Source organism: Seriola aureovittata, chromosome 13 (assembly GCF_021018895.1).
Source record: "Seriola aureovittata isolate HTS-2021-v1 ecotype China chromosome 13, ASM2101889v1, whole genome shotgun sequence".
NCBI classification, from domain to species: Eukaryota; Metazoa; Chordata; class Actinopteri; order Carangiformes; family Carangidae; genus Seriola; species Seriola aureovittata.
In genome coordinates this window covers 8764251-8868724 of record NC_079376.1, presented here as the reverse complement: position 1 = coordinate 8868724, position 104474 = coordinate 8764251, and the positions used below count along the sequence as shown (strand labels likewise).

The 104474-nt window shown below is 36.8% G+C and overlaps 8 protein-coding genes across 13 annotated transcripts; 3 read left to right on the top strand and 5 right to left on the bottom strand.

The window, feature by feature from the left end:
* Positions 1 to 952: 952 nt before the first annotated feature.
* On the top strand, positions 953 to 40956 carry LOC130180689 (TLE family member 5-like). 3 transcript variants are annotated; one of them, XR_008829432.1, is made up of 9 exons: positions 953 to 1376; positions 4390 to 4487; positions 4875 to 4938; positions 5209 to 5253; positions 5361 to 5423; positions 5550 to 5624; positions 5889 to 6146; positions 37911 to 38015; positions 40808 to 40956. XR_008829432.1 is itself a non-coding variant. In XM_056394365.1 (7 exons), the coding sequence occupies exons 1-7, from the start codon at positions 1350 to 1352 to the stop codon at positions 6126 to 6128; spliced, it is 612 nt and encodes a 203-aa protein (XP_056250340.1). In that variant the 5' UTR covers positions 954 to 1349; the 3' UTR covers positions 6129 to 9752. The 3 variants fall into 3 exon arrangements, 1 of the variants encoding a protein (XP_056250340.1); XR_008829433.1 differs by having other exon boundaries at positions 37911 to 38029; XM_056394365.1 differs by lacking the exons at positions 37911 to 38015; positions 40808 to 40956 and having other exon boundaries at positions 954 to 1376; positions 5889 to 9752.
* Positions 32029 to 49857, bottom strand: plpp2a (phospholipid phosphatase 2a). Its single transcript, XM_056394364.1, has 6 exons — positions 49539 to 49857; positions 35934 to 36085; positions 35574 to 35836; positions 34459 to 34516; positions 33382 to 33558; positions 32029 to 32924 (listed from the first exon to the last, which is right to left on the bottom strand). The coding sequence occupies exons 1-6, from the start codon at positions 49597 to 49599 to the stop codon at positions 32775 to 32777; spliced, it is 861 nt and encodes a 286-aa protein (XP_056250339.1). The 5' UTR covers positions 49600 to 49857; the 3' UTR covers positions 32029 to 32774.
* Positions 49858 to 51236: 1379 nt separating this feature from the next.
* On the bottom strand, positions 51237 to 67462 carry LOC130180272 (interleukin-6 receptor subunit beta). Its single transcript, XM_056393722.1, has 15 exons — positions 67246 to 67462; positions 64958 to 65113; positions 62819 to 62978; positions 60956 to 61137; positions 60714 to 60877; positions 60207 to 60372; positions 59419 to 59501; positions 58827 to 59058; positions 57251 to 57439; positions 57041 to 57145; positions 54981 to 55127; positions 54534 to 54665; positions 54268 to 54364; positions 53701 to 53782; positions 51237 to 53269 (listed from the first exon to the last, which is right to left on the bottom strand). The coding sequence occupies exons 2-15, from the start codon at positions 65013 to 65015 to the stop codon at positions 52529 to 52531; spliced, it is 2538 nt and encodes an 845-aa protein (XP_056249697.1). The 5' UTR covers positions 65016 to 65113; positions 67246 to 67462; the 3' UTR covers positions 51237 to 52528.
* Positions 67463 to 67645: 183 nt separating this feature from the next.
* On the bottom strand, positions 67646 to 72299 carry spmap2 (sperm microtubule associated protein 2). 2 transcript variants are annotated; one of them, XM_056393726.1, is made up of 7 exons: positions 72283 to 72299; positions 71348 to 71423; positions 71194 to 71255; positions 71047 to 71104; positions 69995 to 70121; positions 69016 to 69175; positions 67646 to 68531 (listed from the first exon to the last, which is right to left on the bottom strand). In XM_056393726.1, the coding sequence occupies exons 2-7, from the start codon at positions 71407 to 71409 to the stop codon at positions 68290 to 68292; spliced, it is 711 nt and encodes a 236-aa protein (XP_056249701.1). In that variant the 5' UTR covers positions 71410 to 71423; positions 72283 to 72299; the 3' UTR covers positions 67646 to 68289. The 2 variants fall into 2 exon arrangements, with proteins under 2 accessions (XP_056249701.1, XP_056249700.1); XM_056393725.1 differs by lacking the exon at positions 72283 to 72299 and adding an exon at positions 71520 to 71580.
* A 1264-nt stretch (positions 72300 to 73563) lies between these two features.
* On the bottom strand, positions 73564 to 81019 carry shda (Src homology 2 domain containing transforming protein D, a). 2 transcript variants are annotated; one of them, XM_056393724.1, is made up of 8 exons: positions 80770 to 81019; positions 79638 to 79887; positions 79346 to 79447; positions 78991 to 79153; positions 78207 to 78464; positions 77936 to 78110; positions 76769 to 76888; positions 73564 to 74808 (listed from the first exon to the last, which is right to left on the bottom strand). In XM_056393724.1, exons 2-8 carry the CDS (start codon positions 79881 to 79883, stop codon positions 74622 to 74624), a joined length of 1251 nt encoding a protein of 416 aa, XP_056249699.1. In that variant the 5' UTR covers positions 79884 to 79887; positions 80770 to 81019; the 3' UTR covers positions 73564 to 74621. The 2 variants fall into 2 exon arrangements, with proteins under 2 accessions (XP_056249699.1, XP_056249698.1); XM_056393723.1 differs by having other exon boundaries at positions 80797 to 81017.
* Positions 81020 to 81709: 690 nt separating this feature from the next.
* Positions 81710 to 85532, bottom strand: yju2 (YJU2 splicing factor homolog). The gene is made up of 8 exons (XM_056393499.1): positions 85397 to 85532; positions 84991 to 85091; positions 83950 to 84094; positions 83655 to 83789; positions 83381 to 83562; positions 83026 to 83176; positions 82556 to 82727; positions 81710 to 82288 (listed from the first exon to the last, which is right to left on the bottom strand). Exons 1-8 carry the CDS (start codon positions 85493 to 85495, stop codon positions 82173 to 82175), a joined length of 1101 nt encoding a protein of 366 aa, XP_056249474.1. The 5' UTR covers positions 85496 to 85532; the 3' UTR covers positions 81710 to 82172.
* Positions 85533 to 87548: 2016 nt separating this feature from the next.
* On the top strand, positions 87549 to 88779 carry LOC130180396 (cocaine- and amphetamine-regulated transcript protein-like). Its single transcript, XM_056393900.1, has 3 exons — positions 87549 to 87757; positions 87977 to 88057; positions 88269 to 88779. The coding sequence occupies exons 1-3, from the start codon at positions 87623 to 87625 to the stop codon at positions 88374 to 88376; spliced, it is 324 nt and encodes a 107-aa protein (XP_056249875.1). The 5' UTR covers positions 87549 to 87622; the 3' UTR covers positions 88377 to 88779.
* Positions 88780 to 89083: 304 nt separating this feature from the next.
* LOC130179900 (microtubule-associated protein 1S-like) lies at positions 89084 to 103379 on the top strand. 2 transcript variants are annotated; one of them, XM_056393036.1, is made up of 10 exons: positions 89084 to 89273; positions 90598 to 90687; positions 92160 to 92242; positions 92941 to 93078; positions 93727 to 94228; positions 94382 to 94468; positions 95683 to 98207; positions 98987 to 99128; positions 99222 to 99439; positions 100681 to 103379. In XM_056393036.1, the coding sequence occupies exons 1-10, from the start codon at positions 89111 to 89113 to the stop codon at positions 100834 to 100836; spliced, it is 4104 nt and encodes a 1367-aa protein (XP_056249011.1). In that variant the 5' UTR covers positions 89084 to 89110; the 3' UTR covers positions 100837 to 103379. The 2 variants fall into 2 exon arrangements, with proteins under 2 accessions (XP_056249011.1, XP_056249009.1); XM_056393034.1 differs by having other exon boundaries at positions 90598 to 90693.
* Positions 103380 to 104474: the final 1095 nt, after the last annotated feature.

Below are 104474 nucleotides of genomic sequence, written 5' to 3'. Positions count from 1 at the left end.
ATTATATCAACTCTCTACCGATGATGCCCCTACTGTGGCCTTTGGTTCGTTATTATCCTGTTTTTTCTTTTAATATATATGTATTTTTAAAAAAATATATTTTTAGTTTAATATTTAGTTATAATACCCAACAACAACCCACAGTTAGAACATTTGGGGCTACTGTACACTGTAAACCCTAATGCATCTGTGAAAAAATTTTATTATAAAGTCCACACCAATGTTATGGAAAAACATCATACGAACACTCATACCTTGTGAGCTTGACATAATTGTTTTATGTTAAGTCAACAGTCCTTTGATTTTTGAGTTAATTTTACTTTTATAAATTTCAATATAGTATATAATAATATTCTAATTAGTTCAAGGCCAATTAACACATACATTACGCACTTAGCTATATATTTATTATATTTTTGATAATTGAATGTACGAAAAAGTGTTTGTAAAAAATATGTACTAAGTGATTTTATGTTCATTTCACAAGTATTCACACACAACTACAAAGAGGCACAAATTGACTACAAAGAGATGCTAAAAGACAACACAGAGGTGCAGAATGACTGATTAGGCACAAAATGACCACTAAAAGACACAAAGCAACTACAAGGTAACACAAAATGACCACAAATACCAAATGACATCACTAACTTGTTTTTGTGTCTGGATGTCTTTCTCATATGTAGGATGGGTGGGGGGTCCTTTGTCTCATAATCCGCTGACTTTGCAGATACTATACTTTAGTGGTGCAAATTGTTCATTGCACATTGCAATTTTAATGAAAAAACAATTGAAGTGTGGTAAAGTTGGGAGTTTTTCCAGAGCCTTGGGTCCTGGGTCAGTTGCCCACTTTGCCCAGTTGATAATACGGCCCTGGGCCCCACACGTCCTCTCTCCGGCCCTGGTTGCAGTGATGAGCGGGTCAGTTCAGCTCTGTGTCACACGGGGCGCCCGCTCCTCCGCTGCTCGGTTTGTTTTCCGGGTGATGCTGCTCTTCTCTTCAAAGCAGAGGAAAGTCGGGGGCTCATGTGTCAACATCCAGGGTTTCCCCGGGGAGGCGTAACGTTAACGTTATTCCAAAAAAAAACCTGACGTTCCTTTGAGGACCCTTTTTATTTCTTCTAGCCTGTTCATCCTAGGAGGCCGCGGTGTTTCTGACCTGAAAGACCAGAAGACGATCTTCGGCTCCTGCTGCTTTGACGTTAGCTAACGTTATTGTAAACGATGACAGAGTACAAAGTGCGAATAGCGTCTCCAATCATTTAATAATATCTGGGGACCTGTTAGCTTAGCCAGCTAGCCTGGTAATTCGATTAGAGCAAGGAAACAGACTGAAACACACTGCTGACATGATGTTTCCTCAATCAAGGCACTCGGTAAGTTGACTAGTTGAACTTGTCCCAGTTGGAAACTAAGCAACGAAGCAAGCTGAGCTAATGCTAGCTAGCAACCGACAGCTGATACTAGCACTGCTGGCTGCAGGTAGCTGTCAGGTTGTCTCACAAAGCCAGACCTCTCTTCATCTACTCACGACGTTTGTACCGTTATAATGTAAGCGAGGCGTAATCTTAAAATATTAAAATAAATTTAGTTCGTTGGTTTGTCGCTAACTTGCCTGTATCTGCCCTCAAATACAGTCTGTCGTTAGCTAGCGTTGCTCAAAACAGCTAACTGAAGTTGATGGTTGAAGCTGGGAGAGCAAGTTAGTGTATTATTCTGTTCTGATCAGCCTATTTGTTTCCACAGTCAACAAACCAAATTAAATGTGAGGATACAGAGCACACGAATGAACAACAGCCAACTTTGGCAGTTTGGAAACCAAGCGGAAAAAGACTTAATCTTTGAAATTATTTAATCAAAACTACAAATCCTGCTGCAAATAGGGTAGTATTTCAATTGGCGTTCGTTACCTTTTAATGAGCAATGTAATGGGTTCATTTAAAACGAAATGAGACAAGTTAATGCTCGTCAAGACCAAATCAAATTATTCAATGTTTATTTTAACAGCCTATGAAGTCATGGGCAATTAATACCAAATTAACTGTCAATAGTCACTGTCTACAATCAGCCAGTGAAGAAAAACAACAACTTAGCCAACAACTAAGCCAAAGAAGAGATGCAAAAAAGGCCTTAACTAAAGCACAAACTATTCCTGATCATGTTACCGCAGTTTGCACATTAATCAGCATTAAAACTTGGTTAAAACAAGGAAAAATGAAGCTGAAATGAGTAGGGCTGCAACCCACAATTAATTTGAATTTCAGTTAATATGGTGATTATTTTCTAGAGTTATGGATCAGTCGTTTTTGCTGTAAAATTTCCCAAAATAGCACAAAAAACATTTAAAAACAACAGCTTTCCTAAGTCCAAGGAGTTGTCTTCAGATGTCTTGTTTGGTTTGATCTGCAGACTCAACAGATGATAAAGTGAATAAGCGGCAGATTTTTCAATAAAGAAAATAATCGTAGGTTGCAGCTTCACTCCTATTCTGTAATAACTTTATGAGCAACTAATGCCAGGCAAACTGCATATAGCACCACCCAGAGCAGAAAACCACTGATGAGGGAAATGCTGCACAAGCAGCATATACAAAATAACACAGACCATTAACCGAAGCACCAGGACAAACACTTGTCTCATGGTCATACAAGGTTATATGTGAAGTGTTGGTAAATATTCGTGTTGGTTAGTTTCAACATGTGACTGCTGTTCCTCTTTCTGAAGCCAGGTTGTACCAAAGATCTTCCTAGAAATTTGGTGACAAGCAAGACGAGTTCAGTCTCAAACCGCTGGTGTCAATAATAAGAATTCTTTATTGCCTTGTGAACAGGACTCAGGTTGAACAGTTTATTGCTATATTACAATTTTTCAGTTATAAACTATTTGAGAAGAATCATTAACCCTCACATACTTCATTACTGAGAGAACCTTCAGATATGCTTTGTCAGCTGCAACTCAGTTATTCTTACTAGAGCTGCAATGATTGATTGTTAAGTGAGCTGTAGAAAAATAATCTGCAGCTATTTCGATGATTGATTATTCATTTCATTTATTCAAGCAAAAATGTCCAAAAAAATCTAATTTTGTATCACAGTAAACTGAATATCTCTCGGTTTTTGACTGTTGGTCAGACAAAACAAGACACATGAAATCATCACATTGGACTCGGAGACACTGGGGTGGATATTTTTTCATTACGTTTCACAGGCTAAACGATGAATCAATTGAGAAAAATAATCAGCAGATTAATTAATAATGAAAAAATTGTTAGTTGCTGCCCTAATTTTTACAGTCAATTGTTAAGTCTAAAAATACTTTAGAAAGTAGTGAAATCCCCCTGAACCCTGAGTGAATTAATTGTATAGTGTCTAAGATTTTAGAAAACAGTGAAATTTGCCTGTCACACTTTTCCTTAGTCCAAAATCACAGCAGTTGCTTAGAACTTTTGTCTGACTTCAACAACTCATAGACGCCCATAATTTATCCTCATTCAAATCATTGAATCGACAAGTTTCAGAAATTCTTTTGTACCGCGAAATCATGGCAAGTAAATAAAGTTTGCATTTTGGATGCAGAGTTTTGACTTCTGTGTACCCAAGCAATTCCCTCCTCTCTGTTCAGTCCCATAATCCCACTGGAAACCTATTGGCCTTGTGCCACTTATTTAGAGAGTAATGAGGTTTAGGGCACAGGATAAACCCTGGATTACGGCTTTGGACTGATGGTCTAAGCATAGTCTATACATAACCAGACTTCTAATGCAGCCTCTAAATACCTCTTACATATGTGCAGCATGGGCACACTTTAATCTTGCCTTCTGTAAACACATTTCCTCAATCAACACACTCTGTGTTCTCTAAAAAAGCTGGGACAGTGATTTTGTTTTTCTTTTAAAAGAGGACTGTTGCATATCAGTTTGTCAAAGACAGCTGTTAGAGACATAATTGAGTGCCTTGTGATCTCCCTTTCCGGGTTGTAGCATACAAGTCAAACATACTGTCTCCGTCTTTATCTCATTTCAACCTCTCGCACTCAGACGTGTGGCTCAGTTGAAGCTGACCTTCATTTTAACTATCCTCTCAAAGGGTTAATCTCAGAGGTCAAACTGCTGTTTCTAAACAAACCCAAACACACTTAAATTAAAACACACTTATCATCAGGTTTCTCAGCAGCAGGACAAAGACATATACACCACTGGCCCATTTTCTAATCCCTTTCTTGCTGGGCAGTTTATGATTTAGCAAAGAACTAAGTGATAAATTAACCTGGAGCAGCCAATAGGGAGAGAGTACATTTCTTATTTGGACGCAAGGATCTTTGGGCGTGTACTTCAGGCCTCTGTGTGAGTTTATGAAAACTGCTCATGTTGTTGTGGTGTTGTTTTCCCAGGCATCCTCTCAGTCCAGTCAACCTCTCAAGTTCACCACTTCTGACTCCTGTGACCGCATCAAGGATGAGTTCCAGTTCCTCCAAGCACAATACCACAGGTACGTACACAGTAACACACACACTTAAAATGAGGAACACCTCAATATATCACAGCTCATCATTATAGGAAGTTACAAAGTAGTGCTGTGTCTGTCCAACATGCTCTGAGCTCCCCATGTACTGATGTTAGTTTATATTTGACACTTTGACAATACAATTAAAAGAAATGTAAAACTACCATGGTCTTAATTACCTCAGCAAAGCTATGAAAATTGTTTTCATAAACATGTTTAACATCTGAAATTTGTACTGAGCCTCTTGTGTGTCTGTCTTAGCAAAAGTGGGTTGTAATAATAATGAAAATAATAAAATTCAATTGAATATTTTCATTTGGATATTTGCACTCAAGCTGTCCTCTAACGCTTCTGTCTATTCTCTCTCAACAGTTTGAAGTTGGAGTGTGATAAACTGGCCTCTGAAAAGTCAGAGATGCAACGTCACTATATCATGGTAAGTCTGCTGTCTTTTTTTTTTTTAGTTGAATCCAATCTCCTGGAATATACCAAGGTACTCAGTGATGTCTTTTACCAATGCTGTTTTTAGTTTCCTATTTTCTACCACTTCTTTTCCTGCTTCCGCTGTGTTCGGGTTGGGACTGGATTGGGCAGGAATTGTTAATGCATACAGAACAGCAGTTTGTGTGTGCGTTTATAAGACGTTACAGAAGGTATGACTCGGTGTATTCTAACTTTTATATCTTTCTCCCTCTGTTTATTGTAGTACTATGAAATGTCCTATGGGCTGAACATTGAAATGCACAAACAGGTAATAACCCTCCCCTAGAATACATTTTCTTTTATGAGCCAAGTTTTTGTGGATATCTGGTGTAACCTTTTTTCTTTTTCTTTTTTTCTATTCATTTTTCTTTGCAGGCTGAAATAGTGAAGAGACTGAATGGGATTTGTGCTCAGGTGCTGCCTTACCTGTCACAGGAGGTAATGACACTGACATCTTCACAAATGTGTCCAACTGAGAGTCTCTGCCCCAACGATCATTTTACCAGCTATTCCTTCTTTCAGTCAACATCTAACTAGTATGACCATGTTGCGTCTTTATTCCAGCATCAGCAGCAAGTGATGGGCGCCATTGAGAGAGCCAAGCAGGTCACACCGCCTGAGATGAACTCCATCATACGGGTGAGCTTTATTTTACTTTCTACTGACTTTGTTTTTATGTGCATAAAGCTAAACGTTGTTGTTATGTCGAGTATGTACTCGGGGGTTGTGCGTATTGCCCTCCGTTCACAACCACACATCACAATCTATAGTCTATGCATCCTCAACATCATGTGACATTTGTTTACGTGCATATATGTGTACACATGTATAAAACTCTTATCGTCTCTTATAAGTCTTATAACCTGTGAACTGATTGTGTCTTGACCATCTGTGCGATTTCAGCAACAGCTCCAGGTGCAACACCTGTCCCAGCTCCAGGGCCTGGCCTTGCCTGTGACCCCGCTTCCCCTGGGCCTGACCCCTCCCACACTGCCCGCCGTCTCCTCCAGCTCCGGCCTGCTCTCCCTCTCCTCCATCCTGGCCAACTACTCCCACGGCCAGGCCCAGGTGGTGAAGGAGGACAAAGCCCGGGAAGCCGCAGAGAGGGCACCCAGAGGAGAGGACGGGGACAAGTCAGACTAGTGCCGACACAGTGTGGAGGTTTGTGGAGGGGGATTGTTATGGGGTGAAGTGTCGAGAAGAAAAAAAAAAAAAAAAAGAAAGGTGAAACTGTAACTGTAAATGGAGATTGATGTAAGTCTGGCTGCCTGTCTGCTGAGTGTTGATGTAGAAGAGTAACTGCAGGGATGATGACAAGCAGAGAGGACGGAGTTGAAGCTTTTGGATGTGTAGAGAATGAAACTGCTGAATGGCTGAGATTGAGAGTTCTTATTATTTAGTGGTAATAGACTCAGTTCAGGCTTCTAGACTTTAAATATATGCTTTTTTTTTTTTTTAGTGTAAGCCACTGTTGTTAGGCTTAACCAAGATAAATGTTTTCCCATTTGGAGAGAGAGCTGAGGATGAAAGCTAACAGCAGTCTCCCTTACATGGATCTGCCTCTCACAGGTTTATCTTTCCTACTTCTTGTTGTTATCAGATCTGTATTCTGTTTTTTTTTTTTTTTTTTTTTTTTTTTTTTTTTTTTTTTTTTAGTCCCTCTGATTGTTGAACTGGCCCCTGTCTGCCAGTCACAGTAAGCAGTTTTAACAACATCTCAGTTCCCTGTAACTCAAATCACCTTTTTCCAAAATGTTGACTGGAGCTGTTTGGACAGTGATATTGTGCATTTATGTACTTGGAGCCAAATTAAATCTTACCAAGATGTTAAATGGGATGTTTTAAAGGGACATTTCACTTGTCAGGTGCATTCAAACCCTTCAAAACCTAAACCACCCGTTTTCATATGACCAACCACTGGATGCATTACCTTAGCTGTGTACCTCAGTCCCAAATAAATGGGATTTTATTCCATGAAAAACCCTATAGTTTGTACAAATGGTAGTATACCCAGCTTTGGGGTTAATTTGTGTTTCATAGGCCTAGCTACTGCTGCTGCTACACGCGCTACATGGCATGGACCATGACTCGTCTTTAAAGGACAAGAATTTACGCTCTGAAAAAAATTGACTTTATTTTGACATGTTGTTTTCGTGAAGTAAAAGACAGGCTATAATTAGTCTATAATTGTCTGTGTGTGCTCGAGTGAATGTGATTGGATAGAAGAAAACACTTGCTTAATTTAATTTTTTTTTTTTTGAAGCACCTTTTGTATTTTCGTCACCTCCCTGCATCAGCCCTGTCCCCTTATTGGTCCACTCTTAAAACAAACTTGAACAGGATCTACAATTCAGAACCAGATGGTCGTAACCAACAGATGAGTACTGTATTTCTGTAAGTTAGCAGCACTTCAGTTTGTACTGAGACTGTCTCAAGCACTTGTCTTTTCCTATCTTGTGTGTGACTGTAAGGGGATGGGGTCTTCCCTTTTTTTCGTTTTCCCATTGTTTTGATGAAGAATGTGTCCTGGGTGAGTTGCTAAAGCTCTGTAAGCAACAGCAAACATGTGTTCCTTGCCTCAGAAAAAAACTGATTTTATTACAAACAGAATTTGTGCTGACAACCAAATTCTTGTACCCTTTTGCATTAAAAAAAAACAAAAAAAAAACAGGCTGGTGTTTATATTCAGAACATTTTCAAACAAAAGCTGGGTCCCAACTCCATACTGAATATTACTTCTATAAAGTATATACTAACTACTTATCTGGATTGTATACTTATCTTGTAGTTCACGTACAAGACATGAAATGCAGTTCTGTATTAACAGGAAATAATATGAGATGTGTGCTAACAGATGTCAGTTATCAACTCTGGATAGCCACTGCCAGTTAAACTTAACATAGAAAGAGCAACATTTTCTTTCCAGATATTGCTTACTTTTTTGTTTTCTGATATGTTATCTAATTACCACTGTACACAATTTGTTTCCATGTTTCAATTATACATGAAAAAAAATTAAGTTTTTGTATGCATAACAGCTGAACAGAGGTCATTGCTTTGAACATTGTGATTTTCCATGATGTGCATTTGCCATGTCAAGATGTATATTAACCATATTGCCCATCTATAGCCTTATAATCAGACCGAATTGCCATTGCAAAAATCAGACATTCACTCCGTTATGTCCATTTTTTACATAATTATCACCTCTTTCTATTTTTTGTCAGGGTCAGACAACATGTCGTACATACTAGTTATTTCAACATACCCAACCCTTATTCTAAGCAAGTTTTAAGTATGTAGTGTGTTCATACTGGAAATGAAACAAAATAAATTTTACACAAAATAGCCGGTGTGCACACAAAAAAAACTGAGTTGTGAGTGTACTGCTGATGGACACTTGTCCCATTTTGCAGTGCACCAATTAAAAAGAAGCTGGTCATAGTCGTAAAAATAAATGAATAAATAAATAAAACTAGTTGTTGATGGTGGTGAAATAGCTCAAGGAACACTTCAGAAAACGTATCTATGGGAAGACATTTTTGCAGTCTTAAAGTTATATTTGCCTGGGTTTTCTAAAGTCAGTTAAAGTGACATCTGACAAAGCGAGTGGTGTATCTCTTCTTGTTAGTATAAAACTGCAATATACAAACTGCAGTTGTTAGTATAAAAGTATACTGATTTCTTGTATAAAAACGGTATAATCTAAAAGTTAGTATAAAGTACATATTGTATGCAGTTAGCATGTTGTATGGAATTGGGACACAGTCTGAGAAATGGGAATGTTCATGTTTTAGGCAGCAGAGGGCAGCAGTGCTCTCTCACTGGTCATTGGTATAAAGGCACTCGCAAGCCTGACATCCACTAAACATCTAAAGAGGTCCAGGTCAGTTTGTTGTGTTCACATAATTGTCACTCCTGTTCTCTTTATGTCTTCATTTTCTGTGGGCCGAGTTGATACACTGCAGGTGTTAGCTGTTACTCCCCTGTAATGTGAGCGCTTTCCAGAGCTTTGACAACCCACCTTTAAATGTCTGAGCACGTCCGAGATTGGCGCTTAAACCTTTTCTCTCTGTATTTTAATTTGAAAAGCACTTAAGTTGTGGCTCAGTGCTCTTTTGTTTTTTTTTTTCTTCTTCTTCCTGTCTGTGCTAGTGTTGGGGAGCTGTACGGTTTCCCTCCCAGGAGATTTGACTTTAATATATTGAGTGTGAGAACAGATCAGTTAGTCATTTGCACTCTTTATGCTGACGTCGGTCTCTGTAGAAAACCTCCTTTGGCAAAACTCAGACATATGAATGGTATGTGTGTTTGTTTTTGCTGTGAAGGGCCAATTTGTATACATATGAATATATCAATATACATATTTTTTAAAGCATTTTTGTATGTTTCAAAGCTGCTTTTTAATGTGTGTGTATCATGGAAGACTTAAGTGTTGTATGTGTGCATTATAAGCCTACAGTAAGAGAGGCACAATGTTGTATACCATGTCGTTTTTTCCTGTTTTTTCTCTCCCATTCTCTCAGTAGGCAGTAACACTTAACATTGTTTTCTAGGTTTGTAAATGTTTTATCCTTTTTTTTGTGCAAACAAAAAACAGTTTAATGTGTTGATGAACACAGTTTCATTTTAAAAATACCTGGGGCAAAAAAAAAAAAAAAAAAAATGTAAACAAGCAACTGTGTACTCCTAATGAGAATGAATCAACCTTTTAGCAGTAAGGAAGCTTCTCTGGTGCCTTACAAATAAAAGACGTGATTGAGAGTGGTCATTTGTCTGTGTATGTGAAAAAACAATCTGAAGGACAAAAAGGCAACATTAAACAACATCAAAATCACTTCAGCTCTGGCTTACTGAAGTCATGAAACGTAGCATTTGGGAGCCAGATTAAAATGTTAAGTCTGATGGTAGACTCCTCTGCAGCTTCATGAAATCATTTGTGGTATGAGGTTTGGTACTCCTTGCTGACTCAGATACAAGTTCACATTTTGAGGAATGAATTTGATCACAGCAGTCACAGTGTAATTAAAAAAACCCACACAAATTCGCCTGAGAACAGCTCGCACTATGAGTCACCACATAACCATGACCTTGTGAGTCTTAAAGGGTGTCATTCACCTCTTTGTTTTAGTTTACGACCCTCAACTTTTGTTTTGGTTCATTCTCATCACTCCCATCACTTTCATCATTTCCAGCAAAAAAACCCAAAAGAAAAACGACTGCCTGCTGCTTGTTGCTGGGCAGGTAGTGAACAGACACTACAACTAGTTGGTGGACAAAGTAGAGAATTTTGCGCTTAAAGAGCCACATATTTCCCTTATGAGTTGAAAAAAAGGAGTTAAGGTGAATCTGAATGTTGTGTTTACAGCTTGTTGCAAAAAAATAAAAACAAAACACAATTAAATCAGGTTTAAATAACTAAAAATGACAGTATTTTCTCCATTTCTGAGATTTCTGCTGCCACCCCAGAACTTGGTAAATGAAATGTTGTTTGTGGTGTTAAACATTACAAAACCTAATCAGCTCTCTTTTCAGTGTCCTTGTTATTTCAAAACATTGTGAACAGTTTTCGTAGAGAGTATTTCTTTGGTAGGAAGAAGTGAAAGTAGTTTCAGTGAAAATTGCCCACAGAACCAGACCAAAACTAGATATTTGAGACCGATACCAACATTGTTATTTGACATTTACAAAAGTCTGAATTTTTTTTTTTTTTAATTTTTGATAAGAATCTTTAAAACTGTGACCAAGCAGGGAATACTACAGTTGATAAATAAACCTGTCAGTTCTCTCTGGTGGACAAACTCTATTCTATTATATTGGCTGACATATATGCTGACACAATGAAGATTATCTAGAATAACCAGAAGCTTTCTCTTGAAGAAGATGTCAATTTCTTAATTGAGGTGAGTAATTTAATTCACCTCCATTGTATTGGGGTGGAGGCTGAAATCTAAGAGGTGGATATTGCAAAACTGGGCCAAATAAAACCAAAACTATTTGCATGAGTACATACAAGAGTCAAGTGACAACACATTTGTCATTTTGATAAACTGACTCTTTGAAAGCAGGTCTTGGTGTGGTTCTGTATTAAAAAAAAAAAAAAAAAATCACCCTACAGCAAGGATCATACCTATGCCAGGCGAAGATAAAATATTCACAGCATTCTGATCAACCTCGTGTGTCACTGATGTGGCTCAACAGCTCCAATCCTCTGGCACTGAGGAATCCCACAACTATTAAGTACAGGTTCAGACATGAACCAACATGTCAGCTTGTTGTGCAAAGTTTTCAATAACATAGCTAGAGAAGGGCTGAAAACAAAAAAACAAAAACGTAGGTCAAACATTATAAAGAGGGGAGGAAGAGGTCCATGAAGGTTCAAGAGAACTGAAAAAATGACATTTGGCCATTTGTCCATGACCGTCTATGGAGGTAGATTTGTTTCAATAATGTGTGTGTGAACAGATCCACAATCTGTACGTAAATGTGTAATCTGTTAATATAATACCTTGCACAAATACAAAAATTTTTGCAAATTCACAAAAATATCTCGCAAATATAAAACAGATTGATTGAAAGTCATAAAAAAAAAACAGCATAGTATAGTAAGGCATAAAATGTCATAAAAAAGTCATAGTATAGTACGGCATTAAAAATCATAGTTTAGCAAGGCATGAAAAGTCATAAAAACAACATAGTATAGTATGGCATTAAAAGTCATAAAAATGTCATAGTATAGTAAGGCATAAAAAAATCATAGTTTAGCAAGGAATAAAAACGACAGTTGAGTAAGGCATAAAAGTCGTAAAAACGTCATAGTATAGTAAGGTATAAAAAGTCACAATATAGCAAGGCATTAAAAGTCAAAAAAACGTCATAGTAAAGTAAGGCATTAAAAGTCATAATTTAGCAAGGCTTAAAAAGTCATAAAAATGTCATAGTATAATAAGGCATGAAAATGACATAGTAAAGTAAGGCGTAAAAAGTAAGAAAAAAAGTCAAAATATAGTATGGTATAAAAAGTCATAAAAATGTCATAGTTTAGTATGGCATTAAAAGTCACAATATAGCAAGGCATAAAAAGTAATAAAAAAAGTCATAGTATAGTAAGGCATAAAAAGTAGAAAAAAATTCATAGTACAGTAAGGCATAAAAAGTAAAAAAAAAAGTCATAGTATAGTAAGGCATGAAAAGTAAAAAAAAAAAAAGTCATAGTATAGTATGGCATAAAAAGTAAAAAAAATAAGTCATAGTATAGTAAGGCATTAAATGTGGAAAAAAAAAGTCATAGTATAGTAAGGCATAAAATGTGAAATAAAGTCAAAGTATAGTAAGGCATAAAAAGTCAGAAAAAAAGTCATAGTATAGTAAGGCATAAAAAGTAAAAAAAAAGTCATAATATAGTAAGGCGTAAAAAGTAAAAAAAAAGGCGTAGTATAGTAAGGCATAAAAAGAAAAAAAAAGTCATAGTATAGTAAGGCATAAAAAGTCAAAAAAAAAGTCATAGTATAGTAAAGCATAAAAAGTCCGAAAAAAAGTCATAGTATAGTAAGGTATAAAAAGTCAAAAAAGAGTCATAGTGTAGTAAGGCATAAAAAGTCAAAATAAAAAAAGTCATATTATAGTAAGGCATAAAAAGTCAAAATAAAAAAGTCATAGTACAGTGAGGCATAAAAAGTAAAAAAAAATTCATGGTACAGTAAGGCATAAAAAGTAAAAAAAAAAAGTCATAGTATAGTATGGCATAAAAAGTAAAAAAAAAGTCATAGTATAGTAAGGAATAAAAAGTCCGAAAAAAAGTCATAGTATAGTATGGCATAAAAAGTAAAAAAAAAAAAGTCATAGTAAAGTAAGGCATAAAAAGTAAAAAAAAGTCATAGTATAGTAAGGCATAAAATTTGAAAAAAGTCATAGTATAGTAAGGCAAGAAAAGTAAAAAAAAAAAAGTCATAGTATAGTATGGCATAAAAAGTAAAAAAAAAAAAAGTCATAGTAAAGTAAGGCATAAAAAGTAAAAAAAAGTCATAGTATAGTAAGGCATAAAATTTGAAAAAAGTCATAGTATAGTAAGGCATAAAAAGTAAAAAAAAAAGTAATAGTATAGTAAGGCATAAAAAGTCTGAAAAAAAGTCATATTATAGTAAGGCATAAAAAGTCAAAATAAAAAAGTCATAGTACAGTAAGGCATAAAAAGTAAAAAAAATTCATGGTACAGTAAGGCATAAAAAGTAAAAAAAAAAAAGTCATAGTATAGTAAGGCATAAAAAGTAAAAAAAAAAGTCATAGTATAGTAAGGAATAAAAAGTCCGAAAAAAAGTCATAGTATAGTATGGCATAAAAAGTAAAAAAAAAAAAAGTCATAGTAAACTAAGGTATAAAAAGTAAAAAAAAGTCATAGTATAGTAAGGCATAAAATTTGAAAAAAGTCATAGTATAGTAAGGCAAAAAAAGTAAAAAAAAAAAAAGTCATAGTATAGTAAGGCATAAAAAGTAAAAAAAAAAGTCATAGTAGAGTAAGGCATAAAAAGTCTGAAAAAAAGTCATAGTATAGTAAGGCATAAAAAGTAAAAAAAAAGTCACAGTATAGTAAGGCATAAAAAGTCAGAAAAAAAATCATAGTATAGTATGGCATAAAAAGTAAAAAAAAAAGGTCATAGTATAGTAAGGCATAAAAAGTCATAGTATAGTAAGGCATAAAAAGTCCGAAAAAAAGTCATAGTATAGTATGGCATAAAAAGTAAAAAAAAAAAAGTCATAGTAAAGTAAGGCATAAAAAGTAAAAAAAAAGTCATAGTATAGTAAGGCATAAAATTTGAAAAAAGTCATAGTATAGCAAGGCAAGAAAAGTAAAAAAGAAAAAGTCATAGTATAGTAAGGCATAAAAAGTACAAAAAAAAGTAATAGTATAGTAAGGCATAAAAAGTCTGAAAAAAAGTCATAGTATAGTAAGGCAAAAAAAGTAAAAAAAAAAAAGTCATAGTATAGTAAGGCATAAAAAGTAAAAAAAAAAGTAATAGTATAGTAAGGCATAAAAAGTCTGAAAAAAAGTCATAGTATAGTAAGGCATAAAAAGTAGAAAAAAATTCATAGTACAGTAAGGCATAAAAAGTAAAAAAAAAAGTAATAGTATAGTAAGGCATAAAAAGTCTGAAAAAAAGTCATAGTATAGTAAGGCATTAAAAGTAAAAAAAAAGTCATAGTATAGTAAGGCATAAAAAGTCAGAAAAAAAATCATAGTATAGTATGGCATAAAAAGTAAAAAAAAAAGGTCATAGTATAGTAAGGCATAAAAAGTCATAGTATAGTAAGGCATAAAAAGTCCGAAAAAAATTCATAGTATAGTATGACATAAAAAGTAAAAAATAAGTCATAGTACAGTAAGGCATAAAAAGTAAAAAAAAAAGTCATAGTATAGTAAGGCATAAAAAGTCAGAAAAAAATCATAGTATAGTATGGCATAAAAAGTAAAAAAAAAAAAGTCATAGTAAAGTAAGGCATAAAAAGTAAAAAGTCATAGTATAGTAAGGCATAAAATTTGAAAAAAGTCATAGTATAGTAAGGCAAAAAAAAAAAAAAAAAATCATAGTATAGTAAGGCATAAAAAGTAAAAAAAAAGTCATAGTACAGTAAGGCATAAAAAGTAAAAAAAAAAGTCATAGTATAGTAAGGCATAAAAAGTCAGAAAAAAAATCATAGTATAGTATGGCATAAAAAGTAAAAAAAAAGTCATAGTATAGTAAGGCATAAAATTTGAAAAAAGTCATAGTATAGTAAGGCAAAAAAGTAAAAAAAAAAAAGTCATAGTATAGTAAGACATAACAGGTACAAAAAACAGTAATAGTATAGTAAGGCATAAAAAGTCCGAAAAAAAGCCATAGTATAGCAAGGCATAAAAGGTAAAAAAAAAAAAAAAGTCATAGTAAAGTAAGGCATAAAAAGTAAAAAAAAAGTCATAGTATAACAAGGCATTAAATTTGAAAAAAGTCATTGTATAGTAAGGCAAAAAAAGTAAAAAAAAAAAAAGTCATAGTATAGTAAGGCATAAAAAGTACAAAAAAATGTAATAGTATAGTAAGGCATAAAAAGTCCGAAAAAAAATCATAGTATAGTATGGCATAAAAAGTCAGAAAAAAAATCATAGTATAGTATGGCATAAAAAGTAAAAAAAAAAGGTCATAGTATAGTAAGGCATAAAAAGTCATAGTATAGTAAGGCATAAAAAGTAAAAAAAAAAGTCATAGTACAGTAAGGCATAAAAAGTAAAAAAAAAGTCATAGTATAGTATGGCATAAAAAGTAAAAAAAAAAAAAGTCATAGTATAGTAAGGCATAAAATTTGAAAAAGGTCATAGTATAGTAAGGCATAAAAAGTCTTTAAAAAAGTCATAGTATGGTAAGGCATAAAAAGTAAAAAAAAAGGATAGTATAGTAAGGCATAAAAAGTAAAAAATAAGTCATAGTACAGTAAGGCATAAATAGTAAAAAAAAAGTCATAGTATAGTAAGGCATAAAAAGTCAGAAAAAAAATAGTATAGTAAGGCATAAAAAGTACAAAAAAAAGTCATAGTATAGTGTGGCATAAAAAGTAAAAAATAAGTCATAGTACATTAAGGCATAAAAAGTAAAAAAAAAGTCATAGTATAGTAAGGCATAAAAAGTCAGAAAAAAAATCATTGTATAGTATGGCATAAAAAGTAAAAAAAAAAGGTCATACTATAGTAAGGCATAAAAAGTAAAAAAAAAAGTCATAGTATAGTAAGGCATAAAAAGTCATAGTATAGTAAGGCATAAAAAGTCCGAAAAAAAGTCATAGTATAGTATGGCATAAAAAGTAAAAATAAAAAAGTCATAGTAAAGTAAGGCATAAAAATTAAAAAAAAGTCATAGTATAGTAAGGAGTAAAATTAAAAAAAGTCATAGTATAGTAAGGCAAAAAAAGTAAAAAAAAAAAAGTCATAGTATAGTAAGGCATAAAAAGTCCGAAAAAAAAGTCATAGTATAGCAAGGCATAAAAAGTACAAAAAAAATTAATAGTATAGTAAGGCATAAAAATACCGAAAAAAAGTCATAGTATAGTAAGGCATAAAAAGTAAAAAAAAAGGTCATACTATAGTAAGGCATAAAAAGTCATAGTATAGTAAGGCATAAAAAGTCCGGAAAAAAGTCATATTATAGTAATGCATGAAAAGTAAAAAATAAGTCATAGTACAGTAAGGCATAAAAAGTAAAAAAATAAATTATAAATTAGTAAGGCATAAAAAGTCAGAAAAAAAATCATAGTATAGTATGGCATAAAAAGTAAAAAAAAAAGGTCATAGTATAGTAAGGCATAAAAAGTCATAGTTTAGTAAGACATAAAAAGTCAGAAAAAAAATCATAGTATAGTATGGCATAAAAAGTAAAAAAAAAGGTCATAGTATAGTAAGGCATAAAAAGTCCGAAAAAAAGTCATAGTATAGTATGGCATAAAAAGTCTGAAAAAAAGTCATAGTATAGTAAGGCATAAAAAGTCAATATAAAAAATCATAGTATAGTAAGGCATAAAAAGTCAATATAAAAAAGTCATAGTATAGTAAGGCATAAAAAGTAAAAAATAAGTCATAGTACAGTAAGGCATAAAAAGTCATAGTATAGTAAGGCATAAAAAGTCTGAAAAAAAGTCATAGTATAGTAAGGCATAAAAAGTAAAAAAAAAAGTCATAGTATAGTAAGGCATAAAAAGTCCGAAAAAAAGTCATAGTATATTAAGGCATAAAAAGTCAGAAAAAGAGTCATAGTGTAGTAAGGCATAAAAAGTCAAAATAAAAAAGTCATATTATAGTAAGGCATAAAAAGTCAAAATAAAAAAGTCATAGTACAGTAAGGCATAAAAAGTCCGAAAAAAAGTCATACTATAGTAAGGCATAAAAAGTCATAAAAAGAGTCATAGTATAGTAAGGCATAAAAAGTCTGAAAAAAAGTCATAGTATAGTATGGCATAAAAAGTAAAAAATAAGTCATAGTACAGTAAGGCATAAAAAGTTAAAAAAAAGGTCATAGTATAGTAAGGCATAAAAAGTCATAGTTTAGTAAGGCATAAAAAGTCCGAAAAAAAGTCATTGTATAGTAAGGGATAAAAAGTCAGAAAAAAAATCATAGTATAGTATGGCATAAAAAGTAAAAAAAAAGGTCATAGTATAGTAAGGCATAAAAAGTCATAGTATAGTAAGCCATAAAAAGTCCGAAAAAAAGTCATAGTATAGTATGGCATAAAAAATAAAAATAAAAAAGTCATAGTAAAGTAAGGCATAAAAAGTAAAAAAAAAAGTCATAGTATAGTAAGGAATAAAATTTGAAAAAAGTCATAGTATAGTAAGGTAAAAAAGTGAAAAAAAAAAGGCATAGTATAGTAAGGCATAAAAAGTCCGAAAAAAAGTCATAGTATAGTAAGGCATAAAAAGTCTGAAAAAAAGTCATAGTATAGTAAGGCATAAAAAGTCAATATAAAAAAGTCATAGTATAGTAAGGCATAAAAAGTAAAAAATAAGTCATAGTACAGTAAGGCATAAAAAGTCATAGTATAGTAAGGCATAAAAAGTCTGAAAAAAAGTCATAAAAAAGTCATAGTATAGTATGGCATAAAAAGTAAAAAAAAAAGTCATAGTATAGTAAGGCATAAAAAGTCCGAAAAAAAGTCATAGTATATTAAGGCATAAAAAGTCAGAAAAAGAGTCATAGTGTAGTAAGGCATAAAAAGTCAAAATAAAAAAGTCATATTATAGTAAGGCATAAAAAGTCAAAATAAAAAAGTCATAGTACAGTAAGGCATAAAAAGTCCGAAAAAAAGTCATACTATAGTAAGGCATAAAAAGTCATAAAAAGAGTCATAGTATAGTAAGGCATAAAAAGTCTGAAAAAAAGTCATAGTATAGTATGGCATAAAAAGTAAAAAATAAGTCATAGTACAGTAAGGCATAAAAAGTTAAAAAAAAGGTCATAGTTTAGTAAGGCATAAAAAGTCATAGTATAGTAAGGCATAAAAAGTCTGAAAAAAAGTCATAGTATAGTAAGGCAAAAAAAGTAAAGAAAAAAGGTCATAGTATAGTAAGGCATAAAAAGTCATAAAAAGAGTCATAGTATAGTAAGGCATAAAAAGTCCGAAAAAAAGTCATAGTATAGTAAGGCATAAAAAGTCATAAAAAGAGTCATAGTATAGTAAGGCATAAAAAGTCCGAAAAAAAGTCATAGTATAGTATGGCATAAAAAGTAAAAAATAAGTCATAGTACAGTAAGGCATAAAAAGCAAAAAAAAGTCATAGTATAGTAAGGCATAAAAAGTAAAAAAAAAAGTCATAGTAAAGTAAGGCATAAAAAGTAAAAAAAAAGTCATAGTATAATAAGGCATAAAATTTGAAAAAAGTCATTGTATAGTAAGGCAAAAAAAGTAAAAAAAAAAAAAAGTCATAGTAAGGCATAAAAAGTACAAAAAAAAGTAATAGTATAGTAAGGCATAAAAAGTAAAAAAAAAGTAATAGTATAGTAAGGCATAAAAAGTCTTTAAAAAAGTCATAGTATAGTAAGGCATAAAAAGTCTTTAAAAAAGTCATAGTATAGTAAGGCATAAAAAGTAAAAAAAAAGGATAGTATAGTAAGGCATAAATAGTAAAAAAAAAGTCATAGTATAGTAAGGCATAAAAAGTCAGAAAAAAAATCATAGTATAGTATGGCATATAAAGTTAAAAAAAAAGTCATAGTATAGTAAGGCATAAAAAGTCATAGTATAGTAAGGCATAAAAAGTAAAAAAAAAGTCATAGTATAGTAAGGCATAAAAGTTGAAAAAAGTCATAGTATAGTAAGGCAAAAAAAGTAAAGAAAAAAAGTCATAGTATAGTAAGGCATAAAAAGTACAAAAAAAAGTCATAAAAAAGTCATAGTATAGTACGGCATAAAAAGTAAAAAATAAGTCATAGTACATTAAGGCATAAAAAGTAAAAAAAAAGTCATAGTATATATAGTAAGGCATAAAAAGTAAAAAAAAAAGGTCATAGTATAGTAAGGCATAAAAAGTAAAAAAAAAGTCATAGTATATATAGTAAGGCATAAAAAGTAAAAAAAAAAGGTCATAGTATAGTAAGGCATAAAAAGTCATAGTATAGTAAGGCATAAAAAGTCCGAAAAAAAGTCATTGTATAGTAAGGCATAAAAAGTCAGAAAAAAAATCATAGTATAGTATGGCATAAAAAGTAAAAAAAAAAGGTCATAGTATAGTAAGGCATAAAAAGTCATAGTATAGTAAGTCATAGAAAGTCCGAAAAAAAGTCATAGTATAGTATGGCATAAAAAATAAAAATAAAAAAGTCATAGTAAAGTAAGGCATAAAAAGTAAAAAAAAAGTCATAGTATAGTAAGGCAAAAAAAGTAAAAAAAAAAAGTCATAGTAAAGTAAGGCATAAAAAGTAAAAAAAAAGTCATAGTATAGTAAGGCATAAAAAGTCCGAAAAAAAGTCATACTATAGTAAGGCATAAAAAGTCATAAAAAGAGTCATAGTATAGTGAGGCATAAAAAGTCCGAAAAAAAGTCATAGTATAGTATGGCATAAAAAGTAAAAAATAAGTCATAGTACAGTAAGGCATAAAAAGTAAAAAAAAAGGTCATAGTATAGTAAGGCATAAAAAGTCATAGTATAGTAAGGCATAAAAAGTAAAAAAAAAAGTCATAGTAAAGTAAGGCATAAAAGGAAAAAAAAAGTCATAGTATAATAAGGCATAAAATTTGAAAAAAGTCATTGTATAGTAAGGCATAAAAAGTCAGAAAAAAAAAGTCATAGTATAGTAAGGCATAAAAAGTACAAAAAAAAGTAATAGTATAGTAAGGCATAAAAGGTCATAGTATAGTAAGGCATAAAAAGTCCGAAAAAAAGTCATATTATAGTAATGCATGAAAAGTAAAAAATAAGTCATAGTACAGTAAGGCATAAAAAGTAAAAAAATAAATTATAGTATAGTAAGGCATAAAAAGTAAAAAAAAAAAGGTCATAGTATAGTAAGGCATAAAAAGTCATAGTATACTAAGGCATAAAAAGTCCGAAAAAAAGTCATTGTGTAGTAAGGCATAAAAAGTCAGAAAAAAAATCATAGTATAGTATGGCATAAAAAGTAAAAAAAAAAGGTCATAGTATAGTAAGGCATAAAAAGTCCGAAAAAAAGTCATAGTATAGTATGGCATAAAAAGTTAAAAAAAAAGGTCATAGTATAGTAAGGCACAAATAGTCCGAAAAAAAAGTCATAGTATAGTATGGCATAAAAAGTAAAAATAAAAAAGTCATAGTAAAGTAAGGCATAAAAAGTAAAAAAAAAAGTCATAGTATATTAAGGAATAAAATTTGAAAAAAGTCATAGTATAGTAAGGCAAAAAAAGTACAAAAAAAAAGTCATAGTATAGTAAGGCATAAAAAGTCTGAAAAAAAGTCATAGTATAGTAAGGCATAAAAAGTCTGAAAAAAAGTCATAGTATAGTAAGGCATAAAAAGTACAAAAAAAATTAATAGTATAGTAAGGCATAAAAAGTCCGAAAAAAAGTCATAGGATAGTAAGGCATAAAAAGTAAAAAAAAAAAGGTCATAGTATAGTAAGGCATAAAAAGTCATAGTATAGTAAGGCATAAAAAGTCCGAAAAAAAGTCATAGTACAGTAAGGCATAAAAAGTAAAAAAATAAATTATAGTATAGTAAGGCATAAAAAGTCAGAAAAAAATCATAGTATAGTATGGCATAAAAATTAAAAAAAAAAGGTCATAGTATAGTAAGGCATAAAAAGTCATAGTATAGTAAGGCATAAAAAGTCCGAAAAAAAGTCATAGTATAGTATGGCATAAAAAGTAAAAAATAAGTCATATTACAGTAAGGCATAAAAAGTAAAAAAAAAGTCATAGTATAGTAAGGCATAAAAAGTCAGAAAAAAATCATAGTATAGTATGGCATAAAAAGTAAAAAAAAAAAAGTCATAGTAAAGATAAGGCATAAAAAGTAAAAAAAAAGTCATAGTATAGTAAGGCATAAAATTTGAAAAAAGTCATAGTATAGTAAGGCAAAAAAAGTAAAAACAAAAGTCATAGTATAGTAAGGCATAAAAAGTAAAAAAAAAGTCATAGTATAGTAAGGCATAAAATTTGAAAAAAGTCATAGTATAGTAAGGCAAAAAAAGTAAAAACAAAAGTCATAGTATAGTAAGGCATAAAAAGTAAAAAATAAGTCATAGTACAGTAAGGCATGAAAAGTAAAAAAAAAGTCATAGTATAATAAGGCATAAAATTTGAAAAAAGTCATAGTAATTTAAGGCAAAAAAAGTAAAAACAAAAGTCATAGTATAGTAAGGCATAAAAGGTAAAAAATAAGTCATAGTATAGTAAGGCATAAAAAGTCAGAAAAAAAAACATAGTATAGTATGGCATAAAAAGTAAAAAAAAAAGGTCATAGTATAGTAAGGCATAAAAAGTCATAGTATAGTAAGGCATAAAAAGTCTGAAAAAAAAGTCATAGTAAAGTAAGGCATAAAAAGTAAAAAAAAAAAGGTCATAGTATAGTAAGGCATAAAAAGTCTGAAAAAAAAGTCATAGTAAAGTAAGGCATAAAAAGTAAAAAAAAAAAGGTCATAGTATAGTAAGGCATAAAAAGTCCGAAAAAAAGTCATAGTACAGTAAGGCATAAAAAGTCTGAAAAAAAAGTCATAGTAAAGTAAGGCATAAAAAGTAAAAAAAAAAAGGTCATATTATAGTAATGCATAAAAAGTAAAAAATAAGTCATAGTACAGTAAGGCATAAAAAGTAAAAAAATAAATTATAGTATAGTAAGGCATAAAAAGTAAAAAAAAAAGGTCATAGTATAGTAAGGCATAAAAAGTCATAGTATACTAAGGCATAAAAAGTCCGAAAAAAAGTCATTGTGTAGTAAGGCATAAAAAGTCAGAAAAAAAATCATAGTATAGTATGGCATAAAAAGTAAAAAAAAAAAGGTCATAGTATAGTAAGGCATAAAAAGTCCGAAAAAAAGTCATAGTATAGTAAGGCATAAAAAGTTAAAAAAAAAGGTCATAGTATAGTAAGGCATAAATAGTCCGAAAAAAAAGTCATAGTATAGTATGGCATAAAAAGTAAAAATAAAAAAGTCATAGTAAAGTAAGGCATAAAAAGTAAAAAAAAAAGTCATAGTATATTAAGGAATAAAATTTGAAAAAAGTCATAGTATAGTAAGGCAAAAAAAGTAAAAAAAAAAAGTCATAGTATAGCAAGGCATAAAAAGTCCGAAAAAAAGTCATAGTATAGTAAGGCATAAAAAGTCTGAAAAAAAGGTCATAGTATAGTAAGGCATAAAAAGTCATAGTATAGTAAGGCATAAAAAGTCCGAAAAAAAGTCATAGTATATTAAGGCATAAAAAGTCAGAAAAAGAGTCATAGTGTAGTAAGGCATAAAAAGTCAAAATAAAAAAGTCATATTATAGTAAGGCATAAAAAGTCAAAATAAAAAAGTCATAGTACAGTAAGGCATAAAAAGTCCGAAAAAAAGTCATACTATAGTAAGGCATAAAAAGTCATAAAAAGAGTCATAGTATAGTGAGGCATAAAAAGTCCGAAAAAAAGTCATAGTATAGTATGGCATAAAAAGTAAAAAATAAGTCATAGTACAGTAAGGCATAAAAAGTAAAAAAAAAGGTCATAGTATAGTAAGGCATAAAAAGTCATAGTATAGTAAGGCATAAAAAGTAAAAAAAAAAGTCATAGTAAAGTAAGGCATAAAAGGAAAAAAAAGTCATAGTATAATAAGGCATAAAATTTGAAAAAGGTCATTGTATAGTAAGGCAAAAAAAGTAAAAAAAAAAAAGTCATAGTATAGTAAGGCATAAAAAGTACAAAAAAAAGTAATAGTATAGTAAGGCATAAAAAGTCATAGTATAGTAAGGCATAAAAAGTCCGAAAAAAAGTCATATTATAGTAATGCATGAAAAGTAAAAAATAAGTCATAGTACAGTAAGGCATAAAAAGTAAAAAAATAAATTATAGTATAGTAAGGCATAAAAAGTAAAAAAAAAAGGTCATAGTATAGTAAGGCATAAAAAGTCATAGTATACTAAGGCATAAAAAGTCCGAAAAAAAGTCATTGTGTAGTAAGGCATAAAAAGTCAGAAAAAAAATCACAGTATAGTATGGCATAAAAAGTAAAAAAAAAAGGTCATAGTATAGTAAGGCATAAAAAGTCCGAAAAAAAGTCATAGTATAGTATGGCATAAAAAGTTAAAAAAAAAGGTCATAGTATAGTAAGGCACAAATAGTCCGAAAAAAAAGTCATAGTATAGTATGGCATAAAAAGTAAAAATAAAAAAGTCATAGTAAAGTAAGGCATAAAAAGTAAAAAAAAAAGTCATAGTATATTAAGGAATAAAATTTGAAAAAAGTCATAGTATAGTAAGGCAAAAAAAGTAAAAAAAAAAAAGTCATAGTATAGCAAGGCATAAAAAGTCTGAAAAAAAGTCATAGTATAGTAAGGCATAAAAAGTCTGAAAAAAAGTCATAGTATAGTAAGGCATAAAAAGTACAAAAAAAATTAATAGTATAGTAAGGCATAAAAAGTCCGAAAAAAAGTCATAGGATAGTAAGGCATAAAAAGTAAAAAAAAAAAGGTCATAGTATAGTAAGGCATAAAAAGTCATAGTATAGTAAGGCATAAAAAGTCCGAAAAAAAGTCATAGTACAGTAAGGCATAAAAAGTAAAAAAATAAATTATAGTATAGTAAGGCATAAAAAGTCAGAAAAAAATCATAGTATAGTATGGCATAAAAATTTTAAAAAAAAGGTCATAGTATAGTAAGGCATAAAAAGTCATAGTATAGTAAGGCATAAAAAGTCCGAAAAAAAGTCATAGTATAGTATGGCATAAAAAGTAAAAAATAAGTCATATTACAGTAAGGCATAAAAAGTAAAAAAAAAGTCATAGTATAGTAAGGCATAAAAAGTCCGAAAAAAATCATAGTATAGTATGGCATAAAAAGTCAAAAAAAAAAAGTCATAGTAAAGATAAGGCATAAAAAGTAAAAAAAAAGTCATAGTATAGTAAGGCATAAAATTTGAAAAAAGTCATAGTATAGTAAGGCAAAAAAAGTAAAAAAAAAAAAGTCATAGTATAGTAAGGCATAAAAAGTAAAAAAAAAGTCATAGTATAGTAAGGCATAAAATTTGAAAAAAGTCATAGTATAGTAAGGCAAAAAAAGTAAAAACAAAAGTCATAGTATAGTAAGGCATAAAAAGTAAAAAATAATTCATAGTACAGTAAGGCATGAAAAGTAAAAAAAAAGTCATAGTATAATAAGGCATAAAATTTGAAAAAAGTCATAGTATAGTAAGGCAAAAAAAGTAAAAACAAAAGTGATAGTATAGTAAGGCATAAAAGGTAAAAAATAAGTCATAGTATAGTAAGGCATAAAAAGTCAGAAAAAAAAACATAGTATAGTATGGCATAAAAAGTAAAAAAAAAAGGTCATAGTATAGTAAGGCATAAAAAGTCATAGTATAGTAAGGCATAAAAAGTAAAAAAAAAGTCTTAGTACAGTAAGGCATAAAAAGTAAAAAAAAGTCATAGTATAGTAAGGCATAAAAAGTAAAAAAAAAGTCATAGTATAGTAAGGCATAAAAAGTAAAAAAAAGTAATAGTATAGAAAGGCATAAAAAGTCTTTAAAAAAGTCATAGTATAGTAAGGCATAAAAAGTAAAAAAAAAGGATAGTATAGTAAGGCATAAAAAGTAAAAAATAAGTCATAGTACAGTAAGGCATAAATAGTAAAAAAAAAGTCATAGTATAGTAAGGCATAAAAAGTAAAAACAAAAGTCATAGTATAGTATGGCATAAAAAGTAAAAAAAAAAAAGTCATAGTATAGTAAGGCATAAAATTTGAAAAAGGTCATAGTATAGTAAGGCATAAATAGTAAAAAAAAAAGTCATAGTATAGTAAGGCATAAAAAGTAAGAAAAAAGTCATAGTATAGTAAGGCATAAAAAGTAAAAAAAAGTAATAGTATAGTAAGGCATAAAAAGTCTTTAAAAAAGTCATAGTATAGTAAGGCATAAAAAGTAAAAAAAAAGGATAGTATAGTAAGGCATAAAAAGTAAAAAATAAGTCATAGTACAGTAAGGCATAAATAGTAAAAAAAAAGTCATAGTATAGTAAGGCATAAAAAGTCAGAAAAAAAATCATAGTATAGTATGGCATAAAAAGTAAAAAAAAAGTCATAGTATAGTAAGGCATAAAAAGTCATAGTATAGTAAGGCATAAAAAGTAAAAAAAAAGTCATAGTATAGTAAGGCATAAAAGTTGAAAAAAGTCATAGTATAGTAAGGCAAAAAAAGTAAAGAAAAAAAGTCATAGTATAGTAAGGCATAAAAAGTACAAAAAAAAGTCATATTATAGTATGGCATAAAAAGTTAAAAAAAAAGTTATAGTATAGTAAGGCATAAAAAGTCCGAAAAAAAGTCATTGTATAGTAAGGCATAAAAAGTCAGAAAAAAAATCATAGTATAGTATGGCATAAAAAGTAAAAAAAAAAGGTCATAGTATAGTAAGGCATAAAAAGTCATAGTATAGTAAGGCATAAAAAGTCCGAAAAAAAGTCATTGTATAGTAAGGCATAAAAAGTCAGAAAAAAAATCATAGTATAGTATGGCATAAAAAGTAAAAAAAAAAGGTCATAGTATAGTAAGGCATAAAAAGTCATAGTATAGTAAGGCATAAAAAGTCAATATAAAAAAGTCATAGTATAGTAAGGCATAAAAAGTAAAAAATAAGTCATAGTACAGTAAGGCATAAAAAGTCATAGTATAGTAAGGCATAAAAAGTCCGAAAAAAAGTCATAGTATAGTATGGCATAAAAAGTAAAAAAAAAAGTCTTAGTATAGTATGGCATAAAAAGTAAAAAAAAAAAGGTCATACTATAGTAAGGCATAAAAAGTAAAAAAAAAAGTCATATTATAGTAAGGCATAAAATGTGAAAAAAAGTCATAGTATAGTAAGGCATAAAAAGTACAAAAAAAATTAATAGTATAGTAAGGCATAAAAAGTAAAAAAAAAAGGTCATAGTATAGTAAGGCATAAAAAGTCATAGTATAGTAAGGCATAAAAAGTCTGAAAAAAAGTCATATTATAGTAATGCATAAAAAGTAAAAAATAAGTCATAGTATACTAAGGCATAAAAAGTCCGAAAAAAAGTCATTGTGTATTAAGGAATAAAATTTGAAAAAAGTCATAGTATAGTAAGGCAAAAAAAGTCTGAAAAAAAGTCATAGTATAGTAAGGCATAAAAAGTACAAAATAAATTAATAGAATAGTAAGGCATAAAAAGTCCGAAAAAAAGTCATAGTATAGTAAGGCATAAAAAGTCATTAAAAAGACATAGTATAGTAAGGCATAAAAAGTCATTAAAAAGTCATAGTATAGTATGACATTAAAAGTCATAGTATAGTAAAGCATAAAAAGCCATTAAAAAAACGACATAGTATAGTAAGGCATAAAAAGTCATTAAAACAACATAGTATAATTAGGCATAAAAATTATTTAAAAAATCATAGTATATGGTAAGGCATGAAAACGACATAGTATAATAAGGCTTAAAAAGTCATAAAAATGTCATAGTATAGTATGGCATTAAAAGTCACAATATAGCAAGGCATAAAAAGTCATAAAAACGTCATAGTATAGTAAGGCATAAAAATTCATAAAAACATCATAGTATAGTCAGGCATAAAAAGTCATAGTGTAGTAAGGCATAAATATTCATTATTAAAACGACATAGTATAGTAATGCATAAAAAGTCATAAAAACTACATAGTATAGTAAGGCTTAAAAAACCATAAAAACGTCATAATATAATAAGGCGTGAAAACGACATAGTATAACAAGGCTTAAAAAGTTATAAAAATGTCAAAGTATAGTATGGTATAAAAAGTCATAAAAACATCATAGTATAGTAAGGCATGAAAACAAAATAGTATATTAAGGCATAAAAAGTCATAAAAATGACATAGTATAGTATGGCTTAAAAAGACATAAAAAATGTCATAGTACAGTATGGCATTAAAAGTCACAATGTAGCAAGGCTTAAAAAGTCATAAAAACGTCATAATATAATAAGGCGTGAAAACGACATAGTATAACAAGGCTTAAAAAGTTATAAAAATGTCAAAGTATAGTATGGTATAAAAAGTCATAAAAACATCATAGTATAGTAAGGCATGAAAACAAAATAGTATATTAAGGCATAAAAAGTCATAAAAATGACATAGTATAGTATGGCTTAAAAAGACATAAAAAATGTCATAGTACAGTATGGCATTAAAAGTCACAATGTAGCAAGGCTTAAAAAGTCATAAAAACGTCATAGTATAGTAAGGCATAAAAAGTCATAAAAACGTCATAGTATAGTCAGGCATAAAAAGTTATAAAAACGTGATAGTATAGTAAAGCATAAAAAGTCCTAGTATAGTAAGGCATAAATATTCATTATTAAAACGACGTAGTATAGTAATGCATAAAAAGTCATAAAAACGCTTAAAAAGCCATAAAAAGTCATAAAAACGCTTAAAAAGCCATAAAAACGTCATAGTATAGTAAGGTTTAAAAAGTCATAAAAACGTCACAGTATAGTTAAGCATAAAAAACGTCAAAGTATAGTATGGTATAAAAACTTCATAAAAACGTCATAGTATAGTAAGGCATAATAACTCATAAATACGACATAGTATAGTAAGGCTTAAAAAGTCATAAAAATGTCATAGTTTAGTAAGGCATAAAAAGTCACAATGTAGCAAGGCATAAAAAGTCATAAAAATGTCATAGTGTGATAAGGCATGAAAACAACATAGTATAACAAGGCTTAAAAAGTCATAAAAATGTCATAGTATAGTAAGTCATAAAAAGTCATAAAAACGTCATAGTATAATAAGGCATGAAAACGACATAGTATAGTATGGCAATAAAAGTCACAATATAGAAAGGCATAAAAAGTCATTAAAAAAAGTCATTGTATAGTGAGGCTTAAAAGATCATAAAAACGTCATTCTATAACAAGGCATGAAAAGTCATAGTATAGTAAGGCTTAAAAACGTCATAAAAACGTCATAGTATAGTATGGCACAAAAAGTCATAAAAAGGTCATAGTATAGTAAGGCATTAAAAATCATAAAAACGTCATGCTATAATAAGGCATGAAAACGAAATAGTATAGTAAGGCTTAAAAAGTCATAAAAAATGTCAAAGTATAGTATGGTATAAAAAGTCATAAAAACGTCATAGTATAGTAAGGTTTAAAAAGTCATCAAGAAAACGACATAGTATAGTAAGGCATAAAAAGTCATAAAAATGTCATCGTATAGTATGTCATTAAAAGTCACAATATAGCAAGTCATAAAAAGTCATAAAAACGTCATAGTATAATAAGGCAAGAAAACGAAATAGTATATTATGGTATAAAAAGTCATAAAAAAACGGCATAGTATAGTAAGGCATAAAAAGTCATGAAAAAGACATAGTATAGTAAGGCATAAAAAGTCATAAAACCTTATAGTATAGTACGGCATTAAAAGTCATAAAAACGACATAGTATAGTATGGCATTAAAAGTCATAAAAATGTCATAGTATAGTAAGGCATAAAAAGTCATAGTTTAGCAAGGTATAAAAAGTCATAAAAACAACAGTTTAGTGAGGCATAAAAGTCATAAAAACGTCATAGTATAGTAAGGCATAAAAATTCACAATATAGCATGGCATGAAAAGTAATAAAAACAACATAGTATAGTAAGGCTTAAAAAGTCATAAAAACCTTATAGTATAGTAAGGCATTAAAAGTCAAAAAAACGTCATAGTAAAGTAAGGCATTAAAAGTCATAGTTTAGCAAGGCTTAAAAAGTCATAAAAAATGTCATAGTATAGTAAGGCATAAAAAGTCATAAAAACATCATAGTATAATAAGGCATGAACACGACATAGTATAACAAGGCTTAAAAAGTCATAAAAATGTCAAAGTATAGTATGGTATAAAAAGTCATAAAAACATCATAGTATAATAAGGCATTAAAAGTCATAAAAACGTCATGGTATAATAAGGCATGAAAATGACATAGTATAACAAGGCTTAAAAAGTCATAAAAATGTCAGTATAGTAAGGCATATAAAGTCATAAAAACGACATAGTATAGTAAGGCATGAAAACGAAATAGTATAGTAAGGCATAAAAAGTCATAAAAAACGTCAAAGTATAGTATGGTATAAAAAGTCATAAAAACGTCATAGTATAGTAAGGTTTAAAAAGTCATAAAAACGTCATAGTATGGTAAGGCATAAAAAGTCATAAAATGACATAGTATAGCAAGGCATAAAAACTCATAAATACGACATAGTATAGTAAGGCTTAAAAAGTCATAAAAATGTCAGTATAGTAAGGCATAAAAAGTCATAAAAACATCATAGTATAGTAAGGCTTAAAAAGTCATAGTTTATCAAGGACTAAAACGTCATGAAAACGAAATAATAGGGCGAGGCTTAAAAAGTCATAAAAATGACATAATATAGTAAGGCTTAAAAACTCATAAAAACGTCATAGTATAATAAGGCATGAAAACGAAATAGTATAGTAAGGCTTAAAAAGTCAGAAAAAATGTAAAAGTATAGTATGGCATAAAAAGTCATAAAAAAGTCATAGTATAGTATGGCATTAAAAGTCATAAAAACCTCATAGTATAATAAGGCATCAAAACAACATAGTATAGTAAAGCTTAAAAAGACAGAAAAACGACATAGTATCATCGTAAGGCTTAAAAATTCTTAAAAACAGTTATAGTATAGTAAGGCATTAAAAGTCATACTTTAGCAAAGAATAAAAATGACATGGCATCAGAAGTCACAATATAGCAAGGCATAAAAAGTCATAAAAACGCTATAGTATAGTAAAACATAAAAAGTCATAAAAACGTCATAGTATAGTATGGTATTAAAAGTCACAATACAGCAAGGAATAAAAACCAAAAAGACGTCATAGTATAGCATGGCATAAAAAGTAATAAAAACGTCATAGTATAGTAAGGCATAAAAATTCACAATATAGCAAGGAATAAAAAGCCATAAAAACGTCATAGTACAGTAAGGCTTAAAAAGTCATAAAAGCGTCACAGTATACTTAGGCATAAAAACGTGATAGTATAGTAAGTTATTAAAAGTCATAAAAACGTCATAGTATAGTAAGGTTTAAAAAGTCATAAAAACGTCAGAGTATAGTTAGGCATAAAAACGTCATAAAAATGTCATAGTATGATATGGCATTAAATTCACAATATAGCAAGGCATAAAAAGTCATAAAAACGGTATAGTAAGGCATAAAAAGTGATAAAAACGTCATAGTATAGTATGGTATAAAAAGTAACAATATAGCAAGGAATAAAAAGCCATAAAAACGTGGTAGTATAGTAAGGCTTAAAAAGTCATAAAAACGTCATAGTATAGTTAGGCATAAAAATGTCATCGTATAGTAAGGCATTAAAAGTCATAAAAACGTCATAGTATAGTAAGGCTTAAAAAGTCATAAAAATGTCATAGTATGGTAAGGCATGAAAAGTCATAAAAACGTCATAGTATAATAAGGCATAAAAACTTCATAGTATAGTGAGGCATAAAAAGTCATGAAAACATCAAAGTATATTAAGGTATATAAATGACAAAGTATATAAAGGCATAAAAAGTCAAAAATAGTCACTTCATGGAAAGGCATAAAAAGGTTTGAAAATGTTGTAATATAAAAAGTCTTTAAAAGGTCATAGTATAGTATGCATAAAAAGTCACTGCCAATTAATGCAATGTACGTTTGGATTGTGGGAGGAAGCTGGATTACCCGGAAAAAACCCATGCAGGCACAGGGAGAACATGCAAAGTGTATACAGAGGGTCCCCAGGCCTCGAGTTCGAACTCACAACCCTTACACTCTGGGACCACAGTTCTAACCACTATTCACCATGGCACCTCATAAAAAACAATATAGTATAGTAAGGCATTAAAAAAGTCATAGAATAGTAAGGAAAAAACCTACCATCCATATGCGTTCATATAAACTGCTGTCATATACGCGTTTTTGGTCAGCTGTGGCCACATCAGCAATTGTTACCATGTTTCAAAGTCGTGGTTTGCTCTCGCACGTTTATGTGTTTTTTTTTCTTGACTATTGTTTTCATTTCACATTTCATTATATATAGGCTTATTCCGAGAGAGAGAGCTAAAGAGAGAGAGACAGAGGGAGATCGCTGTCGCAGTTTTACACACTAGGTTTAGCCAGTGTATGTGCAAGAAATTGGAAAGAAAAAAACTGAATATAAAATGTTCATAAGCTTTGGCCCTTTCTCAGGACTTGGGGGAGGTGGGTTAGTGATGAGAATTGGCGTGAGGAGGAGAGCTCATTGTCAGCTGGCGGATCAGTCGGCATGTCCACTCCAGGTAGGATGCGGGATACCTGCAGATTGCAGATGTAGCCACTTCAAAAACTTTATTTTGTGAATACAAACAAGATCTTGATTTTGTAAATAGTAGGCCTGTGGGCTAATAGTTTGTGTTCAGACTGGCGGAAAGTTTGTTTCAAAACTTGGCGTCTGTAAAATTGAAATCCACAAGCTTACAATTGAGATCAAAAAATGCTTTTTTGCTTAACAAAAATGATTCACAAATGTCTGTTTGAAAGTTTTAAATGTTAGGAAGATAGTCACAAATGCTTTTCATTTATTTGTAAATTAATTGAATGTATTCAAATATAATTTTTTTTTTTGTGTATTTCCAAATCTGTTCGTATATTTGCAAGATATTCTTGTGAATTTGCAAATTTATTGTTTGTATTTGAGGAAGGTTTTTATTGTTACAGATTACACATTTACGCATGGATTCTCGATTTGTTCGAACAAATAATATTGAACAAATCTATCTCCATAACCATCCTTTTAAAATCTTTTTAAATCAAATTTATCTAAAAAAAAAGTCATGAAGTAGTGGTAATACATTCTTAAAAGTTACACAATTTATTAGATAAGAGTAGTTATAAACAAAATAAAAAGGTTAGGACTATACATGGTGTCTTTAAATGGCAGTTAAAGCAGCCCATCATTACACATGCATATCTTCTAACAACAGTAATATATAGATAAAAGTGTGCAGGACAGGATATAATCGAGCTCCAGTGTAGGTAAAATAACAACAGCCTTATCTGATTGTAACAAAGTAGAAAACATTCAGCCTCCCAGGTTCTGTCACTTCATGAAGGACAGAAAATTCTTACGTTGGCATTTTAGAAATTTTTACAGATATCTCTGCAGTCTTTGCTCACTTTTCAGTCAAACTCACAGCATAAATTCTCCTGCGCAAATCTGAAATATTCTTCTCCTAAACTCGGCACAGAAAAAAAAAATCATAAAAATATATGCATATAATCATTGCACACGAACAGACCAACATGCTTCACATGTACACAAAACCACACCACAAATCAATTGTGATTGAAACACACACACCCAAAATGAAAGACATACAGACGATGGAGCCTCTCTTGAGTTTTTCCAGCTGAAAAATTGTTGGGGAGTCCCAGAGTGAAGCAAGTCTAGTCTGAATTACCAGCTAGTGGTTACTGTAATGAGTCTTTGTTTTTTTTTTTCTTTGCAAGTCACATGTCCTTTGGTAACAGTGCTGCTGTTATATTGTGAAGGCCCAGGTTAGTAAGAGAAGCTGTGGCGAGTTCAGTCATGTGCTCATACAGGTCCAGAATAGTTGTAGTGGTTTCCATGCTGCGAGTCGGGAGGCTGTGGGCTTGGTTTACGTTCAAGGTGTTCAATCTCTGCTGTGTCTGGTCGTGTGCAGGGTGGGGGGCGCTGCTTAAAGAAGTCTGACACATACCGAACCTGTAAGAAGAGAGATGAGGGCATTTAAATTAAAAACAATACACGTGAAGTACTGGTAGGTCCTGTGTCACGGAAAGACATAGTATTTTCCCAATGGGTATTTACCACTTTATCAGCAGGAAGTTGCCCCAAACAGCTGACAAACAGGAAAATTTTGGACTGAACAAGACAAAAATCACCAAAATGCATGACAAGTTTTGATCTTAGTGAGGTTGGATTGTTTCATTTGGGAAGAAGGAGCAGGCTCAACCAGGCCTTCAGGTTCTGAAGTTGAACACAAGTAATCAAACTAAAAACAAATGGCTTCATTCACATTCTAAAAGTTTTGAGATTAAGGATTTTAAATTGAGTTTTCTCACCTTATGGCACCATAATCCTATCCTAGCTTTAAAACAATCTGAATATTTACATTGTCTATTTTTGTACAAATGACAAAGAAGCACAGTGTAAAACTCACAGTGAGCACAGCGATGAGAGCTCCCTGCAGAAGCCCCACCAGGACGTCGCTCCAGTGATGTTTGTAGTCAGAAACACGTGTGTATCCCACATACAGCGCAAACGCCACCAGGAAGAACTGGATGGTCGGTCGTACCAGTCGCGTCCACTTCCCCTGCATCCTGGCCTGGACGTAGAGCTGAACACACACACACAAACACACACACACAACATTTTAAAATCGACTAGTAACTAAATCTAAACCTGTGGATTTGTAACTTGCTAGTACATACAGTATATGGATAAGTCATTTGTCTGGAGAGATTTTTTCATTGGAAATCATATTTATTGTACAAAAAGAAATATCAGTTTAAGTATGTACAAAAAACTATGAAACCAACAAGGTTTGTTTTTTTATTTACATGTATGCAACTGAAGTGAAAGCTTGATCCTAAGATTAGTTAAAAAGTAATTTACTCATTAATGAAAAAAAAAAACTTCTAACTGAAAAGTATTAAAGCCACATGAAAAAAATTATGAAATTAGATCTATCGGATTTTAACAACATAATTCTTGACATTCATTTTTTCATTTTTCTTTTGATTTTTTCTGGACAAATTTTAACAAATGAATCTTTAAATTCTGTCCTTGGATTAATCCTAAAATTCCCCTCAATTTAATAAAACATATGTATTACAATTATTTAAACAAATATCTGCAAGCATTGTATTCTTATCACCATAACTTTTTGTTAGCATTGATGAGAAAAATGTGTGCTTTTAATTTGCTGTTATTATTCAGTCTTGTTTTAATACATTATATTTTACTAATTCCTGAAGGAGTTAATATAATAGATGCTTTAGCAGTTTGAGCAGACTTTCAGTATTTCACTCCTTAACTCTCCAACAGGGATTAAACCGCTGAGTCCCTCATCTTCCGTCCATTGTACAGTGTGTAGTATTACAACAATGATGTTTTCACTCTTGACCCGTGTGTCCATGACGACCACCTCCTCCTGTTTTGAGTCACTTGTGGGTGTTTTTGGTAAACAAACATTTCACAGCCACAGAAAGCCTCATGTGATGACAAACACACTCACCGACAGAAAGAGCATGCAGTACATCCCAAAGGACGAGTGGCCGGAGTAGAATGATAACCTGAGGAGCAAAAACGGCAAAAGGAAACGATTAATGTTCAAAAGTCACAAATCTTTTCAGTGATTTTCAAATAATATGATGAAGTGTATTATTGTCGAGCTGCAATTTGATGCATGTAATACTTTTTAACTGAATTGCACACTGATGATGGAACCAATACACCAATTCCTAATTGATTCCAACAGGACATTTTGATGTAATTGAATTTATGGATTAACTGAAGCTTTAAGTTTATTATAGTCCTGGGTTCTAGTAGGATTTAGTATGAAATGCTCCAAACTGGGCCACACGATCAAAACTTGAAAATGTACAGTTAGTCAGTTGCTTGATCCTAAATGTGAAGATTTGCTTGTTTTCTACATTACATCACAGTAAACTGAATGTTTTTGTGAATCAATTGTTGGTCAGACTAAGTAAGCAATTTTAAAACATCACTTTGGGTAACTTATGATACATAAAATAAAACAATCATTTCCTGATGTCACGTTTATACTGGTTGACATTCACTGTTGATTGTATTTAAGCAATCAGTCAAATAAGTTCAGAAAATTGATCTGGGAAACAAACACATTTCCTGATGCTATTGACTCTCATATTACAATTTTGATTTTATCAGCTTGAAAAGTTAAAAAATTTTTTTTTTTTTAATCAAACAAATATGCAGGATATTTGCTGGTTACAGCTTCAAATGTGAAGTTTCTATCTTTTAATAATTGTAAATTAAATATCTTCTATCTGTTTTAGACTGATGGTCAACAGCACTTGCGAAGTGCCAACTTAGGCTCTGTGAACTGACAAAAGTACATTTTTTAAAGATTTTATCAACTTTATATGATTAAATGATTATGTAAATTTTCTTAATGTTAGACATTTTTTAAACCCTTCAAATAAATAGAATTTCTCAGGTCAAAAGTACCTAATCTGATTTTAAATGGTTAAATGGTCAAAGATTAAACCAGTTCACAGCAACTTTAATCCCAAAGACCTGAAGTCACTTTGTCAAACTTCAGTACATGATAAAAGACAGTGAGGGAGGTGTGGTGGCGGTGTAGCCCACCTGGATTCGGTCACATTGCGAGGGTTGCCGGTACAGTTGATATGCAGCACATATCCGTTACAGGTGACTGGGGCACACACTGATAAGAAGTTTGGACGGGGACGACCAATGGTGAACTTTGCAAGATCTGTCAGTGATTGGCTGGCAGCTCCTCCAAACAGGAAGGTGCCCACCACCTTGTAGAGAGCAGACAGGTACTGGTTGAACTGGGAGTTGGAGTGGAGACGTTTGGTGTGCACCAGATAGGCCTCTCCTGTGGTGATCTGTGGAGGAAGAGGTATAAGGATGGGTGTTCAGTTGATGTGGAAAAAAAAAAAAGATTGCCCACATTGTTTGGAGCTCATGATCTTGGGGACTTACAATGACTATGGAGCAGGTGATGGTGACTGCAGCCATGGCCCCATGGGAGATGGTGTCTCTCCTGTATGGATGGCTGATGCTCTTGTCATCACAGTAGATTGCTCTCTGGTAAGGGCTGAAGCTGAGCGTCAGGATGGCCGAGGGCAGAGCCGCTGGGGAAAGACGACATGACAGTTTGACCTCTCCTCATTACGAGCGCACTCACACACACACACACACACACACACACACACACAAAATCACTGCACTGCTAAAGAAACCATGAAAACAAAATCATACAATGACCGAGTAAACCATGCTGATGGACATGTGAAAAAAACTAGAACTAGAACTCCATTAAAGCTGCAAAGACACATTTGTTATTTAAATAATAGAAAATATTTTGAATTTCTTTAATCAATACCAGGCTATAGACATAGCTACAGATTACTGTATTATATTATTGTATGTTTCAGATTACTTTTTTCCTTGTTCAAGTACTGTCGATGCAACTTTTCATGAAAAAATAAGTGTCAACAATGCCCTGTTGCTTTAAAAGGAAAACCTCATTTCAATCCGTTTTTGAGACATCCTTCTAACCAACATACAAAAACCAAGCAAATGAGACTAAAAACATTACCATCTGGGTGAAGGTGATGAAAACTTATAAAAACAACAAACAAACAAACAGTTTTTAGTTTTGTGTCCTTCACTGAAACCACAAATGTGAGCAAAAAAATATGCCCAACAACAGGTCATTGGTTCCCAGTCTAAAGCTGCACTGATACACTTTTATTTATTTATTTATTTTTTTTACATGAATCGATCATCTATCATCCATCTATCTGTGCAATGTTAAAGGTGTCACTCTCTGTGAAACCACAAACTCTTCAGTCTCCCTACACATCTATTCTAGCATCTTTCAGCTCATTGTTTTGGTTCCAGGCCTGCAGCTTTCATCACCATCCTCTCCAGCTGCAGCAAACAGCTGGTTTTATAAGTGAAAATGCTTCATTTGGTGACGTCTTCAGGACATTGTGTTTACAGCTTGTTATGCTGTCCCCAAGTGGCCCAAAAAGAAAGCAAAGCGTCACTTAAAGCATGTTTAAAGTGGAGGAAAAGCTAACTGCTGTCAAAGACGTAAATACAGGCATTGCATCAGTTATATTGTAGTTTTTGGGAACCACACTGTATTGTTAAGAGCTGGAGGTCCATCCTGAGAGCAGCTAAGACCCCTCAGCTCTGCATTGACAAGTCAAACATGAACCACAACACAATGAGGTGCAGCTCAGGAAACAGCTAAGAACACAGTGATGGACTAATCTTTTGGCTTTGGGCAGAAGCCTCGACTCTGCCAAGTAAATTAATTTGTCATCGGCAGAGCTTAGTGGCAACAGCTTCACCTCTGCACGTCGCGGTTAACTCTCTGCGGAAGAACCGCCTGTCACTATGGAAACACGCGGGACAGGACAACCGTGACCTTTGACCTTGGGTCACCGTTTAAACAGTGAAGGGCCTGGGAGCTGAGGAGTGAACCAGGACACACACTCATATACTGCAGGTATAAAGTGTGCACATATATACAAACTGCAGACAGATAAAACGTGGTCAACGAGCTACAGAGGTTTTTAAAAAAATGCATATATTTGTAGGTCTGTAATGAGGAATGGTTTCTGTCTGTGTGCTTTTTGTGGAAGACAGACAGCAAACATTGGGTTTAACGATTTCTCTTAGTGCAAACAAAAGAGTTAAGATTGGCACAGCAGCAGCAGAGGCACATAAAGCTGTCTCTTAAATCTGTGCAGCACAATAGTCTAATCTCCAAGAATGATGTCAGGACCTTTTCTGCACCACAACATTTAAATAGTTTTCCTGTTTTCCAGAACTCTGTGCTGAACTGCTGAAGCTAATAAGAGTAAGGGGATGGATGATGTTTGTTTTTGTAAGCGGGAGCTGTGTATTTACTGGATCTCTCTCTCTCTCTCCTTCTACTAAAAGATTGCTTCCTTCCTCCAAAGTGTGCGACCATCGCTGTGACTGGCGCCACTAAATGAAACCGCACGAGGACACGCAAATACAGAAAGGAAAACATGTCCCAGACAGGTAATTTTGCGAAGGTAATTCTGGCGTGATGTCATGTGTAGATATGAGGAAGAGTGTGAATTAAGTCTGAGGTCATACACACTGTTGCACTCTGCCAGGTGGGAACGTTTATACCCAGTGTTTCCTCTTCTCCACTTCCTGCTACGTATAAGAATATAAAATACACTAAGCATGTCCTTCAGGAATGAAGTTGGTTGGGTGAATGTGGGCTGTATCTAAGCAGGAAGTTTAAAAATGAAAATGTGAAAGGATAAGAAGTGGGTAGGTGAATACATTCATAAAAAAAGTTTCACATTAAGTTGCACTGAAAAAAGTTTCCAAACTGAATGACAGTGTCACATATATTTCTATACAGTATACAATATATTCTTAGTGTATAGAGTATCAAAGAAAGCCATGGTAAATAAACCGTTAGCGTTCTAGACGTCTTGTACAACTCAGCCCGATGCATTTGACAACTTTGGAAACAGATTTTTCAAATAAAGCTCTGTGGGTGTAAAAAATGCTTGTTAATACAATATGATATTTAATGGTGTGCTGTGGGTTCAGGAGGGTATAAAAAAAGGTGGCGGATGATGATATTGTAAGACAACATGGAGTTAGTCCGTCTTGCAAATACTGACCTACCCACAGTCTGTGGCTTCCAGTGTCAGAGAACAGAGTTTAAAGCTTCGCTGCTTGTCTATAAATCTCTTAATGTATTAGGACCAAATAAAACCTCTGACTGTGTTTTACTATATGGACCCTGTTGGCATCTCAGGCTGCTGTTTGTAAGCTAAACACGGAGAAGCAGCATTTAGTTACTATCCACCACAGAGCATTTTAATGTTTTAGCTTTTTAGCCCCAGATATATACATTCATGTTGTTATTTTAAGGAAACTTTACTCAAACAGGAGTAAATGGTGAATTTGTGTCGTAGGGGATTAAATAACAGGAGGACTGTGTATATGGGATAAACTCGAAACCAACCAGTGCCCATGTTCATGGTGATGAAGCGACATGTCACATAGTCCATTGCTGTGACTCAGTAATGGGTTTTTAATAGTTTAACAATGGAGCCCAATGGCCCAGAGGAACAAGCTATATCGAGAATCGTCAATCCTTGTTAGTCATGTGAATTCATTGTTGGTGTTGGTCATTTTGTGAGATTCGTTGACAATGACAAAAATATAGAATATCACTACACTTATCCTTAAACAAGTTTAAGAGCTGCAGAGCTTCAGAAACAAGGAGCGAAGATCAAACACAACGCAAAAGCAAAAATATAATAAAAATCCTATTTCGACCCATCTAACCCTGAGGCTTGGTTAAAGGGCAGAACCCTCCACACTATATGGCTCCTGAGATGGATACACAATATTCAACAGCTATAGGTTGAAAAACATCCTTAATCTAGCCCACTACTTCATTCATAATAGAAAGACCAGCACATAACGGCATGAATGAGGCAGCGTGGTGGCCCAAAGCAGAAAGTCTATGTTCACCTTGTTTAACCTATCAGTCTTAGGAACATGTACAGTATTTCCTGGTGTGTATATGTACAATAAAAGCAACAGTCTCACAATCTACTGCATTTAATTCAAAAACCTTGCAGTAGATACTGCAGGGGTTGTTTTTTCAGGTCATGTTTAGTGGCTTTGTTGCTCTGGATTGCATTAATGAAACTGTTATTGTGTACACGCATTTCTATTTGCTTGTATGTGTTTCTATTAACTGTCTCTCTAAGCAGCTATCAGTCTGCCCTGCCCATAGTTTATGTTATTATAAAATAATAATAATGATACCGCCCAAGGAAGATTTAATGCCAGTTGTGATTTGTGACCATCTCTGAAGAAGTGCCGCTAATGATCTTTGATGACAAGCAGTTTCCTCATTAAAGACAATTTATTTTCATTAAAGGAGCGCCCCTTCCCACTTTGCTCCTCACATCTCAGAGTTCATTATTCCAGGAGGTCAAGCGTGCTCTCAGCTCCTCTTTGAAGTGACGCCCAACCATTGTTTACTCTGCAGGGTGCAAAGACAACATTTAGATAAGAGGCTGCATGTTTGACAAGTCTCTGGTGGCTACACACTGCCAGGGTGGAGATGTGAGTGGACAGAGTTGGGCAATGGCCTTTCAAAACCACACACACACACACACACACACACACACACACACACACACACACACACACACACACACACACACACACACACACACACACACACACACACACACACACACACACACACACACACACACACACACACACACAGCTAAGCTTATTTAACAACAGACTCTGTGAGGAAGTCGATCCCCCCTTCGTATCAAACATGCTCCAACAGCCTCTGGGAGCTGAGCCCACAGAGAGTTCCTATTATCTGAGCAGGACTGGCTGTTTTTATCTGCTCTATTATTCCAGAAGGCCTGGTATGTTTTTATAGGCCTGTCATGGTGGGGCAGCCTCCCCTATCCCAGGCTGGGTCAAGCTGAGGGGAGACGGGTTCATTCCCCAAATTCTTTTGTGTTTTTATACACTGTTTTTCCAGAATTCCCCTTCTTCTTTGTCTAATTTTGAGTTTAATTTGATGTAATGTATATTACTACTTTTAAAAATGTACTAATTTAATGTATTATTTGAATGTTTGGTTAAACCACTTTAAAAATCAAAAGAAAAATGACAAAAGTACAAAAGAGGTCTCCATAGATATTGTCTGAGATGCAGTAGTGGGAAATAACTGAGTAAACTTACTCAGTTACTGTGCTTAAGGGAGCAGTTCAACCTTTTTAAAAATGTTTCCTCTCTGACAGACGAGAAGATCGAGATGCCACTCTTCCTGGTGACGTGTGAATGGTGTGCTAGGTTTCGAGGAGGTCATGTGGCTCAGGTCCTCTCTGTTGGCGGCACCTGGAAGTTGCTCAGTGTCGTTATGTTCTTTATTAAAGTTTACAGTCTATAATGTTGTCCTCCTTATTCTCCATAATTGTGGCTCTATTCTGTACACATGACATCTATTGCCTGTGTAGAGATCCTTCCTCTGTTGCTCATCCTGAACTCCATTTTCTCCTGTTGAAAAGTTTTTTCTTGTTTCTCGATTCAAGAGTCTAAGGACAGAGGGTGTCGTAAAGCTGATATTTAGCCACTTGAGGCAAATTTGTGATTATTGATGTTGGACCAAAGAGTGTCTAAAAGAGTCTAAAGAGTGTCTGTTTGCAGTTCATCAAAGAAGGTACTACCTTGGAAGTAAACACTGTTAATGACCATGATAGAGGAGTATAATTCAGCATTTAGTGATGGTTGTCTTACTGCAGAGCTGGACACATTAACCTTTAACAATGGATTTCATCTGAGACTTCCATGTTTGCTTGCTTCTCCAGGGACTTCTGTACATTTTAGCACAGATATATCTGAGCTTTCAGAAAAATGTGAGCTTTTATGAACTTTTAAAAACAGACTTTTTTTCAGCTTAGTAGTATTTTTCCTTTATTTCTTCCTCAGTAACTTCTTCCCTCCTTTCCTTCCTTCCTTCCATCGCATCTCTCCTAAAAATCTTTCCTTTCCCTCTTTAACCTATCTGATAATTCCCAAAACGGAGTTGTTGTTTTTTTTTTGTTTTTTTTTAACCACAGAGCAAAACTAAACTACCATTAATACTCTAATACTTGTTGTGCTACTACCCACATTGATTGGGGGACATTTGCTTGTAATGGGGTATTTTCATTATGAGGCATTGTTGCTTTTACTGCTCTGACAAATACCAGCTCAGTGAACTTTTACAGCTGCAGACAATGAAGAGACTGGTTCCAATCTCTCTTTCTAAAAGACACACACACACACACAACACACACACACACACACACACACACACACACACACACACACACACACACACACACACACACACACACACACACACACACACACACACACACACACACTTTCTGCTAAGATTTTTTGACTTCAGTCCGCAGGAGAGATAAAAAAAAAGAAAGAAGGGAAAGTATTGTGTTACGCTTTCACAATCTTCTTTGGAAGCAGCGCACCCCCGATTCCTCTTTGAGAAAATAAACACAATGGAATCTGGGATCAGACACAAGTACAACTTCCCCTTGACCTCTGACCCATCGGGAAGTGGGAAGTGTTCCTGTTATTCAGTTCTTAAGATGAGTGGCCAAGGTTCACTGTGACCCATCTTTAGAGCTGAATAATTGAGACATATACTGGAAATAAAACAGAGACAGAAATGGGTAACAGTGTTGTATATGAACATTTGTCTGAGATCTGCATGTCAAATCTCAAACAGGTGATGGTGAGATTAGTGGGTCTGCCGGGCAACCTCACAGTTAGTTAGCGAACGAGGATTCGCTACTGGTGTACCACATCACAGCGAGGTGCTCAGAAAGCCAATATTTATCTTAAAGATCCTTCTTTTTGTATTTTGACAACTGTTTTAGTCCTCGCCAAACCATGCTGTGTTTGTTCTGTACTGCTTTCCAAAAATAAAAAATAAAAAGAATTATTGAAGGTTTTTTTTTTCTTTTTTTCCCCCTACAACAGCCATCATTGTTCATCAGTGAGGGGGTTAATCTATTAATTCCCAGCAAACGCAGAGAAAGAGCATCACTTCCTGTGAGGCTGGGGATTTTTCCTGGGAAAGTCCTACACGACACTGGGTGATAAAAAGCTTTTTCTTGGTATATCCGCTGATTTGGAGTTACAAAACTTTTTTCGGATGAAAAGGTTGAGTGTCACGACATTAAACAATAATACCACTAGCTCTGGAATGCATTGTTTGGTTTTTGGGCCTGCAAAAGAGATTACTTTGATTAGTTTATCTACTACTTGGTAAATTGGTACTGAACTAAGTACTGTACTTAAAACAGTGACGAGTGGTTAAAAAAAGATGAAAGAAAGACTCTGATCCTGAAAATCATTAGACTTGGTTTGGACTTCCTCCAGAAAAGCAATAAAAAAGGAGTTTTTCTGAAATCCATGTGTTTGTCCTTCTGAGGCGAGCGTACAAAATGCACAACTGTCACACCAGACTACGATTCGCATCCACAGTCCCGTCTGTGAAACACTGTGGTTACGTTTTGGGAAAGATTGTGGTTTTAATTAAACATAAATGAACATTGTGTCTGAACTCACTGAACATTTGCTGTATTTTTAAGGTTTGCTGTCGCTGCATAGCTAACATTAGCATTAAAAACTGTTTACTTTCCAGTCTAGAAGAAACGATGGGAGTTAAGCATGAAAAAATCCTTTACTTGCCAAGAGCTGTCTCGAGCGATATTAACTCTTGTTTGTGTTTCCATTTATTATCAATCTACTGAAGGAGAACCAGTTAGCTCCAACCCAATCGGCCCATCTCATCTCTTTCTGTCACCGACTCACTGTAGTGTCTGCGATGTGTGCCTAGACACAACTACAAAAAAAAGTTTAATAATGCTCTAGTCACTGCAAGTGGATATTGTACTGCAAGATATTTTGGTGGAAAAAACAAATCCGTTGTCTGCAAACATTTATTAATACGTATCGTTATCAACTTAGTTGAAACTTGCCAAATACATGAACTAGCGACAGTAGCTGAACTATTTTTGAGTAAACTTTAAAGTGCAGAATTACATTCATCACATTTCTTTTTGAATAGTATAACCTGTGGAACAACTTGAATTTAGCACTGCCTACAGCAGTTATGTATGTACTATAAACTACTCAGATACTCTTGCCCCCAAGTCTCATTCCTCTGTTTTCTTAACTCCACCCATGCACCGTGATTATGAATAAGAGGAGAAAAACAAAATTCAGCACCTTGATTATTTTTCAATGTGCATTTGATGCAGGTTATACCTCTATTAATATTTTCTGTTATTGAATTAAATTTAAAGGATTGTGAGGCCTGAAGAGATCTCTCTAAACACTTTCTAGTTTGTCTTACATCCACGCCATCAGTAATTAAATGTTCTGACGCAATCGATCCTGAATGGCTTTGAAGCTCATTTGTGTAAAGTAAGATTGAAAAGCTGATGTTGACCTGGCACAGAAAACAGAAATAATTCTTCCTTCAACAATAAACCACAACAGCACTGAAAGGACCTTCTGAAACCACCGGGGACCCAATTTTAACCGTGCACACACACACACACACACACACACACACACACACACACACACACACACACTTTGACACAGGAATGTCAGGGAGCACAAGTCAACACTGTCAACTTGAATTTGACACATATTTGGCAGAAGCAGATACTGTGTGTGCATGTGTGTGCATGTGTGTCAATAAAACTGTTAAAAAGGAGCATCTCAAACATGTCGGCTAAGAGCTAAAATGCACAGCTGTCGTCAGTCATGCACTGTGCTGCCTCTCAACCATTACTTTTCTGTAACCCTTCAGTTAGATCACAAGCTTGTAATGACTTGTAAGAGTGGAGCTGTATTAATACACCTACACAAGCAAGGTGCAGTTTCACTTCCTCACTGCTGATTCTTACCTCAACAACAAACTAACTTTGTGTCACTGACCTGTTCCATGTTACTCTACACATGTAGAACTGAAACGACTGGTAAATTAATCCAGTAGTCTGACAGAAAATTAAATCAGTAACTACTTAGACATTTGAGTAATGGTTTGAGTACTTTTTATGCAAAAATCCCCTGGTTCCAGTTTGTCATATGTAAATACTTGCTGTTTGTTTTTTGTTTTTTTTAATCTTCTGTGATAATGAATTCGATATATTGGGATTTAGGTCTTGTGTCATCTTGGACTCTGGGAAACTGAGATGGGCCTTTTGCTATTTGCTGACAATCTATTGACCAAACAATCAATCATTTAAATAAAACAACTATCTGTATATTAACTGATGCAATCCTTATACTGTTATCATCTATATTTTAGAACACATGCAACATTACTTACGAATTAAAAAACACTTTTTTTACATTAACAGCCACTTTCTCACTGTCTTACCCAACTTTGTCCAACACCAACATCCTATTTTAGCCAGAGAAGTGTCAAATTAAACAAGCAAGTTGCTTTCAAAATGCTTAATGTTAGTGTCAACATATTAAGTACTTTTAAAATCCAGAAAATTAAACAGTTAAAAAAAAAAAAAAAAAATCTAGAATAAAGTTTTAATGCTTAAAAAGGCCCAAAGCTCAAACTGATATGTGAATTTTCAGAATGACACTTTTAAGTTTTAGGGGTCGCTGACCTGACACCAATGTAAGGTTAATTAAATGTATTGTGGATGCATTGTATGGCCCTTTTTTGTCCTGTACTGTAAATTAAAAACTGCAACTGTAAATCTAATTAGTTTGAACCTGCTACTTCATGTGAGAAGTATTGGTTTCATTATCAAATGTTCTTTTGGATCAGATAAAAGTATCTGAACATAACCAAGTAGGAGTTGCCAGCGTGATAAAAGTGAACAGTAATAGTGAAACTATGGACCCAGTGACCTCTGTGTGGTTGAAAAGTGCAGCAACAGCTGGGCTTGGTCTTATAGAAAGGCAGCCAGTCCAGCTCTTCAGTGTCTTCGCTCTCAGTGTACAAACACTATTAATGAGAAAATCAAAACACTGTCAAAGCTGAAAGAAGTGAGTTCAGACAGTTGTATCAGATGGATTTGCTCCTAAACAACTGTAAACAGAAGGTTTTTTCTAAACAGAATACTTACTGACACTAATAATAATAGTCTGACATTTTGCAAAATACACTTATTCACTTCCTTGCCAATGCATGTTCTCCTGTCTGTAAGCGAAACATGACCACAGAGCCTAACGAGGAACTATTTTATATTTAAGATTGGCAAAAGGAGGGAAACAGCTATAGCCTGGCTCTACCCAAAGGTAGAAAAATCTCAGCACCTCCAAAGCTAATTAATTAACACCTTATAGCTCTTTTGATTAATCTAGACCAAAATTAAAGCGTAGACGCAACACGTAGTTTTTCCAGGGGCTCTTGTGCCAGACTATTTCTTGCCAGATTAGCCGTATCCAGTCTTCATGCTAGCTAATTGGCTGGCAACTCTGGCTACAACCAAGAAATAGTCCAGCTCATAACCCCATGAAAAATCACTTATTTTTTACACTTACAACAAATTGTTAAATATAAAATATAACATGTTGATTATTGACCTTTAGAGACTGTAGCTTCATGTTTAGCGCACACAGAGAGAGAGAGAGAGAGAGAGAGAGAGAGAGAGAGAGAGAGAGAGAGAGAGAGAGAGAGGCACTAATCTTTTCATCTAACTCTCCACATGAAAACGAATAGGCGCACAGCATTTCCCAAAAATATCCAACTATTATTTTAAAAAAGAAACTAAATTAAATGGAAAGACCAGTGTCACAAAAGGATCTGGTTCTCACTTGTAATATTTTTGCCTTTTGAAAGAGTCCAGACACACTGCATGTAAAAATAAATAAATAAATGAATAAATAAAAGTGGGGAAAAAAGTGAAACAAAGCAAAACATGAACAGAGCAGCCTGTTCTCATAAAAGTTCATTTTTACAATGTTGTTAATTTTACTGTGATGTAAAATGTAGCTGTAGCCTGAATTTCATGACTGATATTGTAACAACAGATGTTCTCCTGCTGTGGTATCTGTGAGTGTCAAAGGGAGATATGGTGTGCATTAGTGTTTGTGTGTGTGTGTGTGTGTGTGTGTGTGTGTGTGTGTGTGTGTGTGTGTCTGTGTCTGTGTGCACTTGGAAGTTGTGTTGTATCTACTGTTGTGCAGTGGTAAAAAATGGCAGGATGGAGGTTTGACTGCAGAGGGGAAGAGGAGAATTAAAACACTGAACAGATTCAGAGATCAGTTACAATCTGAACATTCAGCACATTCCTACCATATCTCACACACACACACACACACACACACACACACACACACACACACAATGAGGGGCACCAAACCTAATGATAGTTTAGTTTAGTTTACACAGATCAACAGGAGATTTACTGCTCTTCGAGTCCAAAAAGCAACGAGATGCATTTGAAAATGTTTTACAGTGATACAAGTGATAGAATTTTCTGAGTTTATTTGTGGAGCTGAAACAATAAATGGTTAACCAATCGATTAGTTTACAGATATTTTGATAATTGATTAACTGTTTAAATAAATTTTAACCAAATATTAGATGGTAAACTGAATATCTTTGGGTTTAAGGAAAGTTGATTGGACCATCAAGCAATTTGATATGTGAAAAATTACAATTTACTAGAGCTCATCAAATGTCTTGTTTGGTCTGTCAGACAAGGAAAACCAGCAATTTCTAACATTTGAGAAGCTGAAACCATCAAGCATCTGACATTTTTGGTTTAAATTTACATTGGAGATTTAGTTTGATCATCACATTTAAATTACAGCTTCTCTTTAAAGTGTTTCCTTATGCACAGAGCTCATATTGTTTTAAAATATATTTGAGTCTGACACACTGATCTTTATCTGGGTATTTTATTTATAAACCAAAATGTATAGATAACTAATGCCATTGTCTCCTGACAGACAGTAGATATCAACATGGGTGGCATGAGTACAACTCTTAGAAAAATGTTTTCACTTTTTAAAAAAAAAAAAAAAAGGGTGCATCACTGACACATCACACTTTGAAACGATAAACTTCAAGCTTAGTCAGCCAAAGACTTTGTAAGCTGAGAAATATGTAGATGACTATTCATTAATCATCACTTGAATATGATGCCACAGTACGCTTTGATGTTGAACAAGCTCTCGATTTTGAGAGAGTTCCGAGAAGGACTCTTATCTCTGGACGTCATTAACTTTCTTATGAAATATCTTGACTCATTTTTTATGCTAAATGAGTCAAACAACATGTTATAAATCCTTATCGTTCCTCATCTGACAAGTATTGGCTTGTGGCCTTTATCAGGGTTTGTGGCCTAAGCCAAAACGTGTCGCTTTAACATTAAAGTTTTCTGTATACTGCAGATGTTGCTTTTTAACCTCTTCAGATTTTTAATCAAGATATTCTTTCATTTCCAACCCTTTTTTTTCCCCCTACAATAATGGACATGCAGGGCGTTGATGGTGGACTCCTCATCAGGTGTACACGCACACATGAACATACATCATGCAGAGGGAGCTGAACAGAAGAACGGTCATTATCATTCCTCCCTGTCACTCACCATATCGGTCCACAACTGGACACACACACGGACACACACACACACATACACACACACACACACACACACACACACACACACACACACACACACACACACACGGACACACACACACTGTAACCTTCAATGTTTTTTATGGCCTTCACAGACATTCCACTGCAGGCAAGTTTTAGCTATGAACCCATATTTCACTCCTAAAAACATCTACAGAAAATAAGCCAAAAAAAGGGAAATCAACTTTGCTGTCAACCTCCTGTTTTCCATCATCTCAACGACAACCTCTGTCAACTCCACGGTGCCAAAAAATGTGAACAGACGTGACACAAAAAGCCGGAAGATGTCAGTTCTGTTAATGGCTTTGTGTCGTCCTTAGAGAGCAGAGCAGGTCGCAACAAGTCGTTTTGTTCCCTGCACTGTACTCGCACATATAACACCAGAGAGCCCACCCTCAACACACACACACACACACACACACACACACACACACACACACACACACAGACGCACACAAACCTGGTCTACAATTTCCAAAACAGGATTTTTACTGTCACAGCAAGAGAGATTCATTGTCCATGATCTTTTGCTCTTCCTCCTCACCCTAAGTTTAAAGAATAAAGGGGCCACGAGGGGGAGGAGGAAATATGTACAAAAAAAAAACAAACTTGAATGCATTCACAGAGACTGGAATCTATCCACCGGAGAAATGAAGAGACAGGTAGAGATGCAGACACACAACCAAACTGCACTTTGTGGTTTCTTACACTCAACTAACTGAACCAATAAGCAGTCAAAACACTATGAAATCAAACTGCGAGTGTATCATGGCCTCAGCAAATCAACACATAGGAAAGCCTGATAATGAGGTAAGATACTATGTGCTGTGTCTTAACCAGAATGATCTCAGAGGAGAAATCTCTTTACGGACAGTCAGATATCAGCAAGTGTTCTTACTCAATATTGGGAAGGACTCCTTTTGGCCTGTTTGAACAAGATAGGAACTAATGAATAGGAAAGTTTAGTTGTAGACTACTGCTGTGCTGAATATACAATCACTGCTAATTAATGTGTCTACTGAGTATCGTGCAAGTTGCATTTTTTGAATGTAGGTCATGAATTTTTTTAACAGGAGTTAGTCCCTTGCTCTGCTCTTGCAGGAAGATCCATGAAGCAACATGTGTATTACCGGTGACAGATCTATCAATCAGTGTGTGTCACTGTTGGCCAATCCCGTGCGTCACCCTGCAAACTTCCCAATACAAGCATTTTCATGTAGGTTTGGAATTTAATTTATAATTCAGTCGCACAAAAATCACAGGACGAGCCTGTAGAGTCTGAAACTAATCACGTTTTCAGCCATGTCGACAGGAGGAGGGTGGTTACTCACCAAAAAACACACAAAGAATATCCACCACGACCAGGATCAGCTTCTTCCCTTGCTCGGTCATGTTTCCTCCGGTGCCCGCTTCACTTTCATAAATGAATCGTGTTTACAAAAAAAAAAAAGAGGCAGTGGGGAGAGTTGTAATGTAAGAAACACCTGGACTAGCTTTGGACAAAACACTATCGGGACAAGTCGGACCTGCTCGTTCTTCCGGCTCTTCTGTATACCTGTCCGCTTGCCTGCCTGCCTGCCTGCCTGCCTGTCTGTCTGTCTGTCTGTCTGCCTGCCTGCCTGCCTGTCTGTCTGTCAGTACTGCGCTGTTCCAGGTGAGCTGCAGACAAGAGGACGCGGAGCTGCGTCCTGTAGGCCTGCCTTTTTTACGCACGGAGGGGAGGGGAGGGGAGGGCTGTCGTGGGAGAAGGGCTCAACGCTGACAGTGGATGGCTTCCTGAGATTCTTGCTCCAAACTGGATGCTCCCACCACCCACGCTTTACACCCTTTCTTTCCACTTTCTCTTTCTCTGCTCTGGGTTTGGTTAGTCATTTACAAGTAGCGCAGTGCATGCAATTGATAAACATGAACAATTCCCGGCTCTACCACGTGGTGATTGCTCTCTTGGTAAAGGCATGGCACACCCCATCTCACTTCAAATATAACTTATTGTGCGGGGTGACTTTTAACAGTAGAGATCTCAGAATAGTGTGGGAAATTGCCAGATTAAAGACTTTGACATTATGGAAGCCCATTTGTACCAAGAAAAAAAAACAGATAGGTATGATAAAAGTGCAAATATTCACTGTAAGTCAAAATGATAAGATATAAAGTCAGACATGTGACTCCCACACTCATAAATTTGATCTAAAATGTAAAAGAAAAATGGATATAATCTCATGATTCTGATTTAACATCTCACTTAAAAAGTCATAAAAAGTCATAAGTCACTTGATATGTCATAACGTTGACTTTATCATTCTTAACTTTATCTGTGTTTTATGTCTTCTTGGCGGACAGTAGCTTCCATAATATGAACAGAAATACTATAAGTGATGGCTATCTGTCTATGAAAGGCATAATCCACACTGTGATCCTTTTTCAGTGGGAATTAAACTCTTAATTTTAATTCTAATGTTAATTTTCTGCACCACAGTGTGAGACTTCTAATATTAAAAGTCAGTACATACTGTATATTTATTATAGAGATGGGTTGTGCCAAAAGAGCCTTCACCAAAACAGTTTTGACTCAATATCCAACAATTTTGACTTAACATGAGTATATAACGTTTTATAGTTTCTAACATTGTATCACTTTTTATTTTTATGGCATAAATAAGCTTTCATAGATCTTTTACACACATTTCAGCATGTCACAGTGGGAAAAACACTGGTGTAAATAATAAAATGAACAATGGCTGAATTCCATGCAGCTGCCTCATTTTCAGGCATCTGCTGTTGTACATGCAAACTGTCATCATGCATGGCTCAGAGAGACACTTGAATAGAACTGAGACTTTGTTATGTAATTAATAATGCCTGTGCTTTTTCTGTTATGACAAGTCAAAATGTCTTTTGTGAAAAACCTTTACAAAAACACAGAGTACGCTGCTCAGTACAGAAGATATCAAAGTAACCTGCTTGGCTGAAAACATAACTTCAAACACACAAGTTATATAAGTGAAATGAGTCCAGACATGAAATCATCACCCAGCATATGTACTTTTAATGTTAAAATGGTTTCTTGTGCATTCAAGTGCATATATTAATGCTCAGACAAATAAAGTGACAACTGATTAGCGCTTCAGCTTTGATGTGATCATAGTTAAAAAGAACTGCTACAAAGGTTTGTAAGACTGAATTCCAGTTAGCAGCATTTTAGCTATAAGAGAAGTCTGAATCTGAGGTATGTGAGTTTTCAAAAGGTACATGAGCCAACTGACAGAACTCTAAAGAGGCCAGAAAGTCCCTGTCCAAACTGCAAATACATAATGGAAAAATGATGTAACGTGTCAAGGGCAAGATTCATAATAAACTGCATCAGTGAGGAGAAGCAGCTGCCACTGACCAAAAAGTAAATAATGGATATTAAGTATAAACAAGGACAAGAAATGCTGTTAACTGCCATGCAATCTAATTTAAACTGGTAAAAATTCACACACACACACACACACACACAACAATCCCAGACATCTCAAATCTAAAGCTTTCATGTACGTCTTAGATTGCTTTTAACTGTACAATAGCACATTCAAAAATAAAGTTGCCCTGAAAGAAAAAAATAAAACAGGCATCTCAAACATCTGTGTATACAGTGTGTGCAAAAGAAAATGTTGCAGCCTGTGTTCCGTGGTATTTACATTCCTTGGATTCCAAGTTAGGGCTCAGACATACAGTATATGAAGTGCAATGTCAAAAACACACAATGAAACTTTCATAATCAATCAAAGACATATAAAAATATAATGACTGTAATTGACTTTCTTGCTGAGAATCAGACGGTTAATACCACCCTCATGTGGCTACAACCAGCTGCTCATTAGCTTAGCATAACAACTCGCCTGGGTTTGTCCGAAGATAAGATAATGTGTCATTTTTACATTTGTTTTGTTTTTAATGTTTTTTTTTGTTTGTTTGTTTGAACCAATTAAACAAACAACATCTAAAATATGAATTATTAATTCAAAGTTTCTGCTAAATTACATGGATTTCAGCGACGTTAACTTTTTCTGTTTATGCAGACCATCAAAAAAAAAAAAAAAAAAAAAAAAAAAATCTATAAATTAGATTCATCTAAAATAATTTAAAAATAAAATACAAAAGCTGTTTCTGATAAACAATCCACTGTGATTCAAAATTGTCCAAAAAAATTATGGAATTTTCCATGAGTCAAAGGAGGTGAGTATATTTATTGAAAGTTGAAACTAAACTAACTAAGTAATTAACTAACTAACTAACTAACTAACTAACTAACTAACTAACTAACTAACTAACTAACTAACTAACTGTGAGGGTCACACCCCACAGGACAGTAGGAGAAATCCACGAAAATATGAGGATTAAAAGACGTAAAATCGTCAGATGGAGCATTGGGGTGAGTGACGGTGTCGGGCTGGAGCAGCGAGTTTAAGTTGCTTTGAAGAAAAAGGTGTTTGGGTGAAGGGGGCTCAGCAGTGCGAGAAAGTAAGACAGAGGATGGAGAGATGCTGCTGAAGTCATGGAGGGAAATGAGGCTTTGATGCTTTTTCAGACAAAGAGGAAAGGTTTTCAGTTCATCTGCTGGAGAAAGAGGTGAATCCAGTTTTGTGGTGCTCCTGCCCTCTTGTGGTGCTCCTGCCCTCCTGCCTTCAAACGCCTCAGCGTCTCCACCTAGCTGCAGCTCGACGTCACTGATGCCGACAATGCGGTGCTGCCGGTCGTTGAACTGTTGACAAGTAGGTAACAGGACCGGTGATGGAGGATTTTTGTGAGTCTGTGAGAAGACGATGCTGGAGTATGGGCAGGAGGAGAGGTCGGTTCCGGAGGTTGTCTTGGATCTGATTGGGTTCCTGTTCTCTGATATTCTGCTACTCTGAGGCGTCTGAGGCTCTGAAAGTGGGAGTGGAGAGTACTCATGACAGGAATATGTTTGGAGGTCAAAGGCCTGATCCAGGTCAGAGATCTGCAGCTCACTTTCACCAAGCAAAATAACTTCAGGGTATTTAATGTCAGGCTTCTCTAGTACTGGATGCTGCTCCATGCTCTGAGGAAGCAAAAACAAAAGTCAAATCATTCAATCTGGTTTGAAGATGTTTTTAAATTGTTAATTTCTTCAGTTTCTTCATAAACAAAACATTATTTCTTGAAATATTGAAAATCACATTTTAGTGCATTTAGTGCATATTTTACTTTGGAGAAGTTTTTGATAAGTTTAGCACAAAGGAGACCTAGGTACAATGCTTACTAGTTGCCCTGTAAAACTTTAGTGCTTTTACATACAAGCCTGAAAACTGGCACACCTGTGGATAAGACATGTGGGAAATGTGAAATGGAAAGTTTATGATTAATATTTTTTAAAGTACTTTTTTAAAAATGTTTTTATTGTGTATGTGTGTAAGACCAGACTCCTTTAAGCTAAAGGCAGATGTAAGGACTCAGGGTACAGATGGGCAGATGGGAAAGGACTCAGGTTACCTCCAAGGCGGTTATTGGGGTCCAGTAGGCCAGACTGCTGTTAGAGGGATCAGGAATGGACTGACACAGCTTCTTTTTCACCCTGCAAAAGTTATTTTTACAGACAAACTTATGGGAGGAGACGCTCAGGCGGCAAAGCTGATAACAGAAGAAGTTGGATGGTCAGTAACAAACGACTGTCTTTTATGTAACCAGCAATATTGGTATGCGTAAATCATAATTGATTGTTATGTGTAAGGAGCCAACAGAATGCCCACACATCTTCTGTAAGCCTGAGATATGATGACCAAACATGGGTGTGAGTTGTTTTCTGGGAATGTGAAGAAACTGAAGAAAGACTAAACACAGGGGACCTCTCAGGTAGAACTGAGGTGGCAACATGCACAGCAACATGCATTGATGATACTTCTGTTCTCCTTGGCCAAGCTTCAATAAACATTAACATTAAACACTTTCTTCATAGATGCCTTAACCGTCTATGATAAGAATCTCCCTATCAAGGACAACAGGTATATGTTTGTGTTGTTTAGTGTGGACGGTGTCTCTGGTGCAGCACAAAGATCTTACATCTCATTCTGTGCCAGGCAGGCTATCAGTACCAGCGCTAATAACGTCAGCATGAGAGGGAGGACGGCATGAATCACTATGGAGATTTCCTCAGAACCTTCACACACACACACACACACACACACACACACACACACACACACACACACACACACACACACACACACACACAAAGTTAAAGATATAAGAATATATAATGGTTTTTTGTTAGGGTATTAAGGTACGGTGCTTCTGTGAGTGTGTGAACGTGTATGTCCCTTCTTCACCTATGTGCACTTTATAGATGGGCCCAGCTGCTCCGGCTCCAGCGTCAGTGTTGGCCTGCATGAAGATGTTGTAGTTACCAGGCGCCAGGTTCCCCAGGGAGTAACGGTGCACATGACCAGGCACAAAATCGCCTGAATAAACAAAAAAAAGGTACATTAGTAGTAGATTGACTAAATGTAATAAAGAAATGGATAAAAAGATAACAACAAACAAAGGAAAAAAACAAAAAACAATCACAATTGTGCAGTGTGCTTACACGTGTACTTGGAATGCAGAATATCTTTAAAGCCGTCTGCAGAAGGACAGGAAGCAGACTGCAGACTTATTCACATAATCAGTGAAATCGAACCCTACACTTATCATACAAGGCATTTCAGGTGGCCTGTTGCAGTACAATGCATCCTTTAAAGCATAATGGCTTGTGTGCGTGTATGCACATCACTCACTCTTGGCTTTTTGGTTTGCGGCGGTGTAGTGGAGTGTGTAGTTGCGGAGGAAGCCATGAAGCTGCTCCACAGGCAAAGGACTCCAGCTGAGCTCCACTCTCCCGCCAGAGATCTCCTGCACCGTCACAGTAGGACCAGCTGAGGGCGCTGCACAGACAGAGAGATAAGAGCAAGAGCGGTGATGATGATGATGATGATGATGATGGTGAGCCATGATAACAAGGCTCGATGTAGATCTATATTTAACACCAACTGATCTGATTAAGTTTGCTTCAACACGCTGAGCAGCTCCTGTCTTGTCTAAATAAATGAAGACAGAGAATTGAATTTCTCTTTTACAGTTAAACATTATTATTATTATTATTATTATTATTATTATTATTGTTTTCTTACAAAACAAGCCATCCTGGGCTCTGTTCAGGCTGACGTGCTGTTACCAGGCTAAAATAATCCTCTGAAGTCTAGTTTGAGGAATGGTTTGTTAATCCTGGATGATGGTATCTGGCGCTCACACTTTAAATAAAGGTGTAAATTAGTAGAGAGTGGAAACCATGATCAGAATCCATATGATTGGATGAGTGCTGATCATGTGATTGCAGCATACACTGGGACAATAGATTCGTGGACACAAGTCTCACTGGATATGTGTCCCTCGTATTGTTAGTTGTTCTACACTTTCCACACTACGACGGATGTTGATGCACCAATGGGGACGTTCTCCCTGATGGACATGTAAGAGGCTTCAAAGTGATGATCATGAGCCTGTGATGAAAATGAAACCAAATCTCTTAAAAGGTTGCTTTAAATGCATAAAAGATTTACAGCACAGCGTATTATGCAAGTAGGTGGGTAATTAAAGTGTCGGTAATTAAATTGTGAGAATTACACCAACTGTTCCTAATGATGTCTCAAAAACCACAACTGCATGCTCTCATCTTTAATCATAATAACATCCACACATTTGTATCAGGAAATTAGTTCACATTTGGGATAACTGTTAATAAACCTGCACTTTTGCAGGTTTGGGCTCAAAGTACGTGTTGCTCTGACAACAGCTCCACATGACATTTTAACCAACTTTGAAGATCCCCAAAAAAAAAAAAAAAAAAAAAAAAAAAAAAAAAAAAAAAAACACACTTCAATCCAGTCTAATCTAATCTAATGGATAACTCTGGATCACTGTCACAACTTTACTGGCACATCAGCACAGAAGTTTGTTTCTGTTTTCTTATTGTTTGTTACAATGAGACAAACAGAAGTTAGTCACAGTTACGTCACTTGGCAGCCCATTATCAGTGCACGACTGACAAACATGCTCTAATTGATTTCTCCATTTAGAAGTGACTTCCATTATCATCTCCTCCAAAAGCTGAGAGAAAGAACGCTCTTTGTTCCCCTCAGTATTCAGTGTCAAACCAACTCTGAAATGTGTTTTGCTGTTGTTTCCATGTCGACCTGCGCGTGGTTCTTGGTTTATTCTGTATCTTCTGCGTGCCATGCACACATCTCTACTGCTGAAACCGATCACTTGCATCTCTACACAAGTGAAGCACAGCTTGATTAAATCGCACCATCACTGACACACAGGTTAAATATAAACCAGTGTGTTACTGATGCTGATGATAAACTTATCTGTGCGCCAGGCTGACCTGTTATTTCAACTTTCTGATATTTGACTAAGTTTAAGTTGAGTTCTTCTTAATAACTTGTTAAGTTCCATCTTGTTAGGTTATACATCTCCTCACAAATATACAGTATATATATATATATATATAAAACAATAGCCTGTATAGCTAAAACTGAGCCATAGACCTCCATTGTTGTTCCTTCATTAACATGGACGTGGGCACTGTAGTTTATTTTCGGCAGGAACAATTTTGGCTCGGGGCTGAGGGCTGTGATCAGGGAAGGCAGAAAGTTTCAAGACTTGATCAGTTTGTTGACAAAATGAAAAATATAGAACAATGCACACGCTTCGCACAAAAACCACACTCCCAGCTGATCTATAACAAGCTTTTGGCTACTTTTGGAGCTTGGCAAGAGACAAACAGATTACGTACCTCCTTGTCGTGTATAAATATGAAGTGTCCCATTCTTCCCTGCCACTCGCTCACCATACAGCGCTCTGACAGAAACAGCATAACGCTCCATCGGCTTTACTCCCTCTAAACAACACAAAGATAAAAAGCACTTATTGGTGCCTATTTTCAGAAGTTAATTAACTGTACTTGATTAATGGCAAAGGGCAACAAAAGTATGTATTGTATTACCTGTGATGACGAGCGTTGTACAGGAGCTATTCAACCTTTCCCAGTGTAGGATGCTGCTGCTTTTCTCTCTGACAGCAAACCACTCCACGACAAAGCCGCTCACAGATCGATCAACTGGAGCCATCCAGCTGACATCTAAGTTGTTGTCATCCAGTGGACTTGCTGTGATTTGGGTCGGGGCAGGCGGTTCTGAACACAAAAACAAGTTAGTGAACAGTAAAAACAAATGGCTGATCTGAGAAGTTTAATATTCTGATCCATGTATTTCTTCAACATAGAGCGAATCATCTGACGCATAGCTTGTATGTTTAGTGGAAATTGCAACCGTTTCTGCTTGTGGGCATTGTTTAGGGGTGGCCGAATAGCAGGTTTATGCACAGCTGCAAATCTCTGGAGGATCCTACACCTTGAGGTTCGCGGGACTCCAGAGGCACCAGCAGCTTCAAATACCTGTTTGCTGCTTTGTAATGGCAGTTTAGCAGCTGTTCTCCTAATCCGATGAATTATTCTGGCAGAAACCTTCCTCATTATGCCTTTATCTGCACAATCCCGTCTGTGCTCTGAATCAGCCACAAAACCTCTTTACAGTACGATGATCACGCTTAAGTTTTCACAATATATCTAATGTTTTCATACCTTGTCCAAGGTATTGCACTATTTGACGTTTTTCGGCAGCAGAGATCCTTTTTCTTTCCCATATTGCTTGAAACCTGTGGCCTGCTTAATAATGTGGAACGTCCTTCTTAAGTAGTTTTCCTTTGATTGGGCTCACCTGGCAAACTAATTATCACAGGTGTCTGAGATCGATTTCAATGATCCAAAGAGCCCTGAGACACAATACCATCCACGAGTTTAATTGAAAAACAAAACATTTAATGTTTATGACACTTAAATCGAATTTGCATAATAATTTGGAACGCGGTGTAGTTGTCATTTGTCTGTGCTTGTTTGGCACACCCTCTTTGAAGCTACAACCGGCTCGGCTGTTCAGCTGCATGATGACAGCAGACTGGTAGGACTGGAAGCCGCCTCTGCACACCTGGCCAAAGACTGCATACAGCAGGCTTGATCGCCAGATTGTCAGTTTAGAAAAGTTACAAAAGACATAAAAGGCTCTATTTTAACAGCCCTAAGTGCATTTAGGGGCGTGTCCATATCCACTTTTGCTATTGCTGACAGCCGAAAAAACGGTCGCTGCGCCTTGCACATGGTTGAAAATTGCTTTACTTAGTTTCTTAATTACTCATGGGAGCGTGTTGGGCGTAACATGCAATAGACTAAATTACATTTTAAGACCAACACGCCCATGGGTGCTCAGATGGGAGCTCAGATGTATTTGCTATCTAAACAGCGTGGGTACTGGATGGAAAAATGACAACTGTGTTGGTGTGAAACTAGCAAAGGTGAACAACATCTTACTAAGACATTTCACGTTTGCTTTTTCCTCAATTTGTTGCCCATTTGTGGTGAAAACATATTGAGTAACTTCAGAGGTTGGATTTATAAGACTGGACAAGAGTCTCAGGTGACTGCACCTTGATGTCATGGGCCATGAGGAGGATGAGTGAGGCCTTACCTGTCTCAGTCGCTCCAAGGAACCGTATCTGGGCTTCTGGCGAGGTCCCGACAGAGTTGGAGGCCGTCAGAGTGCAGGAGCAGCGCTCAGCAGGGAGGAGCAGGGTACAGGACAAACTTGCCTGGTTCAAATCTCTGCAGCTCCTATGATCGTTCAGAATTTGAGCGCTGTCCGTCTGACAAGTCACATTATAGAAGAGAACTTTGCCATTGGCCAGTGAGTGAGGCAAGGGCTGAATGACGTAATCACAGAACCATGAGAGAAAAGAGAAAACAAAAAGTAGAAGTGAACTTCTGTGAGATGATGGAGGTTTTAATCAGACTATTCTGTTAGATAAACAGATTGTGTCACATTTAGTTCTCTCTTTCTCCAGCTCTCTCAGCTTCACTCTCAACTCCAAACAGACTGTTACGCAATAAATGAGTAATTTCAGGGAGACATAAAAACAAATTAGGGGCCGTTCATAGTAGATCGTGATTAAAAAACAAATCAAATCCCAAAGTTATTAAACTGCAAAACTATGAAATTGATAGACAGAAAATATTATGTTCAAGCTCGTGGCTCAAATTGAAACACAATTCAACACACACACCTTCCAAAGAAGTGAGATGAGCCTCGAGCCATTCTTGCCTGTTTCATTCACTTGCCTCCAGAAAGCTGGCGCTGCAGATGGAGCTGGCAGACAGAAGAGAGAGGACAACAACATCTCAACATGACAGAGCAGAACGTGACGTGGCCTACGCACTTTTTACCACATACTGTATGTCCTCTACAGCAGTGGTACTTACAATTAAACAGCGTCACTAATTGTTGACGAGTGACAAACACAACACAGGAGGCAAACACACCAGAAACACCACGCTGCCATTTTATGACAACTGTCTTCAAAAGAGAGTAACACAGTGGTCTGGGATGGGGCCTGTGAACTCTTAACTATTAACTCTTGCAACGATCCTGGAGTGATGATGGGAGTTCGCCCATATGGTCTACATGTGTGCTAAGGGCTGATAGAAGTCTAATCACTGTGTCCCTCTGGGTTTCTTGCTGGGGACACAAGCTGCTCTCTGTGGACGGGGCTCCAGAATTACAGAGTTGTTTGGTTCTGCTGCATTTCTGCTCTCATTTCTCCTCCAGAGAAAGGTCAACAACAAAGATTCTGTGTCTTGTTCAAAGACACCGCAGCTTGCTTTCTAACTGATGGAATATGCTTCGCCTATCTTTCTTTGAAAAAGCATAATTTTAACCAAGGGGGCTTGAATCCAGGTCATCACTATCATCGCTGCTATGAATCAGCGCTGGTTTCATTATTAATTAGGACTAAAGTGACTGAGATTGAGAACAAACACATTACACGTGTTTGTCAACTGTGTGTCCTCTCACCGTCCTCTGCTGTTCGTCCCTGGAGTGCGTTGCTCCACGGGCTCCAGGGACTCGCTGGGCCTTGGTAGCGGTGACGGAGCCGGACGTTGTATGAAGTGTCGGGTCTGGAGAGACAAACCAGGAAGCTGTAGTCTGTCACATTCACATCGTTCACCTGGACATCGAGCTGCACGGGGCAGAGAAATAGGAAGAAGGAAGGTGAGAATTAACTTGTGAAGGAATGTGGAACATTTTAATATCAAGATATTATTACAGGAAGTCTGGCAGCTTCCTTACATTTGCTGGGAAATGTTTGATCCCTCTAACAATACGTGAAAAGGGCCAATGAGGGAAGAGATGTCGTGGGAACTGAACATGGAAAATTTTATCTTCACTTGGCAAAAAGCACCCCTGCTGTAGGATGCTTTAATATCTTAAAATGCTACGTCTTGCACCTTTCCTTTATGAATGAATGTGTTCCTTCATGCAATTATCTGTAGTTTTTGTGCGTATTTGGGAGCGGCAGACCTGCCCCACTGCTGTGACCTCGATTTGGGAATTCAGTTTTCCGCCTTTTATTTCAAAGTCTGCCACGGGGAAAACAGCCAATGTGCGGCTCCAGGTAACGTTCAGACACTCAGGCTTCCTGTCGACTGGACTCACGCTGTTCAACGTCACTGGAGGCAACATCACTGAGAGAGACAGGGAGAGAGGAGTGAGAAAGAGGTAAGAGACTGAAGAGGAGGGTACGAGAAGTGCACCAACCTCACCTTCAATTCTACCGGGCTGACACCGAGGATCTGACGATACGTTGAGGCTACGACCGTGCGCTGTGACGGTGATGCAATAGATAAACCTCACGGATGATACGCTGATATTGGCTGTGCAGTTGGTGCCAGAGGTGGTGCATTTGTACGTCCTCAGAGAGCTGTTTGTCGTGAAGGGCTCAGGTCTACACATTCCCACATACATGTACACAGAGAAAGACACACCCATAAATACACACAAGCACACCAATATGAAAACAATATCTGTCTGAGTCCTACTCCTTCTCTTACCTCTGGGCATGACAGGCAACAAGCACACAAACAGATACAAAACCACAAACCCAAATAGATGCATGCTTTGTTATGCAAATGGTTATTCCTGTGTATGTTTCAGATGTTCCCGTGGACATTTGCATGTGCTGTCACTAACAAAACCTTGCCCATAAACACGCATATCACGCATGTCACCAACAAACAGATCATGAGGTGGCAACTGTATAACTATTATTTCTGAGTATCACACTCGCCATCAAAGCCTCACACGCACACGGGGAGATTCGAAAGCGATTACAAATGATTAGAATTTGCATTTGGCAAAAGAAGAATCATTGTCAAACATTAACGCTGGGACGAACATGCTTGCAAGGCATGATTACATGGAAAAATACAACAGTTTGCTATTGCTGAACTGGGACTTGGATCCATTTGACTGGTCATTTTGAATCTATCATTAACCCTGATAAATACACTGCAGAGTGCAAAATGGATGCAGCGTGTTGTAATGAAAGGTGGTTAAACCAGCTGCATTTTCTCAGGTCAGTCTTGACATTTTATCAGGCAAGACTTTGAAGGGAACCATCCAAGGAGCGAGGTAGTTTGGTTTTTAGGGTACAGTACATCCATGTCTAACTCAGAGTAAATGTGTGAAGAGGCTCTGCTTTACAAGTGTAAAACAAACCGAACAAACCGTAACAAATATCAAAAGTACATCTAAGACAACATCAGTGTGTTTCCTGTTTACTAACCACACAGTGGAAAATGCTTATTTCAGCTCTATAGACCGTCTTAAGTATGCACAATAACTAGATTAGATTTTTCAGACAGGCTGCAGACAAGTGAAATAGAAGTTGGTTTTTTTTTTGCCATAAAAAGACAAAATTAAAACAATTTGTCATCCTCTCTCTGGTAACTATATCTCACTACTGATAATAAAAGATTTGGCACCTTTCACACTAACTCTTCCAAAATGCTTGGTAGCTTGAATTTCAAACAAATTAGATCTGCAATAACTGATTTTTGGCCACTTGGAGCAGTGGAAACAAGTTGAGAATGCAACACTGACATATCATCAACCTTTTAAGTTGATATGGCAAACTTTCTTCTTTCTTCAAACTGTTGCTTATTTACACATCCAGCAATTATGGAGCTACGCTATCCTTCTTTTGGAGTTGTGTTTGTGTTTCCCTCTGCCTCCCTTCTAGCTCTTGAAGTAAATATATGGCTCTTTTACTGCTAAATGCAAGTTCCTTTATACTGAAAAAATATCAGCACTGAGCTTAATTTTCTGTCAGTCATACTCTGTCCTGCTTCTGTAAATACTCACTAGCAGCCCAAATTAATCCGTGGTGGAAAATAGCCCCCAACAAATGTACGTTTTACTCTTCTTTAAGGAAGATTTGATAAAACATCTGTGTCCAGCTGTTTTGTCCAGCTCTAGACTCTTAGTCCCATATTATGAAAGAACCCATCCGAATCACTCCAAAACTACTACAATAAATATACAGTATATTGCAGAGTAATGCAATGTAATATATGAAGTGCTCCACAAAATTTGGATGAACTGAAGCTGAGGCAAATTTGTCTCACCCGGACATCTTCTGAATTTGCAGAGTGTAGTTCGTCGTCGGCATGTCTGCGGCCTCCCAGCGGCAAGTGGCATTGGCTCGATTCTGGAACACACAGCCAATTAGCTGCGGGGGTCGGTGGGAGGCCTTGGAGGTCGTACTGGACGAAGCTGGAGGCAGGACTGAAGATGGAGAGAGGCCGGAGTTAACGGCATGAAGAGGCAGATGCTGCTCAATAAGTCTGGAGTTTTTGGTTAGCTATAGCGATCTCCAGGCTAAAGAAATTTGGCATGGTTTGGAAATACATCATGGATGCAAGATTTGTGTAGAACAGGATTTTATCTGGCAGGAAATGAATTTAATGAAAAAAAGAGAAGCAATTAGTAGGATGAAAATGAGTGAATTTGTTCTACAAGCCAATAGTCAGAAGTAGCACCTTGCTTGCAGCGCTTATTAAAACTTTAGAAGAATTATCTGAAACCAGTTTAACCACACCAGCTGCATGTGATTTATCTTGTTAAATATTCATATTTTTATGGGCTATGGGCTGTAATTGCTACTTGGAGTGAGGTTTAAACAGAAGCTCAGACAAGACTGTACAAGATATTTCCCCTGATCTGGCATCGCTCTGTCGGCTCAACTTCTCCCTGGTTACTCAACATGATCATACTGGGTCTGACATACTGTAGTTTGAATAACTACTTCTTAATTAATATGTTGCCACCTTTTTCAGCTATGCAACGTTGTTCTGTTCCAGGAAAATTTTAAGGCTCTTTGGGAAATATTGTGTGATTTTTGCTGTTAAAGTTTGAGTAATAAAGTGCTAACTACTAACTTACATGAATTTTCCCCAAAGGGATAAGTAAAGTATCTATCTATCTATCTATCTATCTATCTATCTATCTATCTATCTATCTATCTATCTATCTATCTATCTATCTATCTATCTATCTATCTAACTGAGCATCACAAAGTTGAATTGGCTTTATAGATTTTTGGGAACCATGAGGAGAGAACGCCATAATAAGTAGAACATAACACACTCACTTTTGACAAACAATATCTGACCTTTTGATATGTGCTATCAAACAGTTGCCTGTTTGGTCTTCACATTACACATGGAAAAGAATATCTGGCTCTTTATGTGCTAAATGCTCCATATGTTCACTGGCTACTTGTTAACTTTGCCCATCTATAATTTGGTGCTGGACAGCTTTGAGTTGGCTGAAGGATTAGCTGAAGGACACTGAAAGGCTCTGCAGGTCCGAGTTGGATGATATTTGACTGACTTTGTTATTACAACTGACCTCTTGTGTAATTAATCATTGTTTGTATATTTTGTAAGTTTCATCATTTACAGTATCATTATTAAGAGCTTTGACCTGCAATAACTTAGATTTTGGCCAATCAGGAACAGTGAAGTTATAAACACAACATTAACACGGCATCAACTTTTGGGTTGATATATCAAACTAGTTCGCAAATAGTTGCTACATACATTTACACAAGATTTTGGATGTCATGTTTCTGGCTAACTGATTGATGTAAGTGCAATATTGACTCTCATTTTAGCCCTGTTTTGTTGTTGTTTGTTGTCCCCACCAACTCCTGAGGGAATATATCAAGGTCTTTAGCTGCCAAATGCTATGCTATATTTATGTATTGGTGCTGAACAGCAATGTACTGTGTATTTTTAGAGCTTTATTACTGAAAATAACTAGTCTACAGGGTGGTAATAACAGTAAATGAAAACAGTAAAGTTGTGAGCTTGAAAACCAAAAACAGTCTGCTGAAAGTGGTTAAAAGGCCCCATAATGCTAAACTGCAGGTACTGTCTGTGTATCCCAAAACCTAATTTAGATTATTTGTCAGTGCCACAGAGCTCCACTGTTATACAAAAACTATTAAAACACATTAATGTTACAGTGGCTGACATGATTCTTCATTACAAAAATATGGACATGCTAGTTTACTTGCAAACAGTTGCACAGACTGATAATGGCGATGGTTGGTGACATTATGTAATTTCAGTATTTAATCATGTTCCTCTTCCAGTGATTTATATCAACCAACCACAGCTATCACACAAATTTTAGCACTTCTCCAGACTGGGTCTGACTCTGGCCGGATTAAGAGCGAGAGGACTCTGAAAATGACTCACCCAGGGTGAGTCCAGCCCCCAGCATGCAGGTCCACACAACAGACCGGCCCCGCTCCATGAACACCAAACTGGTCTCTCCTGGCACTGCAGTGTTTCTCACTTACTTAATTTCCTCCCATCACACTACCAGCAGCTCCACAACGAGGACTCTGCACACTGAAAAACAGGAGACCATTCATCCTTTCAAACGTTAAACAGATTTAAAGAGCATGAGCTGAGGGTGCTCAAGAATGACTCAGTTGAGTGGTTAGATTTCATCACAATAGGTTCCAGGCTCGTGAAACCAGTTTCAATACAACATTTTCATCGCTTTGAGCCCCATGGGTGTGTGCTCACAGCTTTTCCGCTTGCAACACAGCAAACACTCAACCAATATGAAATGTAGCAGTTTGTCCAAACTCAGACACTGTCACTTTCTAAATTGGGTGTTGTGGGTTTGAGTGAGGGAACAGGATGATGGTCACTGGTTCTTTTATCAAAATCAGGCTCAGACCTTGGAACTTCAGCGGTGTGAGGATAAAGCTCACCTACCTGTAAGATCATGTTGGTGCTACTGACATGAAGGAGCAGTGCCAGGTTTTCCATCTATTTAAAGCCAAAATGTGAAATTTGGGGGGCGGATGTCTTATTAGGTGTACCTGCAAAATCTAAAGTGAAAGCTCTGCAATAAATCCTGTCTTTATGAAGATTATAATGTTCAGATTGTGGTAACCCTGAGTGAGAGGTGTTGATTGAACTGCTGTCGGTTTAGTGACAGCTTTATAACACACTATAATGTAGTTGTAGGCAGATGTAAGTGTGTTATTTGTCAGCAACTATAACTTCTCATGTGGGCACCCATGGAGGCAGGTGTATAAACAGATGAATGACAATATAGTAAAACACACTTAATATAAAACATGTCTTCACATGAGATGTCAAAAATATCCTCATATCTGCGCACAAATAACTTACATTATAAACCATTCATTAAATGTTTATATAGTGCTAATGAATGCTAAAGCAGTGCTGCGAATGGAAATATACTGAATGACATTTCTTATATTCTGTCACCCTGTACAACTTTAAATCAAATCACAAAACCACACACACACACATACACACACACACACACACACACACAAAACCACCAGTGAAAATTACTACAAATTTGAATCTTTGAATACCTGTTTTACACAGTGTCAACAAACCTGAACAGTTCAAGCGTCACAAATATGCAATTTCTTGCACTTGAAAGTTGAAACACTTGAAACTCCATAATCAAGAGGGGGATCTGTAAGTAAGTTGTATCATATTCTTGTATTATTACTACTGATGCATCACTTTAATGTGGCAGCTGGTTGGTGTAATATTCATTTCAATGATTGTAATGATCATATGAAGTGTCAATGAAATGGTGATTATCAGAGTAACATCACATGAAACAGAAGTATAAAGTAGCATAAAATGGAAATACACGAGTACCTCAATATCAATAAGTAATAGTACTTCAGCTGATGTACTTGAGTTACTTGCCACCACTGATTTAGTATTCAATTGCATTACACTGTAAAGGTGTACATAATAAGGTGTCATATCCTGTACACTTTTTATTGGTCAGCCCGTTTCCGCAAGGACACAGAGCCGATGGTGAAGTCTTAACATCTTGTTTTCTGTCCAGTAGTTCAAAACACAAAGATATTTACATTGTATAGGCTGGAGCCGATAAACAAGTAAACAAACAAACAAACACCACCACCACCAACAACAACAACAATAATAATAATAATGATAATAATAATCTTTATTGTCCACAAGTTTAGAAATTTGCTTTAAAACATATAGTAGTAATAAAAATGAAACAAACTATTAACTGATGATCAATCGATGTTGCCAATTAATTTTCTGTCAATCAACTAATCGATTAATAGACTAATTGCACCAAAGAAAAAAAAAAGTTTGGGATTAGTTGAGTTGCTGTTAATTCCCCACACAATAAAAAAATAAATCTCTAACAGAACCATCATGTTTAGTGTTTGCGGATGAATGTTTATATTCTTCTTGTCTATAGGAGAAAAGACCATAGATACACATTTTAAGAACACACATCTTTCAAGTAGCTAGGAACTGCCTCAAGTCTATTTCTTTAAATTAATCGTTGCTTTTCACATTAAACTACCGGTGTATTTAACGCTTTATTACCAGTGCAGACAATTGCGCAAGAGTTTCAGCGGATGCAGTTCAAAGATGTGGCTTACTGAAAACACATGGGTGGAAAATGTTTGAGGCAAAATATTTCGTCCACTTACCGGTGCGAGCTTGTAACAACGTGCGTCTCACCGAGTCTTCAGACAGCGAGCACACAAGAGCAGCAAACCTCTCCGCTTTAGTAAACACATCTGTTCCGCCCCCCTGTCTCTCAATGCCCCTGTCCGGTCTCTGTGAGGTTTCCTTACTGGGGTTCGAGGTCCCCTGGAGGGTCAGGGAAAAGATTCCCTCTAGAATCGTTGGAATGAGGATATGATTTCACTTTCATTGACATTTACACAATAAAGACATCTATAAAAAAAAAAGGGCAGAAGGCTTGACTTTCTCCACTTTCAGCACTGCACACAGTTAGAGGGACAAAATGTCAAATGATGGGCCATGGTCTAAGCTGGATTTAAGGACCATATTAAAGAAAAACACACATGGACTCCAGTGTCTTTTCCCCCTTGTTTCATTTAAAAATGATCGTTCATATTTCAACATTTCACTGTGGCGCTGATTCACTTCTGCCTGCCTGATGTTAACAATGACTAAGAAAAACAATTTAAAAAGTGAAGGATGTGGCTACAGGATGTGTGCTGCAGGGTGTCTCAATGCAATTTCATCTGCTATCAAAAATATCTCCCTGGTTGTTTGTTTTATTTCATGATCCAACTGTGACGTTGCTACAATCAGGCAAGTCATCTTGTTCATTATTACTAATGGGGCACATGAGCACAATGGTAGCTATTAAAAATGCATTATACACTTAACACAGGTGTGAGTAATGTGTTCAGGCGGTTTTTGATCGATGTCTCAAAACCACTTCCACTCTAACCAGCTTTATTCTAAACCTTTCCTGACAAGTTGGTGTTTCCAAAGTAAACCAAAGACTTGAAGGGGTTGATCTTCATCATAATTGGGCAGAAGATAAATTGTAGTTGGGTCACAAGTAAATAAGATCATACACAGTATTCACATAACAGCAAATAACAGGCCTTTGTCATTTTGCATGGAAAAAAACTTTATCACAGTTAAACTCTTGGATGAGGAAAAGGAGAACAATCAACACCTCTCTGTGGACCAGACACATGGCGTCATCGTTCCTACTTTGAGCTACACTTGCGAGGCAGAGGCACACAGAGTTGCTGTATCCGAGGCGAGGGACTGGCAGAGCGTGCAGCCCGACTGACGACGTATGGGTTGTATCCTTCGAACAGAGCCTTCCTCTCTTTAGGAGTGGACAGCTCAAGAAGTCTGTGGCTGGCTACATGGCTTCTCGCTGCTCTGGAGACGGGCCAGCACACTGAGCGCTCTCCTTCGAACTTGGGGTGGTCGTGCTTAGGGGCTGAAAGGAAAAAGTAATCAAACTGAGGTCAAACAGCAAAATAAACCCGTGGTGATGCCATAATAAAATAAATATAATTTTTAAAAAATAGACCACATTTTGGGAAGAGGTAGATGAGAAGATCAATGCCATTTTTTGTGTAAAGCCATAGCCAGGAGACTTTTAGCCTAGCTTAGCACAGTGGCTGGAAAGAGAGGGAAACAGCCAGCCCTCAGTTTTTGTGTGGATTAAAAGAAGAAGATATAACGTCCTGATTAGTGAGCTTTAGAGGAACCGGTAGGCAGGTTTTCTTACTTCACAGAGAGCCACACTAGCTGTTTCCAACTGTTTCCAGCCTTAGTGCTAAGCTAAGCTAACCATCCCCTGGTAGTAGCTTCATATTTAACATACAAACATGAGCTGATGATGAAAATAAGTGTTTCCCAAAATGTTAAACATAAAAAAAAAAGGTCAGACACGTTGCACTATTGACAGACTAACTTACTGGAAAGCAGCTCTATGTGTGCTGATGCTTTGCAGGGCAAGTGGGTCATGGATACAGGTTTTGATTTGTGGCCTGAGCCCTCCAGAACCTGCCTTCTCTTTGGCTGGGCGAGCTGGCAAATCCGTGAGGTGGCGACTGCCGTCTGTGTCGCTCTGCTCAACTGCAGTCACATTTTAGGTCAGGGTGAGGATTGTATTAAATACAAAAAAAAGGGCACACTATCAGACATGAGCTCTTAGGAATCAATCAGACAAATGAAATTTTGATTAATTCCACTCGGCCTTCATCCAGCTGCATAGAGCATAACACGCCAAGCACTTCCAATAGCAACTGAACAAGTAAGAGTGAGGATGACATTGAAATATTTTTAGCCACGTCAGCAGGAATAACAATATCTGTCTGATGACCCACCACTTTGGCAGCAGTCTTGCTGAATTGTCAGAAGTGTAAGTATTCAGGGCAGTTTCAAGAAAGTTATACAACTGATAAAACCTTGTTGTCAGCGTTTATCATATTTTAGTAAAGTGAAACTAGGTTGTTACTCATATATTCCATGCGTTATTTCAAAAATAAAAAGATTAAGTTGCCTTAAAGTTAAGGTTTTACATCTTGTTTTCATTCAGACATATCTGAAAGTTGGATCTAAAACTTGTGAGATGTGCTTATTGCTAAAGGGACATGTGCAAAACCAACAATACCTGATACCAAGCTTGAAGATTACAACACAGTTGTTATCACTTGTGCGATCAGTAAAAATAAAAAAACTGAAACCGCAGAGGGCAAAGCGACAAAAAAACAAACAACTATTGCAGCAATAAAAACCAACTAAGACAGGCTCACAGATAATCTTTAAGGACATTAAATTTAGTTTGCATACTTTTTAAATATGTGCCACTGTGGCCTCATGCCAGCTTGTGATCTAACGCATACACAGCTTTTTCTCAGGAAATGTGTGAGTGTGTGTGTGTATGTTACGCACAGGGGCCAACAGTTGGCGGTCCGGCTGCCAGCCAACTGCAGGAACCCGAGGTTGAGCAAGGCTATGCAGCCGCTTGGAAGGAACAGCCCTCAGAGCCCATTCACTCACCTCCCATATGGGAGAAAGTCTGTGGAAGGAGAGAGTAACAGGTAGAGCAGGAGGTAGAGGAGGAGAAAGAAAGGAAGAGGGGTGATGAGAGCATGAACAAAGAGTAAACAGGAGGGAAGGAGGCAGGAAGGCAGATAAGAGCAAAAGACACAAGATGAGGATAAAAAACACAGGAAGAAGGAGATGATTATTTAATAAGATTGTATAGGTACCTTGTGGAGTAAAACTGTTTCAATTTACATGCATTGTTACTCACCAAAACACACTGTGTAAATCTTTGAGGTCAAAAAAACTCGTTGAAATGTATTTCCTTCCTCATAAAACATCTGTGAAGCTGCTTTTTGAGAAATATTTTAAACGCTGCTCCGTTTACATGCATGTTTGCCAGCTTGGGATCCCATTTATAAAGGCTTTACTAGAGGTCAAAAACTCCACAGGGTCCCTTTAATGAGATGACTATTTTATCAAATTCAATACTAAAACTTTGGTTTGGTTTAGTGATTCTGATATATCCATAAAATACAACATATTAGACTGTCTGAGATAGAACCGCAAATGTCTGAAATTCAGCGTCTGACATTAAAAAAATTATTGCATAATTGCATGTAAAAGCTGGTGTTCGGTTTGTGGCTGCCACAAACAAATTAAATGTGAAAATTCTGGAGGAATTGTTCACGGTATCTTAACACTGAGGAAAAAGGCAATGTGGTACACCTGACATGACTCTTCCTGTACTGGTGGAATTAGTGCTGTGGGAATGAATAATATACTGAATTTAGAAACACAGGATGAAGAGTGAATCACATGTATGATCGATCATTTTTTTATAGAAAGAGGACAAGGTAAAAAGTGTAAAAGGTACCCAAAAAAGAAAACACACATGCATTAGTAATTAGCCATCAGCATTATTCGGCAGTAATAATAGTAGAACTTATTATATTTACGTGACTTGAGTGTAGAGCTTTTTAGTTTTACACAGCTCTGACCAGCGAGGGGTTAACTCTGTGAAGAAAAACAAGGATGCAAAGTGTCACAAAAAAGAAAACAGCTCAGGTCAGGTTGTAAGTGAAGGAAAAAAGTGAGAGATGTACCAATTTTAGTGGTGGATCCGGTCTTCTCAGGTGGCAGCTCATCCAGCCAGTAAACAGAGCGACTGGAAAATAGAAGAGACCTAATCAGAGAAAAAGAGGACAATGGAGAGACAGAGATAGAGAGGAGGAGGAGGAGGGGGTCCATCAGGCCTACCGGTCTGGATATCTGAGTCGGTTGGGTTTGGGTTGGGCAAGCTGATGCGTCTGAGTTGCCATGGAAACAGTTGGCACTGTTGGGGAAAACAGAGCACATTGCAGACTGAAGAAAATGTTTTGTTTCACACATCCAGTGAGAAATTAACAAACATGTAAAGCAGCTGGCTTACTTTATATTTGTGGACATTGTGGGTTATAATGTAACTGGAAAGAACATAATGGCTGCCATTCAAGCTAGACAGGAAACAAGTAGTTGATTAATTGATTAATTGAATGACAGAAAATACATTTTGATTATCGATTTAAGTGTCTCTCCATCCAGAAAGCCTTTAACTTGAATCTTCTGGTGTACATACACAGAGAATGGACATCTTGTGTCAACTTACAGTATGTATTTACATAATAACAGATTCTGGATTTTTTTTTAATGAGGGAGAATTAGTAAAAGTAATTTTTTAAATAATCTTGAAATATTTTTTGGTGGAAAATCCACATCAGACATATGGTATAATTTAAAACAGATTATGTTTCTGTGTCTTCAATTGTTTAAGTCATCTATTAGAAATGCACTTTTTCTGAATTATGTCACTGTGAATATGTAAATATGTTTGTGGTTGGGACTGTTGTATATGTTTATTGTGAAAACAATCAGGCTTTATCTACTAAACTGTCTAAAATCTTCCCATGTAGCCTACTACACTCTATTGGTACAGTACAGTGTGATTTTTATCGATCAAAAACTTTGGTTTATTCTAATTCTTTTTTAATGTAGGTCACATCCTCCAGCAACAACAGAAACCAACCACACAACGGATTTAATCTCTAGCTGGTTACATTAATAATCCATAACCCGATCAATACACAAACACCACAGATATTTGCTGGACTTTAACTTATAACGATACTTTTTTCGTTTCATTCTACAATGTTTACCTGTCCTGCACCTGCAGTTGTCGTGGGGACACCTGCCGGTTGCTAGGGTGTCAGGTGACGTATAAGGGGCACAGTATACCAAAGATCGTCTCTACGCAGAGCGAGTCAGGATGGCCAACTCCACCTTCCCGTGTCCTGCAGTAAGGTAGTTCTCAGTCAGTCATTCAACCATAAAAGAAATGAAACCTCTTGGGCAACCGATACCAAACATCCACACTTCCGTCTTCTTTTATGTGTTGGTATTTTTGCTCCAGAAATCATGTGTCAAGAAAAAGTGGCAGAGTGAACTCTCTCCTCTCAGATGGATTCAGATGACAGTGACAATTATCTTGAGATTTTAATTGAGGGATGTTGGTTGAAATGTTCTTTCATTCTTCAACCTTTATTTAACTTATAAAGTTTGGTCCTATGTAATAATAAAAATAATAGCAACATTTAGACAATAAAAAACTTCAGAAATTGCCATCACAACTGCCTTAACCCAAAAAATCTAGTGGACTCAAATATATTTTTTCAATCAGGAAAGAAATTAGGTGATCTATAAATGTGTAATACAATAAAATAAAAACATTTTAAAACCAAGGGGAGTTTTCATCAATCACAAATTACAACAGGAGGAAATGTTAAACAAGAGCACAAATTTAACGGCAGCCATTTAAGAGCACAATATCTTTCTGTGGCTGTGGGGGATTCAGTGTTAAATTTTCAGCTACTATCTTGACTAGTTATTATTTCTTATCTCTTACAAAGGTGGTAAAGTCTGAACTCTTTTACACTAAAGTTGTGTGGTTCCAGTGAAAGGGTTGGAAGATAGGGCATTTGAATGGGATGTGAAAAATCAGGCACGTTAGTGGTGTTGAGATAAATTTAGTGCCGATCCAGTTAATCTGGATCTGACAGATGTGTGGGAGAGGTATGCGCTCTACTGAGTGCCATTCTAGTTACATAACATTTTCATCTGTACTAGAGGGCTGGATGATGCATACATGTTCAAGCTTGCAATCCCTAGTCCCAAATCACAGCAAACATGCAAGATCAGCACCTCTCTCGTTCTTACCTTTACTTACCTCACCTCTAACAGTAAAGAATAAACATGACATAATTTAGATTTCTCTAACAGGCCAGCAGTTTTAAAGAACCTAAACTCATCAATCTTGCACCAGGTTGTAAAGGTGTTGTGTGACATTTATGTTGAAGCCCACTACGTGCAGTGAAAATCAAAACTAATAAATATAAAATTGATAAATCAACATGGAACATAAATCAACAAGGCAAAGACCATTTAAAAACAGGCAACACCTTTATTTTAAACAGATATTTAAAACCTTATAAAACAGCACAGTAAATAACCTACCAAAGCTTCTTTAATAATCATGATCACAAAGCCACAAGCTTTCAATATAATACTGTAGTTATTATTCTCTAAACTAGTATTGCAGGAGCCTGTTATTGTGTGAAGTTAAGAAGTCATGTCTGTCACTTTCTGTTTTTCCACACATTAACATGACGAACTGAGGAGAACACTGCAGGGCTCGCAGTTACAGCATCATATAACATTCACAGGCCTCTGAAGCACACAGTGAAACCCAGAGCCAACAGACAGCCAGGGTTAAATATGTAGTGTTTGGTTGGTATTGTAACTAACATTTAAAGGATAATAACAGTGTTGCTTGTAGTTATAGTACATTTTTACTGCATTTTCTACCATCTATTTCTAGTTTAACTGTCCGGGCACCACGTCTGTTATTTTGTTTGATCTTTGTGTAACTTTAAAACATAAAATTCACATAAAAATAACTGCAGCCTTGACCGAGAAAAATCAACCTGGATTAATGGCACAAGCTTAAGCCAAAAGGAAACACCACTATTATCCTTTAAGTCACCCGGTAGTACAGCCTATCTCTGCACTATTGTAACAGAGACAAATCTCCATGCAATATTCTGTAAATTCTACTGTCTTGAGACACCGCAAGACTATAGTTTTTTTTTTTTTTTTTTTTTCTCTTTTACCTAAAAGTACTCAGCTATTGATCTTAATATCAATGATGGCTGATTTTCAGGAGTCCGTGGTATTAAAATACAGGAATTTCAGTGATCATACCAGTTCACAGGCATAGGTTCATGAGGCACTGAGCTCTGTTGTTAAGCTGCCAGTGTAGTTACTGGGGTTATGATAAAAAGAAAAGGAAAAGATGGCACCAACCAGTCCAATCTCTTGTGAGTAGTGCAGGTAGAATGGCAGTGAAAAGGCATGTAGGGAAAGGGGCCAGAAAGAGGGAAATATTGAGTATATATTGTATTCAGTAGCACCAGGAGGAAGAGTTTGTGGTTTGTCAGTGTCAGAGGGTCTGCACTATGACAGGATACAGCAGGGACATGTGCTCAGCGCCTCTGATTGGCAGCTTGTGTGTAGTGTAGTAGTGGATGACCTCGGGAATGGTGGAGAAGGGGGGGCTGTTCTCCCCGAGCACATAACGCCCGTCTGCAGACTGAGTGAACTTCATGTGCATGAAGCCTTTGCAGCTCCTGAGAAAGAGAAGGACAGGAGAGGTGAGACTTTGGTTCAATCAAAGCTGGAAGCTCAAAGTGCATCTGTGGGGATTGTAAAGCTATGTCAGACTAAGCGTTCACAAAAACACAAAAGATTCTTGGTATCGTGCAGATAAACGTGGCAGTGAGTAACTGATCCCATCTGGAAGAAACATGTTTAACTGTATTTCTGAAACAATTACGGTGCACTATTCGCACGCACAATTCTGGAAGTAGACAAGGAAATAACATAAGTTGGGACATCCGTCTCTCGTTACGATCACAAATTTGTATGCAATCTCTTTCTTACTGTAACAACCACGCTTGGCTCCAAAACCCCAGTCTCCAATCAAATTTCTTATTTGAAAAACTGGGCTACATTAGAGCGTTTCAAATATATAATGAAAAAGAAACAAACACTGAAAAGAACGTGATACATGGGGAGTTGGCATTTAAACAGTAATTAGTATTTGTGCTCATCACTATGATGCAATGAGGGAGTTGCTAGTGTTATCCCATCTCATTATGAGTCTTTGATCACAGCTGGTCTTTTATAGAACTTGGCATGTGTTTCTTAAACTGCTTAATGTTACAAACCATTGTGTAACTGATGTGTTCAAACCTGAAAGGGCAGCATAACAAGACAGCACAACATTTACATCAATCAAGTGCTCCAGCTTTCTCTTCAAGCTGTACTTGTTTGTTTATTTTACACTAACTTTACTAATAGTTCAATTTTGGATGTTAGGTCACTTTTGCTGCTCAGACTTTTTTCAACGTCTTTTTTTTTTTTTTTTTTTAATTTTCTCCTTAATTAAACAGCTGAAAATGAAGATAATTCAGAACAGTTTCATTAGCTTGCAGATGTTGCCTACTTACAAGGTGTTGTGTACACAGGCATGTAAGTGGTGAAAATGCTCTTTTTGCAGTCCTCACGAGTGCAATTTGATTTTGTTTGCACTCTCTTCCCATGCATCTTTTATGTCTGCACTTGTTAATTTTTTGATAAAAACCCTCCTCCAGCAGCAGATTTTAATTCCTGCTCTAGTTTATAATTTTCATTTCAGCCAATTCCATATAATTTCGTCAAACTTTATATGGTTGGTAGCTACTTGCTAAATGCTACAGGAGATATTAAAGATCTGACTAGCTATGTGTTTAACCACATGTATGCTCAGATTGATAAATGTGTCTTATTTTTCACTCCTAGTACAAAAAGGTGTAATTCTCAGAACTCTGATGAATGTGGACCCTGGACTCAAAGTGAATACACTGAGATTTTAGTGAAATCTTCAGTTAGTGATCTACTGTCTTCTTTGTGACATTAACAACCAGCTAAATGCATTGTACTCCTACATTGAATGATTATTTGATTTTGTCTGGCTACACAGCTCCGTTCAGTTCAATCCGATCAAATTACAGTGCTCCCCTGCTCACTGTGTCAAAGGAGTACACATATGTGAGGTCAGGAACTATACCCAGCATGCGGATGATCTCTCTAAAAACAGCTGCTTTCATGCTGATTTGATTCATGCAGGCTAAACACTGTTGCAGAGAGGAAAATGGGGGATGGGGAGGGAAAGAACCCCGCAGATAACATGGGTGGATGGGAAGAGAGAGAATGGGAAGACGGTGAACAATTAAAAGTTGCCTCAAGGCTCAAATCTGAAAATATTCTCTAACCACCCAGAGACTGCAACAATACCCAAAAAGGCAAAAACTGGATCAGATAATTTTGGCAACAGCGCAGTATACTGGGTTAGAATTCCCCTTTAAGAGATTGCAATGATATTTCAAATGAAGACAGTATGAGGAGGATGGTTTTTGATACAGTCTGTTAAAAATAGATTCAAATTCAGCACTGAAATGCTACCAACTGGTACACAGATGAGAAAGTCGAGATAAGCGGCCCAGAATTTGTTCCAAGTGAAACAAGAGTGTGACTGGGAGCGTCTACCTGAGTGAGAGCGAGTAGTCGCAACGGCAGGTCTGGCTGTTCCTCACCAGGTAGGAGCTCTCTTTGCACAGAGTCAGTAGAGTTTCTGCCTCCAAGCGGCTCAGGGCTCCATGGTACCATCTGCAGGTGACCAGAAAGAGACATAGCAGAGGACAGATTTATCACCACGGACTGGCCTTTCTTCTCGTCACACTGTCCTGAACAATAGTTAATGTCATACAGTCCTATTTATAGCATCATGTTGCTTCTTTATTCTGGATGTCTGTGGCTGAAACACACTACAACACCTACCCCATTAAGTTTTCTTGTTAACAGACAAGCATTATGTTTACACCAAGAATTAATCACCAAAACATATTGTGTGAATCTGACAAATATGATAAATATTTTTCTTTTCTTCCTTTCCAAAAATATTTTGAAGTTTACAGTTCTCCACTAATGGCAGAGCCTCACCTTTACATGTTGCCATTTGCAGAGTGAACATGGTAATTAATGTATAAAAGTAGATTTAACACCTTGTGGTTGTATGCCTCTGCCAACCAGTCAACTTGCAGTTTACATCCATGTCTGTCCAGACTCATAATATATGTTGTGAAGTTTGAAGGAACTTAATAAAAGATATTAAATGTATTTTATTTTTGGAGGCATAATGAAATTTTTCCTCTATGATTCATGTGTTTCATCTATGACTGCTGTCATTGCAGAAAGTCAGCTTCCTTTAATGTGAATAATGCATAGTCAGTTTCTATAGTGAAGGAAACGGCTCAATAACCTGTGCTGTATGTAAACAGTAAATGAGGATGATAGGAGCCTAAATGTTAACTGCTTACACTTTGTCTCAGATTTTTAAACAAAACCATGAAGAGACATTGTAATAAAACAGACTGGAGTCAGCAGCCACACAGAGTAAGATGCTACTAGAAGAAATAAAACAAAGTACTCCCAAAAGAAAATAAATCTAATACTTTGCTCTGATCAATAACAGACTTAAGTAATTTCCTCTGTATGCTCAAACATCAACATGCTAACCATTAAAATCCAGTTTGTCCCAATGGGCCTGAAAAAACATCTTTCCACATTTTCGTAATTTGCACACAGTGTAGTAAAAAGAAAAAACCACAGGAAGACAATCAAGACCATACACATAGAACACAGATGTCTACTTACACTTGTCTCTCCAGAGGCAGAGATGGATCCACCCTTTCTCCCAGTAAAGGAGGAGTGTCCCCGACCAAACGGAGAGTCGTTGAGTCTGCTGCGGTAGATGCGCCGCCTGTCTTGGTGAGCCTGGTCTGCTCTGTCTGAGCTCGAGAGCGCTCCCTTTCTGCACCTTCAAACTGAACTATGGCCAGACAACGAGACACAGCAGGTTAGTTTAAAAAAATGAATCTAAGACACATTTTGTGCAAAAATATATTCATAAAAACAGATAATTTACCTGCTAGAGCTTTAGAGATGTTGTCCTTCTTCCACTCCCACGGCTGGTCGTATTCATCAGCGGGCCTCTCATCATCCTGTGGGAGCCTGCTCTCCCTGCTGTCGATCTGGCCAAGTCCGCCCTCAACCTTCTGAGGTTGCTGTTGTGCTGGTGGAGCAGCTCGGTGGTGGAGACGAGTCCTCTCCTCGTACGGGTTATCATATAACTGGCCGGGATCTCCACTTCCAGACCTGTTAGTCATCATGCTGTGCTGCAGTTCTTCAAAGAAAGCAAAAAGAGTAAATGCAAATAAAAGCAATACTGAAACAGTACAATACAAATGAAAATATCCAGAGTTATTTTTTTTAATCCTGTTATCTGATTTATTATATCCAGTGAAATGCCAATGTCATTACATATATTCAGCCAAAATTTTCACTCCCCACCATGAATTCCCATCACTATAAACAGTATTTTGCAGTATACTGCAACCATTTAAGAGAATATATTATACCTTTTTTCCACCTTGATATTCAAAGTTTCTAGAGAAAAGTAAAATTTTCCACTATTCAAGTGTGCAGTCAACACATTTACAGGATTTACACTGGCAGTCAGTCTGTTCCTACTTCACATGATTTCTATGATTTAAAAAAACAATGTTGAAAGGTCACACTTAGAGATCAAGGGTCAGCAAGTGAAGGTAAATGTTCAGGATACATTATGTTACTGTTTAACTGTCTCTATAATACCTTTAAATTTAGAGCTAACTAACTGACTAGTGAGAGATATACATCTTATAATAAACCTGAGATGATCCGCTGGGCCTCGAATGGCTCCATGTAGCTGCAGCAGTCTGTTGGTGCAGGTTTGGGCTCCCAGTTTGGTCTGGCTCTTGGGTCTGGACGGGCATCAAATGGGTCAGAGTAGTCTGTGTCAGTGTCCGATGCTGCTGGGGCAGAGGGAACCACCTTAAGAGGGAGAGAAACAAATGGTATAATAATTCAGTGTGACAACATGTAGGATTTATTTGCGTTGGGGGGAACAGCTAGAAATATAACTGTGTTTAGGTGTATGTGTGAGAAACTGAGATACAGGGCAGAGAATGAAAGGATAACAGGGGAAAAAAACAGTAGAGAAAATGAAACCAAAGCAAAGCTTACTGGTTCTTCTTGAACAGTCACAGGACTCAAGGGGATTTTACAGCGGCCAAACTCCTGAGAATCCACTTTAATTAGTCTGTGTTTGGGAGACACAACTTTCACCTGCAACGTAACATATCGAAACAAAACACTGTCAATAAAAATTCAAATATCACTTCAACACTTCACAGTGCTAGCAGAGGTCAACATGAGCTCAATATTTATAATCCAAAAGTACATTTATCTATTGACACATGGTTCAAGGAACACAACACACTGAAGTCATGCACATGACTGTAAAGGCAGGTCATACCTCCACACCATTGGGCAGCACTGAACCAAATGCAGGGAAAGTGGGAAGGCTCACTGTGGCACTACAGGAGCTGAAACTGCCATTCTGGTGCTCTTTATCTGTGTGTTGGTATGGGTCCTCAAAATCTAGCTCTTTCTGAGCTCTGTAAGCCCTCAAAATCTCACTCTCACTGTAATCTGGCCTGGGGGGCTGTGGAGGGTCACGCCTGCTGCCAAAGTTCAGGTAGTCCTTCAGCCACTTTGCCATGGATCTGGGGGAAGAAATGTTAAAACAGATTGCATTGAATAATTTTGGATAACAGGCTGTGAACACAAAAACAAAAAGTAGCCTTGATTAGGTATTTTATTCAATTATTAATTATCATCATTTCAACCATTTATAACCTCAAATACCAAATATTTGCCTTTTCAGCTTCATAAAAGTAAAAAATGTGTATCAAAAATTATATAGCTGAAGTATAATGGCACTAGGTCAGACTGAGACCGCAATTTTGAGACTGATAGCTTGTGACCATTTCTGATCATTTTTGATATTTTAGACACTACCTAACTTAGATGCCACATGAATCGAGACCCTAAAGAGCTAAGGTCTATTAGGGCAATCGGAAAGCAGTCTGGCTCTGAAGCTAGTCTGGCTGAAGTCCTATGAAAGCTATTTATCTCAGGTAGTTTGCTAGCTAAGTAGCACAAGTATACCCGGGAATTGTGGTCTGATTGAGGTTTTTCTTTGCTGACTAAGTTGTTAAATAATCAACAGGTCCCGTGAATGTACCTTCGTATGCTTAACTCTGATAGGTTTTCCCCTGGGGTAAAGCACCGAGTGGGTTTTTGACAAATGCTAGACGGCTAAGCTAACTAAGTAAGCAAATCACAGACAATCGCTAGTTAGCATTAGGGGTAAATCAGGAGGTTTCAATCAATTACTTATTCACATCAGTGAATTAAGGATAGCATTAAGTTCCAAACTATCCGTACCGATTTTAACAGTTGACTGCAATATGACGTTGTGTCACTTATTTTAAAAAATCCGCTTAATAGTCATACAAGTCCTACAATTGATCATCACCAATCTGTAAATATGCCAAAGCTAAGTTAGCTAAGTCCAGCTAACATCGAAGCGTCTTAACCGTTACCTGCTAACGTTACTTCTTAAAGCTCACCCTCTTTCTTTGCATTGACGGTTCCTGGTTCCAGTTATGTGTGTCTGGTTACCATTCGGCGTTTCGCTTTAGCTCTATTAGGCCTAAAAATAAAACATTGTTATCCCTGAAATCCGTCCTGCTTTCGAGGCAAGCAGGTCAGTCAGCTAACGTTAGCTGGACCAGACCAGAGCAGAGCGTAGGGGCAGACAGTCTCCGACACAACACTGGCTGGCACGGCGGACTGGCTTAAAGGGGAGTGGTGAGATATTTTTGGTGGGTCGACATTAAAGCTTCAGATGTGTGGTAAGCCTTATGAGAGCTGCCAAATACACACATCCAAGCCCTTTGTCTCACACAGTAATGTGTCACACAGTAATGTGAACAATGCCATTATTTGTACACTATCATAATCATACCCAATGCAGAATACTGATTTTTTTCACCAGGTCTGGTCTTACCTTTGAGGGTGTGGCGCCCTCTTGTGGTCAAAGCTGGGAAATACTGTAAATACTGCATTTTGTTTAAGCAGCAACATTTAGGATGTTAATATTGGTGCTTTCACACTCAGTGAGAATTCAGGAAAAAAAACTTGGTGATAGTGATAATGAGTGTTTCCTATGCAAATCTGCAACATAATCAAAAGCTCCCGAAGAAGTAAATAGGTGGACCTGGAGTTGAGATTTTTTCTTTTTAAATCACCTGCTGTTTGTATTAACCAAAGTCCCATATATCTAAAAAAAAACATTTTTTTTTAAATTGGGGAGTCAGTTTCACTGCATAGTGGTTTATGATATACATATTGTAAAGGCCCCTGGGAACATTTGTGATCTGCTATTGGAGTATATTGCCTAAATAAAACTGACTTGACTATTACAAAAATACCCATATTATCATCCAGATCTAAAATGAACAGGAAAATTTCACATGAAAATCACCTTGTCTCCTGCACTCAAAGAACTTTATATTAATATTTCACATTTACATTTAGGAGAGTAAGAATGTTGTGTTGAAAGATACATTTCAAAAATAATGAGTTAAAGTTAAGATTTAAAAAAACACGAAAATAGGGTAAATTTGTCTCACAAAAATTCAAACATTAACATTTTTTCTCAGTTAAACAACAACAGATCCATGAACCAGTAGATCTGCAATATGAGAGTATTTTGGTTTCACTGGATTTGAACAAAAGGACAATACAATTCCTCTGAGCGACTGTCCACCAACACAATGACTTGTTATCAGTTATTCCTATACAGAAAGGTTTTCATAGGGTAGACTCACAAACTACACATGAATTTGATTTCTGTAAAGCATTACAAAAAAGGTCCATATCATTATATTCCTTTCTGCATCATTCATACAATTGTGTGTCAGTCACTCAAGTCATCTTCCTCTCATTCGCTGTCGCTGTCTGAATACGCCCCCAGCAGGCTGAGAGAGTATGACCCATCTTGTGTGGTAGGTGTCTTCGAAGCTTTTGTGGAGTCAGCTGTCCCGGATGCCTTTGAATCTGTAAAAGAAGATGCACAATTACAGTACCTTCCAAATCATACGCAAACCTTTAATTAAAGGATGTGAACAAGCAGCAAAAGATAGCTGTTTGTCCCAAAAGCTAGACATCCTAAACATAAAAAATACAGAGTACAAAAAAATAAATACACTTAAAGAAATCACATACATGTCTGTGCTTTGGACCACCAATAAATCAAACAAATTAACTAATGTCTAAGATTTCAAATTAATCAGTTCATTTATAGTGTCAGATACTGATATTTACCTGTTTGTGAAGTGGGAGCAGCAGTGGCTGCCACTGGACTGGGTTTGTTGACAGCTGCTGTTGGTTTCTTTCGCACTACCAGGGACCCTAGAGCTCCTCTACCACCTAGTGTTCCCACACTCTTCTCCCAGCTCTCCATCTTGGCCTTTTTCACTCCTCCAGCGGAGGCTCCCTGTTAAAAAAAAAAAAAACACAAGACAATCAAGTATTCCCAGCTTACACCATCCTCTTTAAGTTATTCTGATCAATTGTTTATTTTCAATATAAAACTATTGATTAAGTTTATTACAGACTTGTTTGAAATGTCCAGAACAGCTAGTAGTATTCCACATAGGATGCCAACAATAAAATCAAAACACTGGCATTTAAGTCAAGTAAAACAGACCTATACAAATATTGGTAGATTTAAACCAGTATTTGAATCGGTTGCAAATAATTGAATTTAGTTGAATGTGAGTGGTCATATTTACCTGTGTCTCTGTAGGTTTGTCAGTGGTGAGGATGTCTGTTGGTTTGTCTGTGGTGGGCTTGTTAGACTGTGAACTGCAGCTGCTCTCCTCTTTCTCTGAGTCAGAGTCAGAGTCTCTTAGTCTTTTCACGAGGGCACGATCCAACATCTCCCTGTGAAACAATTTCAGAATTCAATTTTAGCTGGGTTGCTCAGAGTCTACACTGATTATATGACAACACTTATTAAGACAGGGAGAGATTAGGCCAAGATGTAGACCTAAGAAGACTGACAAACAAATTATTTTTACTTAATTGTGCGATACAGTTTAACATTTGCTTCACTGCCCTTTGTCTATTTAAACCTTGCTTACTCACTTTGTTTCTCGCTCATCCTCTTCTTTCTCCCGTTCCCTCTCTCTCTTTTCCAGCTCTCTGTACTGGTCGATCATTCCCTCGAAGTCCACCTGCGCCTGCCTCTGGTTCAGCTCCTTCAGCTCCTGGAGGTTCTCCAAAACCTCCATCTCCATCTTAGAATCCTTTGTGCGGTTCTCCAACACCTGGTAGAGGATTGGGAAACCATTTCATACATCACGACCAATGGCTGGACACTGCTCAATAACATAACAGAAGCTGATGTTTACACACTGACCTTCATAGGGTTATTCAGTTCCTCCTCTTCTCTCTCCTGCTGGATTCTTTTCTCTTCCTCCTCAATTAGCTTCTCCGCCTGGAAGTTTCGTGTTGCACCGTGCTCCATTGCGTAGTCTGTGTTCTCCGGGTCAGTCTTTGATCACATCATGAGATATGAAAATGCGAGAAATTAGTTTACACAAAATTCTTAAGATGTCTCTTCCAGAAAATACCACAGACACTGCTCCATATCTTAAGGCCACTTGTTTCATTTCATTTCAGTAAATATATCTGTGATAATCAAATACTCTCACCTTAAAAGTAATCTCAGCAAGACACCGAGTACATTTGATGTAGAAACGGAAGATGGGCAGTCCCATGTACAGCTCATTCTGAACAGTCTCTTTGCGTGCATTGAACTTCTTTCCCTTGTAGATGTACTCGCCACATGTTTTGCACCTGCAAACAACCACAGAGGCAATGCTGAAGACACTACAGTCACAGGACTCATTTACAAAGGCCTGAAAGTAGGGCTGTCCCAAACGATTAATCTAGCGATTATTTTTTTCGATTATTCGACTAGTGTAATGATTATTTTTTTTAATTAACCTAACAGCAATTTTATTGCAATTACTTTCCAGTTAGTCATTTAATATAACAATTTGCCCTGTCCAACACACACACACACACACACACGCACACACGCACACACACGCACACACACGCACACACACACACACACACACACACACACTTTTAACAGACTACCGCACTGTTGGTGTCAAGATTAAAGTATTCCCAAACTTTGGAGGACCAAATTATAATGTTAAATAATAGATAATGTAATATTATAATGTTAAAATAGATTACACAGACGCAAATCATTCACGTATGAATGACTTCAACTACGTCACCGGGTTGTCCCAGCTCTTGCGCTGCGCTTGTATCCGGGTAAACCAAAGACGATGAATATAAACGCGTCGACACTAAAATTCCACGTCGAATAATTTTTATAATCGACAACGTCGATTACGTCGGATAATCGTCCCAGCCCTACCTGAAAGACCTTGTAGCACAGAGGTAACCCTGGTTGGATTGTAACTACAACCAAAATCCAAGAAAGTGTTTTTGCCTTCAAATGAAATAAGCCAAGCAAATCCCTGCTCTTGTTAATAGCCAGCATTATCTTTAATGCCTGTACCTAGGATATCTTGGGAAGCAATATTGAAACTGTACTATTCATTCAACATCCTACTTTAACCCTCGAATTAAACTCAGTTCTCTACCACACCAGCTGTGCCAGTTTTGTGGCTAAATGAAAAACGCACTGTCGCACTTGGATAAGACAGACATACCTCATATTGAAAGGAGCCATCAATCTGACCACATACTGTCGATCTCTGGGGAGTTTGAGCTTTGGGATTTTGGACGGATCGAAATCCGGAGGGTAGTATTTCTGTGGAGGACAAAACACAAACATGAAATACAGAAATGCCCAAACTTGGAATAAAATCAACAATAACCCAAACCGATGGTCAATATAGTTTGATTTGTAAGATTTAAAACAAACACATAATACATAACGTAACAACATAACATAATGTTCTTTAATAATGTACATAATGTACTAAAACTACTGTTAGCTACAGCACACTTAGCATCAAAGCTAACCTTTAGCCTGTTAGGTTTCAGCTCATACGCTACGGCTAACTATTTCAAACTTTGAAAACAGAGGAACATTGTTCGCGATCATGTACTTACGTTTAATACTTTTCTTTCGGACATTGTTACTCTCGATTGAAACCCAACGAATAGAAGAAACGGTCTAGGGGAATTCAGGACAGCACGTGAAGTACACATAAACTTCCGGTTGTTCCTTCTTTAACATCCGGCATTTAAAGTACGCTGTTGCACTCCTGTAGGAGAGGCGGTGACTTACAACACTAACGGAAGAAATATAAATAAAAAAATAATTTTACCCTTTTTAATAACATTTTTCTGAGGAAATAAGTCAAAACTGCATGAGAGATGAGAACAAATGCCCAGTCAGGAAAAAAAAGATTATAAAAACACTATTAAATTAAGGTAAAAGCAAATATTCTATTAAACAGATGCATTATTATCAATACATAGTTTTCTTTGTGCATAGATTTATTGCATTAACATAAAACATAAAATGGGTAATGAAGTAAAACAAAGCGAAGCACACTATTAGCTTATAAGATAATAATCAATAGTGTGTCACTGACAAAAGAATTAAAGTGGCCTACTCCGTGTGGTGAGAATCTAAATGAGGGAGGGAGTGTTAGTAAATGTTACAACAAATATTTCAGGTCAGGACAGGCACTCCCTACCGAAAAACCACAAAGTAAAAATTGAGAAAATGCATTTATATCCTCAACTGCAAGATAGATCCCAGATACCCACTGGGAGGCATCATGGTGATTCTGACAGATAATGCCAATTACTGCTATTTTCTTTTTTAAGTTATTTTTTTTGGGCCTTTATTGATTGTGCAGTGGAGAGAGACGGGAGGTGGGGAGGCAGGGGAATGACATGCAGCAAAGGATGTCGGACTCGAACCGAGGGCCAACTGCAGCGAGGACTGTACCCTCTACGCATGGGCGGATGCTCAACCAACTGAGCTACTCGACGCCCCACTTACTGCTAAACCATTACCACCCAGCACCTCGACTATTATGAAATTTAAAGCTTACCTATCTTCAAAGTTAAGTAACAAATTATCCACGTTCACAACATCACAAGATAATAGAACGTATGTGCTTAAGACTTCACTAAACCCACATCATATCCATATTGATTGAAATATCCAAAATCAGAAGCTTATAATATGCTGCATCTTACAATTAATGTACAGTATGATCATTTTTCAACTAGTGGATTATTTCCAATTTATGCACTCTGTTTGTTGTCTACCTGTTATTGTCACATCTCCATGTCTCTGAAAGAGCAAATGAGTGATATGACCTGCTGTAATGAGGTCCCGATGAGGTCATCTCTTGTGACAATGTGATATAATGTGCTGAGAGTCACACAAACACACATGCATTTCAGAATATTCATGTATCTCAAAGTTTATGAATCTGTTGAAATATGTTTAATGATGATGATGTTCAATGACCATGATCACCATGGCGGAGAAACTGCCTCCCCCAGGGGTAATGTGAATCGTCAGTGACGTGGGGTCTCTGAAATGGTTGGTGTGTAAACATAAGCTTGCCAGCCACACACACATAAACCTTTGGGGATGGTTTAGGTTATTTCAACAAAAGGAAATTGGATCCTCATTGCAGATTGGTGTCAGCGAGGGTTAACCTGAGGCCTGTTTACAGCTTTATTGAACAGAGGTGACATAAGAAGATAGGCAGAATAGATTAGCAGCAAAACATGGGAGGGAAAAAGGTGCGCTCCTCAAGATGTATGTAGATTGTGTTCAGTTTCAGATTCAGTTTTATTGGGTGATTCTTTTTCTGTACTGTTTGTGGTGAGTTCTCAGATGCTTTCTGACACATCAAAATGACTCACCAGTGAGTCAGATATATGTTAAACTGAAAGGCTTATTTTGCACACAATAGACCTCAGAAATTTTTTTTCAAAATAGAGAAATTTTTCAGTTTTCCTCTGTTAAACTTAATGTTTTTTCAAAGAGATCTATGGCACAACTGGAATGGATCACAAGCGTACCCCAGAAGAGGAAGATTACTGTGTCAAATACATTTTATAAAATGCAAATTCACCTTTAACCATCCCTGATGTCATCCGGCCCCTTCCTGTTAAAGATACAAAGGTGCTGAGCGGGGTCAACCATGTCAAAGTTTCTATGAATATTTCAGAGGCTCGCTGATGTCAACAGCAGCTGTACAACAGCTATAAAGAGGGGGTGTTCTCTGTGCAAGAGACCTCCAAACCCCACCTAGACATCCACTCACTGAAGAGAAGGACTCCTCCTGTTTGTGTTTCAGCACCATGGTCAGCGTACGAGCTCTCCTCCTCGCGGCCACCTGCTGCTGCGCCTACCTGTGGCTCGCTGGTGCAGAGGAATCCTCGCTGGAGACGCGCTCGATAGATTTCCCGCTGAAAAGCCAACAGGAGAAAGACCTGGTGAGAGATTGTAGAAGATATATGGGTGTGAAATGTGCCAGGTGGATTAATGAAGCATAGTTTGTGATACTCTAATAAAAATGAATTTATAGCACATACAGTAAAGATTTTAAGGATAATTATTGAGCTTTTAATTCCAAGCATTCTAATGATTTTTCCCTATAATGGACACGTCTGGTCAAGACATTATTTCCATTCAAAAGCATTTTTCCTGTGTAGATTGACGCGTTGCAAGAAGTTCTGGAGAAGCTGAGGAGCAAGGAGATGCCCCTAGAGAAAAAGCTTGGCTGGTTGCCTTCGGTAAGTGAACATAATTATAAATGATAAAGTGTCTTAAAAGCATTTCTCTGATTTAATAATAAGCGAGTGAATTTGGAAATCGATAGACGTTGGACTGAATTATGTACAAATTACTTGGAAACACCATTCTGCTCGTTAGGTCTGATTAAGAAAATAAGTCTACAACTTATAAATGCAATTTCATGAATTTATGTTTTCTTTATCTTTCCAGTGTGACGCAGGGGAGCCGTGTGCCGTGCGTAAAGGCGCGCGTATTGGCACGCTGTGCAGCTGTCCCCGGGGGACTTCCTGTAACTTTTATGTTCTTAAATGTTTGTGAAAGAATAAAAAAGAAAACATAGGTGCAGGAAATGACAGAAGAGAGTTCAGGGGTTTGGAGTGACAAGAATATGTCCCCTCCTTAATGTGAGATATGGCAGGGAGGGCTGCTTTTGTCATTCTGTTTGTGATGAAAAAATAAAAATGCAATCAATGTTATCAATCAAGGACATTTTTCTTTTATAAACTCGGACTGGGATATGTCAAAATATGTTGAATGTATGTATTGTACAGGTTCAGTGGTCAGTGGGCGTCTCTCTTTGTTTTATTAATGATCAGGGGAAGTTATTTATGTGGGGATTTCATATTTTTGTTTGTTGTTTCTGTCTATGAAAGAAGATTGTCATTTGCTTCTGAAAACATTTGTAAGATGATGACGTCAATAAATTAACTTTTAAATTCAAGAGACTGTGTGCGTCTTTGCGCGTGTACGGGAAAGCGAGACCTTGCAAATTTGCAGTATTATGAAAAAATATTTTTTTCATTTCCTCATAACCATCACTTGTTGGTTAATTGTGTTTGATTAAAAAAAAGTAGGCTAATCACTTTAAGGACATCAATAAATAAAATATATCGATTCATTTTTCCATGTGTCATCAATAATTCAGCTGCTTCCTACACATTCACTAATGCACGGCTGCATTCCAGCACATCAGCTGTCGTCTCTCTGTAATAAAAGGCGCTGTCAGGGTTTTTTTTTTTCAATGACATCACATCCAAGCGCAAGTTTCCAACATGGCGTCCAGCCGGGTGCCGGAGAGGGAGGTCCAGGAGGGGCCGATGCGCGCTGCGACCGCAAACCTCGACTTCTGCCCCCACAAGTACTCCCTACTCATCATTATCGGAGGGACTGCTCACCTCAAACAGACGGGACACATCAGCAGGGATATTGAACGAGGTACGTTTATTTCCACCCGCCTCTCACAGCTACTGTATGTCATTTTGCTTTTCTCTATGGGCTATATTCCGATTAAAATTCAGATGCCTGCAAGTTCTCGTTGCATAAATCATCGAGGATGTTCCACTGACCCTATTGCGGTGTTTATGTAATTTTATCCACCCTACTGACCGAAGATGCGTCATCTGGCGATGCTCCACCATCAGCATCACCTCACCCCTCTGGGCACGTTATAATTAAAAGCAGTCTGGAGCTGGTGGTTTTGTCTTTCGCATCAGTTTGTCGTTATGTAAAGAGAAGCTTTAGGGGAAATTATGCAGGGCGGACATTCAGTCAACACATAGCCACTTGTAGACGATGTGCCATTACCCACTGTGTGTTTATGTACAGCAGTCACCGTGGAGAGACAGTGGGTAGTAGAGGCAGTTATAATAACGCATTATACAGTCTGTGTTTTACTGTGTGAGAACAGCCATATAGACGTGTATCAGGAAGGGACATTTGAGTGCATAATGCACTATGTAAAAAAGGCTGTAGATAGCTGGGGTAATAGAAACGGAAACATAAGGGTAGATACTGAGAGACATGGTGATATTTATCATCAGCACTGGCCAACCAATATTTCATCACTGCCCGATGACATCAACTTTTCATGAGCTAAGAAAGACAGCAGTGTTTCCAGCTTTGTCCCAGTGCATTTTTAAGGTAATCCGATAGGCTTTTAAATGCTTTATTTAAACGTGTATTTAATAATGCCTTAAGTCTCATTAGAAAAACACTGAAATCTCCAGTTTATGTTTTTTTCTTTCTTATATATTGTGTCATATGTTGTGATGGCTAATGTAGCCTCCATAAAAAAAAAGAACCCATGGCCTATTTGCACAAAATAAAATATGTTACATTTTTGTCACAATACAATAACCCACTTCAGAAAATGACATTTTAAATCATTACAATGGTTAAACATTGCTAACAGTGTGACGTTTTTAGCAGTAAACCATGTGTATACACTACATGGACAGGCAGCAGTATATTTACAGATGTTTGGGCGGACTAGAAACCAGGATAGGTGTAATACTGTAGGCACAGTCAAAATGCACAGATGTAGTTCTATTGGATCTGAATTTTCATTGTGTCGGAGGCTAAATTTGATATACATTTGGTATTTTAATAAAATGTGCTATTTGCAAAGTGAATAATATCTATAGATGATTAAATGTGCATATTACAACTTTTGTTTTGTGAATATTTGGACAGTTATGTATGTATGACAGAGTAAAACCGAATGTTGCACCATGTGACCAAATGCGTCTTATGTCTCCAGGTGTTCGGTCATGGGACATTGACTTAAAATCCTGTAACCTGAACCTCTACCTGCAAGAATTCCTTTCCCATCACACGGCGTCGTTCAAAGGTGCAGGTGAGAATTTTTGTTGATTTTGATGCCCAAACTCTTTGACCTCACAGAAAGCCACATCTCCATGGTAACCCACCAGCTCAGCGGGTCGGGGGGTCAACGAGGAAGGAAGGAAGGAAAGTGGAGGAGCAGTCGCGTGATTGTTCAGCATGGGTGGGACCTTAGGACAGAAAACAATAGAGAACTGCATCCAGGCTGTGCCACCTCCCTCGCTCTCTGTATGTGTTACAGCCTTTTAGCAGCCTATGCAGAGCCAAGGACAAACAGGGAAAACAGTGAAAAGGCAGACAAACATCAGAGTCAGGCAGTCGTGCAGTAGCTGAGCTGCGGAGTAAGGTGACAAACACAGACGGGAACAGACACATCTCTTTCTAGGGGGGACAAAACGGCAGCCAAGAAGGTTACCTGTACTGTAAGTGGTAAATAGTGAATAAGATGTAGAGCTTACTACATGTTATTTTTGGTGTCCCTCCAAGGTAAAATGGAGGGAGAGAGGAGGAGGTGACTTACGGGAAGAGTTCGACATTTTGAAGAATTCGCTTATTTGCTTTCTTGCTAAGAGTTGGACAAGGAAATCAATATTGTTACAGTAAATATGGTATGATATGTAGCTGGAGCAAGGAGCTTGTTAGCTTAGCTTAGCATAAAGACTGGAAACAGGGAAACAGGTAGCCTGGTTCTGTCCAAAGGTAACAAAAGTTTTTACGGCATAAACAAACAAGATATAAAGTCTTGATTAGCGAGCTTGAGAGATACTTGTAGATTTTGTTAGAGCCAGTCCAGCTGTTTCCAGGCTTTGTGCTTTGCTAAGCTAATTGGCTGCTGGCTATAGCTTAATATTTAGACATGTACAGACATGAGAGTGGTACTGATCTTCTCACTTAAGTCTTAGCAACAAAACAAATAAAAGTATTTCTCAAAATGTCAAGTTATTTATCTAAATTTTGAAGCACAAAGACATTTCACATTTCAGCCTGTGTGAGCTGCAGCTTCCCAAGGCCCAAACTGTAATGCATAAAAATGTGAAATGTGCTATTCAGTGCAATAGTCATTGTTTTTGCTTCTCTTTGTTTCTAACTTGAAATAAAGACAAAGAAACTTTTGTTCATATTTGGGTCATTATTTTCCAGTTGGCTGTGTTCGCCTCTAGTTCCCCTCAGACTGGATATTCACTGCAGACTGAGTAAACTTGGCATCTCATCCTCACAAAGTCCCTCTGACTCAGCGTTTCAACTCTTCTTCCTTCCTCTTTTTTCAGTCAGTGAGTCAATCACCCGCCTGGTTATTCCACTTCACTTTCTCTTTGACTTCTTTGAGGCCCCCCACCCCCTCAATTTGCTCCTGGTCTCTTGCTCACTGCTCGGATCCGTCAGCTTGCTCCCCATAACCCACTCCGCTTGCTTCCCCTCGGTTGTCTGCCAGTCTGTCCTATTTCTTCCTATCTTTTGTTTTTCTCTCTGCCTCCTCAGGGCACAAGTGTCTGCGCCACAGCGCCAGAGTGTTGGACACTCAGGTGCTGGTCAGTCCATCTCAGGAACAGGTTCATTCAGAGGTGAGAGGATAAATCCTGGTTTCATTCTGAGACACATTTTTTAAATTATAAAAACTCTGAGGTCTGAAACAAAGCAGGGAACATTATTCTGTTTGCACATTCACAATGATTGCTCTCTTGTACTTTTATTTTAATGCAGCCTAAACAGGAATGTGACAGTCTATCATGATTTTCATGCGATTGCAGATAGTGTCATACAACTTTACTGACGCACTTTCACATGATTTAATTGATTAGAGACACTACTAATATTTCATTTCCATTATCATCCATTCCTTCAACTTTTTTCTTTAATAATAAAATATCTGTTTTATATAAAAAAAAGTTACAGAGCCGAAGTCGAATGTGGCATCTTAATATTTGTTCAACCAAAGGCCCCAAACCTGAAAAAATATTCAAATTAAAGTGGTGTATAACAGAGAAAGCAGAAAATAATCACATTTAAGAAGCTGTTACCAGCTAATTGTTGGTATGTTTGCTTGAAATCTTATTCAAATATGGGAGTAATCAATAAAGTTTCTTTTTATTTCAGCTCGAAAATTAATTGTACATGAGCCTTATATTAAAATATTTTTTCAGATCTCTCTCCCTTATAATCTTTTGTCTTGCTCTACTGCTGTTTTTTGACTTTTGATTGTAAAACTGAGTAAAGTGGCATTACAGAACAACACATCTTACCATCTCTCCGGCCTGCTCAGGTATTTGCTCTGCTGTCGAGGGAGTCGGCTCATAAGCTGTTGATCTTGGCTGGCCAGAGCGTGGAGGAGAGTGGAGCCCTGCTGTTCCACAGAGGACTGTTCTCGCCACAGCAACTGAAACAAATACTAACGGAGCAGGTAATGCACTATCCCTTCCTGAATAAAACATTATATATTATATAATGTTGTTAAGTCAGTTGCTTGATAAAATCTTGAACATTTACAAGTTAAGGCGTATTTTAAAACTGCAAGTATCATTGTTTTCACTATTAATTATTCTGCGGTTTACTTTTTCCTTGGTTTTGTCGATGAAAAGCAAGAAAAAAAACATCAAAACATGCCAATCACATTTCCCAGAGCCGAATGAGTCATCTTCAGTTTGCTCATTTAAAAATGATTTAAACACTGTTGTGATTATTTGAATATTTTATCCAAGCGACAATCACCACCTTCCACTCACAGCAAGAAACCTTGTTCGGTGGCAGAGAAAACATACAAATAGCCCCTTAAAGAAAAATCTGACAATCAATCAATCAATCAATCAATCAATCAATCAATCAATCAATCAATCAATCAATCAATCAATCAATCTTTTATGAAAACATATAACAATATAAAAAGGATCATTTAAATTTGCTTTTAAACAATGTGGACTAAGATATGTATTGAGCGAGAGACAGTCTTTCTGAACCACCTCATACTTATTGACCAACACATATATGAATACCAATACCAATATATCTGTCCCAGCCAGTATGAACTACTGGATGTTGTCTCTGTCTTCAGTTCATAGATCAAGAGAGCTCTGCTTCCTCCTGCAAGCTCAGCCTGACCCTCAGCTGTCCCAACATCGGCGAGTGGAGGAAGACCCTCTTGGGGAACCAGCCTCTGCAGGGTCCTTTCACGCTTCACATCAATCCCCCAGAGGTGCTGCCTGCCATGGAGGCCCTGGGGGAATTCACCTCCCTCATCTCCAGTACCCTTTGCCCTCCATCCATGTTTGACCTCCTGCCTCCTCCCACCACCGTCGGTTTCCTCAAGCTGTCCCGTCCCTGCTGCTATGTGTTCCCTGCCGGCCGCGGTGACTGTGCCTTCTTTGCTGTAAATGGGTTCACGGTGCTGGTGAATGGCGGCTCCGACACTCAGGCCTGTTTCTGGAAGCTGGTGCGCCACCTCGACCGTGTTGATGCAGTTTTGTTGACGCACATCGGGACAGAGAACCTGCCAGGTGTTAACACCTTCCTGGAGAGGAAGGTGGCAGAGCTGGAGCTGAGCTCTGATGTCAAAGGTAAGATAATAATGTTATTTATGACCCTGAATGTAATGAAGAAATGATGCTTGGATACTGAGGTTTCTCTACAGCCCTCTTTACCTGTTTCATGTTAAAACTTCTCATTTTCTGTGTGTTTCTCTGTGTCTTTATATTCTTTCATTTGAACAGACGACTTGTCTAAGAGGTTGATCTCCCCTGAGCTTGGAGTTGTGTTCTTCAACGCCCCTGGCAGGTTGCAGGTGGAGCAACAGCCTTGTGAGTGATGCATTAAAACCCACTGTAATACAGTGTAGAAGACAGAACTGAAGAGGGAACATGGGCTAACATCCCTCTTGTTACTCAGATACGAATCAAATATATTTGTATTGCATGATTTTGGATTTTAAAGGATCCTGCTTCCTTCAGTGTTGGTTTAAAGATCCCCTGTGAGTGTGAACAAATATTCAATGTGTCTCACATAAAACACATTTTGTGTATTATTGAGGGTTCACAAATTAAATTTAATGTATTTCCTTCCTTCCCAAAGCTGTACATGGAAAAATATTCTTGACCTTTGACACAGTACTTTGCTAAAAAACTCAAGCTCCATTTACTAGGTTTTTCTGAAGCGCTCAAACTCATCTCACAGTTTATTTCAACAGTTGGTTTGCTCAGTTGTTATGGAGATTGTTACCAAAGTTACCAAATATTTTGAAACCTGCAGTGTTTTGCATTTAGGGCTACATAGACAAGCAGCCTTCTTTCCTGCTGTGTATTGTTGAGACTGAGTTGCCATTTATTTGTACTTTATTCATTCAGTCTGATATATTGTCTTCACATCAGCCAGTTGGGAGGTGTGATTATTCTGTTTTATTTTGCCCTAACTGATAGGTAGCAGCAGGTGATGTGTCCATCCTGCCATCAATTTTAGTCGACACGGAACCTGCCATAGTGATTTATTTAATAACACAGAGTCAAAAAGTCACTTCTGTAAGTCGATTTGCAACAACCAGCTACATCAGTCTCATCCGTGCTTGTCACCATTTCTTAGTCATTTTTCTGTGCTATTTTTCATGGATGTTGCTAAGCTAGCTACAGACCTCTGATTGGACAACTGTTTCTCCAACTGGTGGGGAAACACATTTTAATAGGCACAACAGCAGATTTAGAGGTCTGGTAACAGGTTACGTAACCACCACCAACTATCAATATGCATTTACCTTACTCCGTAGTTGAATGTTTATCTCATCCGTCATGTACATACATATGCGCGTACATGTGCATTATTGCATGCCTGCCAGTAGAGCATGAGAAACATCAAAACATTATAAAACATTATGAAATATTATGAAATACAAGCTCCTCTGGTGGTGAAAAACTCAACAGGGTACCTTTAACTCATTAGCCCGCTAGATTTCTAAATGCAAAACACAAAGTAATTTGACGACTACTATTATGTAGACTTAAATCTGTCATTCTTCTCCTGTCAGGTGTGGATAATGTACTGAAGAGCACACAACAGGCAGCCCTAACCCTTCAGTTGTTAAAGAAGTTAGAGATCAGACCACAACCAATGTTTCGACCACAAGGAGTCCCCATTGAGCCACTAACCTTGTTCCAGAAGATGGGAGTGGGACAGCTGGATTTGTACATCCTCAATCCCGGCAAAAACAGCCAGGAATACCAGACACTCATGCAAAACTGGCCTGATGCAGTGTCATCAGCAACCAAATGCCAAAATCTCCCTCTCCCTCTCACTGCACTGGCCTCGGTGTCTGCCCTGCTTGTGTGGCATCCAGCGTGCCCTCAAGAGAAGGTGGTCAGGGTGCTGTTCCCGGGTGTTACCCCACAGGTGAAGGTGCTGCAGGGGCTAGAGAAGCTGAAGGGCCTGGCCTTCCTCCAAAAACCCACCGTGACAACCGGTGACCTGGAGAGGCTCGGGGAAGACAGGAAGACCAAGAGGACAGAGAGCCAGGACAGCGGCAGGTCACTAGGGAAGGAAACAACATCCAAATATGGAAAAGAAAGAGGGGTCAGAGAAGAGGCATCAGTGAAGGAAAAGGGGAAAGGATTAAATGGAGTTGTAGGAAGAGATGATGATAAAACCAAAATCAAAGAGGTGGGTGTAAAGCAAAAAGCAGCATTGTCAGAGAAGAATATGTCAAAGAAAGGAGGGAAGGATGGCAAGACTGGCAATAAAGATGAGAATAGTATTGTGAAGAATGATCAGATGAAAAAGGATGGTCTATCTTCCAAACCAAAGAATGAAAATAAAACTAAGCTCAAAAAGGAAGCAAAAAATGACTCGAAAACAGGGGTGAAGATAACAAGAAAACCATCAGGAAGGGAGGCAAATGATGGCAAGAAGGCACATGTAAACTCTGAATTGCCAAATAAGAACTCAACAAAACCTGATCCTGGCCCTGTGTTAGAAAAGTCAGAGCCGGATTGCCCTGCTACAGAGCAGCAGAATCAAAAACCGGAGAAAGAACATGAAAAGAAACCCTGTGGCTCCAAAGCATCTACCCCTGAGGACATGACAGCTGATTTCCTCAGGCTGCGAGAGGGAATTGAAGGAGAAGAGGCGCAGGAGGGAACAGCAGATGAAGGAGAGCAGAAAAGCAGTGAGTCAGGAAATGAAAAGAGCCTTGGAGATCTGAACAAAGAGACAAGTAATGAAGCTGCTGATGGAGCAGTGGAGGAAGCGGCAGGTGGCGCAGGGATAATGGGAGGAGAGAGTGGTGGTAATGAAGTGAAAAATAAGGCTGGGACTGGAGAGAAAGCTGGTGTAGACAGGAAGAAAGGGTCTGAAGACCAACTTGGATATGCTACCAAACCAGCAAAGGTTGTGGGATTTCCATCTCCCTTGAACAAGATGCCAAAGGACGAGTGCACAGTCCAGCTAGACTTAACCCCTACTGAGTACACTCTCCTAGATGGGGCTTTGAGACACAGCCCTCCCTCAAGATCCTCTCCAGAGAACCAGGCCCCTGTCAGCCCTGATGAGGAGACCGTGGAGCCGGCCTCCCCTGACTCACGGCCCAACAGTGCAGGCCACACTCCTTACTGTCTTTCCCCAGATGATGTGTGGTGCAACAGGGCCACTCTTAGCAGGCTACAGGCCCAGATGGGTAACTTAGAGCCCACTGACGTCAGCCAGTCAAGTGGATCATCCAGACAAAGTGAGGGGCAGCTATGCCACCCCAAAAACACTCCAGAGAGCCACACGAATCCCAGGGAGAAGCATCTAAGTTTCCTTTCTTTAGGTACATTTAAAGAGGGATCTTCAGACCCCTCTCCCTCTGTGGCCACCACCACCACCACCACTACACACTCCATGCCAGCAGAGGTGAGCTCACCTCAGTCCACAGAAGTAGACGAATCACTGTCCATGTCCTTCGAGCAGGGACCAACCAATGTGAGCCAGAGAGAGGGAGAAGACAGTGTTCATCACTCCCACTCCAATGGAGGCCATTTTGTGGGGATGTCTTTACCGATGAAGAAGCCTCCCAGATCTTTAGGTCAAGGTTCAGACATGGGGCGACTTCCAGCTCCTAACACACTTCATTTTGAGGCGTCACCTCATGATGTGGATCTTTGTCTGGTTTCTCCTTGTGAGTTCAAGCATTTCAAAGCCCCTGACTCCAGCTCAGGCGCCAGTGAACCCTCCAGAGGAGCCTTTGCTCCGCATCATCACGGCAGCAACAATAACAATCCTAAGGACACGTCACCCAGTGAGTCAAACGCCCCCGTTTGTACAGAGGACTGTCCGTCCACCACGGCAGATGGAGCTCTGGACTCGGATGAGGATGAGTCGTGCAGTGAGCCGACTAATTCCCCCCATGACCTCTGCACCAGCCAGGCTCTGCCCTCAGACCCTCTTCCAGCCCCTCTCAGGGACAGTCCGCCTCTGCCCCCACATCCTGACGCCTCCATGCCCGTTCCTCAGTCTGAATCTGATGCCCACGGGAAGAGAGCTAAAGCTAGCATCATGCGGGGGAAAAAAACGCCAGGGGTGAGTTTGACTTATTAGCATAAAAGAAAATGACGTCCGTGTTAATATAGTGTATGAGCTCATTTATTTAGGCTAAATTTGTTGGATGATAAATAGTTTTATTGTGGCTGCAATCAAGACTAACTTCAGAATAACAATGTTTTCATCAAGAAGTCAGTATTGGTCATAGTTGAAAAGTTTAAGCTATTAAAAGGAATACTTTGATATTTTGGGAAGGGTTCCCAGCCAAGAAATATTCCTGAACACAACTCCCTGTAAAACAGCATGTTTTTTTTTCACAGATTAAACAAACAAAATAAAACATGTTAATCAGTGAGCCTGAGCGGTGAGGTGAAAGAATGTTTCCCCCTGTTTCTAGTCATTGTGCTAAACTAACCAATACACTGGAAGCAGCTATAATGGTAATGAATGGTATGACATTTACAACATTTTGACACGTAGCAGTTTTCGACTGGGTCAGGCCTACAACAGGTAAAGTTGTAAAGTAAGGTTTAAAGTTGAAGCATTCTATTTTGATACAAGCAAGAAAATAATAGTGTTTCACCACTTTTCAATTCACATCTTAGAATGGATTTTTGCATTTCTGTACTATTTTTGCCTAAAAACAGCATACCTTCTGTGCATTCACAAAAATTACACAAATTAGAAAGTAGACATTTTTTACTTCATACTACTACTACTACTTTATAATGAATTTTGAGTCACATATTTGCTAAATTATTATGAATAGGATTAGCATAAAATTCTGAGTCATGGCTGTAATTTTTTTATGTTATCAGGTTATTGAGGGCTCCCAGAAATCAGGCTCAGGAAAAAGCAAGACAGGGAGCCAAAGTGGAGTCACAAAAGGGAATGTTTCTTCCACTCGCACGCCTTCCTCCAACAGCCGCTCAGCTCCGGCAAAATCCTCATCCAACCCAGGTACAGATGTTTCTACTCTTCTCTTTTTTTTTTCCTGTTCCATTTGGTGTCACCGTTTTCATGCAGCACTTTCTCCCCTCCCCTCTGTCACAGGCTCTAAGTCTACCTCCGCTGGTGAAGTCAGCGTGTACGTGGACCTGGCCTACATCCCCTCTGGAGCCTCGTCTACGACAGTCAGTGTGGACTTCTTCAGGTGTGTTCGCTCCTCCTGCTACATCATCAGTGGCGACAGTCCAGAGAGGGAGGAACTCATGAGGCAAACACTGGATGCCCTACTGGATGCAAAGATATCCTGGCCTGAAACTATGCAGGTAGACACACACACACACACACACACACACACACACACACACACACACACACACACACATACACACACACATATACACAATTAGATTCATGCACAATACAACAAATATCGCATGATGTTGGTGGGTCTCTTACATTGCAATTCCCTCCAGAAGAAAGAAATCAGCAGTCAAACTTGTCTTAATCTTGGAAGCCACACCAGAAATTTTGACTGGTCATAGCAGGAAAAGCACAGATGGAACTAATAATATTAATAATGGCTGTGTTCCAGGAAACACTGCAATGCAGCAGTTGATAATGTTATTAACTGCCTGACTCTAGTTTCTAGTTTCACTCAACATTTTATCCCCTGATCATGTGTGACCCCCAGTCTGGGAGTTACTGGGCTACTGGATTTATCGGATACCTTTCGGCCAATCAGAAATGAATCAGAATGTGTGGCTGTGGTATATATGAATAGAAAAATAAAGCAGTCTCCATGGAGCAAGAGATGCTGGTAAATACAAAATGAGCACCAGTAGTAGGCTAATAAAAAAATTAACCACAAGTGTTTTCACCGCACAGTATGTGATCAATACACAGATAAGGATGTATAATTCTCGACCATGTATTTTGATGAGCTGAGGGTTCATTCACCTCCACGAACATTTGTGGTTTCTTCTCTCTTGCATGGTATAGATGAGTTTATAAAACTTCCTATTGTTCCCCCCTCACAGTGTAAAGACAATCATAAATGGTGGAAAAAGAACCTGTTCTTCAGGGGTTGTTTAAAGTTCAAAGCCAGGTTAATATTAATGGGATGACCGTGACAAGCAGCATATGTCTTTCAGAATGACGCAACCACAAACATCACTGCCTTACAGCACAGTTCCTAATTTGCATTTGGTGAAAATGCTGTAAAAAATGGCTACATGGTTCTGTAAATTCCCTAAAAAATTGTTTTGTGTCAATGGCAAAACAGCAAATTTATTTTTCTTGCTAGACAACTTCTGCCGTGTTCATCATTGTTGAATTGTTTTTTTTTTTTTTTTGGTGCATCAAAAGGCATATCCACAACCACAGGGATCCTGAAGCATGTATCTCATCAGGAGAATAGTTCATAAGGAAATTGGCTCAGAGCTTTCCACCAAACTGCAACCTACTCATAATTTTCTGCAGATACTGGAATCATCCAAAAAAATATGTGCAAATCCAAACTGTGTGCAATTTCTTAATTCATCTTACCTTTTCTCTGTGTCTCCAGGTGACAGTGATCCCTACCTTTGAGTCGGCGTCAATGCAGGAGTGGTACCAGCAGACCCTGGACAGACAGAGGGAGCTGGGCCTCACCGTCCTGGGATCCAACAGCACTGTTGCCATGCAGGACGAGACCTTTCCTGCCTGCAAGATAGAGTTCTGAGGCATGCATGTGAGATGCAGAGGTGGAGGGTGAATATGAGATGTGCGCGTGAGAGAGACAGAAAGAGTCTGGAGCTATGAGTTACAGAACTAGAGAGTTAGAAACAGAGATTATGGGGCAATAAAGGAAATATGGTGCCCCTTACTGCACGAAAATGACCGAATGGGTAATTAAATGGGGTATTCACTCCATCCCTTCCTGGTTTTCACTTCTTTTTGGGCTTCTTTTGCATCAAAGAGCCCTTGTTTCTCTTCATCCGTGGAGAGCATACATCCCTGTGGGGAGTACTGCATGATTTTTTTCGACCAATGACCCTGTGTCAAACAGGAGAGGAGATCACACTGGCTGCGAGAGAAGCATGTCGGGCTGCAAACATGTAGATCCACATGAAAGTCGATGTTGTAGATTAGTCAAAATAGTTAGCACACATGGGGTTAAAGGCACTATGTGTGGGATTGTTTTCTCGATACGCTGAGGAGTGACAGCAGCCTGTGCTGCAGTATGTGTCTGGGTCTATTTAGCTGCTTTTAATGCTACATTACATACAAGTCCCACCTGAGGGGAATTGAAGGATCATTTAGCAAATCCAACAGCTCGAGATATTCCAAAATGGCAAGATTGGGCAAACTTTCGTTCGTTAAAGCATTGTTTGCATTGTGTTTCATTTACTTACTAAAGTTCACAGTATATGGCCAGATATTTGTTGTGAGCACTGTGAGCAGATATTGAGGTGAGCTGTGTGCCGTGTGTTGTGCCTGCTTTAAAAAGTATTGCGCCACTGTGGCTGTGACTGCCGAGCAAACAAGACGCTGATGTGTCCGGCTGTTAGTGAGTGATAATCGTGTGAGTTCACTGAATCTGAGTGTGCAAAAATAAATCTGTCAAAAGGGATTAGAGCACCAGATTAAATTTAATAGCATTACAGCAAACATTTTATTAAGTATGGTTCTGTAATTGTAATCCATTACAAGTGCTTTTAATCATGCTAATCAGGAATAAGACTGCAAATGCTTTTGCAGACTTATGTGTTGACTTGTTATCCAACTCAAAAAAAAAAAACTTAAAAAACTTTAATGTAATGACATGTATATTGATTGTGAATATGATGGATATGATCATACATTATATTGTAGACAAATATTTTGCACAGCATCACATGAGGGTTTATTCGCAGTGGGTGTTAATGAGTTTTCCAATTTGTAGTCTGTAAATAAAAATAAATTAACAAAACAAACTAATGTTATTTATAATTGGAGCCACAGTAATCCTGGAAATGAAATGAAAATAAATTAATTACTTAACAACACACATAAAAATTTATTTTATCTGTACATAATTTCCTAATAAATTCCCACAAGACATGGTTCGATACATTTCCAATTAATTGTTAGCATAAAGTTGGACATGCAAAAATGTCAAATTTGTGTACAGGCAAGCATAAAATTTAACAGATATAAAGAGTCATTTTTTAATAATAAAAGAGTGTTTACTTGGGTTTAAATAGAGCAAAAGAATTCTCTCTGGATATATATAACTGCTTGTATCCTCAAGACAACTAACTAAAGCAACTACACTCTAGCGTCTCTGTAATTACAACCGAATTTCAGGTTTAGACCCAGTATATTTTAATTGCAATTTCAAGTAATCAGTAATCTTTAATGTAGTAGATTACATTTTAACCTCGTCTGTCTGTTTTCCTTCGTCTATCCTTTCATCCCAGTCTGGATGTCAAAGAATAGATCTCATACGGTGGGATGTATAAGAAATCACTATTTAAACTATGATTGCCTTTTTAGCTACTTATTTGCCACACAAATGTGAATGTGACTGTGGCATACCGTTTCCTCAAGACCAAAGCATGAGATCAAAAAGCCCCCATTGACCATTTTCCTCTCCATCTAAATGCTGCCTACAAATACAAAAAATGTCATTTTCATTCAATATCTCTAAATTATCTGAAAGATATTTTGTAGTTATATAAACACACTGTTCATCTTTTATCGTGAACTTGTATCACCTTTGAGAATAATGCAAATTAGTTTTATTTTGTGCAATCAATTTACTTTTTAAAAAAAAAAATCACTTTCTAAAAAAGGTGCATATGGAATTAAACTTTTCACATATGTTGTCCAACCCATATCAACGCTAATGAATCCCCACATAGTTTACACACACCTTAATGCAGATTGAATGAGTCATTGGGATTTGAAGGTTGAACTAGATCTGTAATCGTGGCCAACAATTACTTGAACCCCACAGTAGCCAAGTGAATTGTAACTATATGTATGTGTCCCGCATGTATAGAATCCTGTATGTACTGTATGTTGTTTCATTCATGATATTCATGAAGACAGAGGGCAAAGCGTTGTGGGAAAGCAGAGGCAAAGAGGGGGGGCTGGATGTAAGAACGTCACTGCTGGGATGAACATTGAGAAACTTTCGCTTTGTAATTGTCTGTAAGTACATACAATGTCAAAATATGTGGGTTTGTGGGGGCTGGGAATAATGTATCAATAAAGAATGTGCATCACTGTTAAAAAATATCCGTTGAGCGTCAAATAGAAATGCAAATTCTTCAGCAATGCAGACGTGTGGATATTGATAAAAAAATGATGAATGTGCTGCAGCTCAAAACCTATACCATTGCTATCTAGGGGTCCACGAAGTGGATGCAGGGAAAGCAGGGTGAGGGATTTTATAATGTGATGATGATGAACATACATAGTAAATAGAGCACATTTCATAACCATCTAACCTGTAAAGAGATAACTGGTGTCATTTCTTTACCATTGAGTTGACTATAATCATTCGGTCCATTTGCTATTTACAGCCATGGTATATTCTACATGTGGGCTATACTCAGTCGGCAGTTATCTTCATTAGTCATGTACAGTCACTGGAACAGTCAACTCGTCTCTTACAAGTGGTAATAGGAATATGTCATAATGCACAATATATACTAAAAAAGTTAAAAGGTTACAAGGTTTATTTATTTATCATTTGACACAGGGTTGTACAACAAGATGATACTCCAGTTTTTTTTAAATTACATTTTATTTATTCATGCATTTACAGTATATAATTTTGTTTTGGTGAGTAGCATAAAGGGAACGACAACTAGCACTTCTCCATATACAACGTTATAGTAAGTATCCAGTCAGATATTACATAAATATTAACATAGATAATAACATTGTTAATGTTTTGACGTTAGACTCAGTGTCATATTTTAGAAAAGATGTTTATTCAGAAAGAATAAATGAAAAATCATCATGCAAACATACAATTTTTCTGCCAAAACGAGTTATCATTCATAAATACAAGTGTATATAATTGTAAAAGAAAAGGCCATTCTCTCACAACAATTTACTTTACACCTCATCCTAGAGGAACTCCCTGGTGGGAAACACCAATACATCATTTCTTAACAAAGTAAATATCAACACCAACAGCCATACTATCAAAGACCTTAACCAGGTTTTGCCACTTCATATTTTACAGTCGTTAAAAGTAGTGTAAGATACTTAAAAGCTCATTGAAGACTGCGTGCTCTTATTTTGAAAAGTGAAATTGACGTCATCGGCAGGAGATCACTTGTTTCCCCGAAACTTACTGTTTCGCTTCACAAATACAACGTT

Bases quoted from the DNA above. Each gene is read 5' to 3' on its own strand.
- LOC130179900 (XM_056393034.1), top strand. From the start codon at position 89,111: ATGGCGTCCAGCCGGGTGCCGGAGAGGGAGGTCCAGGAGGGGCCGATG. The intron at 94,229-94,381 runs GTAAGATAATAA...TCATTTGAACAG, and splicing joins GCTGAGCTCTGATGTCAAAG to ACGACTTGTCTAAGAGGTTG. The intron at 99,129-99,221 runs GTACAGATGTTT...CCTCTGTCACAG, and splicing joins AAAATCCTCATCCAACCCAG to GCTCTAAGTCTACCTCCGCT.
- plpp2a (XM_056394364.1), bottom strand. From the start codon at position 49,599: ATGACCGAGCAAGGGAAGAAGCTGATCCTGGTCGTGGTGGATATTCTT. The intron at 33,559-34,458 runs GTGAGTGTGTTT...GTGTGTGTTCAG, and splicing joins ACTGCATGCTCTTTCTGTCG to CTCTACGTCCAGGCCAGGAT. The intron at 32,925-33,381 runs GTGAGTTTTACA...CTCTTCTTACAG, and splicing joins CTCTCATCGCTGTGCTCACT to GTTCGGTATGTGTCAGACTT.
- LOC130180272 (XM_056393722.1), bottom strand. From the start codon at position 65,015: ATGGAGCGGGGCCGGTCTGTTGTGTGGACCTGCATGCTGGGGGCTGGA. The intron at 60,373-60,713 runs GTCTGCCGCTCC...TGCCCCGTGCAG, and splicing joins AGGTCACAGCAGTGGGGCAG to CTCGATGTCCAGGTGAACGA. The intron at 55,128-57,040 runs GTACGTAATCTG...CTGTCTGTGCAG, and splicing joins TATTTATACACGACAAGGAG to CGCCCTCAGCTGGTCCTACT.
- LOC130180396 (XM_056393900.1), top strand. From the start codon at position 87,623: ATGGTCAGCGTACGAGCTCTCCTCCTCGCGGCCACCTGCTGCTGCGCC. The intron at 87,758-87,976 runs GTGAGAGATTGT...TTTCCTGTGTAG, and splicing joins GCCAACAGGAGAAAGACCTG to ATTGACGCGTTGCAAGAAGT. The intron at 88,058-88,268 runs GTAAGTGAACAT...TTATCTTTCCAG, and splicing joins AGCTTGGCTGGTTGCCTTCG to TGTGACGCAGGGGAGCCGTG.
- spmap2 (XM_056393725.1), bottom strand. The intron at 71,256-71,347 runs GTAGGCCTGATG...TCTATTTTCCAG, and splicing joins CGACTCAGATATCCAGACCG to TCGCTCTGTTTACTGGCTGG. The intron at 69,176-69,994 runs GTGCGTAACATA...ATGTGACTGCAG, and splicing joins ACCGCCAACTGTTGGCCCCT to TTGAGCAGAGCGACACAGAC.
- yju2 (XM_056393499.1), bottom strand. From the start codon at position 85,495: ATGTGTACTTCACGTGCTGTCCTGAATTCCCCTAGACCGTTTCTTCTA. The intron at 85,092-85,396 runs GTAAGTACATGA...TGTCCTCCACAG, and splicing joins CCGAAAGAAAAGTATTAAAC to AAATACTACCCTCCGGATTT. The intron at 83,790-83,949 runs GTGAGAGTATTT...ATGTGATCAAAG, and splicing joins TTGCTGAGATTACTTTTAAG to ACTGACCCGGAGAACACAGA.
- shda (XM_056393724.1), bottom strand. From the start codon at position 79,883: ATGGCAAAGTGGCTGAAGGACTACCTGAACTTTGGCAGCAGGCGTGAC. The intron at 79,448-79,637 runs GTATGACCTGCC...GTTACGTTGCAG, and splicing joins TGCTGCCCAATGGTGTGGAG to GTGAAAGTTGTGTCTCCCAA. The intron at 76,889-77,935 runs GTAAGTAGACAT...GGTCACCTGCAG, and splicing joins CTGCCTCTGGAGAGACAAGT to ATGGTACCATGGAGCCCTGA.
- LOC130180689 (XM_056394365.1), top strand. From the start codon at position 1,350: ATGATGTTTCCTCAATCAAGGCACTCG. The intron at 5,254-5,360 runs GTAATAACCCTC...TTTTCTTTGCAG, and splicing joins ACATTGAAATGCACAAACAG to GCTGAAATAGTGAAGAGACT. The intron at 5,625-5,888 runs GTGAGCTTTATT...GTGCGATTTCAG, and splicing joins AGATGAACTCCATCATACGG to CAACAGCTCCAGGTGCAACA.